General features: G+C 45.0%; 1 protein-coding gene across 5 annotated transcripts; it reads left to right on the top strand.

Moving 5' to 3' along the window:
- Positions 1–26,237: 26,237 nt before the first annotated feature.
- GNB1L (G protein subunit beta 1 like) lies at positions 26,238–110,067 on the top strand. 5 transcript variants are annotated; one of them, XM_083717596.1, is made up of 8 exons: positions 26,238–26,331; positions 28,975–29,054; positions 75,615–75,755; positions 76,760–76,888; positions 80,634–80,796; positions 89,179–89,277; positions 97,791–98,006; positions 109,513–109,928. In XM_083717596.1, the coding sequence occupies exons 3-8, from the start codon at positions 75,640–75,642 to the stop codon at positions 109,777–109,779; spliced, it is 990 nt and encodes a 329-aa protein (XP_083573722.1). In that variant the 5' UTR covers positions 26,238–26,331; positions 28,975–29,054; positions 75,615–75,639; the 3' UTR covers positions 109,780–109,928. The 5 variants fall into 5 exon arrangements, with proteins under 5 accessions (XP_083573722.1, XP_083573726.1, XP_083573724.1 ...); XM_083717597.1 differs by lacking the exon at positions 26,238–26,331 and adding an exon at positions 27,640–27,733 and having other exon boundaries at positions 109,513–110,067; XM_083717600.1 differs by lacking the exon at positions 97,791–98,006 and having other exon boundaries at positions 109,513–110,067.
- Positions 110,068–122,119: the final 12,052 nt, after the last annotated feature.

Raw genomic sequence — 122,119 nt, 5'->3', positions numbered from 1 at the left:
CGCCCAGTGAGATCCAGAGTGCACCCCTTTCCCCTCTGCCACAGCCTTTGATTCCCACTTCAGCCATCGGGTAAAATTTATCTGACCCTCCCACCCCCAGTTTTCAGTGTAGATCTTCCTTCACCCCTTCCCTGGTGGTGGGTGTTATGTACTGAAGTTCTCACCCTGGGCCAGCAGGGGGATACTGTAGATAGTTTTCATTCAGGTCCGCATATGCAAATAAGGAATCGAAAGTGACGTTCAGTGATTGGATCGTTACAGAAAGTTGTTACTGTTGCTTTGTAGTTGAGCTCTATATAAGCAGGTTGGCTGAACCCTTCAGTTCAGTTCTGTCCTGGCCTGTGAATAAACAAGAGCTGTCTGAAGAATCGCTGTGTCGTCTGATATGTTCACCCACAACTCAACAGTGGGGGTGCCATTTTGTGGTCCACCTCAGGTGCCAAAATGTCTCGGGATTGCCAAAATGTCTGGGAATTGTAACTTTGTGAGGGGAAAAGCGAGGGTCTACTTACAATTCTCAGCGCCCTTAATAAACTACAGTTCCCAGAATTTTCTGCTTTAAATGCACAGTGCAGATGAGATCTGAACCATCAAAGTCACTGTAATGGGGAGCAGCCAGACTCTTGTGTTGTCGAACAATTGTTTTTCTCATTATTTACAACCAATGTACATTGTTGTTGTTTTCCTGCCAGAGCGCTAGAGGCAATTTAGGTTTGATAAGAATGACTTGATAGTCATCTCAGGCTGATTCTGCACAAGCATCCTGAAACATAACGTCACAAACAAAATATTCAGTTTACAAAAAAAGATTAACACGCGGTTGCCCACGGTTAAAGAATCAACACCAGCCTTCCTGAACCACATTGACAGCAGTGTGGTGTAGTGGTTAGGACAATGGTTCCCAGTAGCCCCCCTTGGGGTGGGTAGAATTACCTTGGGGGCACTGAGGCAAGGGGGGTGCTGGAGGTGTAAATAGCTCTCAGAAAAACTGGTATCAGTTTTTATAAATAGTTTTGTTTAATTGATTAGGCTAAATTGTTTTAATTGGATTTTGAATAAATGTGCAATTCACAGTTACTATTTTGAATTTTATTGGCTTGTCTCCTTTGGTGGGCCTTGCAAGCTGCTATTCTGAATAATGCTTTTTAAGTAGCCTTGAAATCTGAATGTTTCTCTCATCCCACTCCTCTGGGTCTCCTCCGCCGCAGGGTGGATGGCAAGTCTCCCTTTTGTGATAAAGAAAAAGCCCCCGTCACCCTGCCTGTGAAAACATTTGCCGCTATCTCGCCATACTGACAACAAGCCCTCCTTTTTAAAAATAAAAATTGTGAACTGAGGACAAGGTGCCCCGGATCAGCAGAGGCAATGTAAGTGTCACGGCAGCAATAAATCCTCGCAAGGACAAACTTCAAAAATAATAATGAAGTCTTTAGTGGTCTTTTGAAGCAAGTTACCATGGTCAAAGGAAATGCGTGGGGTAGAACTGACAGCAATGGGTGGAGATTGCAGTAAGAAAGAATATTAGGTTTTCCCAGTCGTGATGTATGGAAGTGAGAGCTGGACCATAAAGAAGGCTGATCGCCGGAGAATTGATGCTTTTGAATTATGGTGCTGGAGGAGACTCTTGAGAGTCCCATGGACTGCAAGAAGATCAAACTGATCCATTCTGAAGGAAATCAGCCCTGAGTGCTCACTGGAAGGACAGATCCTGAAGCTGAGGCTCCAATACTTTGGCCACCTCATGAGAAGAGAAGACTCCCTGGAAAAAGCCCTGATGTTGGGAAAGATGAAGGGCACAAGGAGAAGGGGACGACAGAGGACGAGATGGCTGGACAGTGTACTCGAAGCTACAAACATGAGTCTGACCAAACTGCAGGAGGCAGTGGAAGACAGGAGTGCCTGGTGTGCTCTGGTCCATGGGGTCACGAAGAGTTGGACACGACTAAACGACTAAACAATAACAACAACCATACCCTCCAACATTTCTCCAATAAAAATAGGGACATCCTAAAGAAAGGTGGGACATTCCAGAGGACAACCAAAACGGTCAAATGCCTGGAAACGATGCCTTATGAGGAACGGCTAAGGGAGCTGGGCATGTTTAGCCTGGAGAAGAGGAGGTTAAGGGGTGATATGATAGCCATGTTCAAATATATAAAAGGATGCCACATAGAGGAGGGAGAAAGGTTGTTTTCTGCTGCTCCAGAGAAGCGGACACGGAGCAATGGATCCAAACTACAAGAAAGAAGATTCCACCTAAACATTAGGAAGAACTTCCTGACAGTAAGAGCTGTTCGACAGTGGAATTTGCTGCCAAGGAGTGTGGTGGAGTCTCCTTCTTTGGAGGTCTTTAAGCAGAGGCTTGACAACCATTTGTCAGGAGTGCTCTGATGGTGTTTCCTGCTTGGCAGGGGGTTGGACTCAATGGCCCTTGTGGTCTCCTCCAACTCTATGATTCTATGATTCTATGAAATAAAAAACCGGGATGGCTTCTGTAAAACAGGGACGTCCCTGGAAAATAGGGACACTTGGAGGGTCTGGTAGATTGAACCAGAGCTTTGAAGAGCACATAGAGATGTAAGAGGAAGTGGGAGAGAGTGTCACTTTTTCCAACTTCCTCCTTCAGCTTTATGCTCTTTTCAAGGGAGAAAAAGGCAAACACCCTCACGCCCAAGGGGGCAGTAAGTGGGGTCTCAGAGGCTTTGTGATCACAGGGGAAAACCTCAAGGATGCCATTGCACCCATGGGCAGCGTGTTGCCGACCCCTGATTTAAATGGGTCATGGTGCTTTTCTCAGTTCTCCAAATGGTGAGGACAACCCAGGGTGCAGAAGGGCTTACAGTCCTTACAGTTGCTTCTCAAACACCTTGGTACTTGTATGTTTTGGCTCCCGAACGCTGCAAACCTGGAAGTAAGTGTTCTGGTTTGCGAACGTTTTTTGGAAGCTGAACGTCTGACGCAGCTCCTGCAGCCAATCGGAAGCCACGCCTTGGTTTTCGAACGGTTTTGGGAGTCGAATGGACTTCTGGAACCGATTAAGTTTGAGAACCAAGGTATGACTGTACCTGTGTTTCCTCTTCTTTGGAATGAGGTCGTCGTAGGTATTCCTGGAGAGATAACTGAAGCTCAGTCATAGAGCATCCCGCTTGACATGCAGAAAGTGTTGTGTCCAATCCCTGGCGTTTTCAGGTAGGGATGACAAAGAACTCACTGCCAATCACTAGACAATACTGAACTAGATGGACTAGTCTGACTCAGTAAAAGACAGCTTCCAGTGTTGCTCACTTTGGTATTTATTTATTTATTGATAGTATTTCTATCTCAAGCATCCTCTGTTTTCCCCCACCCTGAAACACCACGCCAACCCACTATGCCTTAATTCCATTTATGCTGCTAATCTTAGGTTGAATTTGGCCCAGTATTTCTGGAATTCCGTTAATCTTTAGCATTCTTTAAAATAAAATTAAAAAATAGGGTCAGATTGCAACCAAATGGTAACTGATTCCTATAAAGAACTTGAACGCTTTATAGAATTACAGTCCTCCTCCTGCCCAAACAAATTTGGGGTATTGCTTTCGGATTCAACTTTTTTTACTGGAGGTATTAAAATACTTACGTCAGTCACCAAACCAAATAAAACAAACATATTGAATGGGATCTGTTATACAGGTCGTGGGTTTTTGTTTTGTTTTTTTAAAAAAACTAGAAACCAATATCCCACAGGTCTGTTCTTTATTTATAAGGGTTATTTTTTGCATTTCTCATCTAAGCTCATATTAAACGGGATTGTGGTTTCCATATCTGCAAGGCTGATGCCCAGCTTAAGCTGCAGCCCAAGATGAATTTGGGCACCCTCCAAAATGCTAAATGGGAAACACACAGCTCGACTGTGGCGATCTTAAAAGACCTCAGAAGCCAACTGGAAATCCAACCAGAGCATACAAAGGGCCGGCAACCTTTTTTGAATGTTGAGAAAGGGCACCAGTCACAAAATGGCTGTCACAGTGGGTGTGGCCTAACACAAAATGGCTGCCACCTCCAGAAGAACAGAATAAGAAACTTTCCCCACTTGGCTCCCATTGGTTCTGCCTACCGTCCGACCTACTGAAAGGGATGTACATCGCTAGGGTTGCATCTACACAAAAGTTTGAGGAGGAGATGTCCAGGGGAAAAGAAGCAGTAATGAGGCAAAATGTCACCAGGTGTCCAGAGTTGGCATTCCTTGACCTTTCTTTGAGTGATAATGCAGATCTGTACTCCAAATCCCAGTTGGATACTGGAAGCTTTTGCAGAGTGCCATGCTGACTTCATGGTCCAAGAAATATTGTCCACTAGCATTAACAGAAAAGCTAATCAATAAAAGAAAAATACCAAAGGAAATGAAAACAAAAGACACATTTTCAGTAGACTGGTACACCTTTATTACGTACACAGAAATAGGGGATAATGGTCGGTCCCCCTCACATTACACAATTTTTTAGCTGGTAGGATTGTATGCTGCTGTTGGCTGCAGCATACAATGTTTCACACAATAGGAAGCATGGGTACATGGGTAGACAAACTAAGGCCTGGGGGCTTGATCCGGCCCAATTGCCTTCTAAATCCCGCCCGCAGATGGTCCGGGAATCAGCGTGTTTTTACATGAGTAGAATGTGTCCTTTTATTTAAAATGCATCTCTGGGTTATATGTGGGGTATAGGAATTTGTTCATTTCACCCCCACTCCAAATATAGTCTGGCCCCCCACAAGCTCTGAGGGACAGTGGACCGGCCCCCTGCTGAAAAAGTTTGCTGACCCCTGTTTCAGTAGCTTAGGGCCTCATGAAACCTAAATCTGGCCCTGGCTACATCGGTGCCAACCCTCAACCTCAATGCAGGAGTCTGTAGCCAGAAAGATTGGCTCCTGAAATATACTCTGAGTCGAGAGTGGATTTCATGCTCTTTATTCAGCTCATAGTGGTGAGGAGGAATGGAAGTTCCACCAAAATGTCTGCTTTATATACATTATTTACACAATGGGCCCCACGTGATTGGCTAATTCCGGGATTCTCCTGTAGGCCAATCAGGTTGGGGATTCACTTCCACCTGGAGCTGGATTGGGTGGCTCCTGTGGACCAATCAGACTGCTGCATTCTGTAGCCTATTGTTCTAGGACCAATCAGACTGCTGCATTCTGAATCTGATTGTTCTAGGACCAATCACACTGCTGCATTTTGGATCCTATTCAACTCAGTACATAACAGCTCCCTTCATTGTACAGGTCTGGCTGTGCTTTTCATGTGCTGAGCTATAACACACCGCCAGCCTCAGGTCTCGCTAGAGCACAGCCTGCAAAGTCCTTTCTTCATCAAATTAACCTAGATACAAGCAAGATCCATTAAAGGAAATGACAATTCATGTCGCAGCAGAGACCTCCTGCTCCTCCCCACCCAAGTCCAAACAATGATCTCTGAAGCCTAACTCAACCCTTTTCTACTCTGCCCCCACCCCACAAAACAGTAATTATGATGTTTTCCTCTAGAGCAGGTTTGATCCTGACACACGAATGACGCACCGTTGTGCCATAAAAACATGTTCTTTCAGACTACAGTGGCATGGTTTGAAAAGGGATGATTCAGGCGGTGTTAGAAAATCGCTCACGCACCGATGTGCAACACGGCCGATGCTGCGATGACAAGTAATTCTCTGGTTCTTTCAGTCTCATTTGACACTGCGGGAAGTTCTGAAGAATCTGAGGAGAGACAGTTTTGGAAGCTGCAGTGTCCTTCTGCAAAGCTGTAGGGCAGGGGCCCTAGGGGGCCCTGACAGCCGTGTTCCCTTGGGGCCACATACAAGGGGCAGTGGGCTCAGATACAAAAAATGGGTGGGGCAGCTTATGCAAATTTTATTTTTGCACAGTAGGCTGGTTTCTACACAAAACTCATTCATTCCCTCCTCTGTAGGCAAGAATAGTGCGATTCATGGAGCATGAGGCTCTTAAGCTCACAGTCGTGGGTTCAAATCCCACTTTGGGCAAAAGATTCCTGCATGGCAGGGGGTTGGACTAGATGCCCCTTGTGGTCCCTACCAAATCTAAAAAAGAGATTCTAAACTTGTGGGAAGTGCTTCCTTTTAACTGTCCCCAACCTCCCAAAATTCAGCTGCAGAGGATGGCCCCAAATTCCAGTATTATGAGAGAAGGGAGGCGGGAAGTATTTTTTTCTGACTTTTTACATACCATGCATAATATTATACAGATCCTCCCACTTACCTGCTTTCGTTTATAAGTCTGTAACACCCATCCCTAAAAGCTAACCTATACCTGGGGATCATAGAGTTGCACCTCCAGCATCCCTGAGAGGTCCAGCCTCTGCCTCAATACCTCCAGTGACAGTATGTTCCGCTGCTGAATAGTCACAGTTATGAAGGCCAATGTGGTGGCCTCCAGACCTTGGACTACAACTCCCAGCACCCCAGCAGGATGGCCAGTGGTCAGGAAGGATGGGAAGTGTAGTCCAGCAACATCTGGAAGGCACTGTGTTGGCTACCCATGTGGAGAGGAGGGAGACCAAGATGATAAATTGTCCGGAAACCCACCTTTATGGGGAACGGTTAAGGGAGTTGGTTCAGCCAGGAGAACAGAAGACCAAGATGTGATACAACAGCTTTCTTCAAATACCTAAAGGGCTGTCACATGGAACATGGAGGAAGCTTGAACCCAAACCAATGGATTCAAAGGAGATTCCTACCGAGTAACAGTAATGTGTTTCTGATGGTAAGAGCTGATCGACAGAGGAATGGACTCCCTCAGAAGGTGGTAGACTCTGCTTCATTTGGAGGTCTTTAAGCAGAGGTTGGATGGCCATCTGTCATGGATGCTTTAGCTGAGATTCCTGCATTGCAGAGAGTTGGACTAGATGACCCCACAGGGTGCCTTCCAACTTCATAATTCTGTTATTCTATGTTGTTGTTGTTTAGTCGTGTCCGACTCTTCGTGACCCCATGGACCAGAGCACGCCAGGCATTCCTGTCTTCCACTGCCTCCCACAGTTTGGTCAAACTCATGCTGGTTGCTTCAAGAACACTGTCCAGCCATCTTGTCCTCTGTCGTCCCCTTCTCCTTGTGCCCTCCATCTTTCCCAACATCAGGGTCTTTTCCAGGGAGTCTTCTTTTCTCATGAGGTGGTCAAAGTATCGGAGTCTCAGCTTCAGGATCTAACCCTAACCCTTTCACATGCGGACCCTGAAAACTTGCCAAGCAGGGAATGTGGCCCTTGGGCTGAAAAGGTTTCCCCCACGTTTGGCCTAAATGGCTTCCAGAGCAAGGATAATAAGTGCAGGAGGGTAAAAGTGCAAGAAACATTCTCTTCCTTCTCTAATGGCAAAAAATAAAATAAAAATGTCTCTCAGACAGGGATAGCCTTCTCCCACTTTGTTAGCACAGGAAGAAAAATAAGGAGAGTTTGGTTCCATTTTGGTATCCAAGTTTTGTTTCCCAGCCACTTCTCAGGAATCTTTTTCTTCCCCTGTCAGCTGTTTGCATGAAGGAACTCACTGCACAAGCGAAAACATTTCCATGGCCCTGACATTTCATTGTTCAAAAGCCAAGAGGGTCACTCAAAGCAAACTCCCTCCAGAGCTAGACCAAGGGTTTCTGAACGCTATATACACTGTTGAGACCTGCTGTTACTCACACGGAAGGATCATGGCTCAATGGTATAGCCCAGGTTTGATCCATGGCATCTCCAGCAGACAATCCTTACCTGAAACCCCGGAGAGCTTCTGCCAGTGTTGACAAAACACTGGGAAACACTGGCCTGCGAGCGCTCCAATTGGAGAACAGCCTTTACCAAAGGTGTCGTGGGCTTCAAAGATGTTTGAACTCAGGACTCAAGGGAGAAACGTGCTAAGAGCAGGCTTGGCAAACCCTCACCGTGATCAACTCCCGCCCGGAAAACCTATGTCCCCACTGATAAGATAGCTGCTTATTTCCTTCACATCTGAAGGGAGGGCGTTCCACAGGGCGGGCGCCACTACCGAGAAGGCCCTCTGTCTGGTTCCCTGTAACCTCACTTCTCGCAACGAGGGAGCCGCCAAAAGGCGTTGTTTATTTTTGTTTTCCAATGCATTTTCTTATCAATAAAAAATTCGGTGTGGTGAGAGCAAATTCTTACAGTGGGTAACTTAGGTTAAGTACTTAATTCATTCCAGAGGTCTGTTCTTAACCTGAAACTGTTCTTAACCTGAAGCACCACTTTAGCTAATGGGGCCTCCTGCTGCTGCCGCGCCGCCGGAGCACGATTTCTGTTCCCATCCTGAAGCAAAGTTCTTAACCCAAGGTACTATTTCTGGGTTAGCGGAGTCTGTAACCTGAAGCGTATGTAACCTGAAGCGTATGTAACCCAAGGTACCACTGTATTCTAAACAAGTGGCTGTGAGAAAAAAAGTTATAGTGCCACTGTGGTCTGCACACACACTGACTAGCTAAAATGCTGCGTTTTTCATGAGGACTCTTTTTTTAATAATTAAAAACCGATGTGGATATGAGAAGAACTGAGCTTAAAATTGGAAAAATGAGAAACTGAAATTGAGCATGCATATCTCCATAGCTACTATCTAGTTGGGGGTGATGGGTGTTGTAATCTAACAATTCCTGGAGACCCAAGGTTGAAGCACACTCTTTTAGAACTCTTCTGTTAGCTTGCATGAAACCCAAGCAAGGCATAGGTGAACATTCGCAAGTAAACAGTTTGATTTTATTTCCTAGCCAATCAAAGCCCCCACCCCCCAGGGGAAGGGTGTCTGATTTTGGCAACTGTTTTGAAGCCCAAAGCAGGTTTTTAATTGTTACATCAGAAAACGTGCCAAATAATAAAGAATGCTGCTTTTTTTTTAAGAGAGAAAGGGGAGGCAAAAACAGCCCTTGGTTCTACAGAACTTCTCAACAACTTGACTAATACAATAATTGCTGCACTGCCTGGTGGCAGTGTGTGTGTGTGTGTGTGTGTGTGTGTGTGTGTGTCTTTCATTAAGAGCATTTGTTCTCTCTACAAAATTAACACTGAAAATCAACTTTCCATTTTTTAATCATTATTACCAGCCATCAGCAGCAAGGAAGGTGATCGACAACATCTAGACAGAGAAATGAAGCACATATTATTTACTTTTCTCTGTGACAAAGATCTACGTAACTAGGTGCTGTTAATCTTTATTTTAAGATTAAAAATAAGATGAGAGATATACCAGGTTTAAGTTCAGTTCAGAGAGACTGCTGAACATTTTGCTTCGATTTTGCTGATCTTGGCTAAATTTTAATAGCACTGTTTATTGGCCAATGGCCAAAGTATTTGTGTGCTTATATCATATGTTGGCAGCGATTTTAACAGGCTGCAATTATGAAGGCGTTGTGTTACCTGCACCAGGACAAAATCTGGCAACTGGTGCCAAATTAGTCACCCTGAGAACACCAGCGTGTTCTTTCATTCTCTATCGAAATCGGCTTCCTAGTTCTCATGGTTATTCACAAAATCTGGATGCGTTGGGGCAATTGCTCAGATCCAGGGAAACCTCATCAAAGGCAGTGTGTTGCAATGGTTAGAATTTGGGAACTAAGGCTGCGTACACACTGCCAGTTGCTTTCCTCCCCTCTCAGTTTGGATTCAAGCTGGTTTGGGGGAAACGGCATCAAAACACGGAAAACAACAAATTGTGATTAACCAGCAGTGGGTGTGAACTCAAAGTGTGTTCTCCCTCATGGAGAGCACGTGTTGTGGTGGGGGCTGACGAGACACCTCATTGTTGCTGGGCAAAAGGTTTGGCCATCTTTTAAGCAGGGGCGGGCTGTGACTGGGGTAAGTTATATGTTGCCATTTAGTGATTGACAGCCCTATTTGTTAAATACATTGCACACAGCGACGAACTTCCTCTTTTCGCTGTGTGCTTCGGATCACCCGCCCTCCCTTCCCTAACGTTAGGCTGTTTGCTTGACCTTGCTATGCCTGTCATGGGGTCGTCTGCTTTGGGGCAGAGGCCCGGTAGGAATTTTGTCCATTTGGCTGATTGGCTGGTGCCATTTGGTTTTTGCCTACTGCGTAACAAATCGTCACAACTTGTAAGGTTGCGGTTAGGCAATGGTTTAGGAATTGGTTGGTAGAGGGGTATGGATTTGTGCCCGCCCCTCCAAAATGCTGCTGCTGCAAGGGTTTTCCATTAAAGGAACCCAGGGGCTCACCATGCTTTTGTCCGAACCCCCTGGCAAGGGGCTAGGGCCACGCAAGAGCCCCTGGGAGCATTCTGGGGAGAGGTGAGGCATGATTCCCAGTCCCGTCGCTCTCCCCAGGTGACTTACCCTTGCTGACTTCGCGGGGGGTGCGAATGTCAGAGCTGTCCCCGTGCGGGGGCAGTTAGTGCTATCAATTCCTAAGCAACCACTCAAATTGCTGTAATTTTAATAAAGTTGTGGCCAACATTATGCCAAAAACCTTAAACAAAAATTAAGTGTCATTGTGTTTTTATTTGGGGTGTCTTGGGGACTTTGACGTGCAAATGGGAGTGTGTACATGATCTAAGAAGGTTGACATGAAGCTGAATGAAGATTCAAGTCACACAGAAGGTGCACAGTACATGGTACATAGTTAAACTCCCACAAGACTTCGGCTTCCGAAGCCTTTATTTTAGGAATTTTAGGTGCCGAAATCCCAAGGCAGCAGAAAAGGCTATTTATGTACGCGACCACTGCTGCGCGGATGTTATTGGCCCCAAGATGGAAAGAAGATAAAGTCCTGACCAGAGAAGAATGGCAGATGAAGTTGATGGACTATGCTGAAATGGCAAACATGACCAGAAGAATCAGAAGCCAGGAAGACCAAAATTTTAATAAAGAATGGGGGAAATTTACAATTTGTCTTAAAAACCATTGTAAACAGTTAAAAATTGTTAGTAGGATTGGAATAACACTTGTAGTTTTAATGCTGAATTTTGGGTATAATGGAGATGTAAAAGATCTGGATTATTATAAAAGATGCAGAAGGAAATGACTAACAATAGGGGACGAGAGAAGTCCAGGAGATTCTTTGGAATCTTGTTTTTATGATGTATGTTGGATATGTGTTTGTAAAAAATTTAATTTGAAAACCAAATAAATAAATATTTAAAAATCTCCCATAAGAAGTAGTGGTGGCCACCAACTTGGATAGCTTTAAAAGAGAATTAGACAAATTGATGGATGGTAAAGCTATCAGTAGGCACACGGGCGGCGCTGTGGGTTAAACCACAGAGCCTAAGACTTGCCAATCAGAAAGTCGGCGGTTCAAATCCCCGCAATGGGGTGAGCTCCCGTTGATCAGTCCCTGCTCCTGCCAACCTAGCAGTTCGAAAGCACGTCAAAGTAGATAAATAGGTACCGCTCCGGCGGGAAAGTAAACGGCGTTTCTGTGCACTGCTCTGGTTCGCTAGAAGCGGCTTAGTCATGCTGGCCACATGACCCGGAAGCTGTACGCCGGCTCCCTCGGCCAATAAAGCGAGATGAGCGCCGCAACCCCGGAGTCGGCCACGACTGGACCTAATGGTCAGGGGTCCCTTTACCTTTAAAGCTATCAATAGTTGCTAGCTTTGGTGGCTATGGTCTACCTCTGCTGCTGGAGGCAGCATACCAGTGCATGCCAGTTGCTGAAAATTACAGATACTGCTTCTTAGCTTCCCATGGGCACCTAGTTGGCAACTGTGAGAACAGGATACTGGATAGGAAGGGCTGATCCAGCAGGCCTCTTCTCATGTTCTTAAATCCCTGGTCCGCATTGATGTTTACTCTGTGACCTTGCGCCAGTCAAAATCTCTTAGTACAGGCAAGGGGAGTCACTTCCAGCTGCCACAGATAATACCAAGCAATATGAAACACTGCCTTCCCTTAAAAATAATAATTATTATTATTTGTGATTTTCAATTTTATACATTTCAATAATTTTATTGACTTCCTCCCCCCTCTTTCTGTGGTTCCTTAAATTTATTTTTAATATTTTCTGCATATCCACATTAACTTAATTTGCTCATTTATTCATCTACTTTAAATATATACTCTTATACAACTGCACGTTATTACAATAATCCTGCCAATGTTCTTATCTGTTTAGGGTTTATTCATAAATATTCAATAAATCATTTCCATTCTTTTATAAAAAGTTTGTTATCCTGATTTCTTATTTTCTGGGTAACTTTCACCATTTCTGCATATTCCATAAGTTTTTGTATCCATTCTTCTTTTGCTGGGGCTTATTTCCATTTTGGGGCAAGTAGCATTCTAAACATTCTAAATTTTTATATAGTTCGAGTAGTTCTGTCCCTACAATTCCCAAAAGGAAAGCTTCAGTTTTTTACCAAGATTATGATGAAACACTGCCTTCTTTTGACATTTACATTTCTCTGAATTTTCCCATCCAGTTCTTCAGCCAAGTCATATTTATTTTTTAAAAAATGCAGAGATGGGAATCAGCCAAACAAATTTGCTGGGGTAAAGTGTGCATTTAAAATGCACATATTAGTAAAATTAACAGAAAAATACATGGAAACAGCATGGAAAGATACGTCAGGGAAAGGAAAATGGCTTAGCAAAAATGTGCATACTAGGCAACATCAAATAATACAAACAGTTGTGTATTGGGATAAACCTCTCCTTAAAAGCTGATGAAATTTCATGGGGACTTTCTTAAACCGCTGGGGAAATGTGTACAACTGAATTGACAAGTGACAAAGAAAGGAGAAATGGAGAAAAACCAAAATGAAGAGATTCATCTGTCCCTTTCCTTCGATAAGGTTGCAGCCCATCCATTGAAGACCCAGAATACAGAATCTAATAATTTTAGATAATGAGCCACCTGCTCTCTGTTCTGAGGCTGAACTTTTAGAGATCCTCAGAAGGGACTCAGAAAAATGATGTCAAGCAACTTGCACTCAGCACTTTAAAACAATGACATCCCCACAAGGGCACAGCCATTCACGAGGGGCAGGGATGTTTATACAGAACACCTGTGTATAAATACACTAAAATAAATACCGTATTTTTCGCTCCATAAGACACACATTTTCCCTCCTAAAATGTAAGGGGGAAGTGTGTGCGTCTTATGGGGCGAATGCAGGGGGGAGGCAGGCAGGAAAAGCCCCCAAGAGCCAGACACAAGCTCCACGCAGCTCTTGCGGGCTTTTCCCCAGGAGCGAGAAGGGACTGACGTGGCCAGTCAGTCCCTTCTCCCTCCTCGTAGAAAAGCCTGCAGGAGCCGCACGCTCCTTAAAGGGTGCGCGGCTCCTGTGGGCTTTTGCAGAAGGTGGGGGAATTGCCATAGTCGCGCGCAGCCTCTCCCGGCTGGAGAGGCTGCACGTGGCTAAAGAAGCCAAAACAGCAAGTGGGATCCATCCCGCTGGCTGTCTTGGCTTGTGACATAGCCGTGCACAGCCTCTCCCAGCCGGAGGGGCTGCACACGGCTATGGCACAAGCCAAGACAGCCAGCAGGATGGATCCCGCTCACTGTCTTGGCTTCTTTGCTCTTTGGGGCTTGGGGGGGGGGGAACCCGGGCTTCCCTCGGCAGCCCCGATAAGCTCTGGGAGAAGCGGACAGGCTTTTTTTCTTGATTTCCCCCTCTAAAAACTAGGTGCGCCTTATGGTCCGGTGCGCCTTATGGAGCAAAAAATACAGTACGTTCTCTTGATTTTAGGCACGCAAACAACTCACTGAGCCTTGAGAAACTTTCTCATTCTGCCTCATCCGGTGTTCTTGAAGAAAAGGGACTGTCATCTGTCTGTTGGGAACTGTTTTGGGAACAAATAAATAGGCGAGAGGTACAGGGGCGTTAACAAAATTTCTCAGAGGGTTGTGTTGCAGAACTTAATGATGCTGACTCAAGTCACATGTAAAGATTTTATGAGACCGTTAAATGGCATTAAGTAAAAAAATGAGACTTCGATATAACGACTGCAACAGCCTGTGCTGAGAAAATATATACTTCTTTGATACAGATCCTGCTTTTTGGAACCTGAGGTTGCAATTCAATATACTTTTATCCCGGGGAGCAAGGTCCTTAGAAACAATGAAGTTTAATTCTGGTTAAGCATATGTAGCTAGAGTGGTCCTCAAAAAGTTACTGGACTCCAACTGCCATCAACCTCCATTAGCAAGGCCAATAGGCAGGGATGATATGAGCTGTACTCCTGCAACATCTGGAGGTCCCCTATCCTTGATTTATAGGCTCTCTAGAAAGCTTGTCTAGGGACACGGGTGGCGCTGTGGGTTAAACCACAGAGCCTAGGACTTGGCAATCAGAAGGTCGGCAGTTCGAATCCCAGCGATGGGGTGAGCTCCCGTTGCTCGGTCCCTGCTCCTGCCAACCTAGCTGTTCGAAAGCAGGTCAAAGTGCAAGTACAGTGGTACCTCGGGTTACATACGCTTCAGGTTACATACATTTCAGGTTACAGACTCCACTAACCCAGAAATAGTACCTCGGGTTAAGAACTTTGCTTCAGAATGAGAACAGAAATCGTGCTCCGGTGGCGCAGCAGCAGCAGGAGGCCCCATTGACTTAAGTGGTGCTTCAGGTTAAGAACAGTTTCAGGTTAAGAACGCACCTCCAGAACAAATTAAGTACTTAACCCGAGGTACCACTGTAGATAAATAGGTACCGCTCTGGCAGGAAGGTAAACGGCATTTCCGTGCGCTGCTCTGCTTCGCCAGAAGCGGCTTAGTCATGCTGGCCACATGACCCGGAAGCTGTATGCCGGCTCCCTCGGCCAATAAAGTGAGATGAGCGCCGCAACCCTGGAGTCGGCCACGACTGGACCTAATGGTCAGGGGTCCCTTTACCATTTTAGAAAGCTTGTCTACACCACCACCAGTGGCTTTGGCGATAGCAATCATATTCCCCAGAGTAAGCAGACTCTGCTGGACTTGCTAACTTTGGGGTGATTGGAAGTCTGCCTTTATTCAACTTCTTGGTGTAACCGTAAACTGTGGCTTCATTAAACCGGGACCTTAAGTGCTAACAAAGGTAGGAGGCAAGGGGAGGAGTGGGGAGGGAGTGTGAAAATAAGGAGAACCTTGTCAGATCAGGCCAGAGGAATTCCTCTAGCACCCTATTCTCACAGTGGCCAGCTGGGTGCCGATAGGACGGCCGCAGCAGCGCTCTCTTTGCCTGTGATTATCAGCAACTAGTACAGTGGTACAGTGGTTACAGACGCTTCAGGTTACAGACACCGCTAACCCACAAATAGTACCTTGGGTTACGAACTTTGCTTCAGGATGAGAACAGAAATCGTGCTCCAGCTGCACGGCAGCAGCAGGAGGCCCCATTAGCTAAAGTGATGCTTCAGGTTAAGAACAGTTTCAGGTTAAGAATGGACCTCCAGAACAGATTAAGTTCTTAACCCGAGGTATCACTGTATTATGAGGCAGATTGCCTGCAACAGTGGAGGGAGAACAAAACCACATTATGGACTTTCATAGCCTTATCACCTACAGTGGTACCTCAGATTACATACGCTTCAGGTTACATACGCTTCAGGTTACAGACTCCACTAACCCAGAAATAGTGCTTCAGCTTAAGAACTTTGCTTCAGGATGAGAACAGAAATTGTGCTTCGGCGGCGCGGCAGCAGCAGGAGGCCCCATTAGCTAAAGTGGTGCTTCAGGTTAAGAACTGTTTCAGGTTAAGTACGGACATCCAGAATGAATTAAGTACTTAACCTGAGGTACCACTGTACAGATTTGTCTGACTGACCTGTTTTTAAAACCATCCAAGTTGGCTTCCATCACTAACACTTGTGAGAGTGAATGATGATGATGATGATGATGATGATAATAATAATTTATACCCTGCCCATCTGGCTGTGCTTCCCCAACCACTCTGGGCGGCATCCAACAAAATATTAAAATACAATAATGCATCAAACATTAAAAGCTTCCCTAAACAGGGCTGCCTTCAGATGTCTTCTAAAAGTCTGGTAGTAGTTGTTCTCTTGGACATCTGGTTTGACTTCTGCTGTGTGAATAAATCTTTTCTTTCGTCTTCCCTGAATGTCTCTGAGTAGCGAGAGCGGGAAAACAATTTTTCGCTATCCACTTTCTCCACGCTTTCTGCCCTGTGCCTAAAGGTAGGGCTGGCCCTGGCTAGAACACAGTTTAGCAACTAGGAACAAGCAATAAATTCAGAGAAAAGGCCAGTCAGAGGTGGCATGAATGCATAATTTCATACTTCTGTATAATGCCACCTCTGACTTGCCAGTCAGAGGTGGCATGAATGCATAATTTCATACTTCTGTATAATGCCACCTCTGACTTGCCTATTCTCTGAATTTATTGTTCCCAGCTGCTAAACTATATTCTAGCCAGGGCCAGCCCTATCGTTAGGCAGAAGGAGGTTGTTCCCTGGCCTTAGATTTCCATTGAGGATAGAGTTCCATGTGCCACAGAGCCTGTCCTGCGCCCCCATAACTAGCCTGCTGCCCTCCAGTGTTATGGAGGATACTGTTATTATTTAAATAACTTATAACGCTGCTCCATGCCAAAATGGGCTTCTAAGCAGTTTACAGGTATAAAAACCGATTGCACGAGCATTAAAATATAAACATTCACCATTAAAATGCATAATGAAACAATCCATCTAAAACAACACAGCACTTAAAACAGTAAACTCAGGTTCAGCAATCAAGGGAAAACCTAAGAGAACCGGTGCATACTCAAAAGTCGGCAGAATGCCAGTGCAGATGGGACTTCTCATATTTCAACAGTGTGTCCATTTTGTAATGCCAGTCATAATAATAATTTATAATAATAATAATAATTTATTATTTATACCCCACCCATCTGGCTGGGCTTCCCCAGCCACTCTGGGCAGCTTCCAACAGAACATTAAAATACAGTAATGCATCAAACAATAAAACCTTCCCTAAACAGGGCTGCCTTCAGATGTCTTCTAAAAGTCTGGTAGTTGTTGTTCTCTTTGACATCTGGTGGGAGGGTGTTCCACAGGGTGGGTGCCACTACCGAGAAGGCCCTCTGTCTGGTTCCCTGTAACTTGGCTTCTCACAGTGAAGGAAGCTCCAGAAGGCCCTCAGAGGTGGATCTCAGTGTCCGGGTAGAACGATGGGGGTGGAGACGCTCCTTCAGATATACTGGACCGAGGCTGTTTAGGACTTTAAAGGTCAGCACCAACACTTTGAATTGTGCTCAGAAACGTACTGGGAGCCCATGTAGGTCTTTCAAGATGTAGGTCATCAGTGGAAAAGCTCACCTCTGCACCGCCACAAGTTGATTTTCAGTAAGCTGTGGCAAGACTAAGCAGGTCTCATTTGTTGATCTTAATGGCCATACAGGGCAATACACTGACATAATTTTCAATTGTCACTCCAGCTGAATTATGTATGTGGAATGGAGGGAACTAGAATAGTGTCCGCCATAAGCAGCAAAAAGTCTTTGGCTGGCCTTGAGTTTAGCAAACTGAGAACCGAGTATGGAAACCAAGCCACTGACTCCATTTGCAGGCTGGCCTCATATTAGGTTGGAGGCGTATCTGTTGATGGATTTCCTCTTTAAGCTCCACCATTTAATTTCCAGTTCAGAGTGCCTGTTCTGTTTTCTTTTCATAAGCAGAACAGTCATGTATGAAAGAAAACTCCCACTTAGGCTCTCAAATATTTTCATCCTTTTATGATGATGGCCTTGACTGTGTAGCTGATAGCACTGTCTGTGTTTTTCTTTACCCGCTAAGGGAGTAGGAAAATCCTCCTCTCCTTTTCTTTTAACCATTTGGAGAAGTTCCACTATAATGTCAAGTCACTTGCATCTCGTATGCTATAAATCAACTGTACTCTGGTTATCATATCTTGTAGTGTCCTTCTAATAGATCCTCCTAGCTCACATATTAAGGTTTTTTTTGAAAGATCCTACTAATGCATTTCAGCTGGCAACAGTGATTGATTCCCCCCTCGTCCCCACTGCTATACTCTCCTGCAAGATTTCCCACCAGTTCTTCTTTTTTAAAGCATTGTATTATTAAATTATTGGGAGGCGGGTGGCGCTGTGGGTTAAACCACAGAGCCTAGGACTTGCCAATCAGAAGATCGGTGGTTCGAATCCCCGCGACGGGGTGAGCTCCCGTTGCTCGGTCCCTGCTCCTGCCAACCTAGCAGTTCGAAAGCACATCAAAGTGCAAGTAGATAAATAGGTACCACTCCGGCGGGAAGGTAAATGACATTTCCATGCGCTGCTCTGGTTCGCCAGAAGCGGCTTAGTCATGCTGGCCACATGACCTGGAAGCTGTACGCCGGCTCCCTCGGCCAATAAAGCGAGATGAGCGCCGCAACCCCAGAGTCGGTCACGACTGGACCTACTGGTCAGGGTTACCTTTACTATTATTAAATTAATCAGCCATGTAATGCACGGAAGGGGAACCTGTGCCCCCCCCCCCAATGTTGGACTCCCATCAGCCAATGGTCAGGGGTGATGGGAGGCACATATTTCGGCAACATCTGTAGGGCCACTTTTCCCCACTCCATAGTGGCCTCATCCACATATCACAGTAAACCAGGCATGGCCAAACGTAGCCCTCCAGATGCTTTGGGACTACAACTCCCATCATCCCTAGCTAACAGTACCAGTTGTCAGGGATGATGGGAATTGTAGTCCCAAAAGGTCTGGAGGGCCAAGTTTGGCCATGCCTGCAGTAAACCATGAATGTGCTGGTCTAGACCATGATTCCTGGCTTAGCGTTAGGTCCAAACCCAGGGTCATGGCTTATTTCATTCCAAACAAACAATGATCTGTAGCTAAGGATTCCGTTCACGTTTAAAGATGGAAATACCCAATTTGCTCTTTCCGAAACAATATGTGAACTGGAATACAGGCACTGTTCTAAATCGGCACTTCTCCAAATTTTGCAATGTCATCCTCCAGCTGGGGAATGTGTCAGTTCCAAAAGTCAGTTTCGTTTATTGTGTTTAGCAAGCATTGTGTTTACACAAACAACAACAGGAATACTGCTACTAATAATGGTTTACATTTCCACTTGCTGAGCCCTAGTGGATGAATTACCGCATTTTTCCGTGTATAAGACGCCCCCCATGTATAAGATGCCCCCCATTTTTTGAGCCCCAAATCAAGAAATAAATAATTGCAACTTTCCGTGTGTAAGATGACCCCCAATTTTAAACTTTAAAAATGGGGGGGGGGGCATAGTCTTGTACATAGAAAAATATAGTATTTTCCGTCCTCACCTCAAGTTTTGCTACATGAATCTGTAAAGCCTTAACAAGAAATTTAGATTTCTAAATCTAAAGCCTCTCTCTCTCTCTCTCTCAATTTATTTGGTTTTTAAAATTAAAGTTTTCCAATCATATATCCAACATACATCATAAAAACAAGATTCCAAAGAATCTCCTGGACTTCCCTCCTGCCCTTTGTGGTCCCTATTATTAATCATTTCCTCCTGCATCTTTTATAACATCCAAATCTTTTACATCTCCATTATATCCAAAATTCACCATGAAACTACAAGTGTAGGATATATATCTCTCAACATCGGACAGCAAAAGACAGGTCTTTGCAAGAGACGACCTTCCCTCCTGCGATCTTAGCAATGGGTGGATGTGATTGTTTCTGAGACTGTCACAGAAAGGGCATTGAAGGAGTACATGAATTATGGCTTCTATTGATAACAGAGTTGCAGCTGCAAGTTCTATCCTTCTTAGGAACTCCTTTATGTCGGCTTGTCCTGTCTGCTAATGGAAGGACGTTTAGTCTTGCCTGTGCAAAGGCTATCCTCATTTTAACATTTGGTAAATCTACCAGATATCTTGGCAGGGATTGGATTGTTGTTGTTGTTTAGTCCTTCAGTTGTGTCCAACTTTTCGTGACCCCCTGGACCAGAGCACACCAGGCACTCCTGTCTTCCACTGCCTCCCGCAGTTTGGTCAAACTCCTGCTGGTAGCTTTGAGAACACTGTCCAACCATCTCGTCCTCTGTCGTCCCCTTCTCCTTGTGCCCTCCATCTTCCCCAACATTTGGGTCTTTTCCAGGGAGTCTTCTCTTCTCATAAGGTGGCCAAAGTACTGGAGCCTCAGCTTCAGGATCTGTCCTTCCAGTGGGCACTCAGGGCTGATTTCCTTCAGAATGGAGAAGTTTGATCTTCTTGCAGTCCGTGGGACTCTCAAGAGTCTCCTCCAGCACCATAATTCAAAAGCATCAATTCTCCGGTGATCAGCCTTCTTTATGCTCCAGCTCTCACTTCTATACATCACTACTGGGAAAACCATAGCTACAATGGGATAAAAGAAGCATACAATTTACTAGATTGACAGGTCTTGATCTCAGCCACCTGTGATTGCATCTTGGCGACTCTCAGTGGGTAACGTGTACAAATAAGGCATATATTAGGGTAAAGACTGGCTACCATAAATTGAGCAATGCTGAATTCACACCATGCATTTAAAGTGCTATGATACTACTTTAAACAGTTGTGGCTTCCCCCCAAAGAATTATGGGAGCTGTAGTTTGTTGAGCGTGCTAAGAGCTGTTAGGAGGCCACTAGTCAGAGCTACAATTCCCAGTGCACCTTATGAAGAGGAACTGATTGTTAAACCACTCTGGGAACTGTAGTTCTTGGAGGGGAACGGGGGTTCGAACAACTTTCAGCACCCTTAAACCCACTATAAACCCACCACTAATGTGCTATTAGGGACGTGGGTGGCGCTGTGGGTTAAACCACAGAGCCTAGGACTTGCCGATCAGAAGGTCGGCGGTTCGAATCCCGTTGCTTGGTCCCAGCTCCTGCCAACCTAGCACGTCAAAGTGCAAGTAGATAAATAGGTACCGCTCCGGCAGGAAGGTAAACGGCGTTTCCGTGCGCTGCTCTGGTTCGCCAGAAGCGGCTTAGTCATGCTGGCCACATGACCCAGAAGCTGTACGCCGGCTCCCTCGGCCAATAAAGCGAGATGAGCGCCGCAACCCCAGAGTCGGTCACGACTGGACCTAATGGTCAGGGGCCCCTTTACCTTTTAATGTGCTATTGTTGCGTTGAATACCTGCAAAAAAAATACCAAATCCACCCATCAGGGTGCCTGCAGAACTCTCAGATGCCTCCTTTCCCTACGAAGTTCTAACCCAACCTTATTTTTTTAAGCACATTAAATTGCCTGTCAGCAGGGGTCCTCCTTTACTATTCTGCAAAACAATAGGTCCATATTGCCAATTACCAGCCAAATTGTGCTTCAATCTGCTGCTCTTAGGGCAAGCTGCCAGGAGCTCCCTTTCTGCTTGTTTAGTAGCCCTCGTATTTAGCATTATGAGGAATCAGGCTTAAAGGCTCAAATGTGGCATTTTGGACAGTTTGAACGATCTATAAAATAAGAAACCAGCTCAGGGTGGTTGTTTTTGAGGTTTTTTTTTTTTTTTTTTTTTGTAAGCTTGCAATGTCTAGACATGCTCCTTCTTTCGTTTTCTTCGACATGCCCAACCACCACACAGCGATATTACCACTTTTTCTTTCTTCTCTCGCTCTCCCCCCACTCACCCACCCAAGCAATCAGACACGGCATAATAAACCGTCAGCAAGACCCCCACCCTGTTGTCTGCAAAATAAACATTCTTATTGTGGCCGCGGCCAAGCTCCTTAGGGAGAGCTTTAAGTCTGAAAATCCAAAAGACACACTGTGTCCCTTCTAATAATTTAATAGTCGACTGCCCCTTTATTTGCTCATTCTGTGGTGTCATGGAAGTTTTCAAAGATGCTGGCTTAGGTTTCGGGATTAGGTGAAACCAGAGCGCTTTAAACCTCTTTAGAGGGCCGGGATTAGGCCTACATCAGGCCTAATGCAGCCTTTTCTGTGCAAAGCTAAATTAAACAGCAAGAATATTTGTTGCACTCTTCGCTGCACAGGTGTTTGGCAGCTTCCCAGAAAGACTAAAGGAACCACTGGGGGGAGCAAGGGAAGGGAAGGGGGTGGGAGGGTGCCATCGAAACCTGAGCGTTAGCTAAGTACTGCCGTATCGCTTGCAAACCTGGGGTCCCTTCTCCTTGCCCCCAAAGAGCTTCTGAGTGGTTTAAAGAACGGGTATCGTTTTTATGACTCTCCCCCATCCCCCCGCCCTCAACACGAACGCGAGTAAATTGAATATTTACGGCACAAAGGCTCGGTAGGGCGTGTGGGTAAAAACGACGGATTGCTTTGCAGCAAATGAATACGCACCGGTTGGCCAAACAGCTGCATTGTACTGCAAGAACACAAGTGGGATCGATGTGATAAAAAAAAGAGCAAAATGCGACAGCAGGGAGTACTGTTGATCAGAATCCGCCAGCCAGCCCTGCCCATTTCTGGGACACTCCATTCCATCCCGATTTTCTTTGGTGTCGCACTACAACAGGGATCGGCAGCCTAAGGCCCATGGGCCACAAGTGGCCCACAGGGATTGTTTAACCGACCCACGAGATGCCCCCAAACCGAGCTGCCCACTTGGCGAGTCCCTGTGCGCTGCACTAAACCAGCGAAGCACGGCAACTCACTTCCGCGGCGCCAGAAATCGCATCTGTGCAGATGCCGGAAATCACGTGCGCGATCCGGCCCACAGAAGGATCTCCACTGGAGAGAACCGGCCCAGGCGAGGTAAACCTTGCCGACCCCTGCACTAGGACAATTGAGACCCTATTAATATTTATGGCGCCATTTGACAGCTCCTATTGGACTGGAGAATGTGGCTAATCCAGAATGCGGCAGCTAGACTGGTGACAGCCGCCGAGACCACATAACACTGGTCTTGAAAGACCTACATTGGCTCCCAGTATGTTTCCGAGCACAATTCAAAGTGTTGGTGTTGACCTTTAAAGCCCTCAACGGCCTCGGCCAAGTATACTTGAAGGAGTGTCTCCACTCCCATTATTCTGCCCAGATGCTGAGGTCCAGCACCGAGGGCCTTCTGGCGGTTCCCTCACTGCGAGAAGCAAAGCTACAGGGAACCAGGCAGAGGGCCTCCTTGATGGTGGCACCCACCCTGTGGAATGCCCTCCCATCAGATGTCAAAGAGATAAACAACTACCTGACATTTAGAAGACATCTGAAGGCAAGTTCAGGCAAGTTTTTAATGTGTGACATTTTAATGTATTTTTAATCTTTGTTGGGAGCCGCCCAGAGTGGCTGGGGAAACCCAGTCAGATGGGCAGGGTACAAATAATAAATTATTATGGAGAAGAAAAATGGCATGGAGGGTTTAATTGTCATGGGCAGCAATTTCTGTTAGATGCGGAATGGACTTCAGCCTCTGGTGCTCAGGTGATTTGCAGCCCGGACTAGCCCTACACAAGCTTCTTCCATAGGTGTGTATCAGGGATGGGTAACCTGGTGTTGGGACTTCAATTCCTATCATCCCTCTGACTTTTGGGTGCGCACACCTCCGGTGTACCTAAACATCCCAACTTCTGGTGGAATGGTGGAAAGCAAATTGTTGATGGACATTGTCGGGCAGTGTGAATGCAATGGTTAGGTTGGTGTCACTGTTCCTGAAAGCCCTGCACGGGTTGCCCGTGTGCTGCCGAGTCCAATTCAAGGTGTTAGTACTAGCATTAAAAAAGGTAAAGGACCCCTGACGGTTAAGTCCAGTCACAGACGACTCTGGGGTTGCGGCGCTCATCTTGCTTTACTGGCCGAGGGAGCCTGTGTTGGTCCGCAGACAGTTTTTCTGGGTCATGTGGCCAGCATGATTAAGCCGCTTCTGGCGAACCAGAACAGCGCACGGAAACGCCGTTTACCTTCCCACCGGAGTGGTACCTATTTATCTACTTGCACTTTTTGTGCCATGCTTTCGAACTGCTAGGTTGGCAGGAGCTGGGACTGAGCAACGGGAGCTCGTTGCGGGGATTTGAACTGCCAACCTTCTGATTGGCAAGCCCAAGGGGCTCAGTGGACCCAAGTACCTAACCATCTCAGGCCCTGTGGTTGGCAGGGGAGGCCCCGTTACTGATGCCACCTCTGGCTGTTGTCCGTTTGGCACCGACCCATGACAGGGTCATCATGGTGGTGGCTCCTCATCTGTGGAATGCCCTCCCTCGTGAGGCTCATCTTTCCCTCTCTCATGACTGACTTTCAGCAGAAATTTTAAAACGTTCCTATTTACCCAGGCATTTGATGGCTGAAAGACCCTAGTCATGGCAACGATTAGTAACTGAGTTATTGGATTGCTTTTAAATGCTTTAAAAATGTTTTAATTGCTTTTTTAAAAAATTGTTTAATATTAAATTGTACTGTTTTGCCATTTTGATGTTTGCTGCCCTGGGCGCCTTTGGGAGGAAGGGTGGGATAGAGTTAATTAATAATAATCAGTGCTTTTTTCTGGGGGGACGTGGGGGTATGCATACCCCTAAACATTTTGTGAATCTAAGTTGGGCCTCATTGAGGGACAGTATTTCAATATGAGTGGGAAAATGAGAGTACAGAACCCCTAAACATTTTTTAAGGGGGAAAAAGCAGATAATAATAATAATAATGGTAATTAGATTACAGTGGTACTTCAGGTTAAGTACTTAATTTGTTCCGGAGGTCCGTTCTTAACCTGAAGCACCACTTTAGCTAATGGGGCCTCCCGCTGCTGCCACGCCGCCGGAGCACGATTTCTGTTCTCATCCTGAAGCAAAGTTCTTAACCTGAAGCACTATTTCTGGGTTAGCAGAGTCTGTAACCTGAAGCGTATGTAACCTGAAGCGTATGTAACCCGAGGTACCACTGTACTGGGAACAGATCTGCTCACCTCATCTCAGAAAGTGTATTATACTCCTGGAAAAGATTAACCAAAAGAATAAAAGAGCTGGAGCAACTCTCCTATGAGCAAAGGTTACAACATTTTGGGGCTTTTTAGGTTTAGAAAAGAAAGAATGGGATAGATAGATGATAGAGGTATACAAAATAATGTACAGTGTGGAGAAAATTGCTCAAGAGAACTCAGGGCCATCCAATGAAGTTGAATATACATTCAGGAAATGCAAAAGGGCAGTCCTTCAAATAGTTCACAGTGTGAAATTTGTGACCACAGGATGTTGTGACGGTCGCTAACTTAAGATGGCTTGAAGGGGTTTAGACAACTTCAGGACCCACCTACACTATACATTTAAAGCAGTACCGTGCCACTTTAAACAGTCATGGCTTCCCCCAAAGAACCCTGGGAATTGGTTTGTTAAAAGTGGTTAAGAGACCCCTTTTTCCCCTCTCGGAGCTTTGTAAGGGGCATTGTGGGAAATTGAATGGGCTCCTAACCACAAAGGGCCGCTGCCTGGTGAACCCGCAGCCGGGGGGGGGAGGGGGCAGGCCTTCAGTAGCCAAGGGTTCTGTAGACATTTTTGTCTTGCAGGTCAGACACCCGGAGCACCTTGGAGGAAAGGTGGAATGGAAAATCAATCAATCAATCATGCACCCTTTTCTATGGCCTTTGATCTGATCCAACAGGGCTCTTCTCAGATTTAACTATGGTCCATCCCCTTATGGTCCATCCCCTAATGACATTAGTCATTAGATCCACTGAAGTCAATGGATGTGACTTAAGTCTTAATGTCAATGAATCTACGCAGGACTTAGCTGGATACAAGCCCATGATTCCAGTCCTCGTCGTTTTTGCCGAAAGGGCTGATTCACATAGGAAGCTCTCTTCTACAGAGTCAGACCAGTTCTAGCTGAGAAATGTACTGCAAACCGGCAACGACGCTCTGGGTTTGAGACTTAAAGAGTTTCACTGGAAGAATGAACAGTGAGCCTTTTTGCGTGCAATGTAGGAGCTCTACTTTTTAGCGTGACCAGATGCAAAAAAAATGCAAAGGCTACTGGACCTTTATCAGTTGTGCAGAACAGTAAAGAGAAGAGGGAGATTCTACAGGTGCAGGCAGCTGGTACTCCAATCTACACCTGGTGATTGATTGCTTGATTGATCTAACACAACTATTAAAAGCGCAGTGTGTCCCCTTTTCCTTTTGCAACCGGCCAACTCCACCTACCGCTAAATGCCATAGCTGCCAATTAAATACCCCCCTCCCACACGCACCCCTTTGCTAGCGCCCCCATTAACACCTGCCCGCCCTCCCTCCAAAACTCCAGATTTGCAACATTCCTCAACGTTCCACCGCGCCGGGCTGCAGCCCAGCCGAGGAATCAAGCCCGCGCATGCGCCGCGGAGCAGGGAAAGCCTTGCCGCAGAGGCAGTCGAGCCGCCCCGGAGTCCCTGTCACGTGACGGCGTTGTCGGCGCGCTCTTTCTCTGTGCTCCATGCGTAGCCTTGCGTCCTGCGTGTTGTGCAGCCGGGCAGGCATCGCCTGCAGATCGCCGATCGATCGTCTTCCTCATGGGTGAGGGATGTAATGTAGTTAGCGAGTGAGGGGGGGGGATATTTGTGGGGAGGGGCGAATGGGGGCTCTTGTGCTTCAGTTAATGGGGGGGGGGGCGAGAGGCCTGTTGGAGAGGAGGCCATTCTCCTACCCAGTGAGGCCTTCTTTGGATTCCCCCCATGCTCCGTAGTTATGGTTTTACAGCTGCAGAGCAGGTTGAAATTCAACAGGTCTAGCCTTGCCTGTGGTGAGGGGGGTGGGCTTTGACGCCTCCAATAATGCGACACTCTTTGGATACTCCTCCCCCTCTGGCAGGCCTAAGTTAGCAGCTGTGAGGCAGGCAGGAACCCAACAGGTCAATAATAATAATTTTTATTTATACCACGCCCTCCCCAAGCAAGGCCGGGCTCAGGGCAGCTAAGAAGCAATAATAAAAACAAGTTGAATGAATATAACTTAAAAACAAGATTAAAATACAACATTAAAATATTGTCAAGCCTTTAATCTTACCTGGTGAAGCATGCTTTGGGTTGCATGGTGGTCTTCTGCTCAGCCCACCCACCCCACACTTGGTGTGGCCTTTATTCTATTCTATTTTTTATTTTTAAAATTGTATTAATTTTCCATTTAAACATATATAATCACATCGTTATTATCCACTTCTTTGGCTCTTTAGAGCCTGTCGACTTCCTTCCCTCCCACCTCTTGGCTTTCAAAACTAACCTTTATATCACAGCATTATATATATTTTCCAATTCTAATATAAAAAGGTAAAGGGACCCCTGACCATTAGGACCAGTCGTGGCCGATTCCGGGGTTGCGGCGCTCATCTCGCTTTATTGGCCGAGGGAGCCGGCGTACAGCTTCCAGGTCATGTGGCCAGCATGACTAAGCCGCTTCTGGTGAACCAGAGCAGCGCACAGAAACGCCGTTTACCTTCCCGCCGGAGTGGTACCTATTTATCTACTTGCACTTTTTTTTGCCATGCTTTCGAACTGCTAGGTTGGCAGGAGCAGGGACCGAGCAATGGGAGCTCACCCCGTCGCGGGGATTTGAACTGGCAACCTTCTGATCGGCAAGTCCTAGGCTCTGTGGTTTAACCAACAGCGCCATCCACGTCCCGTAATTCTAATAGAACGCATTACTAAATACCTCAAAATTTAAATAAATATAGAATGGTAAAAAAACTTCTCATTACAAGTCTTCAGATAACCCTACTAGTGTTGTTAATTGCTTACAGTGATCTTTCAAATGTTGTATAAATTTACTCCAGTCCTTTTGGAATACTTGATCATGCTGGTTTCGGATTTTTCCCGTCAGCTTCGCCAGTTCCGCAAAGTCCACCATTTTCATCTGCCACTCTTCTTCCGTTGGTACTTTGGCGTGGCCTTTAACAGCTGGAATGCAGGGAGAAATTCAACAGGTGCAACTTCCTATAGAAAGGTTGCAGTATTATAGGGTGGAAGGGGGGCTTGACGCAGGGAATTCAACAGGTGTTGCCTTGCCTGCAGGGACAAGAGCTATTTTATTTGGTAAGGGGCGTTCTTTGGATTCCTGCTGCCAGAGCTGAGCCTTTTGCAGCTGTGGAGCAGGAATCCATCAGGTAGAGCTGGCATCTTTAGTGTATACGGCACAGCGCTCTTTGGGCTGCATGCTACCCCCTCCCTGTCTGCCCAGTGATGTAGGATATGAATACCAGGGCAGGGAATGGAATGGAATAGAAAAGGAAATAAAAGCAGCTAAGCAACTCATAACATAAGCAAAAACACATAACACAAAACACCATCAAACAAACAGGACAGCTAAAAACAACAGAGCGGGTTGAACAATGATCAGCTTACAAAACTTAAAATGCCTGCGCAGATAAATATGTCTTAGCCTGGCATTGGAAAACTAACAATGGTGGCGCCAGACATACCTGAAATGGGAGGGGTGTTCAACAGATGGGACACCACAGTGGCTTTAACAAGAGGTTAAAAACCTAACAGGAATTACTTCCCTTCTAGATATTCTGGGTGAGGGCTTTCCAGCATAAAATGAGAAGGATTCCTCCATCTAAGTAAAATAACATTAATACAATGATAAAGAAGCTTAAACCCAATCGTGAACTGGTGGTAACCTTCTGCACATTGATGCTTGTGACTCTCATGCTTTCACAGTGTCAGACAAAAGCCTTTTCATTTTCCCAGGCTTTTAAAATGTTAGATCATTTGTTGCACTGACCATGTTTATTATTTTTCTATTATTTGTTTTATTGCTGTCGTGTGTGTGTGTGTGTGTGTGTGTGTGTGTGTAAAAACTAAGCCTATATGGTGGGTGGGGAATAATTTTCTTAAATAACCAAATAAAGATACACCCTTTGAAGGTGAAGCTGTGTTTCTAACAGGAGTAAGCAAGGCAGGAATCCAAAAGGTGTGGTCTTTTCTTGTGAATATAGGATTTGTTGCTGAACCTGTCCCTCCTCCCTAGCATTTTCCCCTTGCCTTACCAACTGAACGCTGGGCAAAAATCCAACAGGTGTCATCTTCTTCATTGACATACAGTGAATTTCTGCCTGTCCCTTGATGCCAGTTAAGAAACAGGAGCACTTGCAGAAAGTGAATCTGGCGATCAGGAGTGATAGTGAACGGTTCAATAGCTAATTGATAACTTTCCTTCTTTTAGACAATGCATGTTTTCTCAAGTGTGTGTGAGAGAAGGGAGGTTGCCTCTTCAAGGACTAGTACCTGCCAACTACAGCTTCTGTAAGTATTTGGGTTTTAAATAATAATGAACCTTTTTGCAATTTTTAAGCTATCTGCTAGTCCATAAGAACACAAGAGCCTGTTGACACTGGCGGAGGAAGAGGCGTGCGGGGGGAGCGCATTGCCCCCGGGATGCACGCCAGCCCCGCCCCCACCTGCTCTCCACCCTCGCCGCCCCCCATGCCAGAGCATGAAACTCCGCCACTGCCTGCTGAATGAGGCCAGGGGCTCATATAGTTCATCACCCTGTTCTCACAGGGGCCAAGTAGATGCTTCTGGGAAATTCTCAAGCTGGACCCAGGCACAAGAGCCCTCTCCCCCCCTGTAGTTTCCAGCAATAGGTATTCGGAACCATTACAGTGGTACCTTGGGTTACATACGCTTCAGGTTACATACACGTCAGGTTACAGACTCTGCTAACCCAGAAATAGTACTTCGGGTTAAGAACTTTGCTTCAGGATGAGAACAGAAATCGCGGCGCAGCAGCAGTGGGAGGCCCCATTAGCTAAACTGGTGCTTCAGGTTAAGAACAGTTTCAGGTTAAGTACGGACCTCCAGAACGAATTAAGTACTTAACCCGAGGTACCACTGTACTGCCTCCAACCGCGGAGGCAGAGCATAGCCATTGTTAGCCTTGTCCCACAAGAATTCGTCTATTCTTCTGTTTAAGTCATTAAGTTGGTGGCCTTGTTTTAGGTCATTAAGAGATGGGTTGATACACAATATTGTTTATTTATAAAAAAATGTTTATAGATTGCTATTTCATAAACTATGTGAAAGCAGTGTACAGCAAAAATACGTTAGACCATACAATAAAAACCACCTAAGAAAGTTAAAAACAGGCATCAATTAACCATTCTGGGAAGATGTATTATTAATTTCTTGTGTAGGCCTGGCAGGACGGAAGTGTTTTCAGCAGGTGTAGAAAGAGAAGGTGCCGTACCAGTCTTCATCAATATGATCAAGGAGCAATAATAATATATTTAAATTATGTCAAATTCCATCTATAGCAGCCACTTAAATTATAACCTTAAGCTCGGTCTTAATAACCAACAATAAGTGCATGAGCAAATTAGGCTTGCTTGGGCACAAGTGAGGGGCCACCACTAAAAAGGCCTGTCCTTGTGTCTCAGCCATATGCAGCTACATCAGAGGGGGACGCGCAGAGAAGGGCTTCAGATGAATGTACTCTCTGATGTGCTACATGCACTTCCCTGCCTGGTCATGTAAAGATGATTTCTTACTTGCTCCAGGTGAGTGGTTGTTTTCAAGCTTACAAGTAGGGATGCAATAATATTCCTGTAGTTTTATCTGTTCATCAATTCTTGTAGTAGGCTTAGGGGGGGAAATGCAAATTGCCCATGACCTGGAGCATTTCCTTTTTAGGTCAATCAGTTTGCTGATTTTTTGCCTCGTTTACCTGAGCTAATAATATTGCTCGGCGCACCTCATTTTAGGCAGCGAGCCAAGATAATAAGCGCATCCAAATGTGTAATTTTGCACAAAGCATTCTCCGGTGCCTTTGGGTCCTTTGCAAATAAGCAGGAACAATTTTTAAGGGATGTTTGGACATGCAAGGTAACTTAAATCAGGAGCAGTACAGTGGTACCTCGGGTTACATACGCTTCAGGTTACAGACTCCACTAACCCAGAAATAGTACCTCAGGTTAAGAACTTTGCTTCAGGATGAGAACAGAAATCGTGCTCCGGCGGCGCGGCAGCAGCAGGAGGCCCCATTAGCTAAAGTGGTGGTTCAGGTTAAGAACAGTTTCAGGTTAAGAACGGACCTCCGGAACAAATTAAGTACTTAGAATCATAGAATCATAGAGTTGGAAGAGACCACAAGGGCCATCGAGTCCAACCCCCTGCCAAGCAGGAAACACCATCAGAGCACTCCTGACATATGGTTGTCAAGCCTCTGCTTAAAGACCTCCAAAGAAGGAGACTCCACCACACTCCTTGGCAGCAAATTCCACTGTCAAACAGCTCTTACTGTCAGGAAGTTCTTCCTAATGTTTAGGTGGAATCTTCTTTCTTGTAGTTTGGATCCATTGCTCCGCGTCCGCTTCTCTGGAGCAGCAGAAAACAACCTTTCTGGAGCAGCAGAAAACAACCCGAGGCACCACTGTACATCAGAATAGCCACATGTGATCAGCAGTGGCTGGGGCCCATTTGGACAGGCAGGGAACCCAGACAGTAGGTGGAGCCAGAGGCAATGGCAGGCAGAGCCAACGAATTTCATCGCCACCCTCTTCCCTCCTGAGTTCTAGGAGGGCAACGCTGAGACTCAGGAGGTGAAAGCTGTCAGGCAGGGCCACCCCAAAGCCCTTTTTGCAATTAAGAAGGCGGGCAGGTGGGGCATTCACCTTAATGGACCAGCCTCCACTGGGTGCAATGAAGATTTTCGTTTCAGGCAGCATTCTTGTTCCAGTTCAGAATTATCTTAAGAGTACTCCAAACCTCTGTGCGGAAGGTCAGGGGAAGAAGGGGGAAAAGCCACCCTCTTTTGCTATGCCAGCTTCCACGTTGAAACACCCTTTTCAGGGATCTGTGCTATCGCCATCGACAATGCAGCTGGCTTCTGGGCGGGTGCATTGATCAACTTCCTCGCTGGTTGAGGCAGCACAGTGCAGAGGGACCCCTCCATCTCAACTAAACATCCTCCAGCCTGCCCTAGGCTACGATCCTAAACATGTGTGCTAGGAAGATCCTCTGAACTCTGTATTTCTATGCAAGCATGCATGGGACACGACTGCTAATGTCACTTATTTCACAGTAGGAGAGTTTGGGCAATTGTATCTTGACTGGTTTGTTCACTTGCACTGCGAAGGGAGGAACAAAGAGTTTACTTGGGCAGGCAAAAGGCTCATTCATATTTCTGCTTATTAAGCCGAGATAAGGATCACTCGGATGTGGTTAACAGGTTACACTGATGCAAGCATTTTGTGCTAAGTGGGAGAAAAAATCAGTGTTTTGGAGGGTAGTAGTGTAAGCAGGTACAGTGGGACCTTGGGTTACATACGCTTCAGATTACAGACGCTTCAGGTTACAGACTCCTCTAACCCAGAAATAGTACCTCTGGTTAAGAACTTTGCTTCAGGATGAGAACAGAAATCGTGCTCTGGCGGTGCAGCAGCAGGAGGAGGCCCCATTAGCTAAAGTGGTGCTTCAGGTTAAGAAGAGTTTCAGGTTAAAAACGGACCTCCAGAACAAATTAAGTTCTTAACCCGAGGTACCACTGTACATGGGTTTTTTGGGGGGTGGTGGCTAGCAGAGCCCAATTGTATGTCCATTTTTGTTGGCAGTAAGTCCCACTGGGTTCAATGAGGCCTCATCCTCTGTAAAATGAGGCCTCATCCACTGCACTTGCACCGTGCAAATATCCTATGCATGTTTTTAAATGTTTTGCTCAATACAGTTTACTCCCTAGTCAATGTACTTGGGTTTTAGTTTAAGTATCTTTGATCAATAGGGTCAAAAGCCTATGAAATGCTGTTGGATATGCAAACCAATTTTATTCCTGATTAAAACAGCTGCTTTGGACTATTACAAATGCATTTTTTGGAGACGTCTTGAACTGGCCTCATTAGGGCTCCAGAGGGCAACATGCTCTGCTAGCAGCTTGTGCTCGGGATCTTTGTACCATGAGATCATATCAAACCACGTCCCAGATATTTAATCTCAGTGACCTGTAAATGCCCAAACAAGTGACCCACACCTTATAATTTTGTGCAATTTGAATTTGATGGTCTCTCTCTCTCTTTTATGACTCTTGAATGCTAACCACCAACCCTGTGGTTCAAGACCTTGCTGAAAAGGGTGGAGTTAAAGAGCAGTATTACCATCCAGGCAAGAAAACCCCTTCTAAGTTCCATTGATCTCAATGGGAGGATTAAATATGGGCTTAGATTGCTCCCTTTGAGATTGGTGGGACTTGAAAGGCTTGGTTCTCAGTATGTGTTTTCATGGTGAAATGGTCAAATCACCGCTCAGAGAGTATTGTAGTTTAGGAGGAGATGAGAACTAGAGTATAGCTGCTGTAGTAAGCAATTAATTTATTGGTGATTTAGAGAACAAACTTCAGATTATGTTTTTGAACCTAAGAAGAGCTTGCTGGATCAGACCAATGGTCCTTGTAGTCCAGAGGTCAGCAGCCTAAGGCCCATGGGCTGGAAGCAGCCTATGAGGGTTGCTTAACCGGCCCATGAGCCGCCCTTGAACCGAGCCACCTTCTCGGCGAATCCCTGCGCGCTGCGCTAAACTGGTGCAGCACAGCATAGGGACTCTCTTCCGCGGCTCCAGAAACCGCTCCTGCGCATGCCCAGATGCCGGAAATGTGCAGACACAATTTTCGGCGTCTGGTCATGCGCAGAAGCGATTTCCAACGCCACAGACATAACCAGACACGATTTCCGGCATCACGCTGCCCTGGTCCAGCCCACAGAGGATATCCGTGGGAGTGATCTGGCCCATGCCCAGTAAGCCTTGCCGACCCCTGATGTAGTCTAAGATCCTGTTCCCAGATGCCCGTGGGAAGCCTGCAAGCCGGACATGCATGCAGCAGCACTCTGCCCACCTGTGATTCCCGGGAACTGACATTCAGAGGTGTGCTGCCTCTGACAGTGCAGGTGGAACATTGCTTCCCATTGACAAGAGACCAGCTGCTGCTGGTTTGAGCTGCTGAGAACTATAGGCCAAAACATCTGAAAGGCACCAGATTGTGGGATCAAATTCTGAGTAGACTTGTCTAGGATAGTAAACACTGCAGCCAGCCTTTGTGATTTGGTGCCCAAAATTTTGTAGGCTGGCCATAGCTCACAAACCTTACCAATTACTTATGAGCTTTGGATACTCTCTCTCTCTCTCTTTTGTATCTTTTAATGTTTGGGGTTAAGCAATGAAAACAGTAGTTGAATGGGGTGCTGATCATACAGAAAGACTCTGTTTATTATCTAGGAACATACTGTACTTTTCCATGTATAAGACTATGTTTTTTTCTTTAAAAATCATGCTAAAAAGTGGGGGTTGTCTTGATTGGTTGCTGCCGTGGCTGTCAGTGGCTATTGTGCATGTTATTGGTTGCTGCGTCAATGGGTGGTGTTGACTGGCTGATGCTCTGGCGGTTGGGCGGGGAATTGGCAGCTTCTGCTGGCGATGGGGACAGATGGGAGGCGGATTTTGCAACGCGGGCAGGCGAGCGATTTTCAGCAATCCCCCCCTGAAGAAAGCTCAACAACTCTGTGCCATCTCCCCCCATTTTCTTAAATTTGAGTCCCCCCAAAATAGGGGGTGTCCTATACATGGAGGCATCTTATAGATGGAAAAGTATGGTATATACTGAGTCAGATTGCTGCTTCGTCTTGCTCAGTATTGCCTATCTAAATTAAATAGGATTTTTGGCAGGGGTTGCTTACAGTCTTACCTGAAGATGCCTGGGACTGAACCTGGGATCTTTTGCATTCAAGGCTCTCCCATTGAACTATGGCCCTTCCCTACAAAGTCTATAAAGTTATTGTACTCCACACACTCAGGCTTAGCATTTGAGGGCATTTGTCTGAACACAGCTTCTTCATTTATTTAAATGTAACAGCATTATTCAGTCACTGTAATATTTTCTTCATAACCTTAAATCATTGTCCCTCACATGTTGTTAAGGTACCTAGCCAGACGTTTTCCTGTTCTTTCTGTATAAACCATGAGCTGCAGACACTATTGTATTGCGTATTCTCGTGTCTTTTTATAGAATTTCTTTTTTGTCCCTCAGGGTGAAGATTTTCCATAAGCTTATCCATAAAAAACACACATAGATCTGTTTCACTGGCAGCCTAAAAACTGTGAACCAGTCAGCTGTAACGAGTTGGCTTTTGTCAAGAAAAAACAACTAATTTTCAGGATTCCCTTTTCCAAGATAGATGAATGTGCTCTGCCCCTATTGGAGGAGGAGTAAGTTCTGAGCGGTGAAAAAGTCAACACTCAAACTTTCCCCCTTTCTCTCTTTTTTGCTTATATATATAAAAAAGTCACCATCAAGTGGAAATTTGCATAAATGTCCAATCTAACCCAAGTGTTTTTTGTGTTTTTTTGGTGTGTGTCTGTGTGTGTATAGGATCTGAAAAGGAAGGAATATTACTTTGATCCAACACACCCAGATGGATGGATTTACTGCTTCTTTAATATTAAAATGTTGATGTATGAAAAAATTGAGGTTGGCAGGATGAGTCGAGGGTTTCGAATTAACACAGGCTCAACATCCATTGTTTAAACTCCTGAGCCGTTTCAAAATTATGAGCCTCTCTGGAGCAGTTATAGTGATCCCCCTAAAAATGAGAATAAAATGAACCTATGAAAACACTTTTTAGCTCTCGATCTTCCTGAGACTTGAGGATAAATTTTTCTCCCAGGAACTTTGTTTCAACATGGACAAAAGTGGGTTCTGTGGGCTTTGGTTTGGCCGTACACAGTGGCTGCATTTTGATGGGTCTTACGCTGGCTCTGTTAGTATTGATGTTGCAGAGGTAGTTGGGGAATGTTCTTCGGGGGCAGAAGGGTTGGTGTACCCATAGCTCCCCCATGGGTATTAGAGGGAAGCACCCAGCTCAGTTGGAGAGCACAGATAGTGGGACCAGAGGCAAAAGTGGATGGAGCAACATGTGCAATTCTTAGCAGCTGTATTTCAGATATAAAAAAACTGCCAGATGTTTATATGACATTGTCCCGCATCTCTCCATTCTCATCCAGGCAGGCAAGAGAGGTTATCACAGTTCAAGGACACACTCAAGCCTGGCAAAAGCACTTAAGGCAAGCTTCCTCAACCTCGGCCCTCCAGATGTTTTTTTGGCCTACAACTCCCATGATCCCTAGCTAGCAGGACCAGTGGTCAGGGATGATGGGAATTGTAGTCTCAAAACATCTGGAGGGCCGAGGTTGAGGAAGCCTGACTACTGGTGGACCTAGGACTACTGGTGGACCTGGGGCTGGGCATAAAGAGCTCTGGATGAATCACATGATGATGTTTGAATGGGTGGTGTTTATGAGCTGTCAGTCATTCCCTGTCTCCTCCAGAAGGGTGAATTACCCAGCTTCTGCTGGCACCTTTCCAGGCATCTGGCCCCACCAAAGTCAGGCAGCCCGACCCGACTGCCTTCTTTCTTAGAACTAGTCCAGAAGGTGGCATTTGGCTGTCAACGTACTGCTGCTTAGTCTCAGTGCTAAATAACTCAGCAGGAAGGAAGATGGTGACAGAACTAGAATTGACTCTGCCTGTCATTTGTTATGGCTGCCTCTGTTGTTGGCCTTATACCCAACCAGTCCCAATGAACGCCAACAACCACGAGTCTCAGGTTTACTGTCCCAGGCCAAATGTTTTCTGCGAGGATTGAGCACCCTCCCTGTTGCATCTTGTTCGGTACTTCAAGAGAAAGTAAAAATTAGGCAAGACTTTCCAAACCCACACAGCTGCAGTAGTTTCCCCAGGGAAGCCGTCCGTTCTGCAAGGCTGATGGTAGAAAGAGTAACCAGAGTATTAAGTGGAAGGCTAAACTTTGGCTCTGTGTTGATTAGAAAGAAAATCCTGGTTGTAAAAATAAATGAGTTTGATGCATTATTTTCCTAAATATTCTTTCCCCCAACCTGGGCCATAAATCTATTTTATGGTTCGCATGAGAGAGGGTGGAGAAACTTCTTTTTTATATAATCTTCCCAGAAATTGAAAGGCACATGAGTTGGAATGCTCATCCAAAAATGCACAGCCAGATTAGGCTTTTCATTATTTTCCTTAGCCCAACAATATTTCACTTCATTTAGCCACTGGCTGACAAAGCTTGAGCTTGCTCCATGTTTTTCTGTATCACAGTTGGGGGACCCATAAGCCTTCCAGATGTTGTTGGCCTCCATCTCCCATCAGCCGTGGGCCTCCAAATGCAGTTGGACTTCATCTGTTCCGGTCAGCATGGTTGGGGATATGGGGAGTTTCTTTTTTAAAAAAAATAAAATATTAATTTTAACATATGAATTATAATATATACCAGAAAACTTCACCACTTATACAATCTTCTTATGGACTCCCATCAGCACCTCTGATGATCCCCCGTTTTGACCACTTCTTATGCATTTCTTAAATTCATATTGCCTTTAATTATCTTAACTAATCACCCTCCCCTTTATCCATTTTTGCAATAGTTCCAATAATTCACCTCACAAAACTTCTTGCAAACCTACAAACGTAGTTTGATCATCACTATTACTTTTCAGATAGTCTGTAAATTTACACCAGTCTTCTGTGAATTTCTGGTCCCGCAGATTTCAAATCCTTCCTGTTAGTTTATCTTATTCTGCATAGTCCATTAATTTCATCCTCCATTCTTCTTTCGTCGGTAATTCTTCTTGCTTCCATTTTTGTGCTAGTAATATTCTTGCTGCGGATGTGGGGAGTTTCAGTCCCACAACATCTGGAGATGTTCTCCATCCTTGGTCTTCCATTGATTCTCAGCTAGTGGGTCACAAGCTACACTGGGGTTGCATGCTGACTTAAGGTGACTGACACCAGTGGAACTCGCTCCCACAGGAAACAGTAATGCCCACCTGCCTAGGTGGCTTTAAAAGAAGATTAGATGAATTCATGGAGGAAAAGGCTTTCAATGGCTACTAGCCATGATGGAAGCAACATCTTTTCTGAATACCAGTTGCTGGAAACTGCAGACAGGGAGGGTGCTCTTGTGCCCAGGTCCTGCTTGTGGGGTTTTCCTAGGTATCTGGTTGGCCTCTGTGAAAACAGAATGCTGGACTAGGTGGGCCATTGGTCTGACCAAGCAGGGTCTTCTTACATTATGTAACCTTAGATATTTTCTTTCTTAAATAATTTTTGATGAGGAGGAGGAGACAGTAAGAGATGGGACATGCTTAAGTGCTTAAAAGAGCATCCCATGATGAAGATGGACCCCTGGTCTTAGAAAGTCAAAAGCTATTCATTCAAACTTGTTGCTTTCAGAGTCTGAAGTCGCTGCTGGATGGAAACACGAGGCCTTTCCTAATCACTCTTTGAATGTGTGCATTCATTAATACAGTGGTACCTCAGGTTACATACGCTTCAGGTTACATACGCTTCAGGTTACAGACTCTGCTAACCCAGAAATAGTACCTCGGGTTAAGAACTTTGCTTCAGGATGAGAACAGAAGTTGTGCGGCGCCGGCGTGGTGGCAGCAGGAGGCCCCATTAGTTAAAGTGGTGCTTCAAGTTAAGAACAGTTTCAGGTTAAGAACAGGCCTCCAGAACGAATTAAGTTCTTAACCCGAGGTACCACTGTACAAGTGTTTCCTTGTCCTAATGAATCATCCTGACGGTGTGTGTTGTGATGGATTGTCTTGGGATAATTCGCCTACTTTTGAATATTATAGGTGTTTCGTTACACTTTGGGCCCAAGTGACTGCCAGTTTTCACACCTGGGCGAGTGTGTTGCCAGCTGAGTGGTTCATCCTTGTCATGCCGTTAATTATCCTTGGAGAAGTTCAGGAGCAGGGGTCAACAAACTTTTTCAGCAGGGGGTCAGTCCACTGTCCCTCAGACCTTGGGGGGCCGGACTATATTTTTTTTGGGGGGAATGAACAAATTCCTATGCCCCACAAATAACCCAGAGATGCATTTTAAATGAAAGGACACATTCTACTCATGTAAAAACACACTGATTCCCGGACTGTCTGTGGGCCGGATTTAGAAGGCACTTGGGCCAGATCCGGCTCCCGGGCCTTAGTTTGCCTACCTATGCTCAGGAGTGTGTTTCTCCCCTTACCCTTTTCACTTCGGGAACTTTTTTGGGGACAACCTTTGAGAAGCCAGGCTCATAGCTCTTTCTCAGGTGTCTCTGTTTGCTTTATCAGACGTTCAGAAATCAGAAACCCAAGCATAGAATTGACACTGCCAGCATAAGTTGACTGAGCATAGAGGCGACGAGGCCTAAAAAGACTTCTGATATGACCGGTGATTGGAACAACTTTTGTAACTGCAGTGGTACCTCGGGTTAAGTACTTAATTCGTTCCGGAGGTCCGTACTTAACCTGAAACTGTTCTTAACCTGAAGCACCACTTTAGCTGATGGGGCCTCCTGCTGCTGCTGCGCCACTGGAGCCCAATTTCTGTTCTCATCCTGAAGCAAAGTTCTTAACTCGAGGTACTATTTCTGGGTTAGCAGAAGTAAAAATATAGTGGTAATAAATTTGCCCTTTCATGATGCCAAAAACCAGTTGCCGAAGGCGGCCTCTTGACACTGTCTAATAGTTGGGCCGGCTCAGGCTCAGGCATTTGAAAGAGATAATTGGTAGGGAGGAAGAGAGTATTTAGTCTTCTCCCCCCACCCCTAGCCACCAAGTCTCCCCTGCAGATTTGCTCTCCCACCCCTGCCCATTTTAGCCCATTCTTCCTGTGGCGGCTTGGCGATCAGAAGTAAGCCCAGTTGAGGGGAAAGTGTGTTTGAGGCTGGAGCATATGTGCAGATGTGGTTGATGTGGTGGTGCAGGGGAGGGTTAAGCTCCGCCCACCCACCAGTTCTCACTGACAAATGCCCCACCCCCACGTGGGCACTCCCTTGGCAAGTGCAGGTTTGGGAATGCAAGCCGTTCCACCTGAAGAGCTTAAGCCAAAGGCTTATTACATGCATATTTCCTGAGATCATCCTTTCAGATACTTGAAGCAATTTATTTTTATGAGTCAAGAGATGTGATGATGAGGGATCATAGGACAAACCTTCCAACATCTTGAATGCCTTCCGAACAACTTCAGATGGATGCATTTCAGAATATGTTTTGTTTTTTTAAAAAATGTATATGATACCCATCAAGTAGTACAGTTAATGGAAATCGAAAGCAATGGACCAATAACAAAACAGGGTTGTAAGGTGGTGATATGTTTGCCATCTCCAAATATCTGAAGGTCCGTCACGTGGAAGATGGGAAAAACTTGGGTATTTTTGTTGCTTCAGAGCAGGGATCAGCAAACTTTTTCAGCAGGGGGCCGGTCCACTGTCCCTCAGACCTTGTGGGGGGCGGACTATATTTTTTTTTGGGGGGGGGAGAACGAATTCCTATGCCCCACAAATAACGCAGAGATGCATTCTAAATAAAAGGACACTTTCTACTGATGTAAAAACACGCTGATTCCAGGACCATCCGTGGGCTGGATTGAGAATGCGAATGGGCCAGATCCGGCCCCCAGGCCTTAGTTTGAGCTACCCATGCTTCAGAGGATAGGAACTATAACAATGGATTCTTATTACAGTGGTACCTCAGGTTCCGGAGGTCCGTACTTAACCTGAAACTGTTCTTAACCTGAAGCACCACTTTAGCTAATGGGGCCTCCTGCTGCCTTCACGCCACCGGAGCACAATTTCTGTTCTCATCCTGAAGCAAAGTTCTTAACCTGAAGCACTATTTCTGGGTTAGTGGAATCTGTAACCTGAAGCGTATGTAACCTGAAGCGTATGTTACCTGAGGTACCACTGTACAAGAAAGAAGATTCCGACTTAACATTAGGAAGACAATACTGACAGTGAGAGTTGTTTGACAGTGGGGTGATTTTACCTTGGAAGGTGGTGGGCTTACCTTAATGGAGGTTTTTAAACAGAGGTCGGAAGGCCATCTGCCAGGGATTCTTAAGCTGTGATTCCCGCATAGCAGATGGTTAGACTAGACTCCCAACCCTTCAGTTATACGAGTCTTTAAATATAGTTATTATATATACTGCTGGAAAACAGAGGTTAGATGTCAGGGTGGAGAAACATCTCCTGCCAGTAAGGTAAAGCATGTAACGGATCGATGAATCATCAATCGACACCCAAGCATCCATCCTGCCTGCAGAACTGAATGAAGCGAGGAAGAATGGAAAACTTGGGCAGAATGCAAATGTGGACATACGCAAGCATTTGAAATCTTGTTTCTCCCAACTAGTTTTTGGTGCTGTTCCATAGCGGGTGGAGGCAGAATTAATTGTTCTTTAATTGCAGTGGGGTGATAGGGCTTGGCTTCTTACGCACACCCTGCCATGCTTATCCCGCGGCTAACCTCTCTGAAGATTGAAGATAAGCTTTCGAGTTTGTTCCTAAGAATGGGCGAGACTGTCACATATGCAAGGCCTGTGCCACAAAGCAGTCAATCTAGACTAGTTGGATTTGGCCCTGCTCTGCTGCCTCCGGTGGAGCTAAATCCAGGGTCTAATGTGTCCTAGTTTAGTATTCAAATCCATCTTCGTTCCATCCTGGCACTCAACCCTTGATGGCACAGGAACATAGGACATTACCATTTCCCAGGTCAGATGGGCCATCTAGCCCAGCAGAGTTGACCCTGGATGGCAGGGTTTCTATTTCCTGCTACTGGGTCCTCTTTTTTTTTTTTTTTCAACTGTAGAAGACTGTGATGAACCTGGGACTTTCTTCCTGCTTCTCGCCACATAGAGCCAAGATCTGTTGGCTCCTAGCAATCTTCTCCTTTTTGTTTTCATTTAAGAAGTGTTGGATAGGATGAAAGCATTCTCTGCAAATCCAAGCGAATCCCTTAGACACATTTTATTTTCTCATGGCCGTATGACAAGCTTCCCAGGATAACAAATCATTTTGTTTTAAGTGAGCAAAATAATCCTTTTTTGAAAGAGAGAGGGAGAGAGGGAATCCAGGAATTGGCATGTATATGGAACATCCAGGTTGACTGTTCATCCGAGATTAAAAGGAAACGGCTGGAGTTGTTATCTCAGAAGGCTTTCATTCATCCTTCTAATTGTCTTCCTCCTTGGCATATGACACCTCCTTCGCTCTTGCGCTTGGCAGTGAGTTCATGGATTTGGACTCTAAAACCACAAAATGTCTGGGGTATTGTGGAAAAAGTGGCCTACCTCGAACCGATTTGTGTTTTTCTTTTCTACATGTTCTGTTCTCTGTTTTCATTTTTTTATAAAGTTGACATTGGAGAAGCCTCTTTTCTCAATTTAACAATTAAAGGACTCGGTTGTTTCCTCTTCCATTCATGGAAGAAAAGCTTTTTATAGCAAGTTTTTCCATTTGCGATCGCACTTGCTTGCGAGACCTCCATCCTCCCCAAACAAAATGATCGGAAACTTTCTCTCGCATTCCTAAATGTTGGGTCTGCTCATAAAAATGACTCCCTTTCCAGCTTGGAGACTTATCTTCTGGTGTGTTACTTGTTGCTTATTTCCCTGTATCTGATTTTTTTCCCCCAATGCAGAGGTTTAATGAGTTTACAGATTGGAATGGGTAGACTTGTACAAACCCATGCTCGGTTGATCTTCTGAATATCCAAGATTTATTAGCGGGGTGGGTGGGGGTGAAAATTAATTGGTTTGCATTTCCAAAAAAAAATGTATTTGTCTTACATAACCCCATTAAATTTACTGTAATTAGTAATTATTAAAATTAGTTGATAGGTTAATTAGGATTCTCCCTGTAGGGAGGAACAGCTAGGCACATTGCCTTAACACCCATGAGCGAGTTCAGTTAAAAGGCAGCACTTAAATCACATAATTTGTAGACTTTTCTCCTGAACCAGGGAAGTGCCAGATGCCACAAGGCAGGCATAGGCAAACTCAGCCCTCCAGATGTTGTTGGACTACAGCTCCCATCAGCATCAGCCAACATTGCCAACAGTCAGGGATGATGGGTGCTGTAGTCCAGGAACATTTGGAGCAGGGTCTCCAGCTGGTTTTTGGACTGCAGCGCCCATCATCCTGAGCTAGCAGGATCAGTGGTCAGGGATGATGGGAATTGTAGTCCGAAAAAAGCTGGAGACCCCAGTTTGGGAAACCCTGATCTAGAGGGCCACAGGTTGTATGAGTGAGAAGTCAGGGCCTGGCTCTATGCATGTAGCAGAATGAGGTGTGGCATGCATTGCACCATGGCAAGTGAGAGACCTTGAGGACTTCCTGATCCCTGATGTCCCTGCCCGATCCCTGATAAATAAGAGGAAAGCATTTTTCCACTTGCATAATAGAGATGTTTTTTGCTGAGGCTCCATAAAACCGCTGTTGGGAAGGTTATTTAGGTAGCGTCCTTAATTGCAAGTAGCAAAACTGCGGTGGAAACTTTGAATCTATCATTAAGAGTTTAATGACGCTTCCTCATGCTCCAGATCCAGGAGATCAAATGTTTACATCTTCATCTGTCAGCTAGCTGCATGGCGAGTTATTGCAGCATGTTTCTTAAGTGTCACTTTCTATTAAGTAACGTTTCAGTTTGGCTCACCAGTTGTTTGTAGCTCTGGCGTAGTTATGTGGTGGGTGTGGAACCTTTAACACAGCCTAGGTTGAAATTCTATGTTTCTCCATAGAGGGGTGTTGGCAGGATTTCTGGCAGAGGGAGCTAGCCGTCTAATCTGTGCTGCAGTGCCCCCTCCCAGGGTGGCCAGAAGTGGTACTGTGGCTCATCTCTCTTGACTCGCCTCCTCTTGTTTGCCTGATCACCAGTTGCCAGCCTGCCTTTGCACTAGGGTGGCCACTAAATGCATCGCCCCCCCCCAAAAGGGAAAAAGTGGGTGTAGATTTGCATATGCAAATTTGTATATGCAGGTGCAAACTAAGAAGCTTCAAAATAGAACTGAGAAGTTAAAGAAATCTCACCATAATGGGAAAAGACAGTGACTGGGTGAGCCACATGCTTGCTTAGTCTGTTGCTCACTGTTGATGAAAAACTTTATTTATTAAATTTAAATACAGCACATAAAAAGTGCTTTTGAAAGAAAGTGAAGAAAGAAGGGGGGGATTTTTTTTGATAAAGACCCCTGTTCTCCCTTCGTAGAGTTCTTCATCTTTAAACTGGAGGAGACAACTCTTCATTTCTTGTCTGGCTTCCCAACACGGACATCGCTGCAAGTAACCGAGAAGGGCAGGCTGGGTGAGAGTGTCCGATTGGCTTTGCCACTGCACTAGTGCCATTCTAGCCTTGCCACTGCCTCGCCCCCTCTCTCTTGGTTACCAGCCACAACCTCCATATTGGAAAACCAGCTACACAACACCTCACCACCCCTCTCTGCCCTGCTGGTCTCTACTAATGACTGAAATTCTGCTTCGACCATGTCACTGTCTCCGATCCTGCTATGTCCTCCGTGTTGGGTCTGCACCAGTGCCGGATTTACATATAAGGTAGACAAGCTATAGCTTAGGGCCCCACTCTCTTGGGAGCCCCCAAAAAAATTTCTACGAAAAAACAAACTGGATGTACAATTCCAAAATATAAGATAAAAAACAAATAAAATAAAGCCTACATTCAGCAACAGTGTTTTGTGTTGTGTTGGCTCCTGTGGTGAAGTAATGGGCCCCGCCTGCTAGCCTGCTCCCTAAAATATCACTGGTTTGCTCCTTTCTATATATAGGGTGCCTACATTCTGCATGTGCAAATGGCTTTAGATACCTAAAGGTAAAGGGACCCCTGACAATTAAGACCAGTTGCAAACGACTCTAGGGTTGCGGCGCTCATCTCGCTTTAAAGGCTGAGGGAGCCAGCGTTTGTCTGCTTCCGCAGACAGTTTTTCCGGGTCATGTGGCCAGCGTGACTAAGCCACTTCTGGCAAACCAGAGCAGTGCATGGAAACACCTTCCCGCTGCAGCGGTACCTATTTATCTACTTGCACTGCGTGCTTTCGAACTGCTAGGTGTGCAGGAGCAGGGACCGAACAACGGGAGCTCACCCTGTTGCGGGGATTCGAACCGCCAACCTTTCTATCGGCAAGCCCAAGCAGCACAGTGGTTTAACCCAGAGCGCCACCCGCATCCCTTTAGATACCTATTAGGTCCATAAATTACCATATAGCATATATACAACACAAAAAACAGCGACCATTTGTTGCTGACAAAGGACAGCTGGACATATAAAGGGCCCCATTACCCTTAGTAGCTTAGGGCCTCATCAAACCTAAATCTGGCCCTGGTCTGCACGGCCATTCCTTTTCCCCCTCCCAGAGTAACAGCTAAACAAGTGATTGCTAGGCTTTTCTTTATGGATTGACTAATCAAGGCACGAACAAGGCACATTTTGTGGCTTCCGCATTTGGACCTTTTTCAGAGCTCTGTTAAGCTGCATGCTGCCACGTTGCCCCTCTACGCCTTAAAGTCTTGTTCTAGGCCAGGGGTCAGCAAACTTTTTCAGCAGGGGGCAATCCACTGTCCCTCAGACCTTGTGGGGGGCCAGACTATATTTTGGGGGAGGGAAATGAACGAATTCCTATGCCCCACAAATAACTCAGTGATGCATTTTAAATAAAAGCACACATTCTGCTCATGTAAAAACACCAGGCAGGCCCCACAAATAACCCAGAGATGCATTTTAAACAAAAGGACACATTCTACTCATGTAAAAACACGTGGATTCCCGGACCGTCCGCAGGCCAGATTTAGAAGGCGATTGGGACAGACCCGGCCCCGGGCCTTAGTTTGCCTACCCATGATCTAGGCCAATCACGAATATTTCAGAGAAAATCTTGCTTGCTGACGATCATTACTTTTTAATGAAGTTTAATAGGGCATTTAGAAGGGCCTTCTCAGCAGTGGCGCCCTCCCTGTGGAACGCCCTCCCATCAGATATCAAGGAGATTAAAGAACTAAAAACTTTTAGAAGACATCTCAAGGCAGACCTGTATCTGGAAGTTTTTAATGCTTGACAGTTTATTATGTTTTTATACATACTGGAAGCTGCTCAGAATGGCTGGGGAAACCCAGCCGCATGGGCGGGGGATAATAATAATAATAATAATAATAATAATAATAATAATAATAATATCCACTTGCTCGGCCCATTGCCTCTTGTAGCAGTTTCAAGAAACGGTGTTCTCACAAACAGAGGGTGGCATGATTGTTGCTTCTTTGTATGCAAAGGGGTTTCAATTAATGAGCTTGAAGTTGGTTTGCCTGTCGCTGAAATGTTTTTGGTACCACCGCAGCTTAATGAATTACGGGGAATGTTTCGTTTTTCTTTTATTGTGCCAACAAAGCATAACAAATCCAAAAGCCCCAAATGGATCTAGGAGCACTAGCTGCAAACTTTGGGGTGTTTGAGTAGGTGTAATAAGATCACACAGACACATTCCATACCAAGACCCTCCAGGGAATTGCAAATGTAGCAGAACTAGCAAAATACCTAAAAAGTTCAGCCCCCATAAACCAGCCAAGTTCCATAAAGATTATATAAATGTGTGTGTGTGTGTAATGGTGGATTCTACAAAGGCAATTAAATGCATAGTTTATAGCTAATGCCCAAAATATGCAATTTACTTTTAAAAAGGAGTCGTGTTGCCAAATCATAAATGCAGACCAATAAGCAAACAGAGCCAAGGTTTGCTTTATCTCTAATCATCCCCCCAAACCCTATAAGACAGAGAGGTCTATAGAAGAAAGCTATAGGGCAGGAGTGAGGGAACCTGTGACCCTCCAGATGTTTTGCGGGAGAATATTCAGACTGGTGATTGTGAGCGCCAGCATGCCCTACAGCAGCCTTCCTCAATGTGGTGCCCTCTAGAGGTTGTTGAATGATAAATCCCTTCATCCCTGATCATTGGCCATGCTGTCTGGGACTGGTAGGAGTTTGGTACCCTGTCCACAGGGTACCAAAATGGGGGAAGACTGATGTAGAAGAGCACTTTGGACTAGGGCATGGCAGGCTTGGGTTCTGCACTCAACCATGAAATGCAACGAAAGTTGCCTTGGGCCAATCATATATACACACACACATACAGCCTAACCTTCCTCACAGGGTTGTTGTGAGAATAAAATAGGGTGGTATATATACACTGTTATAAGATTCGTGAAGGAAGCTTAGGATATACAGTCGTACCTCGGAAGTCGAACAAAATCCGTTCGACTTCCAAAATGCTCAGAAACCAAAGCGCAGCTTCTGATTGGCTGCTGGAAGCTCTTGCAGCCAATCGGAATCTGTGGAAGCCATGTCAGACGTTCAGCTTCCAAAAGTAGTTTGCAACCGGAACAGTCACTTCTAGGTTTGCGGCGTTTGGGAAACAAAATGTTCAAGAGCTAAGCTGTTTGAATACCAAGGTACGGCTGTAAATGCAGACAATAAATAAATATAGGTAAAAATAAGTAAAGGTAAAGGAACCCTGGACGGTTAAAGGCGACTCATCTTGCTTTCAGGCCAAGGAAACTGGTGTTTGTCCATAGACAGTTTTTCCGGGTCATGTGGTCAGCAGGACTAAACCGCTTCTGGTGCAATGGAACACCGTGACAGAAACCAGAGCGCACGGAAACGCAATTTACCTTCCTGCCGCAGCAGTACCTATTTATCTACTTGCATTGGCGTGTTTGCAAACTGCTAGGTTGGCAGGAGCTGGGACAGAGCAATGGGAGCTCATCCTGTCGCGGGGATTTGAACCTTCTGATCAGCAAGCCCAAGAGGCTCAGTGGTTTAGACCACAGCACCACTCGCATCCATAAATTACCTATAAATAAATATAGCTTGCACTGTCAGGTTTTACATTTCATTCATTAGTCTGGTAAGGTTAAAAGCAAATATTTGCCTAATTATTAGTTTTAGGGGATTATCTGCATATCTGTCTCTTTACCTGTGCATTTTGCTGGTACAGTGGTACCTCAAGTTATATACGCTTCAGGTTACATACGCTTCAGGTTACAGACTCCGCTAACCCAGAAATAGTGCTTCAGGTTAAGAACTTTGCTTCAGGATAAGAACAGAAACTGGGCTCCAGTGGCGTGGCAGCAGCAGGAGGCCCCATCAGCTAAAATGGTGCTTCAGGTTAAGAACTGCTTCAGGTTAAGAACGGACCTCTGGAACGAATTAAGTACTTAACCCGAGGTACCACTGTATAATTATTGAGCATTATTTTTTGGGTGGGGGCGGAATCTCTATCATTGTTAAATGCATTTGTGTTTCAGAATTATTATTATTCATCCTCCCTTCATCCTAAGATCACAGGGCAGGTTACAACCTAATAACACAATATTAAATTATGTCTCATGTCATTTAATGGGAACATATAGTTTTGGAGGAAGACCAGGTAAAAGAGCATAGGGTTGCAGCCTCAGATCTCATTGAAAAATCAGCGAGGCTTAAGTGAGGCTTAGTTTTTTTGCACTGATTTGAAATGGCAAGTAACTTAGACTGAGTTCAGTCCATTCATGGGATGGGGTGGGGGAGCAGTTTGCAAGCATAAACTCCATACCTTGATGTGGGGAGAAAACTTCCCTAACCTCACTCAGAAAGAATGTATTACAAGAACTAATGTGTTTGGCACAAAGTACAACCATAAACCCTGTACATGAAGAATTTACATTTTGCAATAGAGCTCCAGTTATTCAGTATATAATTATTTGTCTCAAGACTTTTTTAATATTTGAGAGCACTAAACAATAAGCATTTTTTAAAAGGGCCTTTCCTGCAAAGCACATGAATAACTTAATCACACATAGTTCCTGTGTGTGATTAATCACACATAGTTCTGCAGTAGCAGGAGTTCATTTATGCACTTTTACCTGCAAGGAAATAGCCGTTATGTAGAAAAATACACAGGTCATAATGTAAGAAGGGTGGTCTTGTTCTGTGAACGAGCTTTGAGCTCATCGCCTCTGCCCTCCCCTCTCTTCCTCTGTTGCAGCTTCGCGGAGGAGATTGGAGGCTTTTGCTTCTATTTTAAACCAACTGTAGTTTGGCGTGATGTCTAAACCCAGACAAGTCGTGGGTCAGTCTTTGTTAAGATTTACTGTAACAAACCAACTTCAAACCTGAGTTAGTTAGGCTGGCTTGTTTCAGTAAAACTATACAGTCGTACCTTGGTTTTCAAACAGCTTAGTCCTTGAACGTTTTGGCTCCCGAACGCCGCAAACCAGAAGTGACTGTTCCGGCTTGCAAACTATTTTTGGAAGCCGAACATCTGATGGGGCTTCCGACTAGCTGCAGGAGCTTCCTGCAGCCAATCAGAAGCTGCGCTTTGGTTTCTGAACGTTTTGGAAGTCGAACGGACTTGTGGAACGGATTCCGTTTGACTTTTGGGGTACGACTGTAGTTGAGTTCAATCATAATTTAGGGTGTGAGCATAACAGTTGTCAGGACTGCCGCTAGGTCCCAGCTCACAGAGGACCAACGCCCAGTGGATATTATATACAAAAGTCTTTATTGAAGTTTAGTTTCCATTTCCAAGCTCTGGGCGCGCAGACCCACGTCTTAACGCTAGACCGGCTAAGTCCCCTCTGACTCGCTGCTAAAGCCACACCAGTTTAAGATTCTCGCTTTGCTCCACCTCCTACGCTGCTCCTTCCTACGCTGGGTCCTTCTGCCCTCTGGGGTTATCTCCTTCCTTGATTCCTCTGAAGCTGACCCCCCTGAGTCCCGCCCTTCCTTCCGGCGGGCTTTAGGACCTGGCTCCCTGTCAGGACTCCCTGCTGTGCCGCTCGCCTGTACATTTGAACTTGGCGCGCGCGCCCAGCCGGTAACCTTCCTTCTGACCGTTTCCCCGCTTCCGGATGTGGGCGTGGCCAGCCCTGCCTCCTCTCCTCCCGCTGGTGGCAAGAACACTGGTTCCGACTCCTGGGACTCCCCCTCCCCACTGCGCTCTGGTGGGGAAGCTGGTCCCGATTTCCAACTGCTGCTCAGGGACTCCCCGCTGGCCCCTCCCTCTTGAGGTTTCTCCCCTGGAATCTCCCTTGCTCTGGCCATCGGTGCTCCCTTCTGCGAGTCTTCCGATTCACTAGAGAGGCTTGCGGAATGACTCTGGCAGCTGTCACTTCCTGCTCCCCCTTCGTCCTCTTCCTCCTCACTCTCCATTTGCTCCCCCTCCTGTGTCTCTCCTTCTGAACCCCTGACAACAGTAAACTATGGTTAATCAAAAATGGAAGTGAAAACCTCCAATCCTATCCACACTCGTATGGAGTTTGTGAATTAGAGGCTCATTCATTTAATGATATTTTATTCTTAGGTTTGAATGCAGCCAGTGGTGGACTAATCCATGGGCGTGGGGCAGAAGGAAAACAAACCCAGAAAACACTTCCTCCTAGACAGGAAGAGCCATAAAGAGTTTCCTGTTTGTTCCTCGAGCAAAAGTCCCATCGCAGGGTGGTACTCATGGCTGTGGTATGTTTCACTGTGTGCATCAGCTCTGGCTCCTGGCTTCGTTTCTTCGAACTGGACCTTCCTCATCCCCTGGAATAGCTTCTGGATTTTGACACCCTTGACTGATGCCTACAGCTCAGTTTGGGCAACCCAAATCTCCTGCCTAAGAACCTGGCTCTCCATTGCCAGTCAGATTGGACAATACTGGGCTGGGTTGACAAATTACAGTGGTACCTCGGATTAAGTACTTAATTCGTTCTGGAGGTCCGTTCTTAACCTGAAGCACCACTTTAGCTAATGGGGCCTCCTGCTGCCACATGCCACTGGAGCACGATTTCTGTTCTCATCCTGAAGCAAAGTTCTTAACCCGAGGTACTATTTCTGGGTAAGCAGAATCTGTAACCTGAAGCATCTGTAACCTGAAGTGTCTGTAACCCGAGGTACCACTGTATCTAACTTTTGTAAGGCAACTGTGCTTTAGGGGTCGGATTCTGCACATGATTTGTTATACCTCTTGCTGTCAAAAGGCTCCTTTGCTTATCCAGCTGGTTTCTCTCATCTAGAGCACAGCGATGTCCCTTACATAGCTATCAACTTTTCCCTTTTCTTGCGAGGAATCCTATTTGGAATAAGGGAATTCCCCTTAAAAAAGGGGAAACGTTGACAGCTATGTGTCCCTACCTGGTGTCTTTCAAGGAAGTTCCAGTCTTGCCGACTTTAGGGGAGTTCTGCAAACTTTTTTGTAATGGACCTCGTTGGAAGGACAGAAAGATAGGCAAGGGGGAAGGGAAAAGACAGTAATATCACTGGAGAAGGGACACATCAGAAGAGGGTTTTCTAATACCCGTATCTTCCATGGCTCCACATCTGGTTTTAGGGGGTAAAAGGCAGTGGCTCACATCTGGCCTCCTGCAATTTGGCTTTATTAACGAAGACAACATTAAAATGTGTTATGAAAAATTGTTCTGCAAAAGCAGGCACGTTAGGCAAATTTGAGTACCAAATGTATATATCAGGAGAAATGCACACTGAAAAGAGGGCTTAAAAAAAAAAGCAAAGAGGCATCAAAATGCATAGAACTGAACTTAAGATTTGCAGAATGAGAAACTGGGAGAAACTTGACAGACGAGCCCATTCCCAGTAATCACGCTACTTACTGCCTTTTGAAGGACACATTTGCTTTTTGCTTACTGGTTTTATTTGCCAGCAGTTGACGTGGAGTTTATTTATTTATTTTATTGCCTTTAGATCCTGTCTTTTATCCAAGGAGCTCAATATACTTCTCCCCGCTCCTCATTTAATCCCCGTAAAAGCCCTGTGAGGTAGGTAAGGCTGAGAGGCAGTGACCACAGCCAAAGGTCACCCAGTGAGACTCTGCATAGCCGAGTAGGGATTCGAACCCTCATCTCCCAGGCCCTAATCTAAGACTTTAACCCTGCACCACAGTGGCTGGGATGGAGTTGCAATTTTCTTCAATTTTGTAGTTAAAATATTGGCTACGATCCAGCGCGCAGTTAAGCATGGTTTAGCTTATTGATTTAAATAGGCTGAAGAACACCTAACCATAGCTGTCAAACGTCCCTTATTTGGCGGGACAGTCCCTTATCCCAGCGCCATGTCCCGCTGCTGTCCCTTATTGATGATGTCCCTTAAATAAGCTACTGAAGGTAATGGGGCCCTTTCTATGTCCAGCTGTCCTTTGTCAATAACAAATTGTTGCTGTTTTTTGTGTTGAATATGTGCTATATGGTAATTTATGGACCTAATAGGTATCTAAAGCCATTTGCACGCAACAAAATATGTATTTTATCAAAGTAATTGTTGATCCCTTATTTTGGCTGCTGATCCCTTATTTTCGAGGCTGCTGGTCCCTTATTTTCAAATCTGTAAGTTGACAGCTATGTATACCTAACTTCTTTCTGAATTGTGGTTCTCACACTGCCTTAAAGTTTTTGTCTGCGTGGGTTGTGAACGTGATCTGTGCGGGAGGCACGTTTGCAACCCACAGCGTTCGCAACCCACAGCTCCGCGTCTGTGCATGCGCGGGTTACGATTCGGCGCTTCTGCGCATGCGCGAGCACCAAAACCCAGAAGTTACCCGAAAACACGCAAGTTGAATCGTCTGTAACCCGAGGTATTTTGATTAAGTGTGTATCATACAATAACCACAGCAAAAATTCTTCTCAGTTGTTCTTTTAAAAAAACCTTCAGCCTCTTTGCCAGCTTCTAATCAGTTGTCTGATCATCTCTTCCTGCACATGAATGTCTAATTTACATGAGATGGTGAAATATAAAAGACAAAAGTTCTAAGAGCTACAAAGCTACCTTTATGCATTCCAAGGAGACACATCCAGGCCCCCTTCTTAAGAAAGGAAGAGGGCTGTGTTGAGGGGGGGGGGGAGTTGGAAGAGAGAGGAAACAGGACTCTGGTTGTATTATAAATGCAACATCATAAAAAAAAGAGAAAGATTAAATTTCTGGCCTTCCATTGTCTTCAGCCGTAGCTTCCCTGCTGATGGTTATTCTGATGGGAATATTTGAACCCCCACGAAAAAAATGCCTCTTGCACCAAATGAAGGGTGTGGGTTGTGTGTTTCTGGACAGAGCACAATGCAAAGGTCAGTTTGTGATGGTTCTTGCCTCTGCTTTTCGCATGAAGTTTGTGTGTACATGAATGCATCCCTGGAATTCCACCGTGGGATCTGCCATCTTTTGAAGCTGCTGCTAAAATTACGGCCTCGCTTCTTCCAAAGGCGGATACTGATAGAAGATTCAATGAAATCGAAGGCCGCTGGTCTGGGCAGTGTTGAAAGATACCTGGCTATGATACTATTTCTGATTTAATAATGCGGACGAGAGGCTAGCCCTTTGTAATAATTAGGACTAATTACTGAAGAGGTGTTGACAGATGGGCTAAGAGGAAACAAACTGCCTTTATCCAGTAGCTTAGAGTCGGATTACTAGGCTTGTGTTATCTGTTTCTCAGAAAGTAGACGCTTCAATCATTCACTAAGTCTTCAGAGGGAGGCAAAAGGGATCCTAACAATATACAGGATTTGGGGTGAAGCTATGAAATAAGTCTTTGATTCAGAAATGGCTAAATTAATCCCCTTTCCGTAAATTGTCGTGGGGTTTGTTTGTTTTTTTAAGTTTGAATTACAGATGGAGAATCTGATTCGGAGTACTTGGAATGAAGTCAACCAAGTATCAATGGCTTGTCTTGGTAGCGACTGTGGAAGTTTGTGGATTAAGCCGGGGCTCCCCCTCTCTCTTTCCTGTTATGGTGACCATAGCAATTTTCTCTCCCCTCTTTTTCCCCAAGTCCTGCTCACTGTCCCCTTTGAAAAATCAAAGCTACCTTTAGAATTTTTGGCTCTTCGGCATTTTGGCAAGTAACAGTTTGGGTGCTGACAATGGTAATTGGCAAAGAAATAAGGAAACTGTCCAAAAGAGGCACACACCAAAATAAACAATTTAGAAAGAAGGGGGAAATGTGATCCCAGGGCAGAGAGAATAAATTTTAGCAATAATGATAATTATTAATTATTAAATTTCTATTTAATAAATAGCAACAACAAAGTGGTACAGCATTATTATTATTATTATTATTATTATTATTATTATTATTATTATTATTTTATTACACCCAGCTCATCTGATTGGGTTGCCCCAGCCACTCTGGGCAGCTTCCAGTATATACAGAAAAGACATAATAAAAAGCTACACAACTTTTAGAAGACATCTGAAGACATTTTATTACATTTTTATATGTGTTGGAAGCCGCCCAGAGTGGCTGGGGCAACCCAGCTAGATGGGTGGGGTATAACAACAACAACAACAACAACAACAACAACAACAACAACAACAATAATAATACCTTCCCTAAACAGGGCTGCCTTCAGATGTCTTTTAAAGGTTGCATAGTTACTTATCTCCTTGACATCTCCTTGATAAAATAAAAACGTTACCACCAAACATTTAAAAACATTAGACAACCTGGGCACTGGTCTTTCAAATCTAGGAGCCTTATGGTTTGTTTTACAATCCTGTATGCCAAGGCTGGGGAAACTGACCTGGAGATCACAAAAAGTGGTTTTCCCGGGGTGAGACTCATCCATTGTATTCCAGGTGTGTTGACCCTTGCGATTTCCCCAAATGCAGGAAACTCGACTGCATAATTTGTCATAGTTGCTGGACTACAACTCCCATCATTCCTGACTGTTCTCCATGCTGGCTGGGGCTGATGGGAGTTGGAATCCAACCACACCTGGAGGGCCGCATTATGGCTATATGTGTTTACTTGGGAAAGTACCTCCAGATTGCTTCTGGACCACTCTAGTCACACTGCTTTTCTCCCACCTTCTCAGTATTTGTCCATATAACATCTTAATCGTATAGAAAATAGTTCAGTAAGATATCCACAGGGTACCAGTTGACAGAAGGAACGCAAACTTTTCCAGGTCTTATTTCAGACAAATGTCTTGGGCTACAATTCTATGCCCACTTACCTAGGAGTAAGCCCCTTAGAACTCAAAGGGCATGTATAAACTAAGCAGCTCTCCAGGATTTCAAATGATGACCCTCTTAACAGATGCCATTTTCCAGCCGCTAACCAATCTTGACCCTGTTAGCTGCAGATAAATCCCATCATGTTGGATATTAGAGACGTAGATTTCAATTATTAATACCTTGCAACAATGGAGGCATTTAAACTAGCGTTTTAAACATTTATAACGGTTTCATTGTGCGGTAAACTTGGTCATACTTTGATCTGGATGTTCTGGTTGAGCTAATAGTGCTGGTAAAAGTCCTTAATAAATTTGGTTGGAACACAACATGATCTGATTATCTGATGAAAGATTGACAGTGCAGTTCCTGCCAGCTTGACAGTGCAGAACAATAAGGGGGCTATTCAGAATGCATTTGGAGGCTGATGGTTCAAGTTCAGGTACCGGAGGAGGATTTGAAATTCAGGCGATGGCAAACACTTTTAATTTCACAGTGACTTTTTGTACCCGGTGTAGAAATAACATTTCCCAGTCTCTTAACGATGGTTTGGAGAACTCTGGAACTTACAGGCTTCCTCCCCTCCTTTCCAATGCAAACGTTTCTGTTAAGTTGTGGGTGAACATATCAGACGACACAGCGATTCTTCAAACAGCTCTTGTTTATTCACAGGCCAGAACAGAACTGAACTGAAGGGTTCAGCCAGCCTGCTTATATAGAGCTCCAGTACAACGCAACTGTAACAACTTTCTGTAACTATCCAATCACTGAATGTCACTTTCGATCCCTTATTTGCATATGTGGACCTGAGTGAAAACTATCTACAGTATCCCCCTGCTGGCCCAGGGTGAGAACTTCAGTACATAACAGTTTCCCATCCCTTTCAAACGCAACCATGGTGCAGCAATTGCTCTCTGCCTTGGTGTCTCAGTCAGTAGAGCAGGAGACTCTTAATCTTAGGGTTGTGAGTTCAAGCCCCATGTTGAGCAAAAGATTCCTGCATTGCAGGGGGTTGGACTGGAAGACCCTTGTATTCCCATCCAGCTCTGTGGTTCTATTATTCTAATGCTAAACATGGTTCACTTGAAACCAGGGTCATAACCCAGTGATGAAAACAGGTCTTCCTTGTAATTTTTTTTGGCCTTGGTTTTATCATATCTGCGTCCTTCTATATACCATCAGTTGAAGGTGGATACCTCTCTCTGTTGCAATAGTGTGCACTGGAAGCAAGATGAGTTTAGTAAACATAACATTTTTTTAAAAAAAACTAATCCTTTAACACAGGCATGTCCAAAGTCCGTTTCGGGGGCTTAAAAAAAAAGAAAAAGCTCAACAACTTTGGGGTAAAATAATTAAAAATAAGCTCAACAACTTCAATCCTTCAAAAAGGTCAACAACTTTGGTTGGCCCTTTGGTCGGCCCTCACAGCCCTTCACTTCATCAAATCTGGCCCTCTTTGAAAATAGTTTGGACACCACTGCTTTAACAGATCTCAAGGCACTTTTTAAAAGATTGTGTGTGTGTGTGTATATGTGTTGGTGTTTACACACACACACACACACACACAGAGAGAGAGAGAGAGAGAGAGAGAGAGAGGGAGGGAGGGAGGGAGGGAGAATAATTCCTTAAAGGAAAGACAGAAACAGTGAAATGTGTGTAACCTGGAAATATCTCAGCAAACAGCAGGAAGCTTCCTTGTACAAAATCAGAATACTGATCCATTTAACAGTATTGCCCACTCTGACTGGTAGCTGCAGTCCAGGATTTATGGCAGGAGCTTTTTCATTGCCCTATGTGCAGAAGCCAAAGATTGAACCTATGCATTCAAGGATTTGTAAAGAATGGCCATAGCTCAGTTGCATCTCAATTTTGTCTTGTATGCAGAAGGTCACAGGAATCTAGGGAACTACCCCTTCTTTGCTGGAGTTCAGATAATACTAAGCGAGATGGACCCAGTGGTCTGCCTCTGTGTGAGGCAAAGTTCCCATGTACCTTATCAATCCTTACGTACCTAAGGAAGGTTTTGTGTGGTCTTTTAGGCCAAGACACAATTACTTTGAAACGCTGCAAACAAGCAGTATAAGGTCTTCATGTCTGAACTTCCTGTCTCATTAAAAGTGGAAGAGAACAGGACTAGGCCAGTCACAGTAAAATGTACGGCACTGTTCCTTTGGAAATAAACGAGAAATGTTCAAAACCTTTCCTTTATTTATCTTAAGTGCAATATCATCACAGAGACAGGCATGGCTGGAAACATTCCAGACTTTTGATATTATAGAAATTATTATAAAAATAAACCCGTTTAACATTGATACCCCCTTTCCCCCCCAAGGGGATGAGCTTCATTTGTAGCACGCTTTAAACTTTGAAGCTCTCCATCTTTCCTATCTTTTTGTACAGTCGTACCTCGGAGGTTGAACGGAATCCATTCCGGAAGTCCGTTCGACTTCCAAAATGTTCAGAAACCAAAGCGCAGCTTCTGATTGGATTCAGGAAGCTCCTGCAGCCAATCGGAAGCTCCACTGGACGTTCGGCTTCCAAAAACAGTTCGCAAACCAGAATACTCACTTCTGGGTTTGCAGCGTTCGGGAGCCAAAACGTTCGGGAGGTAAGCTGTTCGAAAACCAAGGTACGGCTGTATATCCACAACATAGGTTCCAACTTGAACAAAATATTGGGGGACCTGGCTGCCCATGCTTGTCCCAACTCCCCGCACTTCTGCAGAGCCCAACTTCATCCACTGCGCACAACTGGGAACAGGCCTCCCCCCCACACCTCTTTCTGTTCACTCGCCCACCTCCCCCCTCACCTGCTCGCCTCTCCTATTGGCCTACCTGCCTCTCCCCAGCTGCCATGGCTCAGACACCCTCGGAAATGTCGCCAAAAACCAGGAGCCAAGGTGGGAAAAGAGGGCGGAACCAGTGGTGTGCGGTGCAGTTTTTCATAAGGGAACAGTTAGGGTCTGAGGCACCAGCTTGCGAGGGCAATTCTGGGGGGGGGGGGATGTCCTGATGTTCCTTCCATGAACATCACGTTTCCCTCCCTAAGCTGGGCAGAGGCTTCCCAGGCTTTAATACTCTAAGTTACCAGGAACATTTAGGGGACTATCCCAGTCCACTGACCGCACACCAGTGGGTGTCACCCGGCTGGAGGGGAGACGGCTGCCCAAGGGAGAGAGGGAGGCGCCAACTTGCAGAAAATGTTGGGGGGAGTGGCCTTCCTAAATACTTTATTGTGGAGGCCAAAGGGGCCAGCACCCCAACAGAGCTAGGTGCCTGTGATCCACAGCCATTTATAGGCTGGGTATTTGGGGAGAGAGATTGGTTATGTTCAGCATTATTCACGTCAACCAGGCATAGGCAAACTCCTGTCCTCCAGATGTTTGGGACTACAATTCCCATCATCCCTGACCACTGGTCCTGTTAGCTAGGGATGGTGGGAATTGTAGTCCCAAACATCTGGAGGGCCGGAGTTTGCCTATATGCCTGATGTAAACAATAACCTCATGCTAAGCAGAAAGCAATTTCTCCTTACTTTTTGGACCTTTAGAGATTCCCAAACCTTTCCTTGCTTATAAGAAAATGTGGCCCACATCTTTGCTTGAGCTGAAGCTGGCGCTAGTAAGACCCATTGAACACCAAAGGATTTGCTGTTGTTTTTCCTGCCTGGGTTGCAAAGAGGCAGCTTGGGTAAGTGGTGTGCATTCTTAAAGGAGTGAGGATTTTGGTACGGGGCCCATTGTTCTCCTTCAGGTTAGAAATGTGTTTTCTTTCTTTAAGGACGTGCTTCGCCGCTTTGAGAGGAAGAGAGCGATGCGAGGTTGTCTATCATGTCTCATGTTCTTATGCCCCGTGGGTGGGAAAGCAAAGTAACAGAACAGACAAATAAATAAATGGGGTGTTGAAAGTGGCGCTCTGTGAGTCGAGGGGGGTTGCGCAACCACATTGCAATCAGCTTAACGTCTTCCACTGGTGAAGTGCCAAAAGTTACGATAATGTTATACCAAGGCTGGATTAATTAAAAGGTAATTAGAAGGGAATAAATCGGGCGCTCGTAAAAAAAAGTTTGTCATGGGAAAAATATTTGTCTAGGATTAATTAGGTTGCAAACGAAGTGTACTTCAAATTGCTGAAAATTATAGCATCCTTAATTGCAGTGCGGGCTCGATTAATTTCAGATATTGTAACAACATGATATACTACTCTTGCTGTCAATTCCCCCTCTTTTTATTGTTTTTCATTGTGTGTGTGTGTTTTTTTAAAAAAGCCTGCTCTCTCAAATGAGATTATTTCAGGAAACGTCTGCTAAAATGACTGGAAGGTGTTTAATTAAACCTGCGCTGTCTAAGGACATTCTTAGCTAGATCTTGCTGTGGGATACATGAGGCTTTGTGCTTGCTGCTGCTGCACCCCTAATTAAGGGGGCTGGGCCGACTGATCTCTAGCTGACAGATGACTCTGCGTGGCTGAACGGGAAAGCCTCTCCAAAATAACCTTTGCAGTGGTCCTTGGCTTATCAATTTTCTGCTAGATTGCCATGGTTTATCAAGTGTGCAGGGCCCGAATGCACTTCTAAGCTGTGAACGCCAAGGGACAGGTCCACCCTCAACCCTTCCCCGCCCCCACTTAACATTGCACATTTTTGCATTCTTTTAATTTTCCAATGAGATGAGCCATTTTCCTGTGAACTTCTTTTAACTCCCATCCACACGGTTCTCATTTAAGGAATTAGATGTGCTTGTTTGGGGATGATCTGGTCCCCACAAGCACCAATGACTAGGTTGGTTCTGTGAATGAGTGGGGGTTGTGGGGGAGGCATCCTTTTCTATTATTATTATTATTATTATTATTATTATTACTATTATTATTATTATTATTATTCATAGCTTTTTTTAAAAAAAATGAATTTTCCAAAAAGAAGCAAACCCAAAAATTGTTATTGTCATTACTTATTATTTGTATCCTGCCTATCAGACTGGGTTGCCCCACTTATGGGAAACTGTGTATAGACTCCCAAGGGCTCCAAAATGGTGCACAGGAGCTCTCATTGCTGCCACATTACCCCACTCAACAGCTGTCGGGTGGGAAGCTGCGGGCTCCCTATGTAAACGCATTTCGTTCATACCCGCGGGGGCCTGGAACATAAAACCCATGTAATTGTGGCGTCGCCTGTATAAAAACACAAGGAAACTAAAATATAGCCAAAATAATACATTCTGTGCATACATTTAAGGGGAGGAAACAACTGGAGGTCAAGATCAGACCAATGCTCAAACCTTCAGGCAAATAAATCTATATATGGAGTCCGCATATCTGAGAACTTCCCGTCTTCCTTGTGTTTAAGAACATCCGCCATCTCATAAGCTGCCAGCTGAGTTTTGCCTTCTGTCCATGGTGCATTGGGTGGGGAGGAGTGGGGCAGCATTAAGGTGCTTGAGTGTCCTTAATAATCAGTTAAATTGCCCCACTCTCAGGCTCCAGAGGAACAGTACATAATGCAGTAGAACAGTGCAGAGGGCACCCTTTTGTCTATGGGGTTTACTTGCCTGGTTTTATATCCCATGCTAAAGCTTAGAGGCACCAAGCATGAAATCAGCTGAGAAGATAGAAGCTAATTTCAATGGGGAAAGTACAGTGGTGCCCCGCAAGACGGAACGCCTCGCAAGACGGAAAACCCGCTAGACGAAAGGGTTTTCCGTTTTGGAGGCGCTTCGCTAAACGAATTTCTCTATGGGGTTGCTTCGCAAGAGTTCCCGCGGGTTTTTCCGCTCCCCCCTTTTCCTAAGATGCTAAGCCGCTTATCAGCTGTTCTGCTGATAAGCCGCCTCTTAGCTGATCGCTAAAAGCCACTAGACCGCTAATAGCGCTAATCCGCTAAGCTGTCAATGGGCTTGCTTCGCAAGACGAAAAAACCGCTAGACGAAGAGAATCGCGGAACGGATTCTTTTCGTCTTGCGAGGCACCACTGTATTTTTTAAAAACCCACAAAAAGCAATCAAATGTCCTTAAAGACTCATGGAACCGGGACAGATTTTGCCAAGTGCAAAAGACAGAGGATTCCAGGTGGAGTTCCATGCTTCAGGTTAGGAGTCAGGAGTGAGGGGAGCCTGCAGCCTTCAAAATGTTCCTGGACTACAGCTGCCATCATCCCAGGCCATTGGCGATGCTGCCAGGAGCTGATGGGAGTCGGGAGTCGAGCAATATCTGAAGGTCAGAGGTTCTCCAGCTTTGCTTTGGGGGACTACCTCATCCTGGTGGTTCCATCATGAACATGATTTAGCCACTGATAGACTTCTCCATGAATTTTGTCTAGTCTGCTTGTGAGCCATGCAAGTTAGTGGCCGGTCCCTCTTCTTTACAGGCGCTTTGTGAAAAAGTACCGTATTTTCCGGCATATAAGACGACTGGGTGTATAAGACAACCCCCCAACTTTTCCAGTTAAAATATAGAGTTTGGGATATACTCGTCTTATAAGACTACCCCTCTTCCAACACACACCAAATAAAAATTAAAAAACCAGTCTCCAGTCCGGCTCGGAAATCCGCTCCACTTCCCAGTGGCCGGGGGCTTCTGGGGCCAATTTTCAAGCATATTTCTGCTTCATCTAGAGAGCTTGTTGTCCTCTGATTTAATTTGCTGTCGTTTTATCCTTTGGTGGGGAGTTGCTGCAGGAGCTGCTGCTGTAGCCGGCGTATAAGACGACTCCCGACTTTTGAGAAGATTTTCCTGGGTTAAAAAGTAGTCTTGTATGCCAGAAAATACAGTACATTTCCCCTCCACCTGCTCTGAACCTCCCACCAGTCAGTTTCATGAAGAACCCCAACTTCTTAGAGAGGGGAAACCATCCAATTGCAAGCTCAGGACCCAGTGGCTAATGCATTGTTTTTCTGCCTTGCCTGTGTTTGACTCCTGTCTGCTGGACCATTTCCCAGCTGCGGCTTGCGAAGCTATGCCTTTACATGCGTTAACATTCACATTAAATAGAGATTCATCCTTGGGAAGAAAGTGGTGCAAAAGCAAGCCCTGTGCCTTTCGGAATTAAATTTTTGTGGGGTTTGTTTTATTCTTTCTTCAATTTCATCCTTGCATTTTATCAGGGAATTTATGGCTTCGTAAAACAGAACAGCTGCATTTCTCTCTCTCTCTCTCTCTCTCTCTCTCTCTCTCCTTCCCTCACTCCCCCCCCCCAAAAAAATAAGCTAATCTACAAAGTTGAACCTGTGTAGGAAAAATAAAATCTCCTTAACTTCAGCTGTTTTTCATGCTGCATTTTAATGTTACATATTTCAAAGCATATGCCAAATGTGAAACTCTACTGTGTTTCAATCTCTCCCTTCTCCCCACTCTCACCCCCCCCCCCCCGCCACAGTTTTTTTGGGGGACATTTCCATCTTGCCATGCTATTTGGCTGTCTTAGAAGACTTTACTTTCAGTGCCCAAAATGTTTTACTGTGTTCGGAAAGGTCAACCAGCTGATAGCTGAAGGCAAATGTGTCAGAATGAAAGACTGAAAAAAAATTATCACTGTGACACACCGGGAGTATTAGAATGATGAATGTTTATGTTAATATATGGGGTGTACATATTGATTAATAGCACTTTTTTGTTTCACTGACTAAAATATATATATGGCAATGAGATCCATATGCTAACTCGGTGTCCTAAAAATAATTACCATCACTCTTAGTTTTGCTCCCATGCTGAATACGTGTTTTCATATGGAAAATAGTTATAGTTGAAATTTCACAACACACAGATGGAAGCATTTGAAAGTGATCCTCAAGGCACCAGCTCAGATTCCAATTTTTCTGAAAGTCACATTTGATACAGCGTGATTTTCCTTATAGGACATTAGTTACCCAAAGTAAAATACTCTATTTTTTATTTTATTTTTTGTATTTGCCTGTTTGTGGTCAGTGAGAGAGGTGACTGAAAAAAAGTAACTTGGTCTCATATCTTGCTGTTTTAAACTCATAGTTTATTTGATTCAATCAGATGTCTTAGATTAACGCAGACAATCCTCTAAACCATGGTTTAGAGGAGGCTTCCTTCAGATGTTTTGGATTACAGCTCCCATCATGCCTGACTGTTAGCTGTGCTGACTGGGGCTGATGGAAACATCTGCAAGGCACCAAGTGAAGTAGGATCAGGCATGTGATATAGGTTCATATGCATCCTCTAGCATGTCGATTTCTTGTTTCCTTTAACCACAGTTTGCTGTGGCATACTAATTAGGCAGACAATGGTTAACACTCAGCATGGTTAGGAAGGAATGCCAGTTAGTGCTAACCATGGTTTCTCCAGACTGGCCCTGGTTAAGTGGAGTGTGGCTTTAACTTTTACTCTGGTTTGCATAAATGTGTTTAATTGCTTCCTGCCCCTGGTCTTCCATATAGGGTGGAGCTGCTGATGGATGTTTAAATGAACAGAAGATATGGTCATTACAGCCTGTCTAGTGTCTTGTTTTAAAATGCAGGGTGCTGGCAGCATTTATTGTTTCCAGGCTGTTTAAAAAAATACATTTGGTCAATCAAGACAGAGGTGATGACAAGTACAGAGTAGCAGCTATTATCGTACAGACGGATGATAAAAATCGGCAATCTCTTGATGACATTCTTAATGTCTACTTAAAACTTCCAAAGGCAACAGTGTCATGTCATTTCATATGACTCTTGAACCAAGACTAGTAGTGTTTATAAAACAAAGTAATCCTTATCGCAGCATGTTTTCCAATTACAGACCTTTAAATTTTTTAATGGGCTAAGGTAACTTCACCGAGTCTCGGTTGTTGCCTAGTAGGCATCATTACCTGCAAAGGAGACAGGTGTTGGGTTAGAACAAGGGTGGGTGAACATCTGTGACCCTCTGGAAGTTATTGGACTCCAACTTCCATCAGCCTCTGCCAGCATGGGGCAACAGTCAAGGGTGATGGGAACTGGAGTCCAACAACATCCAGAGGCCCACAGGTTTCCCAGCCCTGGGCTAAAACATAGACAATATATTTGATGCTGCAAACTTTCTGTAACTTAAGGAGATCTGAGTCGTGTCTGTGCCTGGAAGGAGAGACCTCCTTGAAACACTCATTTGTGCCGGAAATGTAAGGCATAACTGTAATGCACAGAAGCTCACAAACAAGTTCCACTGCTGTAAATAATGGTTTTTAAGGATACACATCTTTTTTGGAATGTGTGTGTGTGTCTTCTTAGCAGATGAATCATTCCCACTGTACTGTGCCATCAGAATTGTGTGTGTGTGTTTGTCAGGCTTACCATAAGTTAAGAATATCATTTCCGCAGCGAGACTAATGTGGCCAACGTCCTTTGCTTATGCCAAATGCAATTCGTAAACAGTTTTCACATGTTTCTGGAGTGTGTGTGTGTGTTTGTGGGGGGAGAATACAAGTTAGAATTTGAATTAAAAGAAGCTTGGTCAGCAGAATTCAAAGCAGAAATGTCTACAGTAGGTGTATGGTAGGATTTCTGTATTGATAATTGAAAAGCTGTCTGTGGACAAACGATGCCTCTCTCCGCCTGAAAACAGAGATGAGCACTGCATCCCATATTGAATTCAACTGGACTTAACCATCCAGGGGTCCTTTACCTTATTTTAAAGTACCTTCAGAAAAATTTAGTTTGCAGACATTTTTAAAATGCAATGCATTTTATGAATGATGTGGCAGATTAAAATGATGTGGCGTCATTCTTTTTAAAAAAAACAACAGATTTTTATCCTGCCTCTCAATTTACCAAAATACTGAATACTAGGTTACGGGTACATGCAAAAAGATGGAGGCCATAACTTTAACACTATCTGGCTACTCTTGAATGAAGGTTGCTGGACTTGGTGGTTTCTGCATTTATTTGAAAGGGTTGGCCATGTTTAGCCTAGAGAAGGGACTTTCACGGGGAGATGGGTAGAAGCCTTTGAATATCTGGATGCCTATAGTGCAGAAAGTGGAGCAGACTTCACTTGGGTTCCTGCACTAGAGCCAGTAGGTGGAAATTTCAGTTTCCTAATCTTTAGATTTCCGATAAAGATTACAAGGAACTTCCTTATGGGAAGAGCTGTTTTGACAATGGAATGCGCTGCCTTGAAAGGCTTTCCCATGCTGGAGATCTTTAAACTCATTGTGAAAGGCCACCTGTTTGGGGATCCTAAATCCTGGGTTGTAGATGACCTCCAGGATCCTGTCCAACTCAGATTGAATGGGTTGTGTACAGTTACATCCTACTTAGAGTGGACCCACTGAAATTAAGGAACCTAAGCTAGTCGTGGCCATTAACCAGTGGGTCTAAGTACAGTGGTACCTTGGTTCTCAAACTTAATCCATTCCGGAACTCCGTTCCAAACCATAGCGTTCCAAAACCAAGGTGCGCTTTCCCATAGAAACTTATGCATTAATCCATTCCAGACTTTTAAAAACAACCCCTAAAACAGCAATTTAATATGAATTTTACTATCTAACGAGGCCATTGATCCATAAAACGAAAGCAATAATCAATGTACTGTACTATAAAATAAATAAGACAGTTTTGTAGATGATAATTTTTTTTTTTAAAAAAAAATTATTACTTGCACCAATGATTGTCATTGTTTGGATTTCCACAGTCACACTCAGTCAATCAATCAGTAGCTGAACTGTGTTCCACACAGTCACAAAAACAAATTAAACTAAAGAGCCTCAAAAACAAAAATGCAAAATCAATAGCAAAAACAAAAGCGCCAAACTTAATCGTTTCTGGAAGTCCATTTGACTTCCGAAATGTTTAAAAACCAAGGCCCAGCTTCTGATTAGTGCAGGTGCCCCGGAAACAGCTGCATCAGATGTTTGGCTTCCAAAAAATATTCGAAAACCAGAACACCTACTTCTGGGTTTTTGATGTTTGAGAACCAAGGCATTTGAGAACCAAGGTACCACTGTAGAGCCATTGGAGACACTCCTATGATTCATTTGTAGCCCACCTTCCATCATGGGATACCAGGTTTAGGGTTCTCAGGCACCCATCCAGCCACTGGCCGGATCTGGACCTGCTGACTATTCAGCAAAGTTGCTGTACCATATGCCTTCAGACTGTGGCAAGGAGCTCCCCCCCATTAGAGGAAAATGGATTCCACCTAGTTAAAATCAGGTGTGCCATGGAGCTCACTGGGTGGCCTTGGGCCACTCTCAGCCTCTGAGGCCCCTATCTTACAGGGTCATTGTAAGGATAAGGTGGGAAGGAAGGAATCCATGCATCTCACCTTGAGCTCCTTGGGGGAAAGGCGAGATACAAATGTAATCGATAAATAAATGTCCCTCTGGAATTTTGAAAGCAGGCACATTTTTACATCCAGAAACACAAGTTGGAGCAGGGAAGGGAAAAAATCTAATTGCTGTACCTTGGTTGCTGTTCTTCGAATTCCAGACCAACCCAGAAACTACCATTTGTTATTGTATTTATGGAATTCCAAAGCTGTCATTTCGCCATGTAATCACAAAAAAGGTTTCCTAGTTTGTTATAGTTATATACATTGGACAAACAAACAGACGAATAAATGCACGTATCGCAGAACACAAGAATGCCGTCAAAAAAGAAGAAAAAACTTCCTCTCTTTTCCAACACATGAAAGAAACAGGACACGAAATTAATTTTGCAGATTCCAAATTGCTCTTTAACACGGAACATCACCACAAGAGAATAATCATGGAAGCCATCGAGATAGAGAAACACCCTCACAACATGAACAAGCGTGACGACACATCCCGCTTGCCAGACATCTGGAAATTAGCCCTCTCCACAAAAACTGACACCAGATCCAGAGGCACACAGAACGCCAACACCAATCAACCACACCAGACCCAAACCCAGACCCTCTCCACAGATGAATTACTGACACCATCCAGTAGCCAATCCATGGTGGCACCTCCGGATGCTGCACCCCCCTGCAATCCCTACACAGATCTGGCTGACACAAGCCACAAAACCACAGCTCGCCCCTATACACGAAGCCAAGCCAAAGCACAACTAAGTGCAATACAGCCATCTTCTCAGGAAAACTCTTCACAAAGTTCAAGAGGTCAAGACACAAAGACTTTAGCAACTAATCCACACCTAATGACCCACCTAAGTGGTACTCAGGATATCACTCAAGAAATCACTCAAGGTATCTCTCAAGTAATTAAGGAACAAAAGAAGAAAAGGCACACTAGCCTGGGAACTTCCTCTCTGCCCAGAACATTGGAGGCTAGACACCACACCCCCTCTACAGTATTTATAGGAACTCAAACATTGAGATCCCGCTCTGTTCCAGTAACAAGAAGCCGAAAGCACCAGCCTGAAGATGACGAGTGAGACCTCGTCGAAACGTCGCCTAGACACCCCAACTTCTACACGGGAAGACACCCGAGGACACCAAAACCTGCATATATATATATATATATATATATATGCAAATGTTAGAAAGATTATCTTTGGGCGGATGGGGGTCAGACTCGAAAAAAGAACAACTGAAAAAACCCCACCACATTAACTGTTTCCCACAGGAAAAATTCCAGCAGAATTCAGCAACTCTCCTGCTCCCACTCCTGTCACTTGCATTTCCATCGCACATTCAAGCAAAAACAAAATTGCTGGTAAAATATCATGCGATCCCCTCCGTCTTGGCTGCTTCCAGCCCAATAATCCCGACATCTAGAGCCAAGACCCAAAAGTATGATTTTTCTAATCACTTTTAGAATAGTCATGAGATGGTGCCCAAGGAAAAACAAACAAACCGATTGTCAGGTATACCAGAAATAAATCTCTCCAAGGTACATCTGGCAAACCAATTGGGGGGACTCAAACCAGCAGGTGTGCAGCCATAATTATGGCCGCAAAAGTATTTGAAACATCCAGGTGTGCTACTGATCAAATATATGAAATCCCTGTTATTCTCTGGAAATTCCAAGCCCACCAGGTGCCCCTCCTTACAAAGGAAAGCAAGATTAAAGAATTAGCAGGCTGATCTTCAAAGTGCTGGCACAACACACACACACACACACACACACACACACACAGTCCCTTTGCTTCCCTCTCTTTTATAGTGCAATCCTATACCCATCTACTCAAGAGTAAGACCTATTGAGTTCAATAGGGCTTACTGCCGGGTTAAGTGGACACAGGATTGTGTGTAAACATGCTTGTTTCTCGACAGATATGGAACGGATTGTCTCAAGGAATCCACAAAAGTGGGTGGAGAAGGGAGGAGAACAACAGCTCCAGGTCTCTCCAGTCTTCTGGAACAAGTCTTATTAAACCTAACCTCACTTCTGTTCGGGTCTTTGCATTCTCTGAACGGTACTTATCTTTGAATTTCTCTTGGTTCCACTGGTATGCAGACCATTTCTGAAGACTCTTTGCTTAGACTCTCCTTTCCCTTTCCATTGATCTTGCAAGAGCTTTTTAAAGTAAATATCCCCATCCCTATGTATTTTAGACATTGGCATGGTTTGATTGCCATTCTGATCCACGTACACTGGTACCTCGGGTTACATACGCTTCAGGTTACAGACTGCTAAATAGTGCTTCAGGTTAAGAACTTTGCTCCAGGATGAGAACAGAAATCGTGCTCCGGCGGTGCGGCAGCAGCAGGAGGTCCCATTAGCTAAAGTGGTGCTTCAGGTTAAGAACAGTTTCAGGTTAAGTACGGACCTCCGGAACGAATTAAGTACTTAAGCCGAGGTACCACTGTACTCCTAAGTATGTGTGTGTGTTTGTGTGTAGGTTTGTAGCCTAAAGCACCTATTTCCCCCCACCTCACCCAACTCCCCTGCTTTTTTGCCATTTTTCAAGTTAAGCAAACCATTTCTAGCAGAATGGGAATGAAGAATGGGTCGTTTCGAGGCACAGATGTTGAGCATTAAGGAGAACAGTCATTAAACAGCACCAGTGTGACATTTGAGGTTCTTGGTTTTGCAATAATCCTTTTCTGTGCAAATGTTGGGTGTTTAGTTAGCCCATTATCTTAAAAAGGGGGGGGGGAGGTTTTAGCTTACTTTCAACTCTGCCTGATGGAGGGGTTCAGTGCCACTAGAAAAATGACGTGTTCCTACACTATCAGAGGCTTAAGAAGCTACTCAGTATGTAGTGCTTTGCCGGTTTTGTATATCCAGGACTTGCATGACTCTTTAAAGAAGATGGAGGGCCATTTACTGGCTGGGTCTTGTTTAAAAGACAGGAGGATTGTGGGAAGATAGATTTCTTGCAGTAGGACTTTTTAGTGGGAACATTCTGCATTAGAACAGGGAGGTTTTCCTTGCACTGGCCTGGGGCCACCTTTGTTGCATTTCCTGAAGGATGCAACTACAATCATAAAAACAAGCTGCGTCCTGAAAATATACACCTCAAGTGTTAAAAGCCAGGCTACAGAGGTACACCTTCAGCATTCATCAGAAGCTGTATACAGTGGTACCTTGGGTTAAGAACTTAATTCGTTCCAGAGGTCTGTTCTTAACCTGAAACTGTTCTTAACCTAAAGCACCACTTTAGCTTATGGGGCCTCCCGCTGCCGCCGTGCCGCCGGAGCACGATTTCTGTTCTCATCCTGAAGCAAAGTTTTTAACCCGAGGTACTATTCCTGGGTTAGCGGAGTCTGTAACCTGAAGCGCATGTAACCCGAGGTACCACTGTACAGTGGTATCTCAGGTTACGTACTTAATTAGTTCAGGAGGTCCATTCTTAACCTGAAACTGTTCTTAACGTGAAGCACCACTTTAGCTAATGGGGCCTCCTGCTGCGACCGCGCCGCCGGAGAACAATTTGTGTACTCATCCTGAAGCAAAGTTCTTAACCCGAGGTACTATTCCTGGGTTAGCGGAGTCTGTAACCTGAAGTGTATGTAACCTGAAACGTATGTAACCCGAGGTACCACTGTATGCGGGGAGCAGAGGCTCCAAGTTGCATGCAACATTGGGGGGGAGGCCCGTCTCATGCGTGTGTTGGGAGGAGACCACAAGGCCCAGGGAGGCCCTCTGCTGGTGTGGGGAGCCCCAGTGATGACCTCTGCTGGTGTGGGTAGTCTTGACAGAGCCTGGCCCCTCAAGATTACGGAGGCTCAGCCTCATCCCCACATACGTTGTGGGGACTGAGCTGTCCTCAACCCGATAGAGTTGGTGCCAATGGCAGGGAGGGAGTTCAACAGCTATGGGACTACCACAGAAAATAAATACCATATTTTTTGCTCTATAAGATGCACCAGACCACAAGACGCACCTAGTTTTTGGAGGAGGAAAACAAGAAGAAAAATATTCTGAATCCCAGAAGCCAGAACAGCAAGAGGGATCGCTGCGCAGTGAAAGCAACAATCCCTCTTGCTGTTCTGGCTTCTGGGATAGCTGCGCAGCCTGCATTCACTCCATATGACGCACACACATTTCCCCTTACTTTTTAGGAGGGAAAAAGTGAGTCTTACAGAGCAAAAAATACGGTAAATAGAAATTCAGTCCATCTCACCACAGTGAGGACGTCTGTGGCCAGTTGACCTGTTGATGGCAACCTTTGAGGCCTCTGCTGCTTTTCTCGGCTTACCTTTATCTTTAAACCAAACTTGGCGAGACAGCACATCACGTAGAGGGCTTCTTCCAGCAAAAGTCTGTCATCTGTGAGTTAAAGCACATGGCACCCAGAATCCAGTTGCCCAGAGCCTAATCCTGCCAAGGCTTGAAACGTACACCATTTCCTGGTGCGTATATGGTGTGTGCCCTGTTTCGCGTAGGGGCAGAGTCTGGCTTCTGAGCAACAATGGGAAGGCTGCAAATAAAATGGATGATGGAAAACAAGGCTTTCACAACACACCTTAGCTCATTGCATCAGTAAGTGCTCTCGGGCGAGAAAAAGGAAATTCAGCTTTATTTATGAATGGATTTGGCGTATGTTTGAGATGAACTCCCCTCTCCCTCCCTTCCCTGATTCTGTGTGTCTAAGAATCTTCCATGATGCTCTCCGTGTAGGGACATGCAATTGGAGCTCCAACTTCATGCCAGCTTAATAACCCTCCCCAGATTCACACACACAAACCTTCCTTCTGTCAGCAAAACACTTGTGTGTCGGTAATTAGAAGTGTGAAAAAGAAAAAGAAAAACCTGGTATTAAATCCTTCCTTGTAATTCCAGATAGCCTCTGGGGTGACTCTCTTCTCCATTCTGCCTCCGTCTTCCTCCTGTAAAACTTCAGAGCTGTGCGTTTTTGGCTTCAAGGACAACACCCTTTTGGGTGTGTTTTTGCAAAGTTGCCGTCTTTCGAGTCAACAGAGCGCTGCATGCACGTGCCCCTGTTTTGAAGGTGTTCGCGAGGGTATTGACGCGACCGTGGAAAATAAAAGGACTTTAAATCACGACATGGTTCTTTTTGCAAAGGCATCATAATAGAGAGAAAGTTTGCTATAGGCATTGAGGGAAGCAACCTTGTTCAAATGGTGTCGTTTTGTGCAGGTCGTTTTGGACCTGGAAGAAGACGAGTTTGGATTTGATATCCCGCTTTATCACTACCCGAAGGAGTCTCAAAGCAGCTCACATTCTCCTTTCCCTTCCTCCCCCACAACAAACACTCTGTGAGGTGAGTGGGGCTGAGAGACTTCAGAGAAGTGGGACTAGCCCAAGGTCACCCAGCAGCTGCATGTGGAGGAGCGGAGACGCGAACCCGGTTCCCCAGATTACAAGTCTATCACTCTTAACCACTACACCACACTGGCTCTCCAGTGGGAAGAGGGAGTAATGGTCACTTCACCGACGCACGTGGGGGCCAGGAGCGAAACCCCCGCACAGAATGGTCGCCGCCTGTATATAAAAATAATACAATACAGTACCTTGGTTCTCAAACTTAATCCGTTCCTTCCAGTAGCACCTTAGAGACCAACTAAGTTTGTTATTGGTATGAGCTTTTGTGTGCATGCACACTTCTTCGAAGCTCATACCAATAACAAACTTAGTTGGTCTCTAAGGTGCTACTGGAAGGAATTTTTGTTTGTTTGTTTTGACAACGGCAGACCAACACGGCTACCCTACCTGTAATTTAATCCGTTCCGGAAGTCTGTTCCAAAACCAAAACACGCTTTCCCATAGAAAGTAATGCAAAGCGGATTAATCCATTCCAGACTTTTAAAAACAACCCCTAAAACAGCAGTTTAACATAAATTTTACTATTGATCCATAAAATGAAAGCAATAAACAATGTACTGTACTATAAAATAAATAAAGCAGTATTGTAAATGATTAAAAAAAAATTTTTTTTTTCTTACCAGTACCGATGATAGCCATTGTTTGGTTGGGGGCTTTCATCGATTTCAGCAGTCACACAATCAGTCAATCAATCAATCAATCAATCAATCAATAGTTGAACTGGGATCTACACAGTCACAAAAACAAATTAACCAAAAAAGCCTCAAAACAACAAATAGCAAAACAAATATAAAAAACAAAAGCATCAAATATAAACTCCAAGTATCACCTCAGAACACTGCAATTGGAAATGGAAGGCTTGAATTACAGTGGGGGTACACAAATTAACAACTCAACAGGAAACAAAACAGAGCATGTTTGGCTTCCGAAAAAAAGTTCAAAAACCGGAACACCTACTTCCAGTTTTGCAGTGTTTGGGTTCCAAGTTGTTTATGAACTAAGCTGTTCGAAAACCGAGGTACCACTGTACAGATTCCGCATCCGAAACTAAACTGCTACGACTAAGAACAGCAACAATAATAATTTTAAGTGACATAATGGAGCAACAATAAATATCTCAGAGCAATGTACCGAAGTAAAATAAGTAAGAAACCACAAAAGCAAATAATTCTGTGATTCTATGAAATCTTACACGAAACGCATCAAGATATAGCATCAAGCTGCCAGGTTTTATGCCGCATAAAAACCCCTGACAGCAATCGATCTTTCCCTTCAAATGTAACTCAATGCAGCAATGAAACGACGAAAGAAAGAGAGAGAAAAATCCAAACTCTAAACAAGGATTTGGGATGAAAATCACCTTAATTTCCCATGACACACTAAAGTCGTGATCCTAAGCATGCTTATCTTCAAATAAATCCTGCCGCAATCAGTGAGACTTGCCTCTCCGTTGACATGTTTCTGTTGAGTTGAAAGTTTTGTCGGTGCGATATGGTTCTTTTTGGGGATACTTGATTGCAACTGGCAGAGAGAGAAAAGGATCCCTTGGCCGCTTTCTTCTTTTTTTAATGAAGTCTCCATCTCAGGAAACATTAAAAACAAACTCTTTTGACAGATTCGTAGTAGTTGACATCCATCATGATGATATCTCCTACCTTTTTTTTTTTTTTTTTTTTTAGGAAAGCAGTATACAGGAAATAAAACACGTGATGCTATGGGGTTTGTTTGTTTTCCTACGAAAAGCAGTATCTGTTAAAAAAAAACCCAAACCCTTGAGAATGCTCAGAAAATATAATTTTGAAATACCCAGGGAAAAAACATCCCAGATCAAATCATGTCTGTATCTGGACATCTGCGAAAGGCTTTCCTTTTAAGGATAAATTGATTTATATATTGATTTTAAATGAAACGTACTCCGCAGCAAAACCTTAGACATGTATTTTCAAAAGTCAGGCCCACTGAGGCTTGAGGGCAGAGGAATCCTACTGGTGGGTTGCAGGGATCCAAAACAGGGGTGCCAATTTTAATAAAATATGGGGGGGGGGCAGGTGACCTCCGCCACATATAATTGATCACATGATGTGTTGTACACTTATCATTTGAATGGCAATGCCAAGCATCTTTGGGGGGCTAAGCCCCCTCAAATATTTTTTTGGGGGGGCAAAGGGACCTCAGTCCCTTGGAATTGGCTCTTACGATCTGAAATTTTGAAAACTCTTCTGGGCAAGCATGGCAAAAAATAAGGGAGTGGCCTTTCCCAATCCCTTGAGGGGGGCACTTTTTAAACTTCATATTTCCTTCCCATTGCCCCTCCCTTATAAAGAACAGAAAGGCTTTGGCATGGAAAGATGTTGGGCCCTTTGGTTCAAAGCCTACACCCAGTCAGCCCCAGGCAAATCCCTTTTTTGCCTCTGTTAATATTGGATCTCCAGTGTCAGTAAACTAAGGGCAGCGGAGGGTTCTTCAAGAAGCGTTCTGAGGTCCGATCTCTGGAATATATAAAATGCAGTCAAAGCAGCCTAAAACTAGCCTATATAAGCTTCTTGTTAAGCTCCAAAGGGGTGGCACTCTGCTGAACTCACAAACGTGAGGAAGGAAGCATAATGTCTAATAAATATATCCTCTCCCAGTACTATTCACATTCCAACAAAATCTCCCCCTCCAAGGTCAGACCTGTCTCTCTGCCCTCCGTGAAGGAGATCGAAAACACCCTGTGACCTCTGGGATGCCATATGATTGTACCCTTAATTATTCTCACAAAGATCTAGTTGGCCTGTTTTTTAGATATACAGTGGTTTGTGCCCCACGGTTTGACAGTTTTCTCTTGAAATGGTGCTGTACCAACAGTGAGCCCTGGAAGCATGGGGGGGGGGAGGGTTTTGACATTTAGCAATAGGTGTTGGGGCACAATTTGGCTAGGACAGGCAAGTCCAAAGTCCGTTTTGGGGCCTAATCCGGCCAGCCAGTTTAATCTATCCCCTGTGGCAGTTTATTAGTTTATTTGCTGGGGTAAAATCCTAACAACTTGAATCCTGAAAGAAGCTCAACAACTTTGGTTGGCCCTTTGGTCAGTTCCCATGGCCCTTCACTTCATCAAATTTGGCCCTCTTTGAAAAAAGTTTGGACACCACTGGGCTTTGTTGTTTATTTGTTTAGTTGTGTCCGACTCTTCGTGACCCCCTGGACCAGAGCATGCCAGGCACTCTTGTCTTCCACTGCCTCCCGCAGTTTGGTCAAACTCATGCTGGTAGCTTCGAGAACACTGTCCAACCATCTCGTCCTCTGTCGTCCCCTTCTCCTTGTGCCCGCAGTCTTTCCCAACATCAGGGTCTTTTCCAGGGAGTCTTCTCTTCTCATGAGGTGGCCAAAGTATTGGAGCCTCAGCTTCACGATTCTCCTTCCAGTGAGCACTCAGGACTGATTTCCTTCAGAATGGATAGGTTTGATCTTCTTGCAGTCTATGGGACTCTCAAGAGTCTCCTCCAGCACCATAATTCAAAAGCATCAATTCTTCGGCGATCAGCCTTCTTTATGGTCCACTGGGCTAGGAGTGTTCATTCTCCTATCCCCGAGCCCAAATATCAGTCTCAGTTTATTACTTCTGTTAAATCAAGGTGTTTGAATTCACCAAAGCTTTGGGGAACTAGTCAAAGTATGGGCTGTATATGAGTATCCGAGTTTTCCATCTATGGCAGGGGTGGGGGACCTCTGACACATGGGCAAGATGGCCTAGGGGTTCAAATTTGTTCTGCAAGGCCGTTTCCCACAAGCCACGTCCACCTGCCCCACATCCGGACATCTGGGGCAGCTGGAGACCCATGTGCAAATACAGGGTGCTCCTGATTTGCATGGGAAAGCAGGGTTTGGCTCTCAGCTGAAGGGCACCAGAGATGCTTTAAAGCAGCGGTTCTCAACCTGTGGGTCCCCAGATGTTGTTGGACTACAACTCCCATCATCCCTAGCTAGCAAGGCCAGAGCTCAGGGATGATGGGAGTTGTAGTCCAACAGCATCTGGGGACCCACAGGTTGAGAACCGCTGCTTTAAAGCATTGCGCAGGGCTGTTTGGAAGCCCATTAGGAGGCTCTTTGAATTCCCAGCTTTGGGACTTGAGAACATGAAAACACACAGCATCATTATGATGCCAGGCGATTGACAAGGTGGCTGGCCCCACCCACCCATCAGATTTTGCCCGCGAGGCTAGGATCTTCTAAGGATCTGACCCGTGGAGTCAAAAAAGGTTCCACACCCCTGATCAATGACATATGTACAATGTTGTATGTCAATAGCTGGTTGTTTCTCCATTCAGTAACTGGGTGTGTGTGTGTGCTTTGTGCTTCCCGCAGACATTTTTTTTTTCTCTTACAGGAGCTTCTAATACATTATTGCAGTAATGGCTCTGCCTTCCCCGGATCCACAGTACGTTCTGCGGGGAACAACTGATGCCGTCAATGCTCTGTGCTTTCATTGTTCAGATCCAGAACTGGAATTTCCCATTCTTTTCTCTGGGTGAGTATGGGGGGTGTCAGGATGAGAGATCAAATTATATTAGAAAAAAAGTCTTAAACAAGCATAGTCTTACGATCTGCTCAGCAGTTTGTTTGCTTTTAATGTACCGTACTTTTCCATATATAAGGCTAGGTTTTTTTACTTTAAAATTATGTTGGAAAATAATAATAATACTGTTGAATTTACAATAATCCTGCTAGCATTTTCATTTGCTTGCAATTGTTTTCCAGTAACTCCACAGATATTTTCCATTCCTCTTTATATACCCAGTCTTCTTGTTCTCTTACCATGCTAGACCTAATAGCTCTACGTATTCCATTATTTTCAGCTGCCATTCCTCCTTCTTTGAAACCTGTATTCTTTTTCTAACTTTAATAAAAAGAAAACCAAAAGGTGTGTGACTGTGTAAGACAAGCAAAGCAAGCATATTCAAATTCTCTTTGTATGCAGAAGTTTTTTGTTTTTGTTTTGGAGTGCGATGACTTAGGCATCACTGCCATAAAATTTACCGTATTTTTCGCTCTATAAGACACACCAGACCACAAGACGCACCCAGTTTTTGGAGGAGGAAAACAAGAAGAAAAAAATATTCAGAATCTCAGAAGCCAGAACAGCAAGAGGGATCACTGTGCAGCGAAAGCAGCGATCCCTCTTGCTGTTCTGGCTTCTGGGATAGCTGCACAGCCTGCATTCGCTCCATAAGATGCACACACATTTCCCCTTACTTTTTAGGAGGGAAAAAGTGAGTCTTACAGAGCAAAAAAATACGGTAACTTTCAAGGAACATCCTGACATTTTACTGATTTGTCCCTCCCCCCAAAGGGAAAGTAATAATCAAATCAGCAAGCTGGTAGTGATTTTTTAAAAAACATCTCTGCAGTGTAGAAAGTCTGTAGGCAACTTAGAGAAGTTTGGAAGTACCACCAGATTGCTCATGTTTTGAAATGGTTGCTGATGAAATTAGCATTTGTCTCCCTCCCACCCATTTTTCTTTTCTTGTTTAGATCTTCTAATGGGCTGGTCCATATCTGGAATCTGAAAACACACAGGGTGGATAGGGCACTGGATGGGCATGGCGGGAAATCAGTGTACTGGGTGAAAGCTTTACGCAACAGAAGAAATGCACTTCTTAGGTGAGTGATGCAGTTCAGAAGGAGCTTAGAAGATTGCGGAATTAACGATGTCTCTAGAAAAGGGCATCAGATTGAAAAGCTGGAGCGGTGGAGAGGGAATTCTTTTACAGCCCAGGAGCCCACATTCCCTTCTGGGCAACCCTTTGGGGGAAACATGGTGGCGGTGGGCGGGGCCAGAGGTCAAAATGGGCGGAGTAATAGATTGCATGGCACCTTTCTATGGTAGGCAAGTCTCTGCAACATCTGGAGGGGGACAAAGGCTCCACATCTCTGGATTTCATTGACTGGGAGCAGCTCTGTAGGGTTGCCCAACCTGGAGGTGCCACCAAGAATTACCATATTTTTTGCTCTATAAGATGCACCCAACCATAAGACGCACCTAGTTTTTAGGGGAGGAAAACAAGAAAAAAGAAGCCTCCTGAGCGAAGAGGGAGCGCAGGGCCCTGGTCTCATGAGTCAGAGCGTTCCACCAGGCCGGAGCCAGTGTTGAAAAGGCTCTTGCTCTGGTTGAGGCTGATCTAACTTCCTTAGGGCCCAGGATCTCAAGAGTAGTTGCTATTTATGGACCTTAAGGTCCTCCGTGGGGCATATCACATAGGATTGTGAAGGATTGTTACAAGACGGCTGTTCCCTTCACAGAACTACAATTCCGCAGAGTTCTTTAACAATCAATCCTTCTGCTGGGGAATTCTGGGAACTGAAGCCCTGTGAAGGGAATAGGGGTCTCCTAACAACAAACTACGGTTCCCAATATTCCTTTTTTGGGTGGGAGGAAGCCATGCCTTTTTAAAGCGGTATGATACTGGTTTAAATGTATAGTGCGGATGGGGCCTTAGTATGATTAACGTTGGATACAGGCCATTTGATACACACATGCAGAGTCAGCTGAAGATAACTTTTCCTGTGTCTGGATGAACAGGCTGTCGTCCACACAAGCTTCTGCCACAATAAATCTGCTAGCTGCCACAAGGCCTTCGGTTGTTTTGACTGACAGAACGCTCCACCTTCTTCTGGAGCAGATTGCCAAAGCGTCAGGGTAATTTGGAGATGTTTTGACATGTTTATCAAGAAAAGACATCTTCCGTAGCAGACCTTATTAGCATTTATATTTGTTGTCGTCTGCATAACCACAATTAACAACCCAGAATTAAATTTGAGTTGTTAACATAATTACATGGTTTTCATTTCGCATGCACTCTTTCGCATGCAGAAATCTTTCAGGACTACAGTTATTTCTGGGTAGTGTTCTCCATAAGAGAATGTGTGTATAGGTTGGACTCTGCACTTAGCTGGGGTTGGTTGAAGAAGCAATTCGGTCAGGATACCTGAGAAACCTCACTTGTGTTAATGGACTTCTGAGTCCATCTTTACACCCACATTTCAAAGTTTCTATTACTGTCCTTCATATGAGGTTTGGTTCTCATAATTTTAAGTATCTCATCTGTCTTCTGTAATGCTAATAGTACTGCAGATCAATATAGTTGTTTATTTTCAAATTACATCGTAGAAACACAATGCAAATGTTTTGTTTGTTGCAGTTATTAATACTATCTTTGTCTGTGGCGTGTCATTGTTGTCGTTTACTAGCAGCCTCATACCTGACGTGGCTCTGGGATTCTAAGAAACAAAAAAATCAGTGCTATTGTGAAAGGTTTAGTCCGCCATCTTGATGCAAAGCAGTGTCCACTTGTATCCAGACATGGTCAAAAACGTGCTTGTTGATCTCAGATATCATCGTGCAAAACCTAGTTACAGTGGTGCCCCGCAAGACGAACGCCTTGCAAGACGGAAAACCCGCTAGACGAAAGGGTTTTCCATTTTGGAGGCGCTTCGCAAAACGAATTTCCCTATGGGGTTGCTTCGCAAGACGAAAAAATCTTGCGAGTCCCCGCGTTTTTTTTCCGCTTTCCCCCCCTTTTCCTAAGCCGCTTAACAGCTGATCTGCTGATAAGCTGCTTAACAGCTGATCGCTAGAAGCCGCTAGACTGCTGTAGCGCCAATCCGCTAAGCTGTCAATGGGCTTGCTTCGCAAGACGAAAAAACCACTAGACGAAGAGAATCGCGGAACGGATTCTTTTCATCTTGCGAGGCACCACTGTACAATACCTTAAGAGGTGCCCCAATGCACAGCAAATAACTTTCCAAAATGTATATATTAGATTTTTGTGAGTGGGGGGAGCTGGTGCATTTTATGTACTTCCACCTTTCATCCAAAACTGACAGGCGGCAATGTTCTTTTGGCTGGAACAGGGGAAAGCCATCCAGACTTCTTGCAAACTTGTTTCCCCTGTGGCCTGAAGAAGGGGTGGCTCGTCCCGTTTCAAAGCTTGAGGCGAAATGGAAATTGCCGCCCTCTCTGCCGCTGCTGCACTTCCCACCCCGCAGCTGCTGGCATTCGTGCCAATTTCTGGCAAGATCTCACCAAAATCTCATGAGATTTCGTGTACTCTATGATATCTCACCAGATTTCAGCGAATCTCACTGGAAATGGGCACCAATGCTTTGGCAGCTTCATTGTGGATGGGCCGGGCCGGGCCTGAGGTAAATTTAGCAGCCGCCTTGTTGAAGCTAAGCAGGTCTAGGTGTGGTAAGTGCTTGGAGCCACATGTACACCACATTGTGTTCCATAATGGAAGAAAGGCGGGATATATATGTAATAGAACAAAAGCTCTTACCTGTTTCGGAAAGTTGCTTGTTCCGTATGCATCTTGAGGTGTCGTAATCAAATTGTTCTGAGAAACAAGGAGCAGGTTCCCATCTATGTTTGGATACAGTTGGGTGCCATTTTGAATTGAGATGGCAGGCTGACTTTTGGAAAGCTGCACTGATTTTAACTACAGTGGACGCTTGGGTTGTGAACGTGAACCATGCAGGAAGCACGTTTGCAATTCGCAGCATCCGCAACTCAACCCGGGTCGCGATTTAGCACTTCTGCGCATGCGCAAGCGCCGAAACCCGAAAGTAACCCGTTCCAGTACTTCCGGGTTTGGTGCGGTGCGCAGCCCGAAGCGTCTGTAATCCGAGGTATGATTGTACTGATTTCCATTTATGCAATAAATAACAACAACAAAAACTAGGCACACAGGTGATGCTGGAGGATCTGGTTCCGTACCTCTCAGCCCACTGGGCCCCTTCCCAGAATCTAGTTCTTCCAGTTCCCCACTCTCACTCCATTCCGCTTCGTGCTCTGGCAATTCCCACCATGATTTCTTCATGGGTCTCATGGCACCAAGGATGTTTGGTGCCTTCTATATCTGAAGGGCCTGTACTGCAGATTAGATATTTGATGAGTGCTATCACGTTCGTTGCCATCCCAGCCAGGTCTCCCCTTCTCCAGACCGGACATACCCAACTGCTTCAGCCTTTCCTTTAACATTAGACTAGTTAGACCAATAGACCGATTCAGGATACAATAGCTTCATACATTCATGGCTCCTGGGCCTGGAGGCTTGAGCTCAAAACACGCAAGATTAGTAGTGAGCATGCAACAGTGATATTATTGTGACGTGTGTTGTTTTCTTTAATTTGACGGGCAAATAAAGGAAACAGAGACCAGCTTCCCTCCTCTCGGTAGCCAGGAAGTTGACAGCTCAGGGTGTCTTATGCGAGGGCTGGGTATACAGGAGTGTTAGATACGTATTGGCATGGAGCTCTGTTGAGGATCCATGTTGAAGCTGCTTGGCAAAGAGACGCTCAGAATCTGCAAATTCTGCCGTATGACAAAGAATGTTTCTGATTGTAAAAGCCAGGGCCGTGACCAAAACATCTGCCTGTGGGACTTGGCCGAAGGAAGGAGTGCTGTCACAGACTCGGTTTCCACGGAGAATATTGGGTTCTGCAAATGCTCCCTCTTGGAGGTTGAAGAGAGACGGTGGCTACTAGCCATGCCATGCAAAGGCCTGGAAGAGGTAGGTAATGTCTTTTTGCCACACACCGCAACCCCAGAGTCGGTCACGACTGGGCCTAATGGTCAGGGGTCCCTTGACCTTTACTTTATCATAAGGTTCTGGAACAGATTACCATAATATAAAACAACATTAAAATCCATTTTAAAAGACCCTACTTCGGAATAGGCCCTAAAAAATATGCATCCTGGCTGGGAAAGGCCAATGGCAATGTCCATAGAGTGAAGGAGCCAGTTGCATCTCTTTGGGGAGAGACTTCCACATCGTAGAGACTGTCCAGACCTTCTCCCACGAAAATTTCCACGAGCAACTGAGAGTGCTCCCCTGGTCTGTCTTAACACCCAAGAGGGTCTGTAGGGAAGGAGGTGGTCTTTGAGATGCTAGGTGGAACATGAACAATATTTGGCATGCTCTAGTTTTTCCATGGGTTGAGTGATCCAAAATGTGGAAATGTTCATTATCTATGCAAAATAACTTTTCTCAGAAGGAGGCGCAATGAATTCTTTGTGTTAGCTAATGAGATCTGCTAAGAATACCATGGTGCCTGAATGCCACTAATGGAATATTCCAAGCCTGGCTTTAGCTGATGTTTGGAAATGTGTGGCTGATGACCTTTATGTGTGCTCTATGGGATCTGGGATGATGATCCTGACTGGCAGTAAATTCCCCTCGTTCTCAGGAAGAATCCTTCTATCTGGAAATGCCAGGGCCACCTTCTACATTCAAAGCAGTTGTTCTGTTTTGAGCTATAATCGCTTCCCCAAGAGGGTGGGCTTGGCTTTGCAGTCACGGTCTTGCCAGATTATTTTTTTAAGTGCCAAGTCAAAAATTCCACAAAATTCATGTGTAAGCTCCACATATATATATATATATGTGTGTGTGTGTGTGTGTGTGTATATATATATATATATATCTACGAAAGCAAATATATATATATATATATATATATATATATATATATATATATATTCTATCCTCAAACAGGTAACACCATGAGCCAAAGTACTTTTGAGGCTTATGATTAACATGAAGACTTAATATGTGTTTATGCTTGGCCGGGACCCAAAGGGGGGTAATTTTGTCTTGAAGCAGATTCCGTCTATGAATAATAAGACCTGAACAGACATTTATTTGTTCCTGATTGCATTTAAATCACCAATTATGAGTTACATGCACTTCTCTTGCCAATTTGCCAGAAACATGCTAAAAAGCATTATAAATGTGCAAAAGGAGAAGGGTGTGTTTTCTTGTGGCCACCTATAGCCACCCAGGAACACTATTAGCCTCAGGCAAAGACAAAACTCTCCTAGTAAGCACAAAAACGAAGAGAGAAGATCAGCACGGAACGTCTTCTGGTTTCAGCTACAGTCGACAAAATACATGAGACCCGAGATTTATTTCCGAGGCTGGGTGGCAACCATTGCAGGCTGCTTCTTGGGTCTTCCATTCTAGCACTTAACCCTTTTGCATGCTGCAGGGAGTGCCCCAAACTCGCTGCCTTTTGGTCTTTAGCAATAGCAGCCAACAACCCTCAGGTCTTGCCTTCTCTTTCTTGAGCCGCGATGAATGCAACAGATATTAAGCTGCAGAAATATTTCCTTCCCTGCCTAGATCGTGGATGGGGAAGCATGTGGCCTACCATATGTTGTTGGGCTCTCGGTCCCTTCAGCTCCAACCACCATGGACAATGGGCAGAGGTGAGGGGAGTTGGAGCTCAACAGAATCTGGAAGATTCACCATCCATGATCTAGGCCAGGGGTCAGCAAACTTTTTCAGCAGGGAGCCGGTCCACTGTCCCTCAGACCTTGTGGGGGGCCGGACTATATTTTTGGGGGGGAATGAATGAATTCCTATGCACCAGAGATGCATATTAAATAAAAGCACATATTCTACTCATGTAAAAACACTAGGCAGGCCCCACAAATAACCCAGAGATGCATTTTAAATAAAAGCACACATTCTACTCATGTAAAAACACGCTGATTCCCGGACCGTCCGCAGGCCAGATTTAGAAGGCGATTGGGCCAGATCTGGCCCCCAGGCCTTAGTTTGCCTACCCATGTTCAAGGCTTTTCCACTTCTTTGCAGATTTAGCGACAAAGTAGACCTGACGAGGGTGATCTGATCACAGGTTTCCTCTTTTTTTTAAAAAAAAAGGCAGTGATGGAGTTGAAGTGGGAAAAGTGTGAACTCGGGGGAGGTTAACACACCATTTAAATTGCCCTCCTGAATCTGTTCCATGCCTCATGGGGAGGAAACCTGCAGGTACCATCCTGGGCAAGTTGCACTTTTGGAAGCATGTGCTTTTGAGTCGGGGGTGGGGAGAAAGGGCCATTGCCCCAATCCAAATTATCTCAGATACACACACATGCCTGTAGCTGTTTTCAACTGAAGGAAGTTGGGAAACCTCTTTCACAACTTGTTTAAGCTTGGCACCGGGACGGCAAACCTGAACACACTTGCTTGTGAGCAAGGCCTATGGAACTCAGAGGGACTTCCTCCTGAGTAAATGTGCATGGTTCTGCTCTATGCTGAGAAATGCAAAGAATCCTTAGGAATGCAAGCGCTCCTAGCTCTTTAAAGGTAAAGGTAAAGGTACCCCTGCCCGTACGGGCCAGTCTTGACAGACTCTGGGGTTGTGCGCCCATCTCACTCAAGAGGCCAGGGGCCAGCGCTGTCCGGAGACACTTCCGGTTCACGTGGCCAGCGTGACATCGCTGCTCTGGCGAGCCAGAGCCGCACACGGAAACGCCGTTTACCTTCCCGCTGGTGAGCGGTCCCTATTTATCTACTTGCACCCGGAGGTGCTTTCGAACTGCTAGGTTGGCAGGCGCTGGAACCGAGCAGCGGGAGCGCACCCCGCCGCAGGGATTCGAACCGCCGACCTTTCGATCGGCAAGTCCTAGGCGCTGAGGCTTTAACCCACAGCGCCGCCTGCGTCCCTTTACTGTCCTTTAAAATGAGAAAGGTGGCTCAGGCTGCTTTCCTCTGCACACTTTCCTGGGAAGCTACCATGGCAGGCAATAAGAGCAAATAGCAAACTTGTGGCCTCTTAGGTATTTGGCGAGACACAAGACAGGGCCTTCTAGGTGGCTGCTCCCAGATAATGGTATATATTCCCACTCAAGGCTTGCCTGGTCCCCCACTCTGCTTTCCTTTTGCTAGCAGGCAAAGAGATGTTTTTGTTCCAACAGTCACTGGCTCTTATGACGGTTTAAAGTGATTTCAATGCTATTTTAAATGCAAGGTTACTTATTTAACAGGGGCAGAGAGTGAATTTTTAGTTGCGCTGGTTTGTGTTGTGAGATGCATTGAGTTTTTCACTGGGAGAAAGGTGGAATATAAAATGAATAACTAAATAAAGACATAGTGCTGGCCTGCGCTGTGGGTTAAACCACTGAGCCTAGGGCTTGCTGATCAGAAGGTCGGCAGTTCGAATCCCCGTGACGGGGTGAGCTCCCGTTGCTCGGTCCCTGCTCCTGCCAACCTAGCAGTTCGAAAGCACGTCAAAGTGCAAGTAGATAAATAGGTACCGCTCTGGCGGGAAGGTAAACGGCGTTTCCGTGCACTGCTCTGGTTCGCCAGAAGCGGCTTAATCATGCTGGCCACATGACCCGGAAGCTGTACCCCGGCTTCCTCGGCCAGTAAAGCGAGATGAGCGCCGCAACCCCAAAGTCTGTCACGACTGGACCTAAGGGTCAGGGGTCCCTTTACCTTTACCTTTACCTTTATAGAGACCAATGACTCAGTATAAGGCTGCTTTGTGTGCGATGAAGGAACCAAAGCTCAGCTGTAAAGCATGTGTTTTGCACGCAAAAGCTGTCCAGCATGGCCAAAGCCAACATATGGAGGACCACAGGTTCCCCACCCCTTTTGAGGACGATGCTGAGCTCAATGGACCGAGTAAGAGGCACCTTCCTACATTTCGTGGTGGGATTGACTTCCAAGTCAATGTGAATAGGACTGGACAGCAAGTTAGACAGCTGCCTTCCCCTAGTTAGAGCACTAGCAGTACCTTCTCCTCCCTCCGCAAATGCCCTGATTTTCTCAGCGCTATGTATGCTCCTGAGATGGTTTAATAAATTGGAGGCACACTTCGTTGGGAACCCTATTGAAATTGTGGGTGCTCTAGCAAGAGCCTTGAGCAAGCCCTGTTCATTTCAGTGGAACATGGCGAGCTGAGCTTCCTCCTGGTTCGCAGTGGCGAAACTAGGCTTCGTTTCACCTGGGTCAGGCCTAGTTTGGCACACACCCCAACGCGCATTTGTGTACAGTCTGGGAGCCTCAATGGCGCCCCTCTGGAGGTTTCACCTGGGGCAGAAAACCCTGGTAGCTCTCTCTTTCTCGTTCAGCAGTAAATCATTGACGTCGTTGTGCCTTCCACCTCTTGGGCTCTTGCAATTTAAACCACAGATTGCTCAAAGCAGAGCATGTGCTCTCAAAGCAGCTTGGCCCCCTTTGATTTTTTCCTCCCAGGTTTTCAGCCCGAGAGTGTCAGTAAATTGTAAGTGTTGTGTACTGAATACAACTCGTCGTGCTGGTAAGGCTACCTTCTGGCCCTTCTGAATGCCGAGAGTCTTAATGTGCCCTGAATGAGTTTCATGCAAATGGTTTGCCATGGAAATGATTCATACAGGAAGAGGGAAGAAGATCAAGGGGAGAGAAGGGGTAGGAGGAACATCTAAAGAAGTTGGCTCCATGGAGCACTGCATGCTCTTGGGGCTCCTGCTATTGGCCCAGGATGCTACAGAGAAAGCTGCCTTATACCATTGCTCCATCTAACTCGGTGCTGCTCACACCAGGGATAGTCTACAATGGAGTCCTCTGTATCTGGTTGGACTGCATCGGCCCAAGCCGACATGGCCAGCAGTTAAGGATGAAGGGATTTGTAATCCAGAAACTTCTAGAGGGCACTGCATTTGTTCTACACCGGACAGTAGGTCACTGGGCTATCAGGACAGTGACCTTTCCCCAGTCTTAGCTGGAAAGCTGGGACTTTCTGCATGCAATTCTTGTGTTCCGCTACTGAGCTTCGATCTCTTCTCTTTTGCCATTGGGGAAATCCAACTAGCATGGGCTCTATTGCTGGATTTTGGTGGAGGCTACAATCCCATGTGGGATGCGGGTGGCGCTGTGGGTTAAACCACAGAGCTTAGGACTTGCCGATCGGAAGGTCAGCGGTTCAAATCCCTGTGACGGGGTGAGCTCCCGTTACTCGGCCCCAGCTCCTGCCCACCTAGCAGTTCGAAATCATGTCAAAGTGCAGTACATAAATAAGTACCACTCCGGCGGGAAGGTAAACGGCATTTCCATGCACTGCTCTGGTTCGCCAGAAGTGGCTTAGTCATGCTGGCCACATGGCCCGGAAGCTGTACGCCGGCTCCCTTGGCCAATAAAGCAAGATGAGCACTGCAACCCCAGAGTCGGTCACGACTGGACCTAATGGTCTGGGGTCCCTTTACCTTTACCTTTACAATCCCATGTCCTGCCTTTGGGAGTCGTCCCCACCGAAAGGAGCGATAACTATTTCTGCACTGCATGCCCATGGGACCAGGCTGCTCTGCTCTTAATTTTGACACAGCTATTACTGCAAAAGGGGAATGCAAGCAGGTGCCAAACTGTACAAATCTAAATGGACATAGGGCAGCAGTTCAGTTGGCTAGAGCGTGGTGCTGATAATGCCAAAGTTGCAGGTTCGATCCCCGCATGGGACGGCTGCCTATTCCTTTTTTATTATTATTTTTTTATTGACTTTTAATTTTAACAGTTAGCTTCACAAATAAGTCATACACATAGGATTCTCTGAATCCCTGGACTTCCCTCCAGCCCTCCATGGTTTCCATAATTATTCTTTTCCAATGGCATCATATAATCTCCATATTTTCTTAACACTCAGTTCTCACCATAGTTCTCGTTACATTGCAAGTGTGTGTTTTTTATTTAAAAAATCATGCCGATGTTTTTACTTGTTTACAGTGTTCTTTTAAGTAACTTATAAATTTTCTCAATTCCTCATTAAATTTGTTATCTGCTTGATCTCTCATCTTCCTGGTCGTTTTCACCATTTCGGCATAGCCCATCATCTTTATCAGGCATTCTTCTCTTGTGGGTACTTTATCTTCCTTCCATCTGTGGACTAACAGTGGGACGGCTGCATATTCCTGAATTGCCGGGGGGTTGGACGAGATAATCCTCAGGGTCCCTTTCCAACTCTGCAATTCTGTGATTCTATGATTCAGCAATGAAACTCAGGTACCTTTCCCTGAGGTTCAGAGAAAACTTTTTATCCAAGTACCTGACAGCCAATAACTTTTCAAACCAGTGAAAAAAAGACAGTCACGGAACCAAGAAATTACACAAAACAAAAGAATTGCCGTGAAAATCCCTGAAACGAGAAGTAATCGACTATAGAATTGAATTAAATAAAAAAAATTAAGGGAAAATTAACCTAGAATTAAACAAAGACTTATCGAGATGCCGGCTACAAAACTCGATTCACTGAACTAATCAGTTTCCTCAGAAGGAAATAAATACATTTATAAACCTTAAATGATTTTAAGTGCTATCAAACAAACTCAAGAGCAGGGCTGAAACGCTTCCTTGAGTTTACAAAAAAGGTATAAAAACCTCAATGACAAGTTTTAAACATAGCCCTATTTAAGAGAACATTATAAACCTTAAATGATTTTAAATAATTTCCAGCAAACTCAAGAGCAGAGCTGAAACGCTTCCCTGAGTTTACAAAAAAGGCATAAAAACCTCAACGACAAGTTTTAAACATAGCCCTGTTTAAGAGAACCAAGCAGTAGTAATAAGAAATTGAGGACTCAGTTGTAAAAACTCTAGTATTGCCTTTACAAAAAGGTTTTAAGAAAAACCTACAAAGGAATACAAGATAAGCTGTTTAGGTTTCAAACAAACTCAAAAACAGGGCAGAAACTCAAAAACAGGGCTGAAGCGCTCCTGATGCCCTGTTTTTGAGTTTGTTCGAAACCTAAACAGTTTATCTCGTGCATGTGCTCTGAATGTAGAAGGACCCAGGTTGGACACCCCCCACGTCTCCTGGAACCCTGGAGAACTTCTGCCAGCCAGTGGTGGAGGAAGGGGGAAGGGGGTACAGTTCGCCCTGGGTCTCATCACTGAGGGGGGGGTGACAAAATTAGTTTTTTAATTAACAAAATTGGGCTCACAAAAACTTTTTAGGAGTGATGTGGCGGCTTAGGCGCCTGCAGATTCCATGTTGCCTGAAATGGCAGAGTGGAAGTTGCGTCTGCCTACCACCTCCCCCTTAGCCCCCCCCCCCACAGCTGAGGGGGCATCGATGGAGAGGCTGTAAGCTTCGGAGAGGTTCGCCCCGCCCCCACAGGCACGGATCGCCCCACCCCTGGCTGCAGGACACGCCCCTGCACTGGGCACCCGAGCGGCCAGCTACGCCGCTGCTGTCAGCCTGTGGAGACAGTACAGTGGTACCTCAGGTTAAGTACTGTATTTTTCGCTCCATAAGGCGCACCTGACCATAAGGTCACGTACTTTTTTTGGGGGGGGGGGAATTCAAGAAAAAAAAATGCGGCTCTTGGGGGCTTTTGCGGGAGGTGGGGGAAGTAAGAGAGCCTCGCTCTGTCCCTTCCCCCACCTCCCACAAAAGCCAGGGATAGCCGCACGAAGCCTCCCCAGGGCAACGGGATGAAGGCTCCCTGCTGCCCTGCAGAGGCTTCGCGGACTACCCCACAGCTGCTCAGGAGCTTGTGGGGCTGGCGGTGGGGGGAAAGCCTGGCTCCCCCCCCCACCAGCTCCACTAACTTCCCACCAGCCCCGGGGAGCAGCGGGAAGCCCGGGGTCCCCCCCCCCAGCCCCAGAGACCACACATTCACTCCATAAGATGCACAGACATTTTCCCTTAGATTTTAAGAGGGAAAAGGTGCGTCTCATGGAGCAAAGAATACGGTACTTATTTCGTTCCGAAGGTCTGTTCTTAACGTGGAACTGTTCTTAACCTGAAGCACCACTTTGGCTAATGGGGTCTCCCGCTGCTGCCACGCCACCGGAGCACGATTTTTGTTCTCATCCTGAAGCAAAGTTCTTAACCGAAGGTACTATTTCTGGGTTAGCGGAGTCTGTAACCTGAAGCGTATGTAACCTGAAGCTTATGTAACCCGAGGTACCACTGTACTGAACTAGATGGACCGATATTCTGACTCAGTATAAGGTAGCTTCCTTTGGCCTTTCTTAGCATGATTTCTGGGGCTTCCTCCGGGTTGATTTTTTTTCTCCCACCATCCCTGAGTAACAAAAGAGTTTGCACCACCTTTTTTTTTGCAAATCACCTTAGGAGACTCATCCTTGTGCCTGGCGCCAGGCCAACTAAACTTGTTTTCCTGATGTCAGGTTCGGGTTTTGGAGCTGCCATCCAAGATTTCAGTCTGTACCTTGAAGCCAGAGGCCGATGCCAAGTTGGGCATGCCCATGTGTCTGAAGATGTGGCAGGTAAGCCAACGGGAGCTTGCTAATTACAAAACGCTTCCCTCGCTGTGATTCATTTCTCTATATACGGAGCCCATGAATCATTCTTCACTCTGAGGTTTTTATATTTATTTATTTTTGATTGATTGTCAAAAGCAATCAACTAATTATGCTATTAAGGGTGGGAGGGAAACAGGAACATCCTTCACGTAACCGCTGGAGCTTTCCACACTTCACCAGATGGTGTGGGCTGCGAGTTTTGTAAATACTCCCTGAAAAGTTTAGCCCGGGTAGTTTGGTTTTTTGAAGTATCTAGGGGGGGAAATAACGATCATGGACCTTGGATTTGCAAGGCATTTGGTAGCCTGGCATTAATAAAACACTTGAGCTTTAATCAACATGACTGTATTTTGATTGGCTTGTCTCTAGTCTGGTGTGAACCAACCATGTGTTAACCTACCTTGCCTCTTCAGATTTGGAGAGGTTAAACATACAGTGGTGCCTCGCAAGACGAAAAGAATCCGTTCCGCGAGTCTTTTCGTCTTGTGGTTTTTTCGTCTTGCGAAGCAAGCCACTAAGCGGATTAGTGCTATTAGCGGCTTAGCGGGCTTAGCAGATCAGCTGATAAGCGGCTTAGCGGATCAGCTGTTAAGCGGCTTAGCGGATCAGCTGTTTAGCGGCTTAGCGGATCAGCTGTTAAGCGGCTTAACGGATCAGCTGTTAAGCGGCTTAGCGGATCAGCTGATAAGCGGCTTAGCGGCTTGGGGAAAGGGGGGGGGGAGGAAAAAACCCCCGCAGGAACTCGCAAGACATTTTCGTCTTGCGAAGCAAGCCCATAGGAAATTCGTTTTGCGAAGCACCTCCAAAACGGAAAACCCTTTCGTCTAGCGGGTTTTCCATCTTGCGAGGCATTCGTCTTGCGGGGCACCACTGTATTTATTTATGTATAATACTTACATTATCACATACTAGCGCCTCATACTCAGCATTGCTTGGGGTTTCTGAGAAACAACAATGACAAAATCGGTGTGGTTTTCAAATCGGTGGTTCAGATCGGTTTTGAACAATATTGATTCAAAATGGTGTCCAGTAACCAAACACAAGACGAAAACCTGCTCTTGGATCTTGGGGACCATCACGCAAAAATTGGCTGAAATCACGACATTTTGAAAGGTTCCACATGCCATCTTGCCTCAAAGTGGCATCCGGCATCCCAAACCTAGACAAAATGGATCCACACATGGAAGGAAACATGTTCATTGGTCTTGGGAAACATCATGCAAAATGTAGTTGCAGTGTGTCAAGAGGTGTCCAAAAGCATAGCAAATAACTTTCCGAAATATTTAATATATGTTTGGAATGGACTTTCATCTTTGGAATTAAAGAATGGCCGAAGGCTGGATAGCCATCTGTGTTGGGCGCTCTTCAGCCCCTGCACTAAGCAAGTGGGGTTGGACTAGACTCCCAGCAACACTGATTCTGAGGGTTCAAATGTAATTATACCTCTGGGCCTTATTTAGAGAAGTCTTAAGGTTCCCTCGGCCAATAAAGCGAGATGAGCGCTGCAACCCCAGAGTTGTCCATGACTGGACTTAACGGTCAGGGTTCCCTTTACCTTTAAGGTTCTCATGCTTTGTCATATCAACAGAAGACATGAGGGGCCAGTTCATACTTTTAGCATAGCACCTATATTTAATGGAGGATTTACTTGGGTGGCTCAGCTGATGGTTGTCTAAACTAATAGTTTAGATCAGTGGTTCTCAACCTGTGGGTCCCAGATGTTGTTGGACTACAACTCCCATCATCCCTAAGCTCTGGCCTTGCTAGCTAGGGGTGATAGGAGTTGTAGTTCAACAACATCTGGAGACCCACAGGTTGAGAAAAGCTGGTTTAGATTATTGGGAATTAGTTGCAGAGGGCTTTGTCTCCTCCTTTGCACACAAGAGGAGGAGAGTGAAACCGTTTTGCCTCAACCATAGTGCCCTGGTGGTTTACAAACTTGAGGAACTGTGGTTCCTTCTATCGCTCTCTGATTTAATAAACCAGAATATCAAAATACAGATGGACCCTGCTTTAACCAACTAGCTTTAGCGGGGGGGGGGGGGTGTTTCCTCTGACCACAGTTTGGTCAAAAATGAAATTGGGAGTGGGCCTTCAAGATTTTCATAGAATCAAAGAATTGTAAAGTTGGAAGGGACCCCTTTCATCTAGTCCAACCCCCTGCAATGCAGGAATAATAAAATTTTGCTAGACTGCCAACTCCCAGCAGCTCCAGTTAGCATGACCTTTGGTCAAGGATGATAGAAGTTGCAGTCCAACAACATCTGGAAGTCAACAGATTCCCTGTCCATGTTTTACTTACTTCCTCCAGTGCTCTAAAGAGGGGAAGAGTGGTAGGGAAGCCTATAACATTTAGTCTTCTAGAGAGACAGAAACGTTCACACAACAGAAAAGTTGTCAAAGCGTTTGTATAGCGCTTCATACAGCCTTGCCCTAGATCCTGATAGAATACAGGTAATCACAAAAATCGTAAATGAATTACAGTGAGTAACAAAACAGATTGTTTTTTGATAGCAAAGCATTTCAGCTTCTGCCTTCATCGACTGCTCGGATGTGAATCAAAAGGTGCTGTAGTCAAGGTGGTAGTTATAGAACATTAGAATATTCAGAAGTGTTACACTTAACTGCAGAGACAGACAGACAGAGGTTTATTGCTATTTCATTTGGAAGCCTGTCCAGGAAGGAAGGAAGGAAGCAAGCAAAGGAGAATCACTGTCAACGTGTCAGGAATATGCATTAATAGAGTTTATATAATAAAGTACTTACTGCATTTCCAGTTTCTACATGCATTCTTGTTAGGTTTTTTTTTAAAAAAAAAATGCTCGCCATTGCACAACATAGCACCTTTCCTGCTGGGAAAATTAAGGGAAAACAATCCTTGCGTTTGCAGATTCAACCCTTTCCAGTTGGCTATGATTTGCAGCAGCCCAGTGGATACGCATCGGATTATAAGACATATTCCTTCAAAGGAGGGGGGAATGTTCCATCCGACCTCAAGCTGCTGTTTGGACCTTCCTTTCTACTCTTCCAAAGATAGCAGTGCTTTTAATTTATAAAACATACGGCTCACATTCTCTGTTTAAAAAAAAATATGGCACCCAAGTTGCTGTACAGTTCATCAACCATCATGAAAAGACAGCAAAACAGACTGCTATACAGTGGTACCTCGGGTTTCATACGCTTCAGGTTACATACGCATCAGGTTACAGACTCTGCTAACCCAGAAATAGTGCTTCAGGTTAAGAACTTTGCTTCAGGATGAGAACAGAAATCGTGCTCTGGCAGCGCGGCGGTTCAGGTTAAGAACAGTTTCAGGTTAAGTACAGCCCTCCGGAACGTATTAAGAACTTAACCTGAGGTACCACTGTATAGCAGTCAAAAAACCAACAATCCAATAAATTAAAATAGGCCAGGGAATGCCTTCCAAAACAAGCTAACCAGTATACTTAGGAATACCCATCACTGGGGAACAGCAGGAGAGAACTGTTTGCTGTCATGAGCTACCTGTGAGATTCCCACAGGTATCTGGTTGGAATACAGGATTCTAGATCAGGCAGGCCTTTGGTCTCATCAGAGGCCACCCTCCCCATATGAACCAGCCAACACCCTGCAGTTTTCGGCAGATGCACAGCCAAGGGAGATGCAGAGGGTGGCCACATAAGAACGGGCCTTTTCAGTGGTAGTTCCCCATCTATGGAATGCTCTCCCCGGGAATAGTAGTAGTAGTAGTAGTAGTAATAATAATAATAATAATAATAATAATAATAATAATAATAATAAATTTATTTATACCCCGCACTTCCCGGTTCAAAAACCGGGCTCAGGACGGCTAACAACAAATTTAAAACACTTTAAAAAACTTAATTATAAAAGCAGCATAAATACAGTATAAAAACATGAATAACAATAAAAATCAAAAATCAATTAAATGGTGGCTGAATTGGTCCTACTTGGGCCAGCGAGGAGGCCAGGGGAGATTTAGCTGTGGGGTCTCAGAGCGGGTGATCTTCATAAAAGGGGAGGGGGAGGGAAGAGAAGGGAAATAAAAGATCAGGCTGAATTTAAATTAAAGGCCAAGCGAAATAGCTCTGTCTTACAGGCCCAACGGAAGGAGGTTAACTCCTGAAGGGCCCTAGTCTCATGGGACAGAGCATTCCACCAGGTCGGAGCCATCACTGAAAAGGCCCTGGCCCTGGTGGAGGATAGCCTGACTTCCTTAGGGCCCGAGACCTTTAAACTATGGTTATTCATGGACCTTAAGGTCCTGTGTGGGGCATACCAGGAGAGACGGTCCCATAGATATGAGGGCCCTAAGCCACAAAGGGCTTTAAAGGTCAAAACCAGCACCTTGAACCTGACCCTATACTCCACCGGGAACCAGTGCAACTGGTAAAGCACTGGGTGAATATGGTCCCATGGCAGGGACCCCAGGAGGAGCCTCGCTGCAGTATTCTGCACCCGCTGGAGTTTGTGGGACAATTTCAAGGGCAGCCCCACGTGGAGTGAATTACAGTAGTCAAGCCTGGAGGTGACCGTCGCATGGATCACTGGACCCCTCAGTCTTTAGGCATTTTCCTTTACTCTGGCCTTTGATAAGGAAGTTGCCTCCATCAGTGGAGCTCATTATTTCCTGGGGCAGGTTAGGACCTTAGTCATACCTTTTATCTATTTTGTTTTGCCCCTTCCTTCAATTTTTTTTTCTGGCTCTGAATTGCTTTCATTCATTGCATTTTAACCTTGCCAAGTCGCCGCGAAACTTTTTTCCTCTGTACAAAGCGACGGACAAATGTAACTCATGACCTTCACCATTATCATCCAACCCGGATTCTTACGGCATTCTTAAAAATCTTCCCCTTACGACGAAGAGTGGAGAGGGATCGATCACAAAGCAGGCTTTAACAGGAAGGACTGCTGCGAGGCTATTTTCACCAGCAGGATCATCCATTGTAGCTAGCCTAGGGATTCTTAAAACAATTTTAGGACAGTGGTACCTCGGGTTAAGTATTTAATTCGTTCCGGAGGTCCGTACCTAACCTGAAACTGTTCTTAACCTGAAGCACCACTTTAGTTAATGGGGCCTCCTCCTGCTGCTGCCGTGCTGCTGGAGCACGATTTCTGTTCTCATCCTGAAGCAAAGTTCTTAACCCGAAGCACTGTTCCTGGGTTAGCGGAGTCTGTAACCTGAAGTGTATGTAACCCGAAGTACCACTGTATTGTAACATGGGTCTTGATAACGGTCTGAAGGAGTAATGGGAGAGGGTCAATGCACGGTTGTCTTGAGCATTTAATTCTTCAAAAGCTACCTCTAATTAATTAATTAATTAATTAATTAACATAAAGATCTGGCAAGAGGTCAGATCTGAAAGTGGGGCATCTTTGCGTTCTGTCGGAAAGTATTTGGGCCTTTCTGCGTGTGTGTTTTCTCCTTTAAAATCTATAGCTGGCGGTAACAGGCAATTGTTTTTTTAAATTTGCTTTGATTACGACTTTTGAACCTTTTGCTCACATGGTGAGTCTTCCGATTTGCAGGGGCCATCCGTCAACCGGCCGGTGCAATGATGAATATTTTCCTTAAGTGTGACACGTAATCCAGTAACGTTCCTTTCTTTGAGTTATTTCAGAGACTTAAATAAATTGGGTGGCTGGCCAGGGTGCCATGCCCTTTGGCCTGTGACATCATTAATCAAAATATCTCTCAATTGGTTACAGCGGGATTCAGACCTGTTAACTCTTTGGGTTCAGGAGATTTTTTTGTTTTTTCCTTTTGGGGGAGGGGGAGAGAAAGAAATATTTTCCCTTGATATTGGAGATAGTATCCATGGACAGCACTTTACTTGAGCTTTTTAAAAAAACACACACACATACATATTCTTTATTCCGCACTTATACAAACTCATATATGAAAATATGAACAAATTTTATATTAAGCAGCCATGTTCTTTGCTCTTTTTCCAAGGCCTGCTCAAAACTCTGGTGCTTTTTTTTTTTTTTTTACAAAACTGTTGATTTTATATATATTGAAAATTTTATTACATCTGCTTGCTTGTTTGTTTTAATATGTTTAAAATATAACAGGAAAATAAGGCTGCCATGTCATATTAGCAGTTTGAACAATCCACCAATCCTAATTCAAACGTATGTATTATTATGAAACCATTCATATGTCCAAATAGATATCCAAATGAGATTGTCCTACCTATATAATCTATACGTTCAAAGGTTGAAAGGGCAGTGGATCTTGCAGAGCCCTTATGGTGGCCAAGAGACTTATAGGTTCAAGGTTGGAAGAATATAAACACCTGCCATCCATTACACAGTGTTCTGAAATGTCTACTTGTTTTTAAAGTCTGTTAGTGTTACCAATGTGAATATTTCACGTTATTTTGTGTAAACACCTTAGAATGATTTTTCGAAATGTATCAGGCGGTATGTAAATTGGGTTACATCACAATGCAAGCACCATAGTTTAAATGTTTTGTTGCAAGAGCGAAACAGACTTCCACTTGGGCAATCGGACACCCCATTCCTTCTCCCTAACACAGCTTCAAAATCTACACAGGACCTTCCAGATAAAACTTTTGAGCTACATGGGGTGAGGGCTGCAGGTAGAAGAAGAGGACAGCAAGCTGGGTTGGCTATCATCATAAATACATACCATACTTTTCCGTGTATAAGACGAGATTTTGGGGGGTCGTCTTATACACTGATAGTGCATAGGGGAAACGTGGGATTGGTTGCGGCGAGCCAGAGTTTGTCCTCAGCTATTGGGTTTGTTATTGGTGGCTGTGGCAAGAGCTGGTGTTGATTGGCTGTCGCTGTGGCAACTGGGCGGGCGACTGGCTGTTTCTTCCGGCGAGGGGACAGACGATAGGTGGCAGCATAGGCCAGGCGGGAAAGTGATTTTCGGCAATCCCCCTTAAAAATGCCCAACAACTCTTGGCCACCCCCCGCAAAAAAAGCTCAGCAACTCTGGGCAATCTCCCCCCATTTTATTAATTTGGAGTCCTCAAAAATAGGGGGTGTCTTATACACGGGGGCGTGTTATACATGGAAAATATGGTAACTAAAGGACGCCGGTGGCGCTGTGGTCTAAACCACTGAGCCTAGGGCTTGCTGGTAAGAAGGTCAGCAGTTCAAATCCCCGTGACGGGGTGAGCTCCCGTTTCTCGGTCCCAGCTCCTGCCAACCTAGCAGTTCGAAAGCACGTCAAAGTGCAAGTAGATAAATAGGTACCACTCTGGTGGGAAGGTAAACGGCGTTTCTATGCACTGCTGGCCACATGACGCGGAAGCTGTCTGCAGACAAACACCAGCTTCCTCAGCCTATAGAGCAAGATGAGTGCCACAACCCCAGAGTCGTCCATGACTGGACCTAACAGTCGGGGTACCTTTACCTTTAAAGAACCTCAGATTAGCATTGTTCTTTAAATTAACCCAACCCTGAAACAGAATCCTTCCTAGGATTCCAAGGGAAAATATGTTTTGACATTTCAACGCCTTTTTCTTCTCTCTCCCTTATTCTTCTTCCAACATTATAGTTTTAACAGCTTTAAATTAAAGGCCTTGCATTTGAGTTCCCTGTGCATCATTCCTGCTACTTTGCCTGCTTTTCTGTTGTTTTGTACTAACGCCCTGGTTGCCATCGATGAATAATGTCATAAATGCTTTATCTGAGTCAGATCCAATTCTTTCCATATACGACCAATAAAATTCAAATTATAAGGAGCTTTTCGATGGGGGAGGGACCACCAACAGAACTTGCTGTGAATTGAGTGGGAAATAATTGGGGTCCATATGGAATGCAAGTGTCGCTCGAAGCATTTTGGGACGATGAAGTGTTGAGAAGATGTTTGACATCACTTTTCGGCAAGAAGAGGAATTTGGCTCTGCCAATTTGCATTCCAACCAGGCTTTTTTTATTAGGGCCCAACCCAAGATTAAACTAAATCATCATATTAAGCTTTTGAAATAATCGGCGTTATGAGATTTTAATTAAGGGTAGGGATAACTGTGTTCCAATTGCCCTTCCCCTCTTTTAAAAACTAGTTGCCTACACATGCCAGGTTAGTCCCGGTTGGTATTCAAGGTTGAGGGTATTGTAGCTTGTTTTAGCAGTGCCTTTTGGAGTTCTCTGCCCTGCTTGCATTTTTCGCTCTATAAGACGCACCAGACCATAAGACGTACCTAGTTTTTGGAGGAGGAAAACAAGAAAAAAAATATTCTGAATCTCAGAAGCCAGAACAACAAGAGGGATCGCTGAGCAGCGAGAGCAGCGATCCCTCTTGCTGTTCTGGCTTCTGGGATAGCTGTGCAGCCTGCATTCGCTCCATAACACACACACACATTTCCCCTTACTTTTTAGGAGGGAAAAAGTGAATCTTATAGAGCAAAAAATACGGTACTCGTCGGGTTTGGGTCTAATAACGGGTGGGGAGTTGGCCAGGCCACTTCACTCATCTGTTCTGTGTTTCCTATCAGCCCAAGGTCAGTTTGCATCCTTCCCTTCTGGTCGGCTATGAAGATGGATCAGTGGTTCTGTGGAATTTGTCAATGGGGAGAATGCAGAGCCGACTCGCATGTCATCAGGAGCCAATCATGGGCCTTGACTTTGACTCTGAGAAGGCCAAGGGGGTCTCGGCTTCGTCTGAGAAGATGCTTTGCTGCTGGAGCTGCAATGAGCAGCAGAGCCTAGAGGTCAGTGCCTTTGCCCCCCCCCCCCCGCGCGCCATTTGTTCTGTTTTTTCGCTAACGGCTTGATAGACTGAAAAAATATTTAGTCATGAAGTGGGGCTGTTGCCAATCCCTAGCTAATTAATCACAGGCTGGTTATGATCTGGGGGAAAGCTGGGTGAAGATGGAGACGCTTCTTCAACTTCCGTTAAGTCGTTGGTTCTTCTCTGTCCTTTTCGTTTTTTATGCAGGCCCCACTAAGGTCTTAACAAAAGTATGGGGGAACTGTTTTAGCTCAGGGGCCACATTCCTTTCTGGACAGCATTTTGGGGGCCACGTGTCGATGGTGGACGGAGTCAGGGGCAAAGCAGTTGAAGCTTTTAATGTAATGTTGTTTAGTCATTTAGTTGTGTCCAACTCTTCATGACCCCATGGACCAGAGCACGCCTGGCACTCCTGTCTTCCACTGCCTCCCGCAGTTTAGTCAAACTCATGCTGGTAGCTTCGAGAACACTGTCCAACCATCTCGTCCTCTGTCGTCCCCTTCTCCTTGTGCCCTCCATCTTTCCCAACATCAGGGTCTTTTCCAGGGAGTTTTCTCTTCTCATGAGGTGGCCAAAGTATTGGAGCCTCAGCTTCAGGATCTGTCCTTCCAGTGAGCACTACTGGGGAAACCATAGCTTTAACTATACGGACCTTTGTTGGCAGGGTGATGTCTCTGCTTTTTAAGATGCTGTCTAGGTTTGTCATTGCTTTTCTCCCAAGAAGCAGGCGTATTTTAATTTTGTGGCTGCTGTCACCATCTGCAGTGATCATGGAGCCCAAGAAAGTAAAATCTCTCACTGCCTCCATTTCTTCCCCTTCTATTTGCCAGGAGGTGATGGGCCCAGTGGCCATGATCTTCGTTTAATTAATGTAATAGCACAATTCAAAGGGTTGGTGCTGACCTTTAAAACCCTAAATGGCCTCAGTCCTGTATACCTGAAGGACTCCACCCCCTTTGTTCAGCCCAGACACTGAGACCCACTTCCGAGGGCCTTCTGGCAGTTCCCTCACTGCGAGAAGCGAAGTTACAGGGAACCAGGAGGAGGGCCTTCTTGGTAGTGGCGCCCACCCTGTGGAACGCCCTCCCACCAGATGTCAAATAAATAAAAAACTATATGAAATTTAGAAGACATCTGAAGGCGGCCCTGTTTAGGGAAGTTTTTAATGTTTTAATGTATTTTTAACCTTCTGTTGGAAGCCGCCCAGAGTGGCTGGGGAAACCCAGCCAGATGGGCGGGGTAGAAATAGTAATAAATTAATAATAATCATATTTACTCTGGTGAAGTAAGATGGCTTCATTGCACACACGTCCCCTTCTCTATCCACCACCTAGACCAGCGTTTCCCAAACTTGTGTCTCCAACTGTTTTTGGGCTGCAATTCATTCCCATAATCCTTGACCACTGGCCCTGTTAGCTAGGGATGGTGGGAGTTGTAGTCCCAAAACATCTGGAGACGCAAGTTTGGGAAATGCTGGCCTAGACCAAGGAAGAGGCTTTGTCAGAGGACACATTACAGGCATAAAACGCTCTAGATGTGGAGCAGGTGGGTAGTCAGGGGAGCGGCCATGGGAAAGTGGGTGTGGCCTGAAAGCCACATTCTGCCCACAGAACTGAAGTTCCTCACCCTTGGTCTTCTCAGGCTGATTTCACAACCTCGCAGGGAATTCTGGGCATTGTAGTCCTGGGAATCAGGGAAGAGAGGCCTTCTAACAAATCTCAGCGCCCTTAACAGACTCCACTTCCCAGGATTCTCTGGGAGAAGCCATGACTTTTTAGAGTGGTATAATACTTCCAAGGTGTAGTCCAGACAGAACCTTATATGCTTTCTGCCACCAGCTGAGGCTGATTTGGGCCGGGGAGCATTTACTTGGGGTGAGTGAGATGTTGCTCAAGGTGCTGATGTGTTGCTCATTTATAGCTTTCTATTCTTTAAAGTGTAAGGTTTATTGCATTTTTTAAAAAGTATTCATTATTACTTTTCTTGGGTTTTTATTACTTGAGAGCTGCCTCTGGCTAGAATGGCAACTAAAAAGAGTTATAAATAAAATACAGAACATATGCGCAATGCTACATTTATGCACATGAGTAATCTGTTTGTTTTTCAAGGTAGAATTTCCTTCTATACTTTATAGGATGGAATGGGCATTGAATATCTTCCCCAAGCTCTCTCGTTCTCTGCTTCTCTCTGTCCCTGGGTCCCTCATCCCAGAAATCTGCCACAGGTATCAAGAGGCCATTGGTCTCCCATCGATGGAACATTAGTGTTCCACTTTGGGCAATATACCTGCAATCAGCTTAACAAAGAAAGAAAGAAAAAGGTCCACAACTGTGATATTACACTGCATCGTAAACTTACTGAGAGCAATTAAGCATTCATCCTAACCCACCTTGTTGTCCCTTTAGATATTTGAAGATGGCTATCATATCTCCTTTTAGTCTACCAGGCCGTTGCTGTTGTTTAGTCGTGTCCAACTCTTTGTGACCCCATGGACGAGAGCACACCAGGCACTCCTGTCTTCTACTGCCTCCTGCAGTTTGGTCAAACTCATGTTGGTAGCTTCAAGAACACTGTCCAGCCATCTCGTCCTCTGTTGTCCCCTTCTCCTTGTGCCCTCAATCTTTCCCAACATCAGCGTCTTTTCCAGGGAGTCTTCTCTTCTCATGAGGTGGCCAAAGTATTGGAGCCTCAGCTTCAGGATCTGTCCTTCAAGTGAGCACTCAGGGCTGATTTCCTTCAGAATGGAGAGGTTTGATCTTATTGCAGTCCATGGGACTCTCAAGAAGAAGAAGAAGAGTTTGGATTTGATATCCCGCTTTATCACTACCCGAAGGAGTCTCAAAGCGGCTAACATTCTCCTTTCCCTTCCTCCCCCACAACAAACACTCTGTGAGGTGAGTGGGGCTGAGAGACTTCAGAGAAGTGTGACTAGCCAAGATCACCCAGCAGCTGCATGTGGAGGAACAGGGAAGCGAACCCGGTTCCCCAGATTACGAGTCCACCGCTCTTAACCACTACACCACACTGGCTCTCAAGAGTCTCCTCCAGCACCATAATTCAAAAGCATCAATTCTTCGGCGATCAGCCTTCTTTATGGTACAGCTCTCACTTCCATACATCACTACTGGGGAAACCATAGCTTTAACTATACGGACCTCTGTCAGCAAGGTGATGCCCAATTCCCTCAACCATTTCTCATAAGACTTGGTTTCTGAACCATTTATAATTTCGGCTGCGCTGCAGCTGGTCATCATCCTTCTTAAATTGTGGTTCCCAGAATTGGACACAGTATTCCAGGTGTGATCTGCCCAAGGCAGAATAGAGTCATACTATTACTTCCCTTGATTTGGACACTATACTTCTGTTGATGCAGCCTAGAAACTCATCTTGTTAGTTTTGCCCAGCTCTCCATCTGTTAAGGTCATCTTGAATCCCAATTCTGTCTTCTGCGGCATTGGCTGACCCTCCCAGTTTGGTGCCATTTACAGATTTGATAGGTTTGTCGGAAGTTGCAATAAACAGAGCCTTGGGGGGTCCTTCCGCCCTTGTTCTATGACTGATAGTGCAGCCGCCAGCAAGTGGATGATTGAAGATTTGCTATGAAGGTCTAACAGGATTTTGATCGTAGCGTTCTGAAATTAAGTCTCTGTTCTTTGGACATTCCAGTCTATAATGGGAAAGGGAGTTTATTATTACAGAAGGGCAGGGTGTACTGTGTTCCACTCCAACGAAGCAGCTGCCTTCATTAAAGACATCTCCCGGAGTAGCCAAGGTCGCCTAATGACAGCAAATGGTAATGGCCACAGAGTAATCTGTACATTGACAAAAGAGCCGGTCAATGCCAAGAGGTTAAGTCGTACTTAATTAGGGGCAGGACTCTCAAGCCTCCTGTTGCTGGATGGCCCAGATGCTTAGAAGTAGAACATGTGAAAAGCTGGGATGAGTCATTTGCATAGTAGGCAGAGTCCTCAGAGTTATCTCTGTTGTTGGTTTTAATCCAAATTAAGTTCTAATCCTGCACATTAAGGGATCAATTTCCGCTGATGTTCAGCGGCCTCAGACCTCATTTAACCCTTAAAAAAAAGGCAGCGGGGGGGGGGGGTTGTGCCTGCCATGTGATACCTCCCTGCAAGTGGAAAGATAGCATACAGAAAGCCTGATCCTTTGCCCATTTAAAATGTGGGTTGTTGGGGGGTTTGGGGGGTTGTTTGGGGGGTTGTTGTTATTGAAATTAGAATAGAATAGAATAGAATAGAATAGAATAGAATAGAATAGAATAGAAATAGAAAAACTTTATTGTCACTGTACCACTTGTTTACAGTGAGATTAAACTGTTGGGTTGGCCTATTGGGTTGTTTTTATTTTGATTATATATTTTGTGTTTTTATATTTTTATTTTTTCTGTGAACCAGCCTGGACCTCTGGGTATAGGGCGGTATATAAATAATAATAATAATAATAATAATAATAATAATAATAATAATAATACACAGCCATTCTCTGATGGGGCAGTCCATTGTTTCTCAAGATTGGGCCTCCAGCTGTTGTTGGACTACAACTCCCATCACCCCAACCACTCGTCCTGCTAGCTAGGGATGATGGGAGTTGTAGTCCAACAACAGCTGAAGATGCAGTCAGCGTAGACAGTCACATGGCATCAGCAACTATAGAATGGGCTTGTTGTCATCAGTATTATAATAGAATTAGTTATTGTTACTTGGAGCGAACTCTGGGCATTTTTGCCAAGGCTGGTTCTGAAACATTCCCCACTTAGACTGAGGGACAGCTCATGACTCTTAATCTTACGGTCGTGGGTTCAAGCCCCACGTTGGGCAAAAGATTCCTGCCATGGCAGGGGGTTGGGCTGGATGACCCTCGATGCCCCTTCCACCTCTACAATTCTATGATTCATTGATTCAAGGCCGTTCCCCCATCTTTACTTGCTGTCTCTCCAACAAAAGCATTAAGAGCCTCACATCAGGTTATTTCCACCTATCCCCTCCCCTCTCTCTCTCTCTTTCCTATTGGAGTAATAATACGAACCAGATGGGTTTTTTTCCCCTCGACATTCCACATCCCTGAGGTAATGGTGGTGATTGGAAAGCCACTCAGTGGCACGTTATTTTTACTCCCGATGCATTTTGGCGACTCCTCGCTCGGTAACCGGCTGTCCAAAGACGTGACGCAAGAGCGGCCCCGTTTGGGATGGCACCGGTCCAGTGTGCTGGTGAAGAGTTGGTGAAACGAGGCTCTCTTGTCTCCAGGAGGCTGTCCAGAATCTGTGCCGGGCACCGTGGTGGGGAGGCCGCAAAGGAAAGTGGTTAGGCCAGGATAGTGTAACGAAGGGATAATGGGTTTGAGGCTGTTCTTTTCTTGCGGGGTGGAATCTCGGAGGCTTCCTCAGAAGGCCAAGCATAGACCTGGGGGAGAAAACTGATTCATTTCACATTTGAAGGTGAACCTCGCCTCTGATCTGCAGCTTCCGAAATAATGCACAAACCCAAACCTCAGCCCTCCTTTGAAATTTGCACTTCTCCAAATTGTGCAAAGCAGATCTCCAGCCAAGTTACGTGTAGGAAACTTTGCATATGCTCAGTTAAAACGTGCATGAAAGCACATTATATTAGAGGAAATCGCTTTGCAAACATGTGTCTGCTAGGGCAGATTCGCTCTGATACGCCGACAAGTTTTCACGATGGCATTGTTACTTGTAGAAAAATTGCAAACTGATGTGGAAATGTGGGGAGCTGAATTTAAGAGTGGAAAAATCGAAAAACTGAAAGGTCCATCTATCCCTAGCCAAACATCATAGCTCATAATAAACTAGGGGCACGGAAGGTAGTGCATATGACCTAATACCCTGAAATTTAGCATTTTAAAACAGTACATCTGTTTCTGTTATTTATTTGCTTTTTTACTGCATGTATGTCTGGTTATTTCAGACTTTATATTATTATGCATTGACACTATACATATGCTGTATGTATATAAACATATTTAGACCTCTTTTTAAAAGTACTAAAACTCTATTTACATAACCAAACCTATGAAAGATCAAAATTGCCTTATCCACCAGATAAATAATAGACATTAAATTAAATGCCAAGTAAAACCAACACCCCTAATAATAGGGCATTTAAATAATGCTTTAAATATCTAACTTTTTCATATTCAATTCATTAGTCTCTTGCTATGTAAAGAGTCTCTAAGCAACTTACAGCATTTTAAAAAACTTTAAGGCATAACATAAAATTGAGGGAACAGTGCATTGCAATAAAAACTATACAAAAATCTATACCAAACAGCCCCAGTAAAACATCAGCAAAAAAACCCCAACCTTAGCAGGAAAATGTATCATCATAATCCGTCCAATGCCTGGGGAAAGAGAGAGGTTTTTGCCTGGCACCAAAAATACATTAACAATGGCACCACGTGGACCTATGAACTTACCTTATGTCCTTCCTCAGCTTATAATTCATTAACTTTTGATTGAATGAAATTATCCCAAATTTTCTGACGGAGGAGGAGAGACATCTCCCACCTCCCACCCCAAGAAAATGGAGTGGATGTTGTAGCTGCTATCAAGAAATAAGTGTGTGGTAAAGGTAAAGGGACCCTTGACCATTAGGTCCAGTCGCGGACAACTCTGGGGTTGTGGTGCTCATCTTGCTTTATTGGCCAAGGGAGCCGGCGTACAGCTTCCGGGTCATGTGGCCAGCATGACTAAGCCGCTTCTGGCGAACCAGAGCAGCGCACAGAAACGCCGTTTACCTTCCCGCCAAAGCGGTACCTATTTATCTACTTGCACTTTGTGCTTTTGAACTGCTAGGTTGGCAGGAGCAGGGACCAAGCAACGGGAGTTCACCCCATCACGGGGATTCAAACCACCGACCTTCTGATCGGCAAGCCCTAGGCTCTGTGGTTTAACCCACAGCGCCACCCGCGTCCCTATAAGTGTGTGGAACCTGTAACAAAATATTGCAGCATGTTCCTCTTCAAGGTTCCAGCCAGCTAGCCGTACCTTCTTTGAATGTAGTGGGACTTAATTCTGATTTAACATATCTGGTGGTAATAAAGTACTTGTATAGATCTTAAATAGAATTCCAGTTCATGGTGATATTTCGGAGTAGCCAGTCATTGACCAAAATCATCCTGTTCTTTTTATTTGTTAAAGTGTCGTGAAAATGTTTGGGGCAAGTAGCTACTATAAACAAACAAACAAACACCTCAAGGGTACCTACAGGCTCTTAACAGTTTTGCACAAGGGATTCAAGTGCCTTTCAAAAAAAAAAAGATTTGTGCAACCGAAGCAGATTAAAGCACCACAAACTCACTTTGCAAAATGGGGGTTTTGTGGTTAGGAGACTGATGAGGAAACACACATTGTCACATAACCACCCTGCAAACAAATCCAAATGTTTGGCCCAACCTTACGCCTGGTCCAACCTCTGCATAAGCTTTGCACAAGTAAATCAGGACGAATGCTCAAGAATCAGGACGTCCGAGGAGCAGGTAGAGCTGAGCAGCTGCGACTTTCTTTTTTTCAAATAATCGCCACACATGTTAAGCCTTCCAGCTCATCCCCTTGTAGGCCAAAGCATCTCCCGTCATTTTTGTAACGCTTCAACCTGTCAGGCCGGACGTGACTGCCGTGGTTTGGGGAGTTCGAATTACTTTCCCATCTGTGCAGAAATGGAAGCGAAAAGGGTGTTTCTCTCTTCCTTCTCTAGGGGGGTCCAATAGGTCAGTGGTCTTCAACTGGCTGGTCAGGACTCACTTCTGGACTGTGGCAGCAACACTATCGCCCTGCTCCTTTTCAGCTTTTTCTTGGTATCTGTCTGTCTCGAGAAGCAATGGAGTGTTCTTCTGGGGGTGAAACGATAACAATACGATAATCTTTATTGTCATTGTCCAATACAGAACAACAAGATTGAAAAATCTACATCAGACATTCAAAAACCAACAAGCCTGCTATCCCAACTATCCCAACCTGGTTAGCCCCTAAAAACTCTGATACCCCATAATTGAATACAGTATGCTCTCATAGAGACTACCTTAAAGGTAAATGTAAAGGGACCTCTGATCATTAGATCCAGTCGTGACCAACTCTGGGGTTGGGCACTCATCTCGCTTATTGGCCGAGGGAGCCAGCATACAGCTTCTGGGTCATGTGGCCAGCATGACTAAGCCGCTTCTGGCGAACTAGAGCAGCGCACGGAAACACTGTTTACCTTCTCGCCAGAGCGGTACCTATTTATCTACTTGCACTTTGACGTGCTTTCAAACTGTTAGGTTGGCAGGAGCAGCGACCGAGGAACGGGAGCTCACCCCGTCGCGGGGATTTGAACAGCCGACCTTCTGATCGGCAAGTCCTAGGCTCTGTGGTTTAACCCACAGCGCCACCCGCATCCCCAGAGACTACCTTACACTGCGTTTAAAACCAAAATCGCATTTGGATAGAAACTGTTTCTCAGGCGGCTAGTCCTAGTCTTTATAACCCTGTACCTTCTTCCAGAAGGCAGAGGCTGAAAGAGATCATTTCCGGGGTGCGCACTATCCTGCACGATCTCTGCAGCTTTCTTATGGCACCTGGAAGCATAGATTTGATCCAAGGTGGGAAGAGTGCACCCAATTATTCTCTCCGCACTCTTTACAACCTTGGACAGCATAGTTTTTCCCCTGACCGTGCAGCTCCCAAGCCACACATAGAGACCATAAGTTAATACACTCTCAACAGTACAATGGTAAAATGCCATCAACAGGTCTACGTTAGCGGCACTGAAGTGACTTCCCTGGGACGCAAACCTATCCAGTGGGTGTGGAGGTCCTGGGCTGCCCAGACAACAAGATCCCACTGCTCAGCTTCACTGATGTGGTCCAAAGGAAAGCAGAGCAATACATTTGGCACCAGCTTGGCTGCAGGAGTTGGCAGAAGGAGGTGCACGAGGCGCCATCCAACCGTCTTAGGGACTCCATTACGGATTTGTGGAGGGTTTACTCCTTGGCCTTTTCAACTATGCTAAAAATACACCTTGGGAGAAAAGCAATGACAAAGCTAGACAGCATCTTAAAAAGTAGAGATATCACCTTGCCAACAAAGGTCCGTATAGTAAAAGCTATGGTTTTCCCAGTAGTGATGTATAGAAGTGAGAGCTGGACCATAAAGAAGGCTGATTGCCGAATAATTGATGCTTTTGAATTACAGTGTTGGAGGAGACTCTTGAGAGTCCCATGGACTGCAAGAAGACCAAACCTATCCATTCTGAAGGAAATCAGCCCTGAGTGCTCACTGGAAGGACAGATTCTGAAGCTGAGGCTCCAATACTTTGGCCACCTCATGAGAAGAGAAGACTCCCTGGAAAAGACCCTGATGTTGGGAAACAGTGAGGGCACAAGGAGAAGGGGAAGACAGAGGACGAGATGGTTGGATAGTGTTCTCAAAGCTACCAGCATGAGTTTGACCAAACTGCGGGAGGCAGTGGAAGACAGAAGTGCCTGGCGTGCTCTGGTCCATGGGGTCACGAAGAGTCGTGGCAAACCTTTGGCTCTCCTTGGTCATTGGCCATGTTTGCCGGGGCTGATGGGAGTTGTAGTTCAGCAACACCTGGAGGTGCCAAAGGTCTCCTACACTTGGTACATACAGAGAATTGGAAATTGCCCATGGTGCCTGGAAGCTGTTGAGTAACATTTGGGAACTGCTTAATTTAAGGTTACCAGACATCCCCGTTCCCCGGGGACAGTCCCCAGATTTACAAATAAGTCCACATACAAAATCAATTGAAGTTGAAGTGTGTCCCGGGATTCATTGAAAAATATCTGGTAACCTTAGCTTAATTATGACAAAGTTATCGGCTTATCGGAAGCCCAGAGGCAAAGGCAGAGGAAAGGGTAGATAACGTGGAATCCTCTTGTCATTTATACGTCCAGAATTTCTGTAGCGTGGTGTACTGATTTCATTTAGTTTTCCTTACGATGTTGTAATGATACTGTTTTGTGTATTTTAAAAGAAAAATGTCACAGTAAGTTCTCAACCTTCACTGGTTCCTGATTTCGGGCAGCAGGGGAATAGCCTCCGAAATAGCAATTATGTTCCGTTTTTTATTTATGTAAGCATTTTCACCCCACCTTTTTAAATTCGCAAAGAATTTATGATGACGTATTAAGTTACAGCAGTAAGACGATCGTCAAGCCACACTAAAAAAAATACTCAATAAACAGCAGGACGCAACAAGATGGAGCGTAGGGGAGAAAGGTGAAAAATACAGGCAGCAGAACTAAATTCTCCAAATTCCAGTTCATGGAACGCATGAGCTGGGAGGGAAACCTTGTGGGGCCTACCCCCCAAGGTTTGCAGAAATTAAAAAAATCTTTAGGGGGGCGTGGATCCCTACAAGGCCACACAACCTTAAAAAAATAGCCCAAGGAAGACTGAGCGTGCTCAGTGGTCACAGAAGGGTGATGGGAAATGGAGTTTTCCAGAGGAGGGCGTGACTGGCTGGCTGGCTGCACCCTAAACAAGAGCATGGCATACTGCAATGTCTTGTTTCAGACCCCATTTGTTTTTATTTCAGCTTTGCACAAGAAGACAACCAATTTATTTCCTTTTTGATAGCAATTTATTGATTTTCCAAGAATAACAAAACAAAACAGAAAAAAGAGAAAAATTTCATAACCGAATTAAACCTAATTTTTTGGTTGACTTCCCTCCCCTCCCCCTCTTGGTTCCATTATAATATACTAGTTTATGCATGTCCATAAAACCTTATATGCCTAACAATCCAATTTTAAAACCTTCTCCAACCAGTTTCAAAGCAACTCCTCTCTCCTGCCCCTTGCCTGGCTCGAATTGGTTTTCTTCCCATGATACGAAGACCCTCTTCACTCCACATCAGGAAAGGGATGCTCTGGGAAAGGATATATTACTATATGGACCACCTTGGAAGGTGGTGACTCTCCTTCCTTGGAGGCTTTTAAATAGGCTGGGTGGCCATTTGTGAGGGATTCTTCATCTGTGATTCCTGCATAGTAGGGGGTTGGAGGAGAAGACCCTTAGAGTCCCTTTCAACCCTACACTTCTATGGTACTTTGAGTGCAGTAACAAATCATTCTCCAGGGTCTTAGGCTTTGGCTTGGAATCAATTTGACTCCCTCCCCCCTCTTTCTTTTTTCCTTTCTCCTTCTATGATGGAGCTCCTATTTGGGGACTTCCCTGGCTTTTTTCTGGCCCATGTAGGACCAGCCTGGATAGTTAGCCTTGGTGAAGACTTGACGTTTTTATCCCCAAAAAAGTTTTTGATTGAGTTTCCACTGAAATGAGGCTGCATTTTCATGTTTTGATGTTGTATTTTAATCTTGTTTTTTAAGCTGTATTTCAATCAATTGTTTTTATATTTGGTGTTAGCCACCCTGAGTCTTGGCTGGGGAGCGTGGGGTATAAATAAAAATTGTTGTTGTTGTTGTTGTTAATTTCCCCCTTCTTTTCCCAGCTCCGACAAACGTATGAACTCACCAATCCCGGGATCGCCGAGGTGACCCTCCGCCAAGATAAGAAAATCCTGGCGACTGCTGGCTGGGATCACCGCATCCGCCTCTTCAGCTGGAAGAAGATGAAGCCTTTGGCCGTCCTGGACTACCACACGGCAGCAGTCCACTGCGTAGCCTTTTCGGACCACAGCCAGCCCCAGGAGAGACTGATGGCGGCTGGCTCCAAAGATCACCGCATCAGCGTCTGGTCGATATATAATCAAACATGAAACGGGTTTGGAGCCGAAGAAGGAAGACAGGACAGAAGTTTGCAATTTAGAGTTAAAGGGCAAGTCAGGGCAAGGCGAGAGGAAGAATAGAGGATACCCATCTCAGCAGGACTTCAGGACACACAATCCCACTTAGCAGAAGGAGGCAAAAATCAATGGTTTTTTTAAAATAAAATTTTTTTAAAAAGGATTTGTATTTGTATTTATTTAAATCACATTTTTAAAATTTGAATCAATTTTTTTTATTTAAATTGGATTTTTAAAATAAAATGCTTTTAGAGGAAAAAATCTTTCTGAAGATAGTTTTCTGTTTAAGTTACATGATAGTCCAAAGGCTATTCATCAGGAAATAAGAATTTGTTTTCAGTTTTTCATGTGTGCTGAAACTCAGTCTAAGTTGTGTGGTGTTTTGAGAATCCTTGGGCAATATGTTCTAACTCCTCCTTCTCCTCGCTGCCTTCCCCACCACTTGGGCAGAATCTAGACACTTATTTAAAAACCCGTGAAAGTGCTTTTTTATGTTTTGAAAAATATATTGAATTTGCCATAGCTCACCATCACCATCTGGTGTCACTTTACAACAACACGCTTAAAACGTTTTATTTGCAGCTGAGTCCTTGCTCTCTGCTGCTATACAGAGGGAAAGGGCAAGCCGAATTGGTGCCTGTTGCTCCTTCTACTCTAAAGCAGGGGCCAGTAGTGGAGGGCCCTGCCTAGACCTGGGGCCTCAGCAGGGGCCCAACGTTACCAGTTTCCATGCTGGCCAGCCTACATTCCTCTGAGTAAGCCCCATTGAACAAAATGGGGACTTTTCTCTGAATAAGCTGTGAACCAGGAAAGGGAGGTTCTTGCCATAGTTTGTGATTGTTCTGCCCACCTGCACCAGTATATAGCAGTTTGAAGGAGTGAGGGACTGCAGGCAATGTCTTGGAAGTTGGGAGGTAGGTAGGTAGGTAGGTAGGTAGGTAGAGGGCCAGATTTAGGTTTGATAAGGCCCTAAGCTTCTGAAGGTAATGGGGCCATTTATATGTCCAGCTTTCCATTGTCAACAACAATTTGCTGCTGTTTTTTGTGTTGAATATATGCTATTTATGGACCTAATGGGTATCTAGAGCCATTTGCACATAACAAATAGGAGCCTACACAACACAAAATACTGTTGCTCTATGTAGGTTTTATTTTATTTGGTTTTTTTATCTCATATTTTGGAAATGTACATCCAGTTTGTTTTTTCCTTTAAATTTTTTGGGGGCCCCAAGAGAGTGGGACCCTAAGCTATAGCTTGTTTAGCTTATACGTAAATCTGGCACTGGATAGATAGATAGATAGATAGATAGATAGATAGATAGATAGATAGATAGATGAGATATGGATGTATGATATAATAGAAATATGTGGGGCAAGACCCAACCCAATGAATTCAAATTACAGGAAAGAAGATTCCAGTGAAGCATTAGGAAGATCTTTGTGATGGTAAGAGCTGTTCAAAGGTGAAACCGACTCCCTCGGATGGCGGTGGGAGGTGTTTCGGCATCTGTGGCCACCTGTCAGGGATTCTCTAGGCCTGATTTCTGCATTGCACGGGGTTGGACTAGATGACCCTTGGCTCCCAGCTCTACAACTCTATGATTCTCTCTCTATGCAGAATGTCCTTTTGCAACATTTACTCTCCACGACACTTATGACCCCCCTCTCTTTCCCCCCTTTTGCCTCTCCCTTTACAGTCTTAATAGGGCCGCCTTTAATATGTTCACACTCCTGTCAGGTTTTCAAATTTTTAAATCGGCCAAGAATGTGGCAAGGGACAGCCTTTGGCATTTGTGGATTGCATGGTCTCCTGTCACCCTGAGCTTTGCAATTAATCAAGAGAAGGGAGAGAGAGAGAGAGAGAGAGAGAGAGAGAGAGAGAGAGAGAGAGAGAGAAAGAGAGAGTGCTTTTGCCCAGGCCACAGTCTCTGCTTGCAAAGCTGTGTTTAAGAACCGTTTCAGAGCCGCTATTAAATCCTTCCCCCTGTAGACCAGCTCTAGCAGGAGGATTTAACTTGCCAATCCAATTAATGCCTTTCTCCTTGGAGACTTTGGCATGCTTTTTCAGTGTGGAGAATCAGGCAGGTTTGGGGCGCATAATTCCCATTCCGCGATCACGGAAGCAAGAAGATAAGATCCTCCTGCCTGTCTGACCTGGGGCAGCCAACCCCCCAGTTTCAATTTGCTTAATGATTTGACTTTTAACCCAGTTGGTGGATTCAGCTTTGATTAAATTGGTGCGCTTCCACACGCCCTCTATGTTGGCGCCTTTCTTGAGAGGCTGGACACAGTTTTGAGATGGCAGCATCAGAAGCAAAGCCCTGCCGTGCCTTGGTAGAAGGAAAGGGCCATCTTTTGGGGCAGAGAGTGGAGCACCCTGTGGCCATTCAGATTTCTTGGACTACAAATCCCATAATCCATGCTGTCTGGGGCTGATAAGCGTTGGAATCTAACAGCAGCCAGAGGGCCAAACCTCTCCAGCCTTGTTCGAATTGTATGTCACTCCTTATCGCAAGACCTAATCTCAAAATAATAATCGTGACAAAAAGTGTCCCCTTAATTCTCAAAACCTCCCATTAAAACTGACCCCAATGGCTAAAGCTTTTAGATGATATTCTGTTTTATCTGGTCAAATCTTACAACCCAAAGATACACTTATTCCTAGACACCCCTCTGTCTATCCTCTAAAGCAGAAATGTTTTGATTTGTTTTTAGACCTTTTCTGCTGAGATTTCTGCAGAGGAGAAATGATAGGTTCCCCCTAGAAAACAATTCAGGTATCCAAGATTTCAATGTAGCCGTGATGGGAGAGCCGTGTTTCAACTAAAAAACAAACAACCCAGAACGTCACAGCAGAGATAGAGCTTATTTCATACTCCCCAAAGATGTGATCCTCCTCCCCCTCAAGTTTCTAAATAATCTTAAAAGAATTACTCTGCTAATTCCTACGTACATAAAGTCCCTCATTATTGTGCTCATGTTTCAAGAGTGGCTAGGGAGACCCAGCCAGATGGGTGGGGTACAAATAATAAATTATTATTATTATTATTATTATTATTATTATTATTATTAGGAGGTAGGGTGTGGCTAAAAGCTCTTAATCCAGTAGGTCAGAATCTCAAAGCCATCCCAGGTGGGTCATGGCAAAGCTGTTGCCACCATGTTGATCTCTGGCTAAGGCTTGTCAGACAAAGGAATTGCTATATGCTCTGTCTAGGGAATCTCTGTGAAAATGGGGTCCATGTTGCAAGTTGGGAGTTGGTGGTGGGTCTTGGGCCTGGACCAGTTGAAGGCCACCTATGGATGGACCAAGCTGGCCTTTGCCATGCCCCTGCGCTCTAGCCACGAGGCAGCCAGTGCCGCCACCTTGGTCCACAGCCGCGTCCCAACGTGATTTCCAGCAACTCGTATTCAAGGTCTTCCTGGAAGTAGGTGTGGAGCCTGCCTTGCCTCACCTGCCCAATGGCAGAAGCCAGAGTGTGCTGCCCTTCAGTTCAATCTGTCCCTATATCCAATCTGTGAACTGGTCTGGCTGGGGATTGTCTGCAACTCTCGAGACCTGCATTTCCACATCTCCTGCGACATTGCAAGTGATGCCCCAATTGGGTCATACGGTGCTTGCAAAGGCGTTTTGTTTTTCACTTACTCCCCTCCCCACCCCCAGATGGGAAATTAAAGGAGAGAGAGAGAGAGCATGAGCCGCCTGGGGCCATTGGAGTCATTTATTTCAATTACTTCACAGTTTCCAACCTGCCCTTGCTGCTCGTGCTCAGCTTGAGTAGCATCTTGAGGCAGATTAAGATTTTAAAATTATTACACACACACACACAGAAGAATTAAAGACTGAAAGATTTGGGACAGGTTTTTAAAAGGACTTCTTCTTTTTTGTAAATTTATTTATTTGGGTTTTTCAAATTAGAATTTTACAATCACATATCAACATACAATAGAGAAACAAGATTCCACAGAATCTCCTGGACATCCCTCCTCCCCTTTCTGGGTCCTGTTGTTAGTCCTTTCCTCCTGCATCTTTTATAACAATCCAGATCTTTTGCATCTCCCTTATGTCCAAAATTCACCTTATTAAAATTTTGGTCTTCCTGTTTTCTGATTCTTCCGGTCATTTTTGCCATTTCGTCATAGTCCATCAACTTGATCTGCCATTCTCTGGTCGGGACTTTTTCTTCTTCCTATAAAAAAGGACTTCTTCATGCAGCGCAAAATTAAACTGTGGAACTCACTCACACAGGAGGCAGTGAAGACTACCAGCTAGGATGGCTTTAACAGAGGATTCGCAGTCTATTGATGGACTATTTGTAGTCTAACATGAAATTTATTACAGTCAGAGACCAACTTGAGAAGCACAAATGGAACTACAATCCCAATAGCAAAACAAACATTTAAAACAATATACAACAATAGATTTTAAGTTTAAAAGTGTGATAGGCATATATATTCACAAAAACTTTAAAATAGACTACAGTGGTACCTTGGGTTAAGTACTTAATTTGTTCCGAAGGTCCGTTCTTAATCTGAAACTGTTCTTAACCTGAAGCACCACTTTAGCCTCCCGCTGCCGCCACGCCGCCGGAGCACGATTTCTGTCCTCAACCTGAAGCAAAGTTCTTAACTTGAAGCACTATTTCTGGGTTAGCGGAGTCTGTAACCTGAAGTGTATGTAACCTGAAGTGTATGTAACCCGAGGTACCACTGCATCTTAGAGAAATGACCCAAAGTCGCCTGTGGATCTGGGTTTGGGAATTTTCTTAACAAACTAGATTGAATCGGGGGGTGGTCTGCGCCTACAGATATGTGCGCAGAATCTGGCGACAATCTGGGTCCTTTTGTGGTCTTTGCCTAACAGGAGAAGATCACATTTTTGCTTTACCGGGAGGTCAGTAAGCCTCACCAGCAGGGGGTCAGTGTGGTTTCTCTACATGCCTCATCGTAAAAGGGACATCTAAAAAATATGTGTTCGGGGCTTCCTATATCCCCCAATGGACAGGCGCAAATTCTCTGGTCATATGGGACTTTTTTAAAGGATGCTTCCAAGACCGGCGAGGGCAGAGCCGAGCTTCTGGCGAGTGTGAAAGCCCTTCTTGCATTTTTGGATACAAGAAAAAAGAGATATGCTGCTGGTGCAGCTATATATCTCTTGATTTCTTATTTGTAGTCTATACTCTGCCTCCACAGATGGAAGCAAACGTGCTTCTGAATCCACAGGAAGGGAGAGGGCTCTTGGGTTCGAATCCTGATTTCAGGTTTCCCATCTAGTGGACCACTGTGAGAACAGGATGCTGGACTAGGTGGGGCATTGGCTTCATCCAGCAGGACTCTTCTCGTATTCTTAGGCCTAAAAGTGATTAGGTAAAGGTAAAGGGACACCTGACCGTTAGGTCCAGTCGTGGCCGACTGGGGTTGCGGCGCTCATCTGGCTTTATTGGCCGAGGGAGCCGGCGTACAGCTTCTGGGTCATGTGGCCAGCATGACTAAGCCGCTTCTGGCGAACCAGAGCAGCTCATGGAAACGCCGTTTGCCTTCCTGCCGGAGTGGTACCTATTTGTCTACTTGCACTTTGACCTGCTTTCGAAGTGCTAGGTTGGCAGGAGCAGGGACTGAGCAACGGGAGCTCACCCCGTCGCGGGGATTCGAACCGCCGACCTTCTGATCAGCAAGTCCCAGGCTCTGTGGTTTAACCCACAGCGCCACCTGCATCCCCTAAAAGTGATTATGGTGCATTTAATATAAACTTAACAAAGGCACACTTTGCAAGACAAAGCACAGTAAAACAGCCCCTTTCTAAAACGTCAACTCGCAAAATTAAAGGACTGGTTTGTACCCGAAGCCAAGAGTCAGCATCTGAAGACGATGACAGCAACATGCTGGCTCTGCAGAGGCTGCCTTCCTAGCGAGTGGGGGGCTGCGGTCCTGCAGTTTTACGGGAAGGGAAGGGGTGAGAACAAGCAACATTCCAAAATTAATTGATATAAATCTTGAGCACTCGCATTTGTCCACCAATTACATGGGATATTTATCACAGCCGAAAGGGACGCTGATCTCTGACCCCCAGACATTTCCTGCAAATGAATCAATTAGTTCCAAAGTCCCTTTCCTTCTGCGCTCCAGCGAGAAGTTCCCATTCCGTCTGAGCCAGCAGACAGAAGACTGTGAACTAGCCTTTGGAGCTGGAGGTCTGGGGAATGAGACGCGGAGCCACATCCCGGAGGAGAACGACTGGACTCAGCATCCTTTCTGGACCACTGGAGTGGCCTAGCAGCCTCAGCCAGAAAGGTCCTCAGTGAGAGATGACTAATAATAATAATAATAATAATAATAATAATAATAATAATAATTTATTATTTATACCCTGCCCATCTGGCTGGGCTTCCCCAGCCACTCTGGGCGGCTTCCAACAAAATATTAAAATACAGTAATGCATCAAACATTAAAAGCTTCCCTAAACAGGGCTGCCTTCAGATGTCTTCTAAAAGTCTGGTAGTTGTTCTCTTTGACATCTGGTGGGAGGGCGTTCCACAGGGAGGGCGCCACTACCGAGAAGGCCCTCTACCTGGTTCCCTGTAACTCGGCTTCTCGCAGTGAGGGAACCGCCAGAAGGCCCTCGGAGCTGGACCTCAGTGTCTGGGCAGAACGATGGGGGTGGAGACTACTGTACCTCTAATATAGAATAATACCTCTTAATATAGAAAAAAACAGGTCTTAAGTAGCATAAAGGAAACCCAAAGGCAGCAACAAATGTTGCAACAATGCTCAATAAAACCATCCGCCGTCACCCGCCTTTCTGTTTTAGCCTCTTAAATACCCAATGAAAACTTTTCCATGCCGCCAAGCTTAATGCTGGCAATTGAGAAATGTATTTATCTAAATACCAGAATTATTAGAATGGAGAACCAAATTTATTGAATTTGTGGAGATGGCAAAATTAACAGCATCAATTAGAGGCTACTCTAATAAAAAAAGCAATGAAGAGTGGGGATGCGTTAAGGAATACATGAAAAAAGTTGGTGCTGGAGATTAAAAATTAATACGCAAAAGTTTAAAGGGCGCAAAGAGATAGGATAATAATATATTAAGGATGGAATAACAAAGTGAATAATGCAACAATAACAAAAATAATAGTAGGTAAAGAAGATCACACACAGGTGGAGGGAAGTACTGGGTTATCAGGGACGAAGGTGAAGGGATTAATTGAAATTGTTAAAGATTGGTGTAGGATTTAAGAGATTTAAATTTTCATAAAGATTCTATAAGGAAACCAGAAAGCAGCAAGAAATATGAAGTAAAGGTATCGGAGAGGACATCAGTGTAAATGAAAACATGAGACTTATGGTTTTGTTACATACGATTTTATTTTGGAGTTGTCTGATTATATTGGAGTTGTTTGTTGTAAATAATGTATATTATGTGAATAAAATAATAAAGGATTTGAAAATTTTTAAAAAGGGGGGGGAGAGAAATGTATTTATCTTTTTGCACTGACAGACCCACCTTTTTTTCCTACAATGAGCCTGACGTGGTATACCTGGTTCTCCCCCTCCTCATTTAATCACCACAAGAACCCTGTGAGATAGGCATAGGCTGAAAGAGGCCAGCGACTGGCCCAAGGTCACCATCACTCCAGTGAGCAGTGTGGCTTGGGTTAGTTTCTGTAAGAGAGCACCGGAGGATTAAAAGGAACAAGATTTCAGCAGGTCAGTTACGGAACATGCACCGGTTGCAAACGACAAGGTGTGTCTGCCCTGAATTTTTGGTAGGCACAAACGCTATGGAAAGCTGGGTTGTGTCTAAGCACCCTTTGTTGGACTAATTCATTGAGGAGTGGGTGATTGATGGCTGTTAGCCACGACAGCTATGTGCTGCCTCCACAGATGGAGGGAAGAGTGCTTCTGAATCCCAGCTGCTGGGAACCACAGAAGGGGAGAGGGCTCATGTGTTCAAATCCCATATGTGGGCTTCCCACAGGCATCTGGTTCGCCACTGCGAGAAGACGGTGCTGGACTAGATGGGCCCCTGGCTTGATCCAGCAGGCTCTGCTTACGTTCTTATAACAGTGGTCATTTTATCGGCAATCTCTGTTTCATATACAATCAAAACTTGGGTTACAGCCACTTCAGATTGCGTTTTTTCAGGTTACGGACCCGCCGAAACCTGGAAGTACTGGAATGGGTTTTGGTGGTTGTGCATGCGCAGAAGCACTAAATCACACTTTACGTATGCGCAGAAGCGCAGAATCATAACCCGCATGTGCACAGAAGCACCGCTGCAGGTTGTGAACGCTGCGGGCTGCGAACATGCATCCCACACAAATCACGTTCGTAACCTGAGCGTCCACTGTATATATGTGTACACACACACTTTTAATTAAATTTTCTGTTTTATGATTTAAAATACTCATTTTTGCATCCTTATGATATCAGTGACTTCCCTGCTTCTCTTTCCATGGTTCATTTTGCATACCATAAATCCCTGAATATTTTACAAGCAACTAAACCATTCCACAGGGATGCGGGTGGCGCTGTGGTCTAAACCACAGAGCCTAGGGCTTGCCAATTGGAAGGTCGGTGGTTCAAATCCCCGCAACGGGGTGAGCTCCCATTGCTCGGTCCCTGCTCCTGCCAACCTAGCAGTTCTAAAGCACGTCAAAGTGCAAGTAGATAAATAGGCACTGCTCCGGCGGGAAGGTAAACGGCATTTCCGTGTGCTGCTCTGGTTCGCCACATGCTGGCCACATGACCCGGAAGCTGTATGCCGGCTCCCTCGGCCTTTAAAGCGAGATGAGCGCCGCAACCCGAGTCTGCGACTGGACCTAACTGTCAGGGGTCCCTTTACCTTTACCTTAAACCATTCAGTATTCTATTATTACATCCATAAAAACGTATTTACACTGTCGAATTCATCTTAATGCTGCCAACATTTTCAAATGTACACAATTTCCCCCCATATGTTCAATAAAGGCTTTCCAATCTTCTCTAAACATATGTTCTTCTTGTTCTCTTATTACATATGTTAAGTCTGCAAGCTGCGCATATTCTGTCAACTTAAATTGCCATTCTTCTTTGGTTGAGACCTCGCTCGTTTTCCATTTTGGGGCTAACAAAACACGGGCCGCGGTAGTGGCATACATAAATAACTTTTTTTGACACCTGGGAATTTCAATCTGAATTATCCCCAACAGAAAGGACTCTGGGAATTTTATTTTGGAAAGTACTTCTAAACATTTATTTTCAATTCATTATGGATTATTTCCCAATATTCTTTTACCCTTTTACAATTCCACTACATGTGAAAGAATGTCCCCTCAGCCCAGGGCTGGATTTAGGTTTGATGAAGCCCTAAGCTACTGAAGGTAATGGGGCCCTTTATATGTCCAGCTGTCCTTTGTCAACAACAAATTGTCACTGTTTTTTGTGTTGAATATATGCTATATGGTAATTTATGGACCTAATAGGTATCTAAAGCCATTTGCACATGCAGAATGTAGGCACCCTATATATAGAAATGAGCAAACCAGTGATATTTTAGGGAGCAGGCTAGCAGGTGGGGCCCATTACTTACATCACAGGAGCCTGTACAACACCAAACAATAGGTCTGTATAGTGAAAGCTATGGTTTCCCCAATAGTGATGTATGGAAGTGAGAGCTGGACCATAAAGAAGGCTGATCGCCGAAGAATTGATGCTTTTGAATTATGGTGCTGGAGGAGACTCTTGAGAGTCCCATGGACTGCAAGAAGAACAAACCTCTTCATTCTGAAGGAAATCAGCCCTGAGTGCTCACTGGAAGGACAGATCGTGAAGCTGAGGCTCCAATACTTTGGCCACCTCATGAGAAGAGAAGACTCCCTGGAAAAGACCCTGATGTTGGGAAAGATGGAGGGCACGAGAAGGGGATGACAGATGACGAGATGATTGGACAGTGTTCCCGAAGCTACCAGCATGAGTTTGACCAGACTGTGGGAGGCAGTGGAAGACAGGAGTGCCTGGCATTCTCTGGTCCATGGGGTCACCAAAAGTCGGACATGACTAAATGACTAAACAACAACAACAACATCTTGTATTTTGTAAATGTACATCCAGTTTTTTCCCTTTAATTTTTTTTTGGGGCCCCCAAGAGAGTGGGGCCCTAAGCTATAGCTTCTTTAGCTTATACGTAAATCCAGCACTGCATGCGCCGTTCTTCAAGTTTTCAGTAAAGGAAAAAAACAACAACGCCCAATCATTTTCAACAACAACAAAACCCCTCACACGGGGGCGACACTGCTGTGTGTGGTCAGCTGAGCATGTTGCTAACCATTACATCAAATGCGTGCGCAAACACAAACACACAAACCTGCTTGGGCCTTTCCAGACTTGTCTGCATTTTGAGATTTGCCTGAAACGCTGTAGTTATGAAGCTGTTTTCATTTACTTTCATTTTTTTTAAACGTAATATACTTTTACACTTGCGATCCAATTAAAGATTTCCTGCATTCCAACTTGCCCTTGGCTGATTTTTTTTTTTAATGAATACCAATTGCATAAACAGTGTTTTGCTCCAGCTATTTTAAAAAAAGTCAGACATGAAGGGTAATTGACCCTTTTCAGGCAGGAGTGTAATGATTTGTGGTTGAACAATTCCAGCTACCTTTACAGGGTTCAGGCTGGGCCCTCTTCGGTTGGAGGATGGATGGGGGCCAACAGATTGAGGTTGAATCCTGACAAGACAGAAGTACTGTTTTGGGGGACGGGGCAGGCGGGTGTGGGAGACACCCTGGTCCTGAATGGGGTAACTGTGCCCCTGAAGGACCAGGTGTGCAGCCTGGGAGTCATTCTGGACTCACAGCTGTCCATGGAGGCGCAGGTTAATTCTGTGTCCAGGGTGGCTGTCTACCAGCTCCACCTGGTACGCAGGCTGAGACCCTACCTGCCTGTAGACTGTCTCGCCAGAGTGGTGCATGCTCTAGTTATCTCCCGCTTGGACTACTGTAATGCGCTCTACATGGGGCTACCTTTGAAGGTGACCAGGAAACTGTAAATAATCCAGAATGCGGCAACTAGACTGGTGACTGGGAGTGGCCGCCGGGACCACATAACACGGGTCCTGAAAGACCTACATTGGCTCCCAGGACGTTTCCGAGCACAATTCAAAGTGTTGGTGCTGACCTTTAAAGCCCTAAACGGCCTCGGTCCTGTATACCTGAAGGAGCGTCTCCACCTCAATCATTCAGCCTGGACACTGAGGTCCAGCGCCAAGGGCCTTCTACTGGTTCCCTCATTGCGAGAAGTGAGGTTACAGGGAACCAGACAGAGGGCCTTCTCGCTAGTGGTGCCCTCCCTGTGGAACCTTCAGATGTGAAGGAAATACATAGCTATCTTATCTTTAAAAGACATCTGAAGGCAGCCCTGTTTAGGGAAGTTTTTAATATTTAATGCTGTATTGTTTTTAACGCTCCCCAGAGTGGCTGGGGAAACTCAGCCAAATGGGTGGGGTATAAATAATAAATTATTATTATTATTATCTTGTTCTGAGGTATTTGTCCTGCAAATGCCAGTTACCACATACTGTATTTTTCGCTCTATAACACGCACCCGACCATAACACGCACATAGTTTTTAGAGGAGGAAAATCCGTAGGCATGCCACCCGTAGGCATTCCCTCCATAACACGCACAGACATTTCCCCTTACTTTTTAGGAGGAAAAAAGTGAGTGTTATGGTGCAAAAAATACGGTATTCCCTGTCGCTGCCAGCTTCTTAGGACTGAGAAACTAAAAGCCACATTGCGAGAGATGGGCGGGGCAAGAGGCAAAAGGTGGGAGGAGCAATGAATGCAAATTTTTACCTTTGTAAATATTGCATCCCTTTGAATAACATAGCTATGGGCTATGCCGTGCAGGGCCACCCAAAATGGATAGCCGAGAGTTTAGACTAAATGTGATGCACCTGGAGAAGGAACTGGCAAACCACTCCAGTATTTTGCCAAGAAAACTCCATGGACATAAAAAAGGAAATGCTTTGAGAAGAAAGTGAGAGTTTCCAAGGCATGCTGTGGTTCATGGGGTCACGGAGAGTCTAACACGACTAAAACGACTAAACAACAAAAATACTGCATACCTTCCAACAATTATCAAATGAACATAGGGACGTCCCATTCCATAATGATAATTTTACTATTTATACCCCACACATCTTACTGGCTTGCCCCAGCCACTCTGGGCAGCTTCCAACACACATAAAACATAATAAAACATTTTTTTAAAAAAACCTTCCTTATACAGGATTGCCTTCAGACAGCTTGGGGGGGGGTGGATAACCCC

The sequence above is a fragment of the Podarcis gaigeae genome, assembly GCF_964106915.1.
Source record: "Podarcis gaigeae genome assembly, chromosome: 16".
NCBI classification, from domain to species: Eukaryota; Metazoa; Chordata; class Lepidosauria; order Squamata; family Lacertidae; genus Podarcis; species Podarcis gaigeae.
Note: the sequence above shows the minus strand (reverse complement) of the source record. Positions and strands in the feature narration are given on the sequence as shown.

Coding starts and splice junctions, on each gene's coding strand:
- GNB1L (XM_083717597.1), top strand. CDS start 75,640: ATGGCTCTGCCTTCCCCGGATCCACAGTACGTTCTGCGGGGAACAACT. Junction 76,889..80,633: donor AGAAGAAATGCACTTCTTAG/GTGAGTGATGCA, acceptor TGATTGTAAAAG/CCAGGGCCGTGACCAAAACA. Junction 80,797..89,178: donor CATGCAAAGGCCTGGAAGAG/GTAGGTAATGTC, acceptor TCCTGATGTCAG/GTTCGGGTTTTGGAGCTGCC.